At 38.7% G+C, this 120,158-nt stretch overlaps 4 protein-coding genes across 5 annotated transcripts; 3 read left to right on the top strand and 1 right to left on the bottom strand.

Moving 5' to 3' along the window:
• Positions 1-2,391: 2,391 nt before the first annotated feature.
• LOC117333162 (INO80 complex subunit B-like) lies at positions 2,392-14,493 on the top strand. The gene is made up of 9 exons (XM_033892319.1): positions 2,392-2,522; positions 3,501-3,669; positions 5,196-5,278; positions 6,146-6,369; positions 7,790-7,841; positions 11,243-11,343; positions 12,006-12,053; positions 12,263-12,378; positions 13,877-14,493. The coding sequence occupies exons 1-9, from the start codon at positions 2,477-2,479 to the stop codon at positions 14,028-14,030; spliced, it is 993 nt and encodes a 330-aa protein (XP_033748210.1). The 5' UTR covers positions 2,392-2,476; the 3' UTR covers positions 14,031-14,493.
• A 5,285-nt stretch (positions 14,494-19,778) lies between these two features.
• Positions 19,779-24,132, top strand: LOC117333474 (FK506-binding protein 3-like). The gene is made up of 2 exons (XM_033892778.1): positions 19,779-21,671; positions 22,122-24,132. The coding sequence occupies exons 1-2, from the start codon at positions 20,366-20,368 to the stop codon at positions 22,400-22,402; spliced, it is 1,587 nt and encodes a 528-aa protein (XP_033748669.1). The 5' UTR covers positions 19,779-20,365; the 3' UTR covers positions 22,403-24,132.
• A 10,014-nt stretch (positions 24,133-34,146) lies between these two features.
• LOC117333160 lies at positions 34,147-58,916 on the top strand. 2 transcript variants are annotated; one of them, XM_033892317.1, is made up of 3 exons: positions 34,147-34,272; positions 56,369-57,051; positions 57,237-58,916. In XM_033892317.1, exons 2-3 carry the CDS (start codon positions 56,397-56,399, stop codon positions 57,320-57,322), a joined length of 741 nt encoding a protein of 246 aa, XP_033748208.1. In that variant the 5' UTR covers positions 34,147-34,272; positions 56,369-56,396; the 3' UTR covers positions 57,323-58,916. The 2 variants fall into 2 exon arrangements, with proteins under 2 accessions (XP_033748208.1, XP_033748207.1); XM_033892316.1 differs by having other exon boundaries at positions 34,147-34,285.
• Positions 53,042-85,211, bottom strand: LOC117333159 (ficolin-2-like). The gene is given in 6 exon segments (XM_033892314.1): positions 53,042-55,371; positions 55,373-55,719; positions 59,051-59,188; positions 59,486-59,605; positions 75,782-76,505; positions 84,946-85,211. Coding segments are annotated over 5 exon segments (1,278 nt in total). The 5' UTR covers positions 76,362-76,505; positions 84,946-85,211; the 3' UTR covers positions 53,042-55,278.
• Positions 85,212-120,158: the final 34,947 nt, after the last annotated feature.

The following is a 120,158-nucleotide window of genomic DNA, read 5'->3' as shown; positions in this document are numbered from 1 at the left end:
TAATCCATGATTGCACAGTTATGCGAATGGATTATTCTGTACATAGCGGTATTCCCTAAATGTGAGCTACATTTAGATCACATATATTCGCATTGTTAATGTGTGTGATGCATTACACAATTGGATGTACATGCTCTGTACGGACGTTTCAGTGATCATGTGACAGTGATGAGTGCTTGACAACAATAATTTGTTTATAATACTGTTTTACTGTTTGTCTCTCGTTCAAAACACGTCTGTACGACTTAAATGATTTATACACCGACAGTGTAATCAATCAATTACAATATGTTACTTTTGAAACACAATTAATTATTTCCCTACATTGAATTTTAAAGGACACGATAAGAATGGTCTGGTAGCACAGTAGCCCGAGTTTCCTCTGGCCCTGTCACCATGTCTGGTGTGTCAGGGCCAGAGGAAACTCGGGCTAGTAGCACAGTGGTTACAAATTTGCCTTTCACTTAGACGACCAGGGTTCGATTTCCCCGATCCGATCAGACATGAAAAGGTGTAGGGTCACGTGTCCGACCACGTGGGTTTTTTCTCCGGGTACTCCGGTTTCCTCTCAAAGTATAAGACCCTTAGCGTGTTTCCATCCGGGCCACCAAGCGTGATTAATAGAATTTGATAAAACTTGTCTCGCAATTGTCGTAGAATAGATCAGGTTTACAACTATAACATAAAGCATTAACTTTGTGTATTTTAAAAGAATATACAACAATCTATTCTTGTTTTAAATCGATCATAATTACCCTTTGTCAGCGTTGTGGCAACTTTAAGTCTTTGTCTGTCTTAACGTCCGGTATTTCGTCTGTTCAAGTCTTTACTATGTCCATTGTTCCAGTACCAGTTCCTTCTTTAATCTCGGTACTATGCCTGTCCTGAAGTCCGATACTTCCAAACTTTTCCATGGCTAGAGTTCACGTTGATGACCATGGACTTGTACTCTTCTACATGTATACATGGATATCTAACTCAATGAACATTCTGAGCATAATCACATGCTGTCTTACATATTTTTAGCTTTTCCTCTTTTCGACTTATTTTGCTTTTAATGCTTGCGCATATAGAAAAGCATAGATAAACTTATATTCTGGACATTTTAAGTGTTCTCCCATATTAATTGCCATTTGTGATACACTATTTCTTCCAGTGATATACACGTACCTTACACATATACATATTATTTTGATTTTGTAGTGTCTCTTTTTTCTTTAATGCTGTTTTGTAGGTTTGCTTTAACAGTGACATGACAGACGCTATGTTTTAATACTTTCATGTTGTATCCTGGGATATTCCGTTTATATTTCATTTGTTGTTAAATACACATGGAAAAGAATGATTAAAAGCTTTAAGCGTGTTTTCCGATCCCAAATTATAGAAAAAAAATGTATGCATACTTGAAGGAATATTGAATAAAATCTTGTTAAACTAGATATACGTGTATCTTAATTTACTATTTTTGAAAGTCATTTCTTTTTAGTGTTCTAACATGCATGTACAGTATCTTGAAATAAATCGATCGTTCCTCTGAAGGGAAACTTAGTTTAGTGTGGTTCTTTTGGCCTGGATATGACGCGACAGGTGGCGTTACTGGTCAAGATGAAGTATGTGATTGGTCAATGTAACGGTCAATGCAAAATGCAGATATACAGTTAAAACGAAACAAAGTTAAGATTGAATGCAAGCTGAATAAGTGGATGTATCTTTTCAAATGACACATTAATAAAATTATATTCCTGATTCAAATGCAGTCTTATTATCACCAAAAATGATTCATACTGATATAATTTTGTTTTCTGTGCTGAAGTTCGTTCATTTATTTCACCAGCAATTGTTTTTATTATAACCACCAGCATTAAAAATTTGCCGTTTATCTTTTTTAAAGATATTTCTTGTTTAATTCTAAATCGGGAAATCAAGAACTGTTCGTCATTTTAAAGCTAGAAATATTCTTTTGAGAGGTTTCTGTGACAATATTTTATGATGTGATAAAAATTGGTTTGCCCGAGTGAATAATCATCAATTACTATTATTGATGACTACGTAATACGTACGATTGGCTTTTTGAAATATTAGTGCTATAGATTTGAGTTGTGCATTTTCGAGATTTCGTGAAAAGGGACTAAATAAAAAAATTAGTAAAAACAAATCTACGAGAAAATGGAGTGTGCATATCAGTTATCAGACTCGCCCAATTTCCCGTAAAAAGAAAATCCCACAAAAAATGATAACAGTATTAACGACTATAGTATCAAAATAAAACAACATTAACTATTATTAAGGTTTAAAACAAGTGAAAAAATTGGGGTGCGAAACGTCTTTTCATAGGGTGCGAAACGTCGTGGTGCGAAACGTCCGACATTCGGTTCAGTTAAGGGCGGTTGATTACCTTTAGAGCAGTACCATGATATTCTAGAAATGTGGTTGTTTACATTTTGGAGGTGAGACACGTTTTCCTGCTTTTAACATCATGGGAAAACGAAAAGGTTCTGGAACTGAAGAGGAACTACTTTCAGGTAAATTCACTCGTTAATTACACGAGAGCTGGATCATATCCTTACTGAATTCGCATACGGATTGCTTTTTTTATGTCGGGAAAGGGGGGGGGGGGGGGGGGGGGGGGTGTTCATGGTTTAGCAATTTTGCCGTGTTAATTTGTACCGCCTGTTGGCTTGTTTAATGACGACAAGAAGAAGGAATCAAATGAAAACGTGTTTACGGTAATGACTAAACTAGCGAGCATGGTTGGAGATTTACTACTTGCCAAACGTGAGCTCAAGATTCCCCTTTATCTGCCCTAGGCCTATGCATTGTACATGTACAGTCGCATTGATATATGCAAACACAAACAATGATTATATATATATATATATTAAAAATCGAGCTTCGTTAGCTCAATGGTACTTTAAGTGAAACACCAGTTAGAACATAGGTATGATATATAAAACTCTTGCTCATAGCAATTTTTTTCAGCATCATACTCATGTAAGAAACTTAATTGGAAAACATTAAAATTGTTTTCCAATTAAGTTTCTTACATGAGTATGATGCTGAACTCTTTCCGAATGAATGTTAACCCTGATCATGATATCAAGGGGACCTTTGGTCCATGTTCATCTATTTAACCACGTGACACGTGCACTGGCCGACAACAATATGCATGCATACATATTAATATATATTATCAATTTGGTTTTTTTTTATGCCAGAGCTTGAGATTGTGCATTGGGAGTTGGGACCTGGTACTAAGTGATATAGATAAAGAGACAATATGCAAATTGTTCCCAAGCTCTATTGTAGTCTGTAGACGCTACCTGTATCATGATCACTACATATAAATATATATGGTAAAGGCTTATACATGTATATCTGCACTGCCGTACATGTAAAATGGGAATGTATCAGCTCTGTTGGAACTCCTTGATACAATTATACAGAAGCTTCCTTGTTGTATGTTATACATTTAGAACATGCATAATGTTGTTATTTTTCAGTGGATTCCCCAAGCAGTTCCCATAAAAAGCATAAGAAACACAAAAAGAAGCATAAAAAGAGGAAAGATCATGACCTTGATCCTTTTTCTCTTGGAGCTCCCGGAGGATTGGCAAAACCTGCTATTAAGTTGAAGCTCAAGATTGGAGGGGAGACATTGGGAACAAAGAAGTAAGACAAACAGAGCAATGTGCTCAAATTGTGGAGTTACATGTATATGTCTTTCAGATATTTAACTTTGCCTTATAATCTTAACTGACCAGATTAATATCATGTTTATTTGTATGAGATCTAGAACACACAAAAACAAGGGCTGATTACAATTACAATACATCATGTATTAATTAATATTGTTTGAAACAAAGGGTTTTCTGTTGACACAAGGAACATTCAAATATATTTACAACCAGAGACCGGAGAATTCGTACCTTGTATCGAGGTCCTTTACATCTCCCAGCATTGTTTCAGTATACTTCACCTGATGGATCAGAATTACCTTCCTTACAATTTCTCTATACTTTGTTTTCATGTTTCGCCTGATAAATCAGAATTACTTCCCTTACAATTTCTCTATACAGTCCAACCCACTTAATACAAATTCTGATAATACAAAAACTCACTTTATGCGAATGAAAATCAAATCCCCTGCAAACTGTACATGTGTGCAATATATATGCTTATATTGTTTACCTACTTAATTAATACAAATCGGTTACGACGAAAACCTGGGTAATACACAGACATGCCAGGGTCCCTTGAACACTGTTTGTGTTGTTTTAAACCCACTTAATACGAAGTGTCAAAGTCAGAGTCATCAGCCAAGTGTGAAACAGGTAAGTTGCCATGACCTTTGTCTCAGACCAACCATCGCGGCATCACGCTCTATAGAAAGTGTATTGTACAGTTGTAGGCAGGTATACAGGTAAATGAGTAGTGTTCAATTAAACAATGTAAACCAAACACTGCATCATTTTGTTTCACGTTGTTGTTGGGATGTACACAGACAACACGTATGCCAATTTAATAGAGTATGGAGACTCGGACCAAAAAACGAAAGTAAATTCTGGGAAAGGAACAGAGCTCCACGAGAGCGATGATCGCGATGATGGTACTGACCCGGAAACATGTGTTACAGATTGCGAGGCCCATGAATGCCCTGACCAGTTGAAATCGTTCGTTCAAAATCAAAATGACATTCAAGATTTTGTTTTCAAAAATCTTTTAGACCTGGATATATTTGTAAGTAAGGTCAGTGATTTTTTCGCAGCTGCAAAACGTGATTAGCGCGACTGTGATATGACATTATGAAGCCGTTGTAGGCCTATTGTGTATTGGTAGGCCAACTGTAAATAACCAAAGACTGCACACCACACACTTACAATGTACAGTGTTTTAAATGTTTTATTTTTGATATAAAATAATTAAATTAACATGAGGTTTTGTTCATTTTTAGTGAGAAAAGTGTAACATGAAACGTGTGTATACAAACATGTATAAATTGTCCATGTGCTGTGCCAGCATACATGGTGTGGCACATTGGAAATACGACCCCACATAATAGGATACCCGTATAGTACGAAAACATTTGAGGGGTCCCCAGAAATTCGTCATAACTGGGTTGGACTGTACTTTGTTTTAGTGTTTTGCGTGATAGATCAGAATTACCTCCCTTACAATTTCTCTATACTTTGTTTCAGTATTACCCCTGTAGACCAGAAGGAGAAAGACAGCTCTGAGGATTCGCAGGACCAGATTATAGATGTCCTCAATGACACCTGGGGTCAGTAGTGACGCAGTAGTAAACTTAGCAAGGGACCTAATTATGCTATCACATATAACTGACCATGTCATATGGCCAGGTCATAAATATTGTCAGACATTTTTGTTGATGTCCTAAATACTTTATGAGGTCATAATAGAATTTATGTTGCACAATTGTCACTGCATAAAAATTATAACATCTGAGTCTCAATTTGCCTGTCTAATCTGGAGACGGGTTTAAAAGTTTTTACTTATATTCTCATAAATACGAGTGAATTGGTGTGTGGTAAACAGAATTTTACAATCATGGCCATGTAATATATGCCTTTCAACTAAAGAATTGTGGCTTATCAAAGTTGAAAATTAATTAATAAATTCCATCATTATATGTCCTCTATCTCTGTCTGAAATAGAGAAATATTGGCATAAAAATATAAACAATGTGACCAGATATCTTGAATTTGGACAAGACAGATTTAATTGTAATATATGCATGATATATATGTATAATTAGCAGAGGTTTACTAAAACAGACATTATAGGCATGGTGTATGTTACAGTACTTTAAACATGTATTTGACATTCTCCATTGATATTTGAGGACTCAGGTGGTTCTTTTTTGTAGTAAGATTACCAATGATACATGTTGTGTTAGTTCTGGATTTACTGGATGCATATAGAGTACAATATGGTCTTGATGGGGTATGAAATTACTTTTAATTTATCTGTAACTGCATCTTAAAATAAGTCTGTTTTCCTTTCACAAATTTACTAAATCAAGATTCAGGAGAATAACTAGTTCTGTTTTCAAGTGACTCAATGTGTCATTATATTAGTAGGACTAGTTATCATGGTAGGAATGTAATGTAGATGTGTTATATTCCAGGCTCTCCTCCATCCTCTACCATTACTGCCACGATTACATCCTCTACAATCCCTGACCTCCCCTCTACCCAAACACCAGCAGTCCCATCACCAGCATTAGGAGAGAAGAAGGAGGATACGTCGGACGAGGAGAAGGAATGGCTGGACGCCTTAGAGAAAGGTGAATTGGACGACTCAGGAATGTTGAAGAAAAGTAAAGACCCCAAGTTATTGACAGCCAGACAGGTAATAATGAATTTTAGATGGAGCATTTTATTCCACGAAAAGTTTGTATCATTCTTGTTGGAATATAAAGAGGGGGGAGGTTAACCGCAACAAGGACAAGTGTCACCAGGTAAGAGGTCCTGATGAAGCCTTGCATATAGAGGCAAAACTAGTCGACAAATAAATTATAAGTAACCCATGGCCACTTACCTGGTGACACTTGTCCTTGTTGCGGTAAACCTCCCCCCTCTTTATATTTATATACTCTGTTAATCGCCCTGCATACCTTGTGTATCCAAGTTCAAGTGAAGCACCCCGCTGAAGGACCCACCTACCTGAACTGACGTTGGCTCTACCTTCCTTATTTAATTCTTGTTGGAAGTTTCAATTTTGAAATTTGATAGGCTGATTCCATTCTAAGCTGTTACCTACCTTTTAGAGACAGGAGATTCCATTAATTCTTAGTGAAACAAGATTGGGGTTTTCTTATTCCTGAAAGTTATCGCTGACAAAATTAACATGTTTGAATAGTAATTGTTTTTTCACATCACTAGAATAATAAATTCACCTTTCATAAGTCACTTCCTTATTATTCATTAAAACTGAGCACCACTTTCAATAATACAATACAGTGCAACTTCCGAAAACCGAACCTTCTAAAAACCAAACACCTCTGAATACCGAACGAATTGTCATTGTACGAAATTAGTACTTTATTATAGTATTAAAAAACTTGTCCTTGCAATGAAGGACCAAGGTGAGCTTATGCCATACCGTAGCGTCTGTCCGTCCGTCTGTTGTCCGTCCGTCAACAATTGACTTCTTCTTCATAACCGCAGATCAGAATTTGACCAAATTTGGTCAGAAGCATCACTATGGGTTGGGGACTCAAAATTGTACAAATGGTGGGGCTGACCCCCCTAGGGGTCTGAGGGGCGGGGCAAAATGTAGCTATAGGTAAATCGTAAAGTGCAGTTGTGCATCGAAAAATAATGTTTAAAACTACAGTTATCGTTATTTGTCTGTCTTATATAATCTGCAATATATACATTGATTAACTTTCATAATATTCATATTATTCAGACAAACCAAATTGTCTAGGTTTGTAGTGCCGGTTTGTAATCGGGTACATTCTAACAAAATATTGTCCCGACCAATTATATCCGGAATTCGACCGGTCATTTTTCGATCAACTTCTCCCAACCAAACACTCTGTAAACTGAACAAATATCCATGTCCCATGCATGTTCAGTTTATAGAAGTTCCACTGTATATACACATGTGGCATGAGAAAAAATATGCTGAGCCATGGCTTGGTTTTATATTTTGACCCAAACATATATGTTTTCACTGATATTATGGCTACAAGTCAAGTTTCTCGAAACATCATTAAAGAAGAGAATCTCAAATTGCTATAGATGATGTGCATTGTACATTTCAGAGGGCTCTTATACATGGCAACAAAGAAGAAGCTCTTTTGGAACTTCCATCAGGTAAATATCCATCCAACAGTTACTCCCCTTCCTTACCTTAGGTAAAAATCAAGTTACTTCCCTTACTTGCCATACAGGCCTCAGACCACAATAATACTTCCGGGTCGTTGTACACGAATGTAGTACATATTGAAATTTCAGGACTGTTGCTAAATATTTTTTCCTGACTTAGCTGCTACAGATATGGACATAATTTTAGCATAGATTTATAGTGCAATATGTAATCTAGTGGCAGAATTTTATTTTGACACCATTTCCATGTTTGTTTGTGAGGCAGGACACGGGGAGTTATAAGGCTTGAGTAGTAATATTTTGTGATTTTCCGGATTTTCCTACAATATAGTAGGGTGGTTACACTTAAATAAAAATAACTTTGTTAAATGCCGGTCATGAGGTACTTTCCAGCTCACTGTATGTTCAGCTTGAATAGTTCTACACGTGATGTGAAAGCCAGATTTTTTGCAAACTTCTGAAATATTTTAATTTCGATTTTTCTTTGGTAGAACAAAGAGGGAAATTAATTGTGGTCTGAGGCCTGCATAGAACGCACCTTTCCGATGTAAACATTCGCGCGTGGACCTTAAATTAGAAACATCGCGAACTTTTAACATTTCCTGTGCAGTTGTGTGTATTTTACCTATATGCAGATGACATTTCACGTACTTTCTGTGAGTTTTTAATTAATGACAGCTTCATTTTAGTAACTACACCCCCAATACACCTCGTTTCGATGATCGTTTCTATTGCGGATCCTTGTCTCTGATCACACTGGACATGTTTGTCGAGAAAACATGTTGGTATTTGTGTTTGCTACACATTTCTAGTATACGCTTTGAGGTGACTTTAAAGTTTCAGATGTGTACTAGCACTGTTTATGAAGATAAACGGTTTTGCGCTATATTTTGGTATAACTTTTAGGGTAAAAACCGTAATACTGTTAACCGCAGTTTTGCTCATTTCACTATTTACATGTACTGTACAAAGTCAGGGGCTATATTTTCCAATAGTACATAGTGTGCTGACATGTTAAATGACTGGCCACATAGCAAATGTAGATTATTTTGTAAAATTGTGATTAAAAAATCATGATTATTATTTGAATTAATCACAAAATCTTCTAAAATTTCACATTTTCTGTCAAAAATCTTTTCTACATGCAACAAAGCAGGTGCTGTTGTTATAAGCTGGGCATAAAGTGTAATGTATGTATCTTGTGATGTACTGTAGTGGTTTAAATTAATTTTAATTCAAAATTTGAAAGAAAACAACACAATATTGTTCCCCCCTCCCAAATATTTGAATTTCACTCAATGTGATATAGTGTATACATTCTAATTCACAATATTTCAACACATTTTTCTCAGAACAGGTTTTTCCTTTATTATTTCCTTCGTTCTATGTAAGCGAATGGTTTAAATATGTTTTTTGGCATTTTAAACACAGATCATTGAAAATTTGGTATTCATGCAAAAACAGATGATAGGATTTTGCCCTGTCCAAGGACATGGTCTCTCAGAAGGACACATAATGTAGATATACAATGAAATTTTACATCAGACTTGTGAAACTTTAATTGCTAATTAAACATTTTCTCTGTCACAAAGGGAATTTGTTCAATTGTGACCTTTGTTTTAAAGTATTTATGAGTTTAAATAGGTTCAAAGTTTGTCCGTCACGCCACTCCAGATTTGGGTCTGAAAATTAGTCAAGTATGAGGCATACCTATGCACATTAAACTCACTGTAATTTCCATACTTGTGCAAATATATTAATTGTCTTTGCATATTTGAGTACAGCTTTAGTATCACTTTATATAATTGAAGTAATGATTTTAGAAAAATGAATTTAACTTCACTTTTTAAGCATTTAAATGAAATTTTTCCTTAAAAAATTGTAAAATCCCATTTTAATTTTCAAAAAAATCATTGAAAACTTGAATTTATGCCAAAAATTTAAACGGTGAGATGTTGTGTAACTTCCCAGAATTACTTAACATGAAAATTCAGTCACGTTACTTGGTGCCAGTACAAGTTATGCTCTCTTTAATACTCTGAGGTAGACTTCCAGAACAGTGTACCCCCAGGGGACCCTTGACCACTTGACCACTAATTACCTGATTACTACTAAGTGACCCCCAAGTGTGTCTATGTAAATATTATCTTTAAAAACTGGTCTTTCAGAATGCAAAAAGTTAGACAGGCTGAGACATCTAATAAAAAAGTTATTCACTAATATATACAAAAATCTTTTTTAAATCTTGAATTTTCAAGTTTTTCTTAATTAACATGTTATAACATCTTTATTTTTTTCAAGAGCATAGTAAAAATATGACACAAGTTAGTCTGCTGAATGTGTGTTATTGTCATAAATTCATTGCAACTATTCCATCAACATTGTGTGCAAAACAGGAATGTTTGCATGGTGACCCTGCTCAGTTAGTGAAAATTGGCCCCTGGCCAGGGGTAGGGGTAGTAAAATGACCATAGAATTTTTATTTTTGAACAGAATAACTTCAAATTTGATTTTAAACTTAATCAATAACATACAATACTGTGTACGTAATGAAAATTTTATTTTTCAACATTTGACATATATACAGGCCTCAGACCACAATAATACTTCCGGGTCGTTGTACACGAATGTAGTACATATTGAAATTTCAGGACTGTTGCTAAATATTTTTTCCTGACTTAGCTGCTACAGATATGGACATAATTTTAGCATAGATTTATAGTGCAATATGTAATCTAGTGGCAGAATTTTATTTTGACACCATTTCCATGTTTGTTTGTGAGGCAGGACACGGGGAGTTATAAGGCTTGAGTAGTAATATTTTGTGATTTTCCGGATTTTCCTACAATATAGTAGGGTGGTTACACTTAAATAAAAATAACTTTGTTAAATGCCGGTCATGAGGTACTTTCCAGCTCACTGTATGTTCAGCTTGAATAGTTCTACACGTGATGTGAAAGCCAGATTTTTTGCAAACTTCTGAAATATTTTAATTTCGATTTTTCTTTGGTAGAACAAAGAGGGAAATTAATTGTGGTCTGAGGCCACAGGTAAAACATCAACAGTTACTTCCCTTACTTACCACAGGTAAAACATCAACAGTTACTTCCCTTAGTAACCTCAGGTAAAACATCAACATTTAATTCTCTTATTTACCTCATGTTTACCTCGGGTAAAACATCAACAGTTACTTCCCTTAGTAACTCTAAGTAAAACATCAACAGTTACTTCCCTTATTTTCCTCAAGTAAAACATCAAGAGTTTCTTCTCTTATTTACCACAGGTAAACATCAAGTTACTTTTCTCTTATTTAAACATTGACTAATAGTAAATGTTTAACAGTCAACTGTGGTGTAGTATGAAGTACAATTCAGTGTTTTAATTACCAGGATACAAACAAGTGGAGCTTACTGAGGAACAGCAACTGAAGCGACAACAAAGAGCAAAGAAACGACGTCAACAGGCCCATGAGAAACGTGAAAAAGATAAGGTATGACACTATAATGATACTGTAATACACCTGTTTTAGAATGGCTGTATATCTGCATGTAGTATTTATGATATTCATCCATAGATTCACTTCTAGAGCATATCTGTTGTCCACTGGTTTTGTGAACAATCCTCGAGATTTGTGTGGGAGCAATTTTACCCTTTAGTCATCAGTAAGCCAAAAACAGTTTTTGAGGTATTTCTGGTGTACAATTTTACATCGACACTTAAACATTTGGGTGTGTATATCTTAGAAAGACATTGTCACATGATCAGGTACCAGAAGTTAGTTACTGTGACTTTAAAATTGACATTAAAGGTAACTTATTGTTGAAACAAGTTTTTTTTTATTTGCTTTCAAGAATGATTCAAAGGAGATTTTAGACACAACAACTTAATTCTTATAAATGTGATCGTGAAAAATATTATTTTAAATACATGTAATATGGAACTTTGGTAATAATGGAAGGCAGGAAATCTCAATGTTAAACAAGCATAAATGCAGTGAACATTGAACATTTTCCGTTTATTTTGAAATATGGATTTTTTTGTTTCAAAGCTGAATGGAACCATTGCTTATTTCATTGGTAACAACTGGACTACAAGAATGATATTTAACAATGACAATATTGTGTGAAAGAAATTGGAACTTTATTTTTTCAGAAACTCACTCTGGACAGATTACTGAAAAAACAAGACTCCAAGAAAAAGGTAAGTGTTGCACAAATTAGTTCTTTAGGTATTTACCTGTAGGCTACCTGGTAAACTTCAACATATAAACAATATTAAAATGGCTATATATACTTGTATGTGCTGTTTGTTAGACCTGCAATGCAGTTCAAGAAGTTGTGTCTATATTTATCAACATATTTCATGTAAAATTATTGAATGTTCACAGCATAATGGGTCATTGTTTACAGGGTAAAGGATCAAAGAAGGCCAACATTCCGAGGTTCCGGTATACGAACAACCAGTCAGGTGTAGCAGTCTCAGTACCGATCGGATTTCAGCTCCCATTCACAGCTCAAGCTGCAAGGTATTACCAGTATACATGTACATGAAGTATTAGCAAACCCAGTTGTTTATTGTGCCTTGATGAAAATCTGAACCAATACTCCTAAAATTCATAATGTAAAACAGCTGATATCTAAAACATTCTGTGTGTAACTGTAGACCCTAACCCTAACCCATGAAGAATTTAGGGAATATTGAAGAGACCAATTGTAACATTTTGGATATTAAATCTTTCTTTTCTTTCCTCACTACTCTTTCTTTCTGTGTTGTGTTTTCTTCTATAGGTGTCTCCTTAGCACTGTCCTTATATGACCCTGGTTGTTGGTGTCTCCATGACACCCGTCCTCATATGACCCTGGCTGTTGGTGTCTCCATGACACCCGTCCTCATATGACCCTGGTTGTTGGTGGCTCCTTGACACCCGTCCTCATATGACCCTGGCTGTTGGTGTCTCCATGACACCCGTCCTCATATGACCCTGGTTATTGTTGACTCCTTGGCACTGTCCTTATATGACCCTGGTTGTTGGTGGCTCCTTGACACCCGTCCTCATATGACCATGGCTGTTGGTGTCTCCATGACACCAGTCCTCATATGACCCTGGCTGTTGGTGTCTCCATGACACCCGTCCTCATATGACCCTGGCTGTTGGTGTCTCCATGACACCCGTCCTCATATGACCCTGGTTATTGGTGTCTCCTTGGCACTGTTCTTATATGACCCTGGTTGTTGGTGGCTCCTTGACACCCGTCCTCATATGACCCTGGCTGTTGGTGTCTATATGACACCCGTCCTCATATGACCCTGGCTGTTGGTGTCTATATGACCCTGGCTGTTGGTGTCTCCATGACATCCGTCCTCATATGACCCTGGTTATTGGTGTCTCCTTGGCACTGTCCTTATATGACCCTGGTTATTGGTGTCTCCTTGGCACTGTCCTTATATGACCCAGGCTGTTGTCCATGACACCCGCCCTCATATGACTCTGACTGTTGGTGTCTCTTTGATAGCCATCCTCATATGACCCAGGCCGTTGGTCTCTCCATGACACCCGTCCTCATATGACCCAGGCTCTTGGTGTCTCCATGACACCCGTCCTCATATGACCCAGGCCGTTGGTCTCTCCATGACACCCGCCCTCATATGACCCTGGCTGTTGTCTCTTTGACACCCGTCCTCATATGACCCAGGCCGTTGGTGTCTCCATGACACCCGTCCTCATATGACCCTGGCTGTTGGTGTCTCTTTGACACCCGTCCTCATATGACCCAGGCCGTTGGTGTCTCCATGACACCCGTCCTCATATGACCCAGGCCGTTGGTGTCTCCATGACACCCGTCCTCATATGACCCTGGCTGTTGTGAGGACACTAAAAACAAAAACTTGTGTTATTGACCAAGGACTATGGCTCCAGTTAAACATTTGTCCTCCATCAGTTATGTTTCTCTGTAATTTTGAATAGAGAGTTTTGTTTAGATTTGTTCGATAAAATGTTTATTTTCATTTTTTTTTTATTTCAGACCTCCGAAGGGAAAGGAGCCCTGCAGCATATCAGGGTGTAAGAACATAAAGAAGTATTCCTGTTCTCGGACTGGTGTTCCACTGTGTAGTCTCGCCTGTTACAAGAAAAACAGTCTACTACACAATCTCCCCAGTGTCAGGGCCGCTAGCTGAGTGAACATTACACTCAACTTGAATATATTGTCCAAGCTTCTCTCTGAGGGTAGCAGGGTGTCACTAGTGTCACGACCTTCAACTTAGAGGATGTTCCAGAAAAAGCTCCCTGGAGTATTAAATTCTCAAGAGAGGCGGTGTAATACGAGCAAACACTATCATTCTATTAGTGTGAGCTTTGGGCTGGCCACTCTTGGGGAGAATGTGGCTTGAAGAAAATGACAGTCATCTGAGTGTCAGAGCCTACAGCTGAGGAAATGTGACGAAAAGCACCACCTGTTAATGCTCTGTGGTAGGCGGTTCTGTATTACTGTGTTGCTGGAAAAGTGTCTTTTGATCATGATGAAGCGTGGACAGCAATTATTAACATTATTATAACAGTACCAGTTATGGAGCTGATGGAGATTTTCTTTTTTACAGATGTTAGCTGATATTCTAAAATAAATCATCTCCAACACATATATACCCAGTAGTTGTTGTAATCTATAAGTGAACAATACTGAAGTTCTTCTTCCGTTTTGGGAATAGACTCTTAGAAAAGAGTGTGTAACATGGTACTAACATCCCTTCTGGGCGCATTTGCAGAAAAGTATATATAATATATATTACCTTTTTTTTTTTAGGTTCTGACCTTCTACTTTAAAAAGTAGGTCTAGCTTATCAATAAATCATTAGGTGCTGTGCAAAATGCATCCATCTTGAGCTATCCTCGCCGACTTATTTATTGGAACTCTTGGGGGAATCCACTGTCGCTTATTTCTAAGATAAATCCCGTGGAGTTCGGTTCCGGGGCCCCGGGGGGAAAAAAAAAAAAAAATTTTTTTTTTTGGGGGGGGGGTTTTTTTTTTTGGGGAAAAAAGGGGGAAAAAAACATTTTAAAAAAAGGGTTTTTTTTAAAAAAAATTTAAAAATTTTAAAATTTTTTTTTTTGGGGGGGGGGGAAAAAAAGGGGGGGTTTTAAAAAAAAGGGGGGGGAAAAAAAAAAAAATTTTAAAAAATTTTTTTTTGGGGTTTTTTTTTTTTTTTAAAAAAAAAAGGGGGGCCTTTTTTAAAAAAAGGGGGGTTTTTAAAAAAACCAAAAAAACCCCCCCCCTTTTTTCAGGGAAAAAAAAATTTTAAAAAAAAAATTTTTTTTTTTTTTAAAAAAAAAAAAAAAAAAAGGGGGGAAAAAAAAAAAAAAAAAACCAAAAAAAATTTTTTGGAAAAGGGGGGGGGGGTTTTTTTTTTTTGGGGGGGGGGGGGGGGGGGTTTTTTTTTAAAATTTAAAAACCGGGGTTTAAAGGGCCCCCCCCCCGGGAAAAATTTTAAAAGGGGGGTTTTTGGGGGGGGGAAAAAAAAAAAAAAAAAATTTGTTTTTTTTGGGGGGTTTTTAAAAGGGGGAAAAAAAATTTTTGGGGGGTTTTTTTTTTGGGGCCCCAAAAAAGGAAAATTTTTTTTCGGGGGGGGGGGGGCCCGGGGAAAAACCCCCCAAAAAAAAATGGGAAAAAAAATTTTTTTTTAAAAGGAAATTTTTTTAAATTTAAATTCAGTTTTTGGGAAAGGCAAGGGTTTTATTTGGGGGGGGGGGGGGGGGGAAAAAAAAGGGGGGGTCCCGGGGGTTTAAAGGGGGGAAAGGGGGAAAACCCCTTTTAAAAAGGGGGGGGGCCCCAAAAGGGGGGGGGTTTGGGGGGGGGGACCAACCCCCAACCCCCCGGGGGGGGGGGGGGGTTTTTTTTTGGGGGGGGGGGGGGGGGGGGGGGGAAAAGGGGGGGGGGGGGGGGGCCCCCGGGGGGGAAAGGGGGGAGCACGGGAAAATCATTGCTCCGCTGAAAAAACCTAACAACACGCTATCTCCTGTTTTAAGATAGATAAATTATAGAAAAAACCATAAACAAGCGCGGATCCAGGATTTTCGAAAGGGGGGGTCCAGTAATTTAGTGATAATGCGAGCATCATAGCAGAGACATATCTATATGTCTCTGACCATAGGCACGAGCCGAATTGTTTTTGGCGAGGGGTCTGGTTAGGGGGTTCAAGGGGAGCAAAGCCCCCGGCAGAAAATGAATATAGCAAATTTGCAATCATTCAGGATCGTTTTCTAGAGAGTAAGTTGCACGAATTCATCGATGTATTGAACGTTTTGTATCTCACGTGACTCGTGTGCAAAATTAATAATTTCGAAAGTTTGTAACTTGCTCGTGTAGAGAAAGTTATTGACTTTTCGTTAATACACCTTATTCATAAAGTCGACATGGACTAAATAATGGACATTGGTTTAAATGAAATTTGTGTACCTACCATCGATTCATGTTCTTCTTCGGAGCACAAGGTCACAGGATTTTCAGTTGGGGGGGGGGGGGGGGGGGGGGGAGGGCGTGCCAAATTACTGGGATCCGGGGGTACTCCTCCGGGAAAATTTTTAGCAGGTAAATGCAAAATCCTGCATTCTAGTGTATTTCACGATCGATTAATACAATTTTAAGGGGGGGGGGGGGGGGGGGGGGGGCGTGTGAACCCCACCACCCCCTTAAATCCGCCAGTGGAGCAGGCTCTTCATCTGCATAAAAACGGTCATGTGTTTCGATCCGGAATTTCCAATTATATTTTTGATAGCGGTAATTAAAAAGACAATAACCGGTGCAGATTTTCCGGCTCATACTATGATTACGATTCACTTTCACACTGTCACCTTCATTGATTGTCTGTACTTTTTTTATTAATATTGATTAATATAGTATTAAGGTATTTGTTTTGTCTTATTCACTAACTTCCATTTTTAAGGCTATGAAAACAATTTCCTCCTTCGAAAAGGGGGAAGGGGGGGGGGGGGGGGGGACCCCCCAGGAACCCCTCTTGTATCCGCTAGTGATTAAAATCATAGACAATGACCTGTTTTATCATTTTCTGAAATTATTACGCCTGCTGCTGCCTGGTGCATGGGGAGGTAACTCGTACTCACTCTAGTTTGAGTGATCAAAATGGCCCTCACCCGTTGAATACTGTTTTCAGTCTTGGATTTTCCAGTAGCAATCGATGAGTGAAATCTCCGGTTGTTTCTTCATTCGATACTTTGGTTCTGACGTTATTTCCAAGAAATAGGCCTACAAAAATGGCCGTGCTGGTTTAGCTGGTTGAAGTGATTATGAGGTGAAACCTACATGTAGTTTGTTTCAGCAAAGGATATTCCCATAGCAATGAAGAGGCTGCATTGGTTTAAATCATATGAGCATGCGATTCAACAAGTTTTTTCTAACGAAAGTTATCAAAGGCCCAATATCTAATAATGGTACAGATCAATTATTATAGGTTGAAAAAATCAATAGAGTGAATGCATGACTTTGAAAACTTTGGAAACAAAAAATGTACTGGGACAGTAATTCACAGGAGTCTAATACGCAGGGAATCGAGATGTGGGTTATCAAGAAACATGACGGATAATTTAAACATCAACATTAATCGATCTTAGAATTAACCTTAATGCTAATTCAAGTGAGCTTTAAAACTAATTCTACATCTTTCAGCAGAACGTTAACGCAACCACGGCCTTTTTAAAGTAAATTTAATTCTTTAAAATGACATAGGATCATCATCAATAAAACACTCAGGAATGAACTATTACTTTTAGAAAAAAAACAAAGCTGTCTTCTTATTTTCTACCATTTTATGTTTGCTTTACTCTAACCCGAGTTTCCTCTGGCCCTGACACCATGTCTGGTGTCAGGGCCAGAGGAAACTCGGGCTAGCTTTACTCCTGTATTTCGATCCGTCATACACAGCACCTCTGAGTGGCGTTGGCACTTTGATAAAACACTTACAATTAATGCATAAAATTCATAGTGATTTGTTGTCATTTAATAGCAAACGGATATCTAATGGCAATGTGAAAATCATTTGAACAACATATGTACATCTGTTTTCAGTGCCAAATTTTATGTAATGAAAGATATCCTGCAGGGGTAGGGATTAGTTGCCTCTGCCTTGAAGCCTGCACCCTATCACAAATCGAGAAGGAAAGGGGGGTTGTCTCAAGAGAGGGAAGAGTTTTTTAAAAGTTGAAAAACGCGAGGCAACCAAGTGTTTGGAAGCCTAAAGCATCATGGGATGGGGCCCAGAGCTCGCATGCTCTTGCCTACTCCCCAAGGAAGTGAATGATTATACTTCTAAGCCTATTAACCCTTTCGTGTATGCAACGTGTAATGTTGTCATGCAGTTGTTGTGAAATGGGAATCGCTCAATCTCGAAAACAGAATGAGATAAAGGAATTTAACACAGGGGAAGGTATATACATATCTGTCCATAATAAGGTAACTCCTTTCCCTGGACAGGGATATCGTCCATCTTACAGGTGTGAACATTTCTTATCCCACTCTAGGGTTGAGACAAGCTACATGGTCTTTGCATGTTCTCAACTATTTTATGACATCTTATCAACAGTATAATGACGTCACGTTGACAAATCCAATCAAGTCATATCATAATTGTCTTACTTTTTTTGATGAAACGTCCATATTGGATACATACGAGGGTAAACTGGGTAAGAGAAAAATAATTATTCATCCCCTTGGAGTATTATCAGGGTAAGATTCTTAAGTTGCCAACCACTCGGCAAGCCTCGTGATTGTCAAATTAAGAATCTCTTCTCACCCACCAACCCCTTCTCTGGTTGAAATCCCCTTGTCATTGATATGAAAACACGGGATCCCCCCTGTAAAGTGTACTTTTTTTACCCAAGGGCTGAGACAAGGATACCAGTTGTATGACGTTATTTTAGCAATACCTATGACGTCATTTTAGCAATACCTTGACATAACGCGACAATACGGCTGAAACGGGTCGTGCGTTCCTATATCGGGTTTATGTCAACCAGTCAAAACATAAGCCGTTTTCTTTTTAACAACACAACGGGTCTAAAATATTGACATGATTTAATAACAAGTATGTTTGCAAGAAGAATGAAGCCTCCGGACCGCCATCTTGGAACCACGTAGTATGTGGAACCACGACCACGAACCACTCGAACCGGTTCTGCTGGTATGCTGTTTGTCTTTACGAGTACAACAGCTTCGTACCGGTAAAATATTGGTACGATAACGAGCGCACAGATATTTCCCAGTCATATTTTACGACGACATTGCAACCAAGTCACGCTAAAACTTCTTGCAATATTGTAACGTCAAGATTGCATAAGAGTGCCAAAAGTTAGACAAGAGAACACCTTTGACATTGGCGTTGATACCCGGAGATCTGTACCCGAGAGGTGTAAGGTGAGAACCACCAAACATACCCAATCCATACATGTTTCGATAGACATCGCCTTTTCTCGTGTTTTTTTTTAAAGTTAAGGATGTGTTTGCCATCAGGACAACAGAAAAAGCGCATTAATTGTGCATGAACAACCACCTTTTTTTCACAACGACCAACAGAAAATAAAATGGCGCTTTTGGGTCGCTTCATTGTCAGCCACCGTGACCGAACTCATGAAAAGAATGAATTTAACGTTCGCCCTTTTCGAGTATTTGACAAAATCTGGAAAACACTTAGCGTCAACAATCATATGGCTGGCTAATTACCAACGTAGGGGCATGATTTCTGATTATTATAGTAGTAATCTCCTGTGTATTCCCGGATTACCGCCGAGTCTGACCTTGTCAGGTCGCGGGACAATGTTAATCCAAAGATCCAATACACGTTTGTTATTATGACGTTTATTAATTTACGGGTAATCCGCTTAATCTCTGATTCGTGTTGTCGAAAATGGAGTATTGTGTTGTTTGTAAATCGACACAGGAACGATCTTATAGTTTCTGTTAGAAATGTAAGGATACATTTCTCATTTATGCAAAGAGTGGTGTGGTTATTTGCGTCTGTTCAACGAAAGAACTCTTGATGAAACAAAACGTCATACCTCTGGCTAAATCATCGTACTTGTGTGTAATTGTTGGGTGACCTGTGTGTGTTTGTAGATTTATTCCATCGATATACAAGTATTGTTGTGTTTTGGCGAGATGCATTGTGGTGTGTTATGAATCAATGCTATCCGTTATAAACTTCGACACTGGATTACTGTACAGCACCACAGAACACAAGTCTCTTCTGTTACTCTAAGTGATTGAGTGTGGCGAGAGAAGCACTGGAAAACATATTGGTGATGGATACACTTATCAAAACTTCCAGAATACTGCACAGAAAGTATCAAGGGACTACGAGACTTTGTCACCTAACTCAGAAGTATCTTTTATCATAAAACGACTATTTTTCCAAAACGTTTTTCCGATATCACGTTTTTCAGTTATGACGTTACATAAACATTTTAACACCACACATACGACTCATCTACTGTCAAAAACCTGTCAAATATGACGTCACGTCAACAAGGCACCACAACCCGTGTTTCCGGTGCAGCAAAGTCAACCAAAAATGACCCGGCGGCTCGTCAGGGGTCAAAGAGGTCAGGGCAGCCTCAGAGTCGGCAAATGTCGACTGGATACCAAACAGGAGGCGAGTCGAGATATCAACAGACACGGATGACTCGACAGGGATCACAGGGTGTTAGTAGACAGACAGGGCAACGGGGCAGTAGACAAACGGCGGGGACAACAAAGTCCAATAGGCTGGTACAGAGTAGGCTTTCAAATCAAGTTGTGTTTCGTCACGAGTCGAGTCGAGGCGGAGATTCAGAGGCGAGGAGTTATGCTTCACAGTACGATGATGAGGATGATGAGGATGGCGAGTACGAGGACGGGGACGAGGACGAGGAAGGGGAGTATGAAAACGAGGATGAAGAGGAAACCGAAGGCAGCGAGGATGTACAAAGTACTTACATAGAAGATTATTACCCGGAGTATGCTTCAATGACAGGCATAAGAAAAGTCCAAGGTCCAAGGGTTGAAATAATGGACGGTCCTGATCCGTGCCATTGTTTCCCAAAGAAAAGTAACAAGCACATCCCATCTATGGTGTATGAAAACATCACGTGCAAACATTCTGGAGTTAAAGGTGAGGCACATGCAGGTGTATTTCGGTTTGATTTTAATTGGAACGAATTCATGGAGGAACCAAGACGGAGAAAACGAAGTCAAGCTCCTCCTAAAACTAACTTTGTAAAGGGATATCCTAATCCCGAATTTTTAGGGGAATATGTGGAGGAAGGTGAAGGTGAAGATGAAGATGACGATGATGACGATACCAATCAACAAGACGATGAAGAAATTGATGATGATGAGGACGATGATTACACGTACCATGGTGATGAAGAATTCGAAGGGCGATGGGGAAAACAATCCGATGATGATGATGATGATGATGATGATGACGATGAAGAGGAAGAAGACGAAGAAGAGGCTGAGCAACAGAGAGCTTTAGAAGAAGCCATGGCCAAACCTAGTGGGATACGCGCTATTATACCGTTGCCTCATATAGGGTATTCCCCACCCCCTTCTAGGGAAAGATCTACACCTTTGTCCCAGCGTTCTGTCCCGTACTCTCTGCCCCCACTGCCCGAGAGCCCTTTCATGTCTGTCCAAAGTCGCCAGTCTGCCCAGTCATACGAAGGATCAGGGGTCGGAAGTCGTTTGGACAGTAGGGACGCGCGCAAGGACGGCAAGTTCCGGATAAAGAAAATCAATACAGTGCGCCGTTTCCAGGGCCGAATGTATGATCCAGGTAAGTCAGTTAACATCCCCTCTCTTAACAGTGTTTCTATGTACACGTTACTATTTTGTATGCGAGGAAATGTTTGGACAGCAAAGAGTCGCTATATTACTAAAATCAGTCATTACTTTGGACATATGTTCGTCCCTTTATTAATGTTGATACCAACGTTTAACTGGAAGTAACTATCATATTGCTTAAAAATAGGGCGCAGAAACTTTCGAGAAGCCTAATTTATTTTGGTCCAAATGGTACCGATAAAGTATAGATTTGTAATTATATTTGCATGTAAGTGATCCTCTTCTGCCATTTATTTTGATAATTATAGCAATGTGTTATGGTAACATGTTGATGTTGGACCCTCGACTTGATATAATATTGGTAAATAAACGTGTATTACGGGTCTTTCTATAGCATGATATTTGATGGTCTGCCATGAATATGTAATTTGCTACATTGCAGCTTCCAAAAAAGTGGTTTCCTATGACATAACGCCATCCTTCAGAGCTAATCTTGACACTTGGCACGCCAACATCGACAGTGGATCTTCCGCTGCTTCCGGAAGTCGCCTTTCGCTCCAGTCCGGAAATCGTCGAAGTACCGTACCGAGTCGTCGGAGTGTGAAAGTCGAGAGTCGTCATACGAACATTCCAGAGGAAGATGACGAAGACGAAGAAGATGATGACGACGACGACGATGAAGATGACGACGACGAAGAAGACGACGATGAAGATGATTATTGACACTTATTGTTGTCAGTAGTATGCAGTGTCAAAACATCCATTATGCTAATTTTCGTTTTTTAAGTATCCGTGTGTTCCTTCATCGGGTTCGTACCAGCATTACGGTATCATGGAACGCAAATTGAATATCAAGCGAGTTCCCAAGATGGCGGCCTTCGCTCACCTCAAACATAAAAACCGATCATTTTCCTTTTTTACAGTGTAACGGATGTAAAACATTGACTTTCATAATTCATAAAATGTCATCGCTAACGGAGAGTCCCCGTCTCGTTTAAAAAAAAAAATTACTTTTGCATAACAAAGGAAGAATCACAGTTACGTCATCTCGGATCCAAGTGATACGTATGAAGAATCCATCCACGAGAACCGATTCGGTTCTGTTGGTACAGAATGTTCCATTACGAGTATCGGTTCGGTTCTACTGGTACAGAATGTACCATTTCGAGTATTGGTTCGGTTCTACTGGTACAGAATGTTCCATTATGAGTACAACAGATTCATACCGGTACAACTGGTACGAACCCAATAAAGGAACGCATGGTATGTGAACGCTACCGGCAGAAGAAGAATCAGTGTCATTTTGACGTTTCTCCTCCCACCCTTAAGACTAATGCTAGACCACTGGAGGACGCAAACATTGAGTGGTATAAGGATTCTCCAGGACGAGAAAAAGGTTTCTCGAATATTTCTAAATGTTGATTATGTGATAAATGTATGTAAAATCATCTATTCGTTTCTTACTTTAAAATAGTGTTGACAGAATCCTTCAGAATACATCATTTTAAACTTAATAATGAAATTCATCTTTTAGAAAATGTTATGATAGGGAGAGCTTGAAATGTGTTGTATGTGGTCCCGTGGAAAATTCAAAGTTAAGGAATTTTGATGAAAGTTGCATTTCATTGAATGCGAACGAGTAGCGCAAGGGAGGTAACTCAGGTAGTGATATCACTAAAGTCATCGTAACTTACCGTTTCCAATCGTCTGGTGTACGCCGTCGTGCGTTGTCCGTCGGACGTCCGTAAATAATTTACGTTTCTTCTCAGAAACCCCTGAACCAGTTTCAGTAAAGATTTACTGAAATCTTCCATGGCCAAAGGTCAATCGAATCCACACCACTAGTGACACGGGGAATGGGACAAAAAGTATCCAATTTGATAAACTTTCAAAATGCCTCTCCCAAAGACTCAGATATATGGAAGAATTGAATTTTTTCTTCGAAATGGAAGGGTCTTACAGGTCTTTCCCGAAATAGTGAGTTTCAACCACGAAGTCTCGCGTTTTCCCCTGGGGAAGGAATAAACTTAACTATGTAGTTTATGTAGCGTAACAACATGTTTGAGTGGTTTCCCATTGGAAATAATTGGATCTTGGGCTGGATTATTAACTGTGTGAGAGGACATTTTGATGGATGCACAAAACCTCGGTTGACCCCCGGGATAGGCGTGACCAAAACGGGTAAAATTGATCGAAAGTGTAACAACTTTCTTCTCCAATCCGAGGTCCGTTGTTGGAAAGGTCTTCAAGTGTTTTATGAAAATGGAGAATATTTCGATACACCAAGGCGTGACATCCGTCCATAGGGAGCGGATGAAGTTTATTATAGTGGAAATAGGGAAAAGACACTTTTTTTATACTTTATAAGTTAATTCAAACTCTATTGAAATTAAAACTCAATCCAAAAGTATCAAATTAGCTTAAATTCCAACAAACTAATACTTTTCATAGTATGATGTTTTGTTTTTTTGTTTTTAACTTACTATAATCTAGATATTGAGTATAAGGATACTATACTTTTGGGTAAATGTTTATTTTGATTTTAGCTTAATGAATCAAAAACTAGTTTGAATAATTACGTTATATATATGTGTATATACTTGTGACGATGTTTACATATACATATACATGTAGATGATATGAAATTGTGACTGTAACCAACTCATCCCACATGTGCCGAGGGGCGGGGCTAAAAGGAGTCATATTTCTACATCCATTTTGTTTAGTCATATTGAATGATAGTTTTAAAAACAACAAATCTTTTCGCAGTCTTCGGTGACTTTGTTGTAACAATATGACCGAAAAGTGGAAATGCTTTATTTAGAAAACATGCATTGTCGAGGGAGAGATATTGGTACATCATCTCCATTTCAAGGCATTTTTCATTGTATAAGACCATTTATTCATAAATCATTAGTTTCCACTGGTATGACTCTAATCACGCGTCCGTCTCCCATTTGTTCTGTTTCTGAACATGACTGCGTCCATTAATACCCTTTCCTACCCTATATCACTTTTGAGTAATGTCCTTGAAGATATTCTCATAAAAAGGCTGGTCTGTTCGTTATCATGGTACAGTAACAGAGTAAAGGACACCCCGCCTTTATTTTACAGGAGTTGCCTCCCTTAGCACACTTCAAGTTGAAGGAGTTCAAACCGCCTGATGTCTACACAAGTAATAGTATATAGTCTTAATGTCCATTATCAGTTTTGCAGTTTCCTTTAACATTAAGACCCACTGTGATGACTTTAGATAGTACTAAAGCGTGTGTTAAATTGTAAAATAAATGGAGTTGTCCGTCAATTAAACCAATGTTTTGGTTCCAAAGCATTTCTCTTGATGCCATCATTCTTGACGCCAAAATCTGTAATAAACGAGCAAATCTCTCTTGCCCCATTTACGTTTTGATTCGGATGGATTAAGGGCGTAAGACAACCGAGTCAGTCGGTCCGGCAGTAAAATTACATTTGGATTATATAGCGCAATAACCCGTTGCCGTACGACGATTATGACATCCCGTCCGGCGAGCTAAAAGTAAACTTTGTACGGAACATTGCTGCTGTATCTTGTTTTCTTGTAACCTTTTATCAGAAACATTCACTCAAAATGGGACGTTTTTCTAAATTTGTTCACAACATAAAATTGATGCAAGCACTGGCTTATATCAATATATGCCACACAATTCCACCAGGGTATACACTATGTTTTAAGTAAACCTGCTATAACCCAACCCCTACCCTACCTCGACCTGGCGCGAGTCATCACGAGAAAGTGTTTAAGAGATCACAAATCTACACAGGCTCTAACAATAACTTTTCATGAAGTTGTGTCTGAGATAATCTGTGCCCCGCCCGGTGTTTAACTAAGCTCACTGACTCGCCAGTGTTTTTAGAGGCATATACCTGGCAGCATTGGGTGATTTTAAAGTTGCGTTTGTTTAATGTTTTGTCTATATATATACCGCTGTTAAGAAACACAGACTACAGTTGTTTTGAGGGGTACACTTCGTTACTTTCAGAGATACAAGAAAGTCGGAGATAGGGATTATACATACCGATACCTAATAAAACCTCCTCAACTCTGGACGAACTTCAATCTTATTAAAATCAAGATGGTCATTCTCACTACGTTACATGAACAGTTCATGTAACGTAGTGAGAATGACCATCTTGATTTTAAGTAGATTGGACGAACTTAGACAAACATCAACATGATGGTCGTGAACTTCGTCATTCACCTGTTGTGAACTGACACAGGAATCAGTAAGTTTTGTTCCTAACACACAGGTATCTTCTCACTTTCTATTTTTAGCAAATTCACCACTCTCACTAGGATATACGTGTACAAAATATGGCCCCATCCCAAGGATCGAGGGACTAAGGGGATGCTGAATTACATAATCCTAATCATGTTTGTTTGTTTGCTGGGTTTAATCGCCGCGTAAACAGCCAGGGTCATTTTGAGGTGGGGGTCTCCTTGCAGTAGTTGGTGACTACCTCACTAACTTAGGAGGCCCGTCGCATGCCATGCAGATTAATTATTGTAAAGTGTTACCTAAGGTTACGTAGCTGGCGCTCTTCCCGACTGAGCTATCGTGACCCCTTCTGAAGTTTGTACATATTTTACTTTAAATGAATATAGTACATGTACCAATGAAAAAAAAAAGAAAAATAAATAGTAACACAGGATGGTAATTTGGATGCCATCTCATTGGACGGGTACTCTTCAATATACCGTATATATACAATCTTGTCGATCGTAGTCGAATACTCGTTATACATGCGAAACGAGACTGCGTTTTAGAGGAATTCATTTCACACGCCAGAAGTTACTTTTTTAGTTCTTAGTTTAACGGTTCTACTCAATTTCGTTTTAATTGATCGCCCTTCTTTCACATATTTCATTGCTGGCGACTATGACCTTATATTGAATTTTGATGAAAATCATTTCGGGACAGTTATTGAAAATCATTTCGTGACAGTTATTGAAAATCATTTCGGGACAGTTATTCTACGGTAGTTAAAGTTTGATGGATAGACTGACATAAAAATACATTGATATATCTATAAATATAAATTATTGTTATTCATTTAAAATTTGATGGAATTGGACTTGTTTACAAACAGTTTACATTATAGGGTCGGCTGTTTACAAGATTAGATAGACATACAATTATGATATAAAGTATCTTTACAGATCATAAAGTACATGATATAATCTTCAATTAGAAATACCTACACGATCTGATCTTTGATCCAAAGTAATTAGTTCTAGATCGTTGCACTTAAGTTAAACGGCCGGTCATTTTGGCTACCATTTCGCAGGAAGCCCCATAAAAATATAGCCTTCTACTGTCACGTTAAAGCATATTTGATTACTAACCCTGTTTTTTTCCCCCAACAATTTATCTTCTCAAGGCGGAAGACATTTTGACAAATCGATAGTAAATATAGATAGGGTTAAATTCGTCTATATAACATAGATCGCTTTAAGTCCGACAGTTAAACTTTTAGATTATATATAGTTTGGAAACATCGAGTCTTTCCCTAAGCATGATATATTGATTTAAATCAATATATACGTACAACATCTCACGATATTTATCATAGATAGACTTGTTGACCTTAACTTTATGGAGTTAAATTGTCTGAATCAGTCAGGGTGACCAAATACGTTTGAGAGAAACGAGGTACTATACGGAGAGGCCAAACACACCCATTGCATGTACATGTACTATACTCTCTGTGTAATATATTTGATTGGTAATTGATATCGCATAGTATGTATTGACAGCAAACGTATAATTACTACTTTATTTCTCCCCCGCTTTCTACTTTCCTTATTTCTCCTTTACTGCATTGCCTCCCAACTTCTTCCCTGCTGCCTATTCCCTACTTGTCTACTACTGCTTTATAACTCCCCCCTTGTCCCCGAATGCCTCTTCCTCCCTACCTGTCCCCTACACCCCTGTATCCATACCTGTCCCCTACACCCCTGTATCCCTACCTGTCCCCTACACTCCTGTATCCCTACCTGTCCCCTACAACCTGTATCCCTACCTGTCCCCTACACCCCTGTATCCATACCTGTCCCCTACACCCCTGTATCCCTACCTGTCCCCTACACCCCTGTATCCCTACCTGTCCCCTACACCCCTGTATCCCTATCTGTCCCCTACACCCCTGTATCCATACCTGTCCCCTACACCCCTATATCCCTACCTGTCCCATACACCCCTGTATCTCTACCTGTCCCCTACACCCTGTATCCCTACCTGTCCCCTACACTCCTGTATCCCTACCTGTCCCCTACACCCCTGTATCCCTACCTGTCCCCTACACCCCTGTATCCCTACCTGTCCCCTACACCCCTATATCCCTACCTGTCCTCTACACCCCTGTATCCATACCTGTCCCCTACACCCCTGTATCCCTACCTGTCCCCTACACCCCTGTATCCCTACCTGTCCCCTACACTGCTGTATCCATACCTGTCCCCTACACCCCTGTATCCCTACCTGTCCCCTACACCCTGTATCCCTACCTGTCCCCTACACCCCTGTATCCCTACCTGTCCCCTACACCCCTATATCCCTACCTGTCCCCTACACCCCTATATCCCTACCTGTCCCTTACACCCCTGTATCCTTATCTGTCCCCTACACCCTGTATCCCTATCTGTCCCCTACACCCTGTATCCCTACCTGTCCCCTACACCCTGTATCCCTACCTGTCACCTACACCCTGTATCCCTACCTGTCCCCTACACCCCTGTATCCCTACCTGTCCCCTACACCCCTGTATCCCTACCTGTCCCCTACACCCTGTATCCCTACCTGTCCCTTACACCCCTGTATCCTTATCTGTCCCCTACACCCTGTATCCCTATCTGTCCCCTACACCCTGTATCCCTACCTCTGTCCCCTACACCCTGTATCCCTACCTGTCCCTTACACTCTGTATCCCTACTTGTCCCCTACACCCTGTATCCCTACCTGTCCCCTACACCCCTGTATCCTTATCTGTCCCCTACACCCCTGTATCCCTACCTGTCCCCTACACCCCTGTATCCCTACCTGTCCCCTACACCCTGTATCCCTACCTGTCCCCTACACCCCTGTATCCCTACATGTCCCCTACACCCTGTATCTCTACCTGTCCCCTACACCCTGTATCCCTACCTGTCCCCTACACCCCTGTATTCCTACCTGTCCCCTACACCCCTGTATCCCTACCTGTCCCCTACACCCCTGTATCCCTACCTGTCCCCTACACCCCTGTATCCCTACCTGTCCCCTACAACCTGTATCCCTGTCTGTCCCCTACACCCCTGTATGTCTACCTGTCCCCTACACTGCTGTATCCCTACCTGTCCCCTACACTGCTGTATCTCTACCTGTCCCCTACAACCTGTATCCCTACCTGTCCCCTACAACCTATATCCCTACCTGTCCCCTACACCCTGTATATCTACCTGTCCCCTACAACCTTTATACCTACCTGTCCCCTACACCCCTGTATACCTACCTGTCCCCTACACCCCTATATCCCTACCTGTCCCCTACACCCCTGTATCCCTACCTGTCCCCTACACCCCTGTATCCCTACCTGTCCCCTACACCCCTGTATCCCTACTTGTCCCCTACACCCCTGTATCCAAACCTGTCCCCTACATTCCTGTATCTCTACCTGTCCCCTATATCCCTGTATCCCTACCTGTCCCCTACACCCCTGTATCCCTACCTGTCCCCTACACCCCTATATCCCTACTTGTCCCCTACACCCCTGTATCCCTACCTGTCCCCTACACCCCTGTATCCCTACCTGTCCCTTACACCCCTGTATCCCTACCTGTCCCCTACACCCCTGTATCCCTACCTGTCCCCTACACCCTGTATCCCTATCTGTCCCCTACACCCTGTATCCCTACCTCTGTCCCCTACACCCTGTATCCCTACCTGTCCCTTACACTCTGTATCCCTACTTGTCCCCTACACCCTGTATCCCTACCTGTCCCCTACACCCCTGTATCCTTATCTGTCCCCTACACCCCTGTATCCCTACCTGTCCCCTACACCCCTGTATCCCTACCTGTCCCCTACACCCTGTATCCCTACCTGTCCCCTACACCCCTGTATCCCTACATGTCCCCTACACCCTGTATCTCTACCTGTCCCCTACACCCTGTATCCCTACCTGTCCCCTACACCCCTGTATTCCTACCTGTCCCCTACACCCCTGTATCCCTACCTGTCCCCTACAACCCCTGTATCCCTACCTGTCCCCTACACCCCTGTATCCCTACCTGTCCCCTACAACCTGTATCCCTGTCTGTCCCCTACACCCCTGTATGTCTACCTGTCCCCTACACTGCTGTATCCCTACCTGTCCCCTACACTGCTGTATCTCTACCTGTCCCCTACAACCTGTATCCCTACCTGTCCCCTACAACCTATATCCCTACCTGTCCCCTACACCCCTGTATATCTACCTGTCCCCTACAACCTTTATACCTACCTGTCCCCTACACCCCTGTATACCTACCTGTCCCCTACACCCCTATATCCCTACCTGTCCCCTACACCCCTGTATCCCTACCTGTCCCCTACACCCCTGTATCCCTACCTGTCCCCTACACCCCTGTATCCCTACTTGTCCCCTACACCCCTGTATCCAAACCTGTCCCCTACATTCCTGTATCTCTACCTGTCCCCTATATCCCTGTATCCCTACCTGTCCCCTACACCCCTGTATCCCTACTTGTCCCCTACACCCCTGTATCCAAACCTGTCCCCTACACTCCTATATCCCTACCTGTCCCCTATATCCCTGTATCCCTACCTGTCCCCTACACTGCTGTATCCCTACCTGTCCCCTACACCCCTGTATCCCTACCTGTCCCTGCACCCCTGTATCCCTACCTGTCCCCTACACTGCTGTATCCCTACCTGTCCTCTACACCCCTGTATCCCTACCTGTCCCCTACACCCTATATCCCTACCTGTCCCCTACACCCTGTATCCCTACCTGCCCCCTACACCCCTGTATCCCTACCTGTCCCCTACACCCTGTATCCCTACCTGTCCCCTACACCCCTGTATCCCTACCTGTCCCCTACACCCCTGTATCCCTACCTGTCCCCTACACCCCTGTATCCCTACCTGTCCCCTACACCCCTGTATCCCTACCTGTCCCTACACCCCTGTATCCCTACCTGTCCCCTACACCCCTGTATCCCTACCTGTCCCCTACACCCCTATATCCCTACCTGTCCCCTACACCCCTGTACCCCTACCTGTCCCCTACACCATGTATCCCTACCTGTCCCCTACACCCCTATATCCCTACCTGTCCCCTACACCCCTGTATCCCTACCTGTCCCCTACACCCCTGTATCCCTACCTGTCCCCTACACCCTTGTATCCCTATCTGTCCCCTACACCCCTGTATCCCTACCTGTCCCCTACACCCTGTATCCCTACCTGTCCCCTACACCCCTGTATCCCTACCTGTCCCCTACACCCCTATATCCCTACCTGTCCCCTACACCCCTATATCCCTACCTGTCCCCTACACCCCTGTATCCATACCTGTCCCCTACACCCCTATATCCCTACCTGTCCCCTACACCCCTGTATCCCTACCTGTCCCCTACACCCCTGTATCCCTACCTGTCCCCTACACCCCTATATCCCTACTTGTCCCCTACACCCCTGTATCCCTACCTGTCCCCTACACCCCTGTATCCCTACCTGTCCCTTACACCCCTGTATCCCTACCTGTCCCCTACACCCCTGTATCCCTACCTGTCCCCTACACCCCTGTATCCCTACCTGTCCCCTACACCCCTATATCCCTACCTGTCCCCTACACCCCTGTATCCCTACCTGTCCCCTACACCCTGTATCCCTACCTGTCCCCTACACCCCTGTATCCATACCTGTCCCCTACACCCCTGTATTCCTACCTGTCCCCTACACCCTGTATCCCTACCTGTCCCCTACACTGCTGTATCCCTACCTGTCCCCTACACCCCTATATCCCTACCTGTCCCCTACACCCTGTATCCCTACCTGTCCCCAACACCCCTATATCCCTACCTGTCCTCTACACCCCTGTATCCATACCTGTCCCCTACACCCCTGTATCCCTACCTGTCCCCTACACCCCTGTATCCCTACCTGTCCCCTACACTCCTGTATCCATACCTGTCCCTACACCCCTGTATCCATACCTGTCCCCTACACCCTGTATCCATACCTGTCCCCTACATCCCTGTATCCCTACCTGTCCCCTACACCCCTGTATCCATACCTGTCCCCTACACCCTGTATCCATACTAGTCCCCTGTGTACATCCTTGTATCCCTACCCGTCCCATACTGCCCTTTCTTCCTACTTGTTCCCTTTACTGTCATCTCTCCATACTTCTCTCACTACTGTCATCTCTCCATACTTCTCTCCCTACTGTCATCTCTCCATACTTATCTCACTACAGTCATCTCTCCATACTTCTCTCACTACTGTCATCTCTCTATACTTCTCTCACTACTGTCATCTCTCCATACTTCTCTCCCTACTGTCATCTCTCCATACTTATCTCACTACAGTCATCTCTCCATACTTCTCTCTTTACTTCTCTCCCTACTGTCATCTCTCCATACTTCTCTCACTACTGTCATCTCTCCATACTTATCTCACTACTGTCATCTCTCCATACTTATCTCACTACTGTCATCTCTCCATACTTCTCTCACTACTGTCATCTCTCCATACTTATCTCACTACTGTCATCTCTCCATACTTATCTCACTACTGTCATCTCTCCATACTTCTCTCTTTACTTCTCTCCCTACTGTCATCTCTCCATACTTCTCTCACTACTGTCATCTCTCCATACTTATCTCACTACTGTCATCTCTCCATACTTCTCTCACTACTGTCATCTCTCCATACTTTTCTCTCTTTGCTGTCATCTCTCCATACTTCTCTCTTTACTTCTCTCCCTACTGTCATCTCTCCATACTTCTCTCACTACTGTCATCTCTCCATACTTATCTCACTACTGTCATCTCTCCATACTTACAATGTATCTCACTACTGTCATCTCTCCATACTTATCTCACTACTGTCATCTCTCCATACTTCTCTCACTACTGTCATCTCTCCATACTTATCTCACTACTGTCATCTCTCTATACTTCTCTCCATACTGTCATCTGTCCATACTTATCTCACTACTGTCACCTCTCCATATTTCTCTGTTTACTGTCATCTCTCCATATTTCTCTCACTGCTGAGATATCTCTATATTTATCTCACTACTGTCATCTCTCCATACTTCTCTCTTTACTTCTCTCCATACTGTCATCTCTCCATACTTCTCTCACTACTGTCATCTCTCTATACTTCTCTCTTTATTGTCATCTCTCAATACTTCTCCCCTATTTTTATTTCTCCATACTTCTCTCCCTACTGCCATCTGTCTCGATTTCTTTCCTAACCATATTCTTTCCTCACTCGTTACCTATTGACTTTTCTTCTCCCATATAGTCATCTCTCCATACTTTTCTCCCTACCGCCATATCTCCCTACTTCTTTCGCTATCGCCTTCTCCCCTCAATCGTCCCTTCTACTTCTGGCTTTTTTCTCCCTAATTCTCTCCCTATTTCTATCCCTGCTTCTCTCTCCATTGCCATTTTCCCCATTTCGCTCCCTACTGCCATACCTCCCTGCTTCTTTCGTTATCGTCTTCTCTCCTCAATCGTCCTCTTCTGACAATTTTTCCCTATATTGCCTTTTCTCCATGCTTTTTCCCGCTGCCATTTCTCCATACTTCTTTCTCTCTCTACTGCCATCTCTCCCTGCTTCCCCTTTCTCTCATTCCTTCTCGTCCCCGACTGACTTTTTTCTTCTCTTCTACTGCCTTTCCTCCATATGTCTCTCCTACTTCTGTCTCTCTATACTTCTCTTCTACTGCCTCCTGATGTCTTTCTTATACTGACTTTTTTAACTACCCCCCCCCCCCCCCCCCCCCCCCCCCCCCCCTCTCTCTCTCTCTCCAATATAAAACCGTCTATAAATATTTTTTCAATGGATATGTCATTGATATTGGAGTTTTTATGAAGCTCACTTTATTATAATGTACTTAAAGGATATTAATCATGTCTAATATGCTGTTTATTCACACGTGTCTTTGTACCCGTATTCTCTGATCTGGCGTCAAATTAAATGCCCCCTGTATACAGGTTCGTCCCCTCGATCGCCGTGTCTAAACTATTTAAATACTCATTTCACGAGTTTGTAGGTCTATAGGCATTCAAACTAACAAAGAACAGCACAGAAAGTTATTCAAAGGAATTTCAAAATGTCAATGCTTTCACCGTGTATACCCCATACTGGCTGGTTACCATTATAGCGGACACCTTCCCTTACACAAACATACGCATATACATTCGGACTGTTAAGGTATGAAATACACAAGAAAATATTGGTGTAGGTCTAGGGGATATTAAACATGGCTGAAACATAGTGAGGAATTATTAGAAGTTAAATATGGAAGACACACTTGCCTGTCGGGAACCATTTTAATACGTAAGTTTAATAGGTAAGTATATTGTTAGTCAATGTTTCTATTAGTTATATTAATCTGATAACGGATGTTATGTATACTAGTACGTCATCGCCTTTCAAACTGTTGTGTCTTTGTCGAGAAAATAACCAAGAGTTTGGGAACACATTTGCAGGAACATGTATATTCAACACAGTACAACTACGACCGGAAATTCATGAATTTTGAACCTTAGGATCAACAACACATAATGCATTTGTTACATTGTTTTAATAATTAGATATATAACGTAGTAACACACAAGATGCAGGAAAATAATTTTATGACTCGTGCCTGATCGGACCTCGAACTCACGATATACGGTATCTAATACCCGTACCTATATCACTTCGCCACATCCTCGCTCTAAAAATGAACAGTAATGGTCGGCGTGATACCCTGACATGATCATCGTGGCAAATCGTCTATTACATGTTATGAATACCTGAATATACTGTATATTGTGAATCCCAGGTTATTGTAAAGAAATAGGACAGGCATTTTCAATTAACTTTAACCACGTGGTGCGTTAGCACTTCATTAAAACATATATGTAAAGTAATCAGCGGCACAGAACAATAAGATATAACATGGCTATACCATGATTTAGCTTTGTCCCGGTCAGGAATTATTTCACGATCAGTGTTTCGTCTTTAATTCCGGACAAAATCCAGTGTAAAATCCTCAGTCCGGACACAATCCAGTGTAAAATCCTCAGTCCGGACACAATCCAGTGTAAAATCCTCAGTCCGGACACAATCCAGTGTAAAATAATCAGTCCGGGCACAATCCAGTGTAAAATAATCAGTCCGGGCACAATCCAGTATAAAATAATCAGTCCGGACACAATCCAGTGTAAAATAATCAGTCCGGACACAATCCAGTGTAAATCCTCAGTCCGGGCACAATCCAGTGTAAAATAATCAGTCCGGGCACAATCCAGTGTAACATAATCAGTCCGGGCACAATCCAGTGTATAATAATCAGTCCGGGCACAATCAAGTGTAAAATAATCAGTCCGGACACAATCCAGTGTAAAATCCTCAGTCCGGGCACAATCCAGTGTAAAATACTCAGTCCGGACACAATCCAGTGTAAAATCCTCAGTCCGGGCACAATCCAGTGTAAAATAATCAGTCCGGGCACAATCCAGTGTAAAATAATCAGTCTGGGCACAATCCAGTGTAAAATAATCAGTCCGGGCACAATCCAGTGTAAAATCATCAGTCCGGGCACAATCCAGTGTAAAATAATCATTTCGGACACAATCCAGTGTTAAATAATCAGTTCGGACACAATCAAGTGTAAAATACTCAGTCCTGACACAACATATTGGTATTTGCTAGTTCGGATACAACTGATCGTTACCTTAGAAGTCCGGACACAAAGCAACGTCATATCGTTGATCGGACACAAAACATCGTCATATCCTTAATACGGTCAGACACATTTCATCCTCTCCTCGTTAGTCCGGACAAAAATCATCGTCATATCGTTATTCCGGACACAAATCGTAATATTCACGCAGTTCTTTGAATATAAAATAACTCTATTTGGATAATAGGCTTAGTCCACGATTTATAGGCATGCAAATCGCGTAGTGTTTTGGTGCACGCTCGATCTAAAATCACGTGAAAGAGGTGATTATAAGCAACTTATTTAAAACACAGGGCAATGCTGCAATAAGAATGTATGAACAATACACAGGGACATGTTACAAATTAATGCATGAACAAAATAGGCCCCCACACATATAGTCGCTGTGGACAATGTCCCTACAGTATACATGTATACTGTATTTCCAATGTCGTTGCACTATCTCTGTTCGTTTTTAAATCTGTCCATTTTTCAAATCAGACCTTATTTATCATTTCGTTTCGTTTTATTTCGTTTTGTTTCGTTTAGCTTTCGTTTCGCTCTTTGCAGGTACCCGTTTATAATGCGGATGATTTAGCCTGACAATTTTACGATCGCTTTTGTTCAAATTGTACTTATATAAGACACGTGATAAAAACAAGTAGAAAAGTGATGCTTGTATCGATATAGGTATGCCGAATGTTTTCTAGTTGATGCAGAAATCGTTTAGGTAGTAAAACAGACATAAAACACACAAACATTGGACACATTGCGTGTCTGCCTGTTGTGATGATAAGTTATGACGGGCACCGAAAGCAGCAGCGAAGTCAAATCGATAAAACACATTTTATAAAACATAACTTAAACAAAATGGGTTAAAAAAAACCTCTAACTATGTGTTCTAAAATGTTCCCGACGCAACCATCACATAACGGATGAGAAGGGCAACTGTAGTAAACACTTAGCGCCTCCTGTGTATAATAAAGGCTATAGGGACAATTACTCGTCCTGTCACCGCGTGGCGGCGCTGTGCTAAGTAAGCCGTCATTACTTCTATAGAAATATGACGTGTTAGCGCGTGACGTGGCGCGCGAGTGGTTATTACCTTAAAGTGTCCCGGACAAATGTCGAGTGTAGTGATGTGTTAGAACTGTCTGCCTGCGATATATCATTGTCGATTCCAGACACTGTTCGGGAGTAATTTACTGCAACTTTCTACCAAGTCCGCAAACTCCATTTTCTGCTGTTTTCAGTACGTAGTTTTTAGTGAAAAGAGATATGGCGAATTTTGGCCTGTTCCGACTTAACGGTGACCGTTATTGAGATTTTGAATACAAACGCTATATATAGCATATATATATATTGTAATAGATACTTTATTTAGTGACCGTTAAATTGCATCATCGGACTATTTGCAACTTTTGATTTATTTTTTGTTTTTTCTAATACCATTTAATTTTTCTTGGTCGTATTTGCAGCTGATTTGAAAGATATTTCCAACATTAATTAAATGCATATTTACTATAAAGAGTAATTATCGATAGACTGGCTTTTTTTCAACTGCGAAAGCTCGATAATATACCTGAATTGAGAAGACGTTTACACTTGTGAACACCTGGTCTTGTGCTCTGTTTGTCTCCCTATGTAAATACAATGTAATTTGTTCGTTCCTATTTTCATCACCCGCGTATGTTTGGTTCTAACTTAAGATTACGAATATGTTTTAAAGTCGATTTTCTTCTTCTTTTTGTAATTTGCTGATTTTTTAATAATAATAATAAAATAAAAAGAAATACACGACTAGTTGCTGTCATATTTTATAAAACGTAGTTTATTATATTTGATATATTATATGTCTAGAGATGGAAATCATTAAATATCAGTACCCCTTTGTATATCAGATCTTCATGCATAGAAAATAGTGTTCGTTATATAGTATCGGGGCGTGGAGCTAAGTACATAATATAATGTCCCGATGGATAGAGAGACCTATAAATACCCTACAGCTATCGAGACACCGCAGTTTGGATACATAATTAGTCAAACGAAGGTACTAAGTGTACTATGGCTGCGAAACATCATTAATAAGAAGCTTCTATCAAATTTAAACTATCAGGTCTCAGCACTTTATTTCATCCGGGTCAGTAATCTGACCTCGATCAAGAGTTTATTCGGTCACGATTTGTGATTTTCTTGTCTTAATGTAATCGGTTTAGAAATGCATGGGATGTTTATTCATAGTAATGAAGAACATGTCCTGTCAATATCATGGTTATAGGCTGATTTAGGACAAGGAGGTCACGCAAGGCCAGGATGTCTTATCGTGTCAATCACATGACCTTTGACCCCGTTTTGAGAGAGGTTTTTCTATCATGTAGCTCTACTGATTTACAAGGAGTCTTGAAAGTGTCATACTCACATCAGCTCTACTTTGTATGTTTGTAACAGTACTACAGTATTAATATACACCCTGTATGTAACTTTTTAATTGCAAAGGGGAGAATGTTACTTTTAAATCAACCGGGGGGAGGGGGGTGGTACTAAAGCAATTTTGATTTAAACATATATTGAACAATTATGAGTTTGAACAAGTTTAAGTTGTTAAATATACTGAATCCTGTTCTGTATGATAACGACAGAGAAATTTCATACATATGTTGGTTCTATTGTTTAAACGAATGCCATTTATTATACAGAACAACTCTTCTACAAAATGGGGACTTCCGGTTATGGAATCTTTTCCTATTCGATGCAAAACTGATTATATCAATATTGTGATAGTTTTCGAAGTAAAAGAGCATCCAGTATTATCAAATATCATCTTAATATCGAGCCATGATGTACACTAGGTGGCGCTTTCAGTAACTTACATCATGTTTCGGACTATCGGATGTAGAGGACGCCTTTTAGTACACAATGTTCCCCATTACCGGATGTAGAGGATGTTATTTGAAAAGTAAAGGGTCACCGCTTTGTCCTTGTGTTTTATACATCACCAGCAGCATCGCGTGCCAGAAGATTAAATGCTGATCTATCATTGAGAGACGTACGTGTAATCAGTCGGTTATCCTACGTCACCTGTTTTGACGGTAACAAATGGAAGCCGCGGCAGACTGTTGTATAATAGTGATGAATTAGACACTCACCGTATAGCTAACCTCGATATCAGGATAAAATTATTGAGAACTTCCACAAACACATTCTTATTTCACTTCTCTATCCATCTCTGCCAAAATGGTCCTAAAGGTATCATAGTCTGCCAGCACTGTAATGAGGATGTTAAGCATTATCAGGGGAATTGGCCGTTTCGTGAATTAGGTAAAATATTGGCCATTTCATGAAATTATCAAATGTTCACATATAGAGTACATAATACGACAGCCGTCGTTACACAGGGATGATTAGGTAAAGTGGTGTTTTGTTATGTAGAATTTCGAGTGGATCGAAGGGAGTTCTCACCCAATAATGTTAACACGCACTACAGAGACACATTCATATCATTGGTATAATGATGACCGAGAGAGGATATGAAACACTTTTGTCTATATAGATTATCAGGCATACATCATTTTGTCTGTCCATGGTCTCTAGAGCTTATCAGTCACGTGCGTTATATGTCCCGGGCTGTCCGTACAATCTCGGACGTCTTTTTTCTGTCTTGTACATTTTCTTGGATTGACAGATTTTAAAAGGGGTGCCTTAATTCTGGAGAAAGTATGGAAGATAAAGGGTTCCTTCACAAGGCATTGGCAGTAAAATTGTTATCATTGCGCTTTGAGCAACAACGACATTAATATTTTGGCAATACATTGTATATCCGATGATTAGTATTGCTCTCAAGATGAATTGTGACGTCATTTTATAGTTCACGGTAAAGGCTATGAAGTAACATCATTTGGGCAATCAGCCCCCAAAGTAAGGCAATTCATGATATATTGTACCGATGGCGACCACCAGTTTTTTTCGTCATTTCCATCTTTATATATCATACATGTTATGATAGAATTAATGTGATATCTAGGAAAGCAAACATCATTATCATGAAAAGGAACCTACATCAGTGATGACTCATTATACTCAACCTGACTTAGTATACACCAGTAATAAAGTATTGTACTCACTCTGACATAGTGTCCACACCGGTAATCACTCATTATACTCACTCTGACTCAGTATATACCGGTAATCACTCATTGTACTCACTCTGACTCAGTATACACCAGTAATAACTCATTGTACTCACTCTGACTCAGTATACACCGGTAATAACTCATTGTATTCACTCTGACTCAGTATATACCGGTAATCACTCATTGTACTCACTCTGACTCAGTATACACCGGTAATCACTCATTGTACTCACTCTGACTCAGTATACACAGGTAATCACTCATTGTACTCACCCTGACTCAGTATACACCGGTAATCACTCATTGTACTCACTCTGACTCAGTATACACCGGTAATCACTCATTGTACTCACTCTGACTCAGTATACACCAGTAATCACTCATTGTACTCACTCTGACTCAGTATACACCAGTAATCACTCATTGTACTCACTCTGACACTGTATACACCGGTAACCACTCATTGTACTCACTCTGATTCAGTATATACCGGTAATCACTCATTGTACTCATTCTGACTCAGTATACACCAGTAACAACTCATTGTACTCACTCTGACTCAGTATACACCAGCAATCACTCATTGTACTCACTCTGACTCAGTATACACCAGTAATCACTCATTGTACTCACTCTGACTCAGTATACACCGATAATCACTCATTGTACTCACTCTGACTCAGTATACACCGGTAATCACTCATTGTATTCACTCTGACTCAGTATACACCAGTAATCACTCATTGTACTCACTCTGACTCAGTATACACCAGTAATCACTCATTGTACTCACTCTGCCTCAGTATACACCGGTAATCACTCACTGTGCTCACTCTGACTCAGTATACACCGGTTATCACTCATTGTACTCACTCTGACTCAGTATAAACCGGTAATAACTCATTGTACTCACTCTGCCTCAGTATACACCGGTAATCACTTTTTTTACTCACTCTGACTCAGTATACACCGGTAATCACTCATTGTTCTCACTCTGACTCAGTATACACCGGAAATCACTCATTGTACTCACTCTGACTCAGTATACACCAGTAATCACTCATTGTACCCACTGACTCAGTATACACCAGTAATCACTCATTGTACTCACTCTGACTCAGTATAAACCGGTAATAACTCATTGTACTCACTCTGACTCAGTATACACCAGTAATCACTCATTGTACTCACTCTGACTCAGTATAAACCGGTAATAACTCATTGTACTCACTCTGACTCAGTATACACCGGTAATCACCCATTGTACTCACTCTGACTCAGTATACACCGGTAATCACTCATTGTACCCCCTCTGACTCAGTATACAACGGTAATCATTCATTGTACTCACTCTGACTCAGTATACACCGGTAATCACTCATTGTACTCAACCTGACTCAGTATACACCGGTAATCACTCATTGTTCTCACTCTGACTCAGTATACACCGGTAATCACTCATTATACTCAACCTGACTCAGTATACACCGGTAATCACTCATTATACTCAACCTGACTCAGTATACACCGGTAATCACTCATTGTTCTCACTCTGACTCAGTATACACCGGTAATCACTCATTGTACTCAATCTGACTCAGTTTACACCAGTAATCACCCATTGTAGTTACTCGGACTCAGTATACACCAGAAAACACTTGTTGTACTCACTCTGACTCAGTATACACCAGTAATCACTCATTGTACTCACCCTGACTCAGTATACACCGGTAATCACTCACTGTACTCACTCTGACTCAGTATACACCAGTAATCACTCATTGTACTCACTCTGCCTCAGTATACACCGATAATCACTTTTTTTACTCACTCTGACTCAGTATAAACCGGTAATCTCTCATTGTACTCACTCTGACTCAGTATACACCGGTAATCACTCATTGTACTCACTCTGACTCAATATACACCAGTAATCACTCATTATACTCAATCTGACTAAGTATATACCAGTAATCACTCATTGTACTCACTCTGCCTCAGTATACACCGGTAATCACTCATTATACTCAACCTGACTCAGTATACACCGGTAATCACTTATTGTACTCACTCTGACTCAGTATACACCGGTAATCACTCATTATACTCAACCTGACTCAGTATACACCGGTAATCACTCATTGTTCTCACTCTGACTTAGTATACACCGGTAATAACTCATTGTAGTTACTCTGACTCAGTATACACCAGTAAACACTCGTTGTACTCACTCTGACTCAGTATACACCAGTAATCACTCATTGTACTCACTCTGACTCAGTATACACCGGTAATCACTCACTGTGCTCACTCTGACTCAGTATACACCGGTAATCACTCATTTTACTCACTCTGACTCAATATACACCGGTAATCAATCATTTTACTCACTCTGACTCAGTATACACCAGTAATCACTCATTGTACTCACTCTGACTCAGTATACACCAGTAATCACTCATTGTACTCACTCTGACTCAATATACACCAGTAATCACTCATTGTATTCACTCTGACTCAGTATAAACCGGTAATAACTCATTGTACTCACTCTGACTCAGTATACACCGGTAATCACTCATTGTAGTTACTCTGACTCAGTATACACCAGTAAACACTCGTTGTAGTTACTCTGACTCAGTATACACCAGTAAACACTCGTTGTACTCACTCTGACTCAGTATACACCGGTAATCACTCATTGTACTCACTCTGACTCAGTTTACAACAGTAATCACCCATTGTAGTTACTCTGACTCAGTATACACCAGTAAACACTCGTTGTACTCACTCTGACTCAGTATACACCAGTAATCACTCATTGTACTCACTCTGACTCAGTATACACCGGTAATCACTCATTGTACTCACGTGGACTTAGTATAAACCGGTAATAACTCATTGTACTCACTCTGACTCAGTATACACCGGTAATCACCCATTGTACTCACTCTGACTCAGTATACACCGGTAATCACTCATTGTACCCCCTCTGACTCAGTATACAACGGTAATCATTCATTGTACTCACTCTGACTCAGTATACACCGGTAATCACTCATTGTACTCAACCTGACTCAGTATACACCGGTAATCACTCATTGTTCTCACTCTGACTCAGTATACACCGGTAATCACTCATTATACTCAACCTGACTCAGTATACACCGGTAATCACTCATTATACTCAACCTGACTCAGTATACACCGGTAATCACTCATTGTTCTCACTCTGACTCAGTATACACCGGTAATCACTCATTGTACTCAATCTGACTCAGTTTACACCAGTAATCACCCATTGTAGTTACTCTGACTCAGTATACACCAGAAAACACTTGTTGTACTCACTCTGACTCAGTATACACCAGTAATCACTCATTGTACTCACCCTGACTCAGTATACACCGGTAATCACTCACTGTACTCACTCTGACTCAGTATACACCAGTAATCACTCATTGTACTCACTCTGCCTCAGTATACACCGATAATCACTTTTTTTACTCACTCTGACTCAGTATAAACCGGTAATCTCTCATTGTACTCACTCTGACTCAGTATACACCGGTAATCACTCATTGTACTCACTCTGACTCAATATACACCAGTAATCACTCATTATACTCAATCTGACTAAGTATATACCAGTAATCACTCATTGTACTCACTCTGCCTCAGTATACACCGGTAATCACTCATTATACTCAACCTGACTCAGTATACACCAGTAATCACTCATTGTACTCACTCTGCCTCAGTATACACCGATAATCACTTTTTTTACTCACTCTGACTCAGTATAAACCGGTAATCTCTCATTGTACTCACTCTGACTCAGTATACACCGGTAATCACTCATTGTACTCACTCTGACTCAATATACACCAGTAATCACTCATTATACTCAATCTGACTAAGTATATACCAGTAATCACTCATTGTACTCACTCTGCCTCAGTATACACCGGTCATCACTCATTATACTCAACCTGACTCAGTATACACCGGTAATCACTCATTGTACTCACTCTGACTCAGTATACACCGGTAATCACTCATTATACTCAACCTGACTCAGTATACACCGGTAATCACTCATTGTTCTCACTCTGACTTAGTATACACCGGTAATAACTCATTGTAGTTACTCTGACTCAGTATACACCAGTAAACACTCGTTGTACTCACTCTGACTCAGTATACACCAGTAATCACTCATTGTACTCACTCTGACTCAGTATACACCGGTAATCACTCACTGTGCTCACTCTGACTCAGTATACACCGGTAATCACTCATTTTACTCACTCTGACTCAATATACACCGGTAATCAATCATTTTACTCACTCTGACTCAGTATACACCAGTAATCACTCATTGTACTCACTCTGACTCAGTATACACCAGTAATCACTCATTGTACTCACTCTGACTCAATATACACCAGTAATCACTCATTGTATTCACTCTGACTCAGTATAAACCGGTAATAACTCATTGTACTCACTCTGACTCAGTATACACCGGTAATCACTCATTGTAGTTACTCTGACTCAGTATACACCAGTAAACACTCGTTGTAGTTACTCTGACTCATTATACACCAGTAAACACTCGTTGTACTCACTCTGACTCAGTATACACCGGTAATCACTCATTGTACTCACTCTGACTCAGTTTACAACAGTAATCACCCATTGTAGTTACTCTGACTCAGTATACACCAGTAAACACTCGTTGTACTCACTCTGACTCAGTATACACCAGTAATCACTCATTGTTCTCACTCTGACTCAGTATACACCGGTAATCACTCATTGTACTCACGTGGACTCAGTATACACCGGTTATCACTCATTGTACTCACTCTGACTCAGTATACACCAGTAATCACTCATTGTACTCACTCTGACTCAGTATACACCAGTAATCACTCATTGTACTCACGTGGACTCAGTATACACCGGTAATCACTCATTGTACTCACTCTGACTCAGTATATATCGGTAATCACTCATTGTATTCACTCTGACTCAGTATACACCAGTAATCACTCATTGTACTCACTCTGACTCAGTATACACCAGTAATCACTCATTGTACTCACTCTGACTCAGTATACACCAGTAATCACTCATTGTACTCACTCTGACTCAGTATACACCAGTAATCACTCATTGTACTCACGTGGACTCAGTATACACCGGTAATCACTCATTGTACTCACTCTGACTCAGTATACACCGGTAATCACTCATTGTACTCACTCTGCCTCAGTATACACCGGTAATCACTCATTGTGCTCACTCTGACTCAGTATACACCGGTAATCACTCATTGTACTCACTCTGACTCAGTATATATCGGTAATCACTCATTGTATTCACTCTGACTCAGTATACACCAGTAATCACTCATTGTACTCACTCTGACTCAGTATACACCAGTAATCACTCATTGTACTCACTCTGCCTCAGTATACACCGGTAATCACTCACTGTGCTCACTCTGACTCAGTATACACCGTTAACAACTCATTGTACTCACTCTGACTCAGTATACACCAGTAATCACTCATTGTTCTCACTCTGACTCAGTGTACACCAGTAATCACTCATTGTACTCACTCTGACACAGTATACACCAGTAACAACTCATTGTACTCACTCTGACACAGTATACACCAGTAACAACTCATTGTACTCACTCTGACTCAGTATAAACCGGTAATCACTCATTGTACTCACTCTGCCTCAGTATACACCGGTAATCACTCATTGTACTCACTCTGCCTCAGTATACACCGGTAATCACTCACTGTGCTCACTCTGACTTAGTATACACCGGTAATCACTCATTGTACTCACTCTGCCTCAGTATACACCGGTAATCACTCATTTTACTCACTCTGACTCAATATACACCGGTAATCAATCATTTTACTCACTCTGACTCAGTATACACCAGTAATCACTCATTGTACTCACTCTGACTCAGTATACACCGGTAATCACTCATTGTACTCACTCGGACTCATTATACACCAGTAATCACGCTTTGTACTCAACCTGACTCAGTATACACCAGTAATCACTCATTGTACTCACTCTGACTCAGTATACACCGGTAATCACTCATTGTACTCACTCTGACTCAGTATACACCGGTAATCACTCGTTGTACTCACTCTGACTTAGTATACACCAGTAATCACTCGCTGTACTCACTCTGACTCAGTATACACAAGTTATCACTCATTGTACTCACCCTGACTCAGTATACACCGGTAATCACTCATTGTACTCACCCTGACTCAGTATATACCGGTAATCACTCATTGTACTCACTCTGACTCAGTATACACCGATAATAACTCATTGTACTCACTCTGACTCAGTATACACCAGTAAACACTCGTTGTACTCACTCTGACTCAGTATACACCAGTTATCACTCATTGTACTCACTCTGACACAGTATACACAGGTTATCACTCATTGTACTCACCATGACTCAGTATACACCAGTAATCACTCATTGTACTCACTCTGACTCAGTATACACCGGTAATCACTCACTGTGCTCACTCTGACTCAGTATACACCAGTAATAACTCATTGTACTCACTCTGACTCAGTATACACCAGTAATTACTCATTGAACTCACTCTGACTCAGTATACACCAGTAATAACTCATTGTACTCACTCTGACACAGTATACACCGGTAATCACTCATTGAACTCACTCTGACTCAGTATACACCAGTAATCACTCATTGTACTCACTCTGACTCAGTATACACCAGTAATTACTCATTGAACTCACTCTGACTCAGTATACACCAGTAATCACTCATTGTACTCACTCTGACTCAGTATACACCAGTAATCACTCATTGTACTCACTCTGACACAGTATACACCGGTAATCACTCATTGTACTCACTCTGACTCAGTATACACCGGTAATCACTCATTGTACTCACTCTGACTCAGTATACACCAGCAATCACTCATTGTATTCACTCTGACACTGTATACACCGGTAATCACTCATTGTACTCACTCTGACTCAGTATACACCAGTAATCACTCATTGTACTCACGTGGACTCAGTATACACCGGTAATCACTCATTGTACTCACTCTGACTCAGTATATATCGGTAATCACTCATTGTATTCACTCTGACTCAGTATACACCAGTAATCACTCATTGTACTCACTCTGACTCAGTATACACCAGTAATCACTCATTTTACTCACTCTGACTCAGTATACACCAGTAATCACTCATTGTACTCACTCTGACTCAGTATACACCAGTAATCACTCATTGTACTCACGTGGACTCAGTATATACCGGTTATCACTCATTGTACTCACTCTGACTCAGTATACACCGGTAATCACTCATTGTACTCACTCTGCCTCAGTATACACCGGTAATCACTCATTGTGCTCACTCTGACTCAGTATACACCGGTAATCACTCATTGTACTCACTCTGACTCAGTATATATCGGTAATCACTCATTGTATTCACTCTGACTCAGTATACACCAGTAATCACTCATTGTACTCACTCTGACTCAGTATACACCAGTAATCACTCATTGTACTCACTCTGCCTCAGTATACACCGGTAATCACTCACTGTGCTCACTCTGACTCAGTATACACCGTTAACAACTCATTGTACTCACTCTGCCTCAGTATACACCGGTAATCACTCACTGTGCTCACTCTGACTTAGTATACACCGGTAATCACTCATTGTACTCACTCTGCCTCAGTATACACCGGTAATCACTCATTTTACTCACTCTGACTCAATATACACCGGTAATCAATCATTTTACTCACTCTGACTCAGTATACACCAGTAATCACTCATTGTACTCACTCTGACTCAGTATACACCGGTAATCACTCATTGTACTCACTCGGACTCATTATACACCAGTAATCACGCTTTGTACTCAACCTGACTCAGTATACACCAGTAATCACTCATTGTACTCACTCTGACTCAGTATACACCGGTAATCACTCATTGTACTCACTCTGACTCAGTATACACCAGTAATCACTCATTGTACTCACTCTGACTCAGTATACACCAGTAATCACTCATTGTACTCACTCTGACTCAGTATACACCAGTAATCACTCATTGTACTCACGTGGACTCAGTATACACCGGTAATCACTCATTGTACTCACTCTGACTCAGTATATATCGGTAATCACTCATTGTATTCACTCTGACTCAGTATACACCAGTAATCACTCATTGTACTCACTCTGACTCAGTATACACCAGTAATCACTCATTGTACTCACTCTGACTCAGTATACACCAGTAATCACTCATTGTACTCACTCTGACTCAGTATACACCAGTAATCACTCATTGTACTCACGTGGACTCAGTATACACCGGTAATCACTCATTGTACTCACTCTGACTCAGTATACACCGGTAATCACTCATTGTACTCACTCTGCCTCAGTATACACCGGTAATCACTCATTGTACTCACTCTGACTCAGTATACACCGGTAATCACTCATTGTACTCACTCTGACTCAGTATATATCGGTAATCACTCATTGTATTCACTCTGACTCAGTATACACCAGTAATCACTCATTGTACTCACTCTGACTCAGTATACACCAGTAATCACTCATTGTACTCACTCTGCCTCAGTATACACCGGTAATCACTCACTGTGCTCACTCTGACTCAGTATACACCGTTAACAACTCATTGTACTCACTCTGCCTCAGTATACACCGGTAATCACTCACTGTGCTCACTCTGACTTAGTATACACCGGTAATCACTCATTGTACTCACTCTGCCTCAGTATACACCGGTAATCACTCATTTTACTCACTCTGACTCAATATACACCGGTAATCAATCATTTTACTCACTCTGACTCAGTATACACCAGTAATCACTCATTGTACTCACTCTGACTCAGTATACACCGGTAATCACTCATTGTACTCACTCGGACTCATTATACACCAGTAATCACGCTTTGTACTCAACCTGACTCAGTATACACCAGTAATCACTCATTGTACTCACTCTGACTCAGTATACACCGGTAATCACTCATTGTACTCACTCTGACTCAGTATACACCAGTAATCACTCATTGTACTCACTCTGACTCAGTATACACCAGTAATCACTCATTGTACTCACTCTGACTCAGTATACACCAGTAATCACTCATTGTACTCACGTGGACTCAGTATACACCGGTAATCACTGATTGTACTCACTCTGACTCAGTATACACCGGTAATCACTCATTGTACTCACTCTGCCTCAGTATACACCGGTAATCACTCATTGTGCTCACTCTGACTCAGTATACACCGGTAATCACTCATTGTACTCACTCTGACTCAGTATATATCGGTAATCACTCATTGTATTCACTCTGACTCAGTATACACCAGTAATCACTCATTGTACTCACTCTGACTCAGTATACACCAGTAATCACTCATTGTACTCACTCTGCCTCAGTATACACCGGTAATCACTCACTGTGCTCACTCTGACTCAGTATACACTGCTAATCACTCATTGTACTCACTCTGATTCAGTATACACCGGTAATCACTCATTGTACTCACTCTGACTCAGTATACACCAGTAATCACTCATTGTTCTCACTCTGACTCAGTATACACCGGTAATCACTCATTGTACCCACTGACTCAGTATACACCGGTAATCACTCATTGTACTCACTTTGACTCAGTATACACCGGTAATCACTCATTATACCCACTCTGACTCAGTATACACTGGTAATAACTCATTGTACTCACTCTGACTCAGTATACACCGGTAATCACTCATTGTACTCACTCCGACTCAGTATACACCAGTAATCACTCATTGTACTCACTCTGACTCAGTATACACCGGTAATAACTCATTGTACCCACTGACTCAGTATACACCGGTAATCACTCATTGTACTCACTCTGACTCAGTATACACCGGTAATCACTCATTATACTCACTCTGACTCAGTATACACCAGTAATCACTCATTGTACTCACTCTGACTCAGTATACACTGCTAATCACTCATTGTACTCACTCTGATTCAGTATACACCGGTAATCACTCATTGTACTCACTCTGACTCAGTATACACCAGTAATCACTCATTGTTCTCACTCTGACTCAGTATACACCGGTAATCACTCATTGTTCTCACTCTGACTCAGTATACACCAGTAATCACTCATTGTACTAATTCTGACTCAGTATACACCAGTAATCACTCATTGTACTAATTCTGACACAGTATACACCGGTAATCACTCATTGTACTCACTCTGACTCAGTATACACCAGTAATCACTCACTGTACTCACTCTGACTCAGTATACACCAGTAATCACTCATTGTACTCACGCTGACTCAGTATACACCGGTAATCACTCATTGTACTCACTCTGACTCAGTATACACCGGTAATCACTCATTGTACTCACTCTGACTCAGTATACACCGGTAATCACTCATTGTACTCACCCTGACTCAGTATACACCGGTAATCACTCATTGTACTCACGCTGACTCAGTATACATCGGTAACCACTCATTATACTCAACCTGACTCAGTATACACCGGTAATCACTCATTGTACTCACTCTGACACAGTATACACCGGTAATCACTCATTGTACTCACTCTGACTCAGTATACACCGGTAAACACTCATTGTACTCACTCTGACTCAGTATACACCGGTAATCACTCATGATACCCACTCTGACTCAGTTTACACCGGTAATCACTCATTGTACTCACTCTGACTCAGTATACACCGGTAATAACTCATTGTACTCACTCTGACTCAGTATACACCGGTAATCACTCATTGTACTCACTCTGACTCAGTATACACCGGTAATAACTCATTGTACCCACTGACTCAGTATACACCGGTAATCACTCATTGTACTCACTTTGACTCAGTATACACCGGTAATCACTCATTATACCCACTCTGACTCAGTATACACTGGTAATAACTCATTGTACTCACTCTGACTCAGTATACACCGGTAATCACTCATTGTACTCACTCCGACTCAGTATACACCAGTAATCACTCATTGTACTCACTCTGACTCAGTATACACCGGTAATAACTCATTGTACCCACTGACTCAGTATACACCGGTAATCACTCATTGTACTCACTCTGACTCAGTATACACCGGTAATCACTCATTATACTCACTCTGACTCAGTATACACCAGTAATCACTCATTGTACTCACTCTGACTCAGTATACACTGCTAATCACTCATTGTACTCACTCTGATTCAGTATACACCGGTAATCACTCATTGTACTCACTCTGACTCAGTATACACCAGTAATCACTCATTGTTCTCACTCTGACTCAGTATACACCGGTAATCACTCATTGTACTCACTCTGACTTAGTATACACTGGTAATCACTCATTGTACTCACTCTGACTCAGTATACACCGGTAATCACTCATTGTACTCACGTGGACTCAGTATACACCGGTAATCACTCATTGTACTCACTCTGACTCAATATACACCAGTAACCACTCATTGTACTCACTCTGACTCAGTATACACCAGTAAACACTCATTGTACTCACTCTGCCTCAGTATACACCGGTAATCACTCATTGTACTCACTCTGACACAGTATACACCGGTAATCACTCATTGTACTCACTCTGACTCAGTATACACCGGTAATCACTCATTGTACTCACTCTGACTCAGTATACACCGGTAATCACTCATTGTACTCACTCTGACTCAGTATACACCAGTAACAACTCATTGTACTCACTCTGACTCAGTATACACCGGTAATCACTCATTGTACTAACTCTGACTCAGTATACACCGGTATTCACTCATTGTACTCACTCTGACTCAGTATACACCGGTAATCACTCATTGTACTAACTCTGACTCAGTATACACCAGTAATCACTCTTTGTTCTCACTCTGACTCAGTATACACCAGTAATCACTCATTGTACTCACTCTGACCCAGTATACACCGGTAATCACTCATTGTACTCACTCTGACTCAGTATACACCGGTAATCACTCATTGTACTCACCCTGACTCAGTATACACCGGTAATCACTCATTGTACTCACCCTGACTCAGTATACACCGGTAAACACTCATTGTACTCACCCTGACTCAGTTTACACCAGTAATCACTCATTGTACTCACTCTGACCCAGTATATACCAGTAATCACTCATTGTAATCACTCTGACTCAGTATACACCGGTAATCACTCATTGTACTCACTCTGAACCAGTATACACCGGTAATCACTCATTGTACTCACTCTGACTCAGTATACACCGGTAATCACTCATTGTACTCACTCTGACCCAGTATACACCGGTAATCACTCATTGTACTCACTCTGACTCAGTATACACCGGTAATCACTCATTGTACTTCTGGTCTGACTCACTGTAAAGGAGTTATCACTCATTGTACGTCTGGTTTGACTCACTGTAAAGGAGTTATCACTCATTGTACGTCAAAGTCTGACTCACTGTAAAGGAGTAATCACTCATTGTTCTCAGGTTTGCTGTTGTAGTGCCTCATTTAACGGTGTCCGGTCAATACTGTCTACAATACATCTAGGTACTAACCGTGTAGTTGTAAAATGGGATTTCGTGGTACATGTGATTAATTATCATGTGATATTCAGTTGTGTGTAGGAAATTAGAAATGATTTTCCTGTTTACACGTACTTTTAATTCACCAGATAATGGCAGTGTAATGATTATAAAAAACATGTTTGATCATCCACATATTACTGACAGCAAAATAAATCATTTCATCAGAAGATGTTGCAGGAGCCTTTGTCGAACGTGGAACCTCAAAAATCTTATCCCGGTGAATACGAAATAATGTCTATATCACAAAATGGTTATTTTACATCTCCCCAACCACACAAATATAGCCTAAATATCATACAAAAGATGCTGCCATAGTTTTTCTGTGACACGAACCCGTTCCATCCAATTTGAGATTACATTGTCTTTTCTTTAAAAAAGTCTCTTGACATTTTTATTAATTAAGATCAAAGGGAAAATACTTGTTTATGTACATGTATGTGGAAAACACAGCCATGATTTTACAGTCATGACGTCAAACGCATAACAAACACATTCTTGTAAAGTACATTTTTTCTTTATTCATATTTTAACTATCTTAAACATAAGTAGTTTTTATTTTGTGTTAGATTTAACAGCACTAGACAAATTTACACAGTCTCTTACATTTATCTTACACAAAGTCGCTCAGTATATATACAGTCGAGATACATCTACCCGGATACACGATAAAATCTCCTCTCTGGTGTCAACCTTTTACACAGGTGGAAATTCGTTACTTCTTTAACAAACAAAATCTCATTTTTACTTCAAAGTTTTAAGAATCAGAGACACAGAGTTCTTGAATACATTTTCGGATAAAGAGAATATCCGGATTAAGGAACTTCGACTGTCAATGTTTCTATTTATATTGCTTTCGAATGCGAAACTGCTTTTCACGTGAAAAGGAATACTCTCTTGTGATCCTTGATCAAAAGACTAAATGTTTGGAAATAAATTAACAATGAATTGACATAACACGAAAAGATGAATGAAAGTACTGACACAGAACGAGAAATGTATTTTACACACACATATATATACAGGTATATTTCATTAAAAAAATACACAGATAAGAAAACAGTCTCCTTTTGGTAAAAGTATTGTATTTTGATATCTGATCGCCTTTATCATAAAGAGAGTACAATAGAACAGAGAAATTATATACACGTTTTGGTAAACTGGCCTTCAAAAGATTCAGGCTGACAATAGCTAAACATCTTTATCATTTACCAAGAATAGTACATCCCTCTATTAAGCCGGGCTCGGATTTACCGTCTTAAAAACAGCAATAAAGATTCAGCAGAAATCCGCACCGCCGACCAAAGTTCATGATGATACTAATCTCTTCGTATAAAACCTGTACTATATTAATTTACGTGTAAGAGGATTCAGAGTAGGTCAAGTATTTACAATATAATAAGAGCCCGAACGTCCGGTACTAGGACAACGACAAGCTGAGAGGCTTCTTAGTGGTATGACCTTGAGAATCTACGTTACATTAATATACTATACTTGCAAGGGTATTTTAATGTTTATACAATGCTAGAGATAAAATATTCCAGATAAACTATGAATGTTTTGCTTCTTTGACTTTAGAGACAAGGAAAGGTTTTTGGTCCACAGACAGGTTTGTTATAAAACAAAGTAAAGAAACCAACAGGAGACATACTTGGGGCAGTGAAAACATTAACATATGAATTATTAACAATAAATAATATCAGTAACGTCGATCATGTGTACACTTGTACACACGCCCGTCCACGTGGTTACAGCGTGGGGATACATCCCTCTTATGTCACCTATTTACATTTAGTGTTCAAAATATACAATGAATGCAGCAATGTGGAGACAGATCAGACACAAACTGACACGTGACTTTGTCAACACACCGACGTCTGTGTCGAGATAATCACTTAATAAGTTAGGTAGAACGATAATCTATGTTTATAATTTGCCATTTTATTACTCATAGCTTGGTTCCACATACGTAACTCCAAGTTCTCCACTTGGATTTAAACGGAAGTTTTGTGGTCTCTATTGACATGTCCGTTGTTTTAACAAGAACACAAACAATTGATCAATCACATCAACACGTAAAATCCTGATCATTGCTGTCACGTGTTATCACGCGTTTAAGATAGGTCACTGTGACACTGTTAGGAACCATCAACACATGAACAGCACCATACTAAAGCTACACCGAAACATGAAGTGTGTACTTCGGTCTGCGTAGTAATACGTCACAGCGTCCATTGGTATGTAGTTAGCACCTTGTAAATATACTGTTTCACAAATGGACGATATTGATAGTATACGTTCACGGAAGAAATTGAAAAAGAAATCTACGACCGGAAGTAACAAACTTGGTCCTTTCCAGGCATCGCTTGATCCATCCGAAACAGGAAGTACACGGCCAGTTAGGGTAAACCGGAAGTATGTATATCCAAAAAAGACACACATGAGTAAAAGGAAGCTACAACGCACTTCCGAGTATCACATTTCGCGCAAACTGACATCTGTCTGAGTATTGTACAGCGTTTTCTCTTTGCAGTCTGGCCATGCTCACTATTCTCTCATTTAAGTGCACGTGACCCGAATCGGAGCAACAGTCTCTTTCTCACAACCTGTTTTATGTAATATCTATATGTAAATCGAGTCAGTTGCAATTCCTCATCACCTCCACTTCAGATGTAGATCTCTACGTGTTTATCACTGCGTTGCTAATGACTAGCTAGGAAGAGATGACGTCACGTAATTCACGCGCTTGTCGCTACCTTGTTGTGTGCAATAAAGTCTGACGCTGGCATAACCATCATCTCGGCGTTCTTGAGTGAGGAGTATTTGTGTAGGACTATTCCAGTGTATCCCATTTTGTCTGAAGAAGTTGTTGTGAAATCCCTTCTGATAATAACGTCCGTTGAGGTTGGAATCAAAACAGTCGTTGTACCACCAGCCTCCTCGGTAATGCATTGCACAGTTGTCAAACGGTCGACGGTCATTGTCCGTGTCGTATGTACTAAACCGAACTCCGTTGTGATTTTCTCGATGTGACGTCATCGAGTCACCAGCATTACCATGGTAGCCACTCACGTGCAGTCTGTAGTCGTCTGATTCGTCATCTATTCGGAAGAAGTCGTAAACGGCGTAGTATTTACTACCGTTCCACTGTTCCATCTCTACTCGCAGTTTGAATTTACCTAAAATGAGTGAAAACAATAATTTAATTGACAACTTTTATAAAACCTAGAAGGCTTTTAGTGATTTTGCATGAGAACATGACGGAGTAAACGTTTCCTCTCGTATCGTTTATTAACGTAATACATATACCTGAGATACTCGCTTACATGTATCTAATAGGTCATACTGTATCGTTTATTACCGTAATACATATACCCGTGGTACTCGTTTACATGTACTGTATCGTTAGTGACTGGTGTTAACTTTCGTAACAAGAATCAACTAAAGTCAACAGTGTCGATAACAACACCCAGACCCGTGTTGTGTTGACTCTTATTAATCACCGCTGAGAGGAATATAATAAAAGTTCGCCTGTAAGTTTCTTTAGGATACGTCTACCCAATCGTGTGTCAACACTGAGGTAAAGGTACAACCTGTTAAAGGTACACTCTTAGCGTTCCATTGTTTATTGTTTGTGTAACATTTTTGTATATATTTAATTTGCATTGATTCGTTCGTCATCGTATCGTGCCTGTACATATTGTGAGTGATGAGGAACTAGTGACGAACATGGTGATTCTAAATTGCTTGTTTGTTTCAGGTTATCGGCGCTAGTCATTAACGTTTTATACAAATCTTCACATTTAATTCTGTGTTTTGCTATTACAGATATGAGACAGATATTATAAGACCCGCCATGTACAGACATAGCTACCGTGGCGACTCCTATCGGGACCCAAACCAAAACCGGGTGGAACTGAACATTCTCAAACTTGATGCAGACGGAAACAGTGTGTATGATGATGACCTTGACCCCAACATTTGTCGGTGTTTCCCCCGCACCAGCCAGAAGACAATTCCTTCTATGTTATATGATCATATAAACTGTCCACACGTTGAACACAGACATATTCAACCCGCACAACAATATGTGTTTACATACCCCTGGACGGCCAGTAGTGGCAATGGCCGTCAGAGGGCGAACCGTGAGTTTGACCAGGACTCGGGTCTAAGTGTAATTGGAGAGGAAGACGATGATTGGGAGAACAATGTCACGCGCACTGCTCCTCCTTTTGCCATGCACTCTCCAACCCGAGCGCGAATGCCTTACACTGCCCCTGTGCAGGCAGACAAAAATCCACAGGGCAGATACAGGCAGACAATTGCTACTGATTTTCGTCAATTTGGATCGACGCCATCATTGACAGGATTTTCAGCCAAACGGCAAACGCCGGTGGCGAACCGAAAGTCGAACATTCAGCATGCGGAACCTTCTACCCCTTTCATTGACAAGCGTGAGCGAGGCATACAGGAAAAACCTCGTCATTTTCAGGGACATTATATGGATCAAAGTAAGTCAATCATAGTATATAATCCCGTTAATAATCCTCAACATATATTCAAAGACTTTATATCTTTCCCTAACAACTTATGGAGACAATTTATCATAAGCAATCCCATTAAGTTTTTAGATGCATAAAAAATGATATAATTTTCTTTATTTATTTCATTGTTTTCTTTTAAATTTTAATTTCAGAAGATGGTCGCGTGTATAAATTTGACGTGAAATATGGTAAGAGGGACGTACAAGCGACGCGGGAGCACGCGAACACCTACCGATAAAACCATAAAGGAAGGGGAGAGCAATCTTGGATAACATCACAAAACGCACTTGGTTTTCAAGGATGTTTAACATTGGGTATTATAAAAACATTAAAAATGCTCAAGCTGTTAAATACGCCAAAGGAAGAGTGAGCATACCGAGAGATAAACAAACGTTAAAGACAAAGAGGATGTGTTCATCTTGCCAATTGTTACACGAAATAGAGCTTTCTCACAGTGTTATAGATACTTATCTGTCAGTTTGTACCCCAAAATAACCCGCACTTCTATTTCATTAATCGGGAATTATAACGTAAATCAGTTTTACTTTAGAATTATGTAACACAGTATTTGATTTTGAGAACATTAATTCTAAATGTTATGATATTAGTATTTGTTAGGAATGTTGTAATATTGTTGAGGCACACTTGATCACGTGCAAAGTAGTTAAATTAACGCTGTTGAAATGTTATCTCCTGTTTGAAGTGTAACTTAGGTTTCCACAGATTCCGGCACGTAGCGAGACTCTACACGAAAATTGATGTTAAGACACGGTAGTGCTTCGTTATCTGTGTCCAGGATAACAACTGTTCCTGGTAGGTTACTTGTCCGGGACAGGATATCAACGGGTTTCCACACCGCGGGCTAGTTACTGGTACTAAGATGTATTACACCGTGATGTACCGTGGGCTAGTTACTGGTACTAAGATGTATTACACCGCGTTGTACCGTGGGCTAGTTACTGGTACTAAGATGTATTACACCGCGTTGTACCGTGGGCTAGTTACTGGTACTACGATGTATTGCACCGCGTTGTACCGTGGGCTATAGTTACTGGTACTACGATGTATTGCACCGCGTTGTACCGCGGGCTAGTTACTGGCATTACGATGTATTACACCGCGTTGTACCGAGGGCTAGTTACTGGCATTACGATGTATTGCACCGCGTTGTACCGTGGGCTAGTTACTGGTACTACGATGTATTACACCGCGTTGTACCGTGGGCTAGTTACTGGCATTACGATGTATTACACCGCGTTGTACCGTGGGCTAGTTACTGGTACTACGATGTATCACACCGCGTTGTACCGTGGGCTAGTTACTGGCATTACGATGTATTACACCGCGTTGTACCGTGGGCTAGTTACTGGTACTACGATGTATCACACCGCGTTGTACCGTGGGCTAGTTACTGGCATTACGATGTATTACACCGCGTTGTACCGTGGGCTAGTTACTGGTACTAAGATGTATTACACCGCGTTGTACCGTGGGCTAGTTACTGGCATTACGATGTATTACACCGCGTTGTACCGTGGGCTAGTTACTGGTACCGTGGGCTAGTTACTGGTACTGCGATGTATTGTTCATGTACTTGACATCCTGACGTAAAGATCTAGGTACACATGGTAAAGCATCACATATTGCTCATTTATTTATTTATTTAATTTTGCTCTAGGTTTTCAATGTTTTAGTTTTTACTTCATACTATAAGATTCTGTGACTGACAAATTGATTTTTCAAATATTCTTTACAGTCACAATAGTATTTCACACAATAAGTCTAGTTTGTTTATCATTAGCTGCATTAAAATATATGATACTGTGTGTGTATATGTGTGTATTTCTAGCAATGTGTGTAAAACTAACGAGAGGATTGTAGGGCGAATCTGGTGAAATTCAATATCACATGTCCGACTGATACACTTCACACGCTGTCAGTTACGACTACACGTCTGACTACCCACCTTGGTTACTGAGACGATAGATATTGTCATTCCCTATCCAGAACTCGCCGGATAAACTCCCGAATCCGTTTTTGTATTCGGTCCAGTTCCGGTAAAAATCCACGGACCCGTCCAGGCGGCGCTGTAGCACCGTCCAACCTACAAGGGCAAGCATTGAATGGTTACATGTGGAGTTCAATCGAATGTTAACAGTAGCACGTGTATACGAGATCTATCTCTAATCTTATGGCAGCTTTATAACACAAGGGTCCCACTTTGATACTGTCCCAACACATCATTATTAAGCGTGAATCATGATATCGACACCATTACAGGAAAGACAACTCTCGAAATTGTGACTTTTTTCTGACAAGTGTTTCAGAAGTAGTTTGATAATTAAGATTATCAAAGAATGAGTTAAAGTTGTATCAGTCATTTTTTTTATTTGATACTTACCACCGTCTTCTCTAGCTTTACACAGTGCTTTGTAGGGGGCAGGGGCTCTTTCCGGTTGTATCATGATGTAATAGTCACCCTCGTAACGAAGACCTCCACTTTTGTAGACGTCATGGCAATCTGTAACAAAAAAAATATGGTTACTTTAACAACATTCGGTAGACCTCAAAGAAAACGATAATAAAAAATAATAATAATAATAGAAACCATTAAAATATGTTGTTAACGTTGTTGCTATGGTGATACCTGGAAGACGTCATAGTAATTGCTAATTACTAAAACTAAAAGACTTTCTGGTAAACAATTTACATGTGCCTTCGGCTGATCTTTTTAGGTGACAATATCAATATTTCATCTGAAAACGATGATAAGCTCCCTTTGATCCTCTGTAAAGTAGTGGAGCTGAATGGGGTAAGGATCTTCTTATTATAATGTACATGTAGGTTTATCAGTGATTGTACCGAGTAATAGGACACATAATGGCATTTTTAGAGGCATCTTCCATCTCGTATCTTTCTCTTTTCTGTTTCATGTTAAATTGCAATTGATATGCAATCAAGTGTGGGAGTGTGAATATCCAAAATAGCCGAACCTTATCAAGCCTGCTGTTTTACGGGAGTTTATATAAAGACTAAAGATGCACGTTTTTGAGGACTAATATCGTAAGCTCAACATCTACTTCAGATAGCTTGGGGTTTATTGTTTTAAGCTAGCATTTGAAGAAATTCACACATTTCAACATTGAATTCGCAGTTGCTATAGTAATAATAAGTCTGACATCTGGTTCAAACACGATATTTGTTAACATTCCAAAACTTTGTCTTGATTAATACATATCGGCCTCTATTAAAATCTCGTTATGTCATGTCACATTTGTCACATTTAAAACCCAAAGCTATATTGGACCATACACTGTCAGGAGTACATGATAGACTATTTCCGTCCATAGCCGTGTAGAACTAGCAGGCTACGTGCATCTGAACATGCACAGTGACAGGCTATAGACGCCGGTGCGATATCACTTTGATTACAATTCATTGACAGAATGTTTAAACAAGTATGTTAGTTTACACCAGGAAAATACTTGGAACAAGAGCTTTAACAACCAGGACCAGTTTTATTCCGAAAACAAGCACTACAATAACCCTGATCGACTATTCCACCACGTTGACACACGCTAATGTTAGATGATCATAGACGAGGAGAAATAAACAACTTGTAGATCTGGCAAGGCGAGAAGCAGGCAACCTCGGGAGTAATTGAAATTGCAAGAGGGGCGACTGGAACTCGGCCAGAGACTCCAGGAGGCGGTAATAGACCCAGCAGATGTTGACTGGGTGCCTGGCCAGTTTCTTATGCGACTAACTTATGTCTTAGGATCGCATGCTGTAGGGTAATTAACTAATTACATGTAATTATTATCACAGCTTCGTTAGTGAAGCTGTTAAACAAAAATGCCAGTCTTATGTCACCAACAATGGAGAAATAGTGGCTTATCTCCCTTTGTTTTGCATATTTTGTATTTATCATTAGAAAACGAACCATTGACGATTTAACAGGGACGACACACCAAGTACTATATCCACTGTACATGTATATGTAGACAGGATTATTGTGATGTAATCAAGGCATCATATGACAAACTGTGACTGCATGTCTGATTTACACAAGATGATTATCATTTATACTTAGAATTCTGATATTATTTCGGATCTGGAAAATGTGAAAAATGTTTTTAAAAAGTGAAAGAGATCATTGTAAAGTAAAGAGATGGTGATTTGTTTCCCGCTTGGTGGAGAGTTATCTTGTTCTTACCACCAAGTCCACTTCTCATCACTTGTGCTATTTTTGGAGTAGATATTAAGTAAACGGTCTTAGATTAGCAGCTTTCATATACTGATCTAGATTCTATATGTTTAGGCTCCATTTATTTTGATAAAATAAATATTTAAATTTCACAATCAACACTAAACTTTTGTTGATATATTTATATGCATGTGAAAATTTTAAGATCCGTTCAAAATGGATTACACAGTAAGTTAACTTTGAACTATGAATCATTTTTCGTCACACAGAACCCTGATATATTTGTGAATGAAATATCTTGTCATGGCGGCAATAAATCTCGCCTCGTTGTCATGACGACTATAAATCTCGCCTCGTTGTCGGCCTCGTCCTCGTTATCTAACCAGCCACTGTAACACGTAATCGTCAAGCGTGAACCATGTTTAAAACTACCTTCAGCTTTATTCTAGAATCTTCTCCATGACTAAAATCATATTCTATAATGTTAGAAATTTGAAATTCCGATATGTTAATCAAAATGGCTGAGAAAAAACTAGCCAGACTTATGTTTAATTATACAAAACGTTATTATTGTAAAATGTGTATTTCCGATTACCGCGATTTGTGTGATGTACTTACGAAAGCTGACTATGCTTTAACTGCCCTGGGGATCATAGATGGATCGAGTGTAACGTGCCGATAATATAGTGTATAAAACAGACGCCGGTGTTATTTATGTTTAGATAATTAGGTCCCAATGATTAAATGGTGAAATATGAATACCTTGTGGTTAAAAAAAAGGAGGAAAAAACTTCTCGAAAGGTTGGTAAGGTCAGAGTCTACTTTTCAACTACTGTGTGGCATCAGGACGTGATTACATAAAACACGATATAGAAACATTTCCTGATAAAACCTACTCTCGCAGTAACCCATTAACAATTTTATATTGGTAGTGCACTAGTGCTGAAATTGTTTTTGTGAAATAAATACCCAGAAACTAAAACGCCGATTGATTGTAATTATTTCAACGAAAGACCTATCAGATGACTTTTTCATTGAGAAAAACAAGATATCTCCTTTTCTAAGAAATCCAACGATTCCTATGTACGAATCCACTAGATACTCGGATTATCGTCTTTTATGGTTGTCATGGTTAGTCAGCATTCACCAGCTCTCCATCGCACAAAGACGTATACACCCTTCCAAGCCGACACAATGGCGGCCTTGCTAAGTTGTTGGTAATTCAAACCTCGTCCATAAGTTCAATTTCTCCTTTGATGTTTCATTGTGTTACATAACAACTGGCGGATGGAATGTCATTCGGAATGTATCGGAATTCTCCAAAGGCACGATAGTGACCTTTGTGAAAAAAACAAACAAGATGGTGCCTTCTGAAGATTTACTTCCGGTGCACGCATGACCATGCTCTTGATGATCGCGAATGATGATGAGAGGAAGGTTCGTGCTTATGCCTTTATCTCGTTCTGCTGGTCTGCTGATAAAGATAGAAAACGATATATGATGGCAAGAATCGTTACAGCACTGGCAGTATCTGCAGCCTAACACGGTTCAGTGCGCAGAGGGAGGTTTACTCATTTATCCCGCCGTTGATGGGAACAACAGGCGATGACTTCAGACGAAACAATCCTGGTACAACACGGTGGTTTGTTCTGCAAATATTTCCTCTTGTTCTCACGACATTCTTCAGCGATTTGCCACGCTGTAGAATGTATGGAAACATTTTGTCTGCATAAAACACAATACCACATCGCCCATGTCACTATTAAGCACACCAAACTTCAATTTTCTCTTCTTAAAGAAAGATAATGAAAATATACAACAGTATTATGACATATTCGTAGGACATAAGAAACAAAGGAAATATCTTATGTGACCGGCGGACCGATATGATGGAGAGGTGCATCGCCATAAAATACTGGTATAAACATTATTGCCAATGTACCCGTCGTTCATCATATTATCATATCACGAGGCCTGCAATTTCATGATTTGTTATGCAAATACTTTGCTGGTAGCAGCGACAATTTATTGATGTCCAGAGGTTAGAATGTATAACACATGAGAGAATCACGAGAACTCCATGTACATGCATATCTCATCAGTCGTGGCGCTAGGGGGTACTGACGCACCTGCTCAATGTTATATTACACACAGAGGTTTACTTATTAGGAAACAGTTGTACAGTCCAATAAGGCCTAATTGTATAATTACTGACATTCAGCCACATGTGTTGCGGTCTGGGGGTGTTCAGTATTTACCTTGAAGTCTTATTGCCTCGCTTTTGATGTTCTATGTGTAATAATGAAATACCTGTTCCGCCCAATTTCCTCCTCTAAAACTACCCCACCTGGACCCTGACTTACATGACATTACCCCCACATGGTACAATCACACCTGATAACTGTCAACATCACATTGATTTATTTCCCAGTCTAAGGGAATAGTCATCCATTCCCTCCACCGCGGGCAATCAAACCTCCTGGATCGAGGTTACGTCACTTCGTCAACCTCGTCACCGAGATCTTGTTTTATCAACAATGTACGATAACAGGCTGTCTCCGGGATGCAGCTCCCGACCTCTTCTACTTATGAGTTAATTATGAGCATAGAAAATACTGTTCATCTTATCTTTCCCGCTGAGTCACTGCGGACTCGTGGTAGATAGGGGAAATTGAAATTAACAGAGGCCGAGACCACAAGTATGTCCCTTAATTAACAAGCCTACAACACGATAAACCACCTCCTTGTGTATACAATGAGGATAGGGGTGCTCGTGGGAACTTACAAAGTATTTGTTAATACATGGTGACTGTACTTGGAATTAATGAAAACAGATATATGAGGAGGTATGTTGAGGGGAGGGGTGTATTGTATATGAGGAGGTATGTTGAGGGGAGGGGTGTATTGTCGGAATCCCGTGTGTATCCTCCGTCGCTAGACAGGCATGTATAGCATGCTTTCCTACTAATTGATGTACACGCATGTTATGTACGTGCACACGTGCCTGTGTCAGTAAACATGTGTCTTACAATAGATAGATGTCAGACCATTTTTTATAATATCAGTCTTGGACCTGCCACGTTTTTTACTGCTTAGAAATGACAAAAGTACGAGTATCTACCTTCATTTCTATGATATGTTGGAGATCGAATCTAAATAGTCATCTACTAAAGAAACTAATAATACGATTCTAAACCATATTTATATTTGTTAATCGGCTGACATTTGATACATTGTAAGTGGCTGTACAGACCACATAATTAAGATTAGGATTAAGGTGTTATCTCCCAATCTATAAGTGTTCAACAGTCATCTTATGGGCGCTCCGTATCTCCGACTCATTCTTGCCGATATTCCCTAATCTGGTGATTGTATTATCTCCCTTGATATCATCGCCCTTGTTTTTATCTTTCCGGTTGGCCTACCGCCTAGTTTAGTGTTTAGGGACAGATAACTCCCATAAGAAGGCGCTAACGATGAGTAATACGAAATGGGAGTAGTGTTCACATGCAACGCAGAAAATGCATTTACCGCTATGAGTTGTTTCCCCTTGCTAAAAGATCTTTCCGTTTTTCTATTTTTGTTTTTTGTTTTGCTTAAGAAACGCTTTTCAATATGTTGAAGTGTGTTTCTTTATATTGTTCAAGAGATGTTAGTTAAGCTTTATTGGTGTTCTTTTCTCAAATTTCCTCGCAGAATTGGCAATAACTGTACCATCCGTGTTTGCGTTACAAGCGCCTGTCAGACTGTCCGGTTGGTGAAGGCGCCGAGCGAGGTGACTACGTTTATTATTCTACATATTGTTACAATTCCGTTTCACTTCAAGTATCAGCACAATGGTGACGTCATCGCTCCCCGTTTTCCTCGGCCTAGTAACATATCGCACCGTGTGAACCGAAACTGGCAGTCCGCCGTAAGTACCGTAAACTCTCGCGCATTAGGCCTAATTCGCTCTTTGTCCAAACTGGTCGGCTGAAGAACTAAATCTGTGTATTTACTTACTGAATACTAATAATAAATAGCAGCCTCAATATGCACGTGTAATGAGAACACAAGGGAAATGTCTAGCAATCGTCGAAAACCTCTCTGTAAGTAATCATAGGAAAAACAACCTGAGGTCCCGCGTATACTTCGCTACTGCTAGCTTTTGATTGAATGTAAACAAAGTCCCGCCGGTAGACAGCGCGTGCTGCGGAGATCACCAGGATGATGCACGTGTGGCAGGGAAAACATTCTCGGAAACAACTTATCCTATGGCCATACAGTCTATGTACAATTGTATATGTATTACATAAAAGAACAATCTTATTCTACAGTTTATTGTAGACAAGAGACAAGGAAACGGCAATAATTAAGTTCATGTAAATATCAAATCCAGTGATATTTTACATGCCTATTAATCACTATTCTGTTGTAATTAAACCGAAGTAACTTGACCAATTGTTAATATGCATCATGGCTATCTATGGGTCTTGCATTTGACAGTTAATAGGTTAAGCTACATGTACCTGTAAATTTCGGCAAAACATGCGTAAAATGTTTCAGGACAACACAGAAAGCTCATGTTAATTATGTATATTGCACAAAATATACCAATGCCGTTATGCTCACAAGTGTCTATAGCAGGTCGCATGAGCATTTGTTTGATCAGATTTAACGTTATAGAAATATAAACATTGATTCTCTTTTGACCTCGAAATGCAAATGGAGGCTGTGAGTAATATTGCACAGGTATGGCATATAGCGAGGTATTTCATTTACTAAAAATGCTCATAGTAGATATTATTAAGACATGTGAGCACAGTAAAAGGAATGGTTTCGAGACAATTAGTGTTTGGGACCAGCTTTAGAAATCTGCATATTTTACGTCAAACTCTACGGTTGAACCATTTTTCCTAAAGACGAGCTTCTTGTTACGTTTAGATTTCTTCAAAGTGTCTAATAAGAGCGGTTTTGATAATTGAAATGACTCTATATGCCATAATTATATTATATATTATTTACAGCCACCATTTGTATTTCAAGGTCAAGGTCAATGATTTAAGTTAGTTCTGTTCCATTGCACCAGAAAAGTGATGTATATGCTTGAACAACATCACTTGATTTGCGATTTATATGGACCTGAATACATAGGTAGACATTGTTACGACATGATTGACGTCGAAACCAATAATGTCCACACTAGAATTCACCAGACATTGTATTAATGACAAACAACCAGCATTAATTGTCACAGAAAGTAAATAAAAATGTCCGGTAGCAGATCAGATAGTGTCATATAATACTGCCGTCTACCGCCGGCTCCCGACTACTATGGTTTTCCCGCCAAAATCAATACTCCACATCAGATCCAAATAACCCCATAAGGTTCAAAACTTCAGTATTCCTTTTTTTCTAATACTTTTAAATGCGTTCTGTCTGTAAGATTAACAGCAGGTTGGTGTGGTACTCAATCACCCCGAGAGGTATACTCTTGGGTATGACGTTCATATATCAGGGCACTATATCACGGCTATTGAGTGCAGGATTTTCAACAATATACATATATATATATAAGTGTAGTCCTGGTTACTGTTATAGCGTTCGGTGTGACGCGGAACCGGTTAATTTTTCTAATAATCTGTCAGTTTACGTGCATAGTATAAGTGGAAGTCGGTTGGTAACAGCATGAAAATGGCTCGTGGATTTGACCACAAATATTTTGTAGATCCGCCTCAAACTGAAGGAGGCATTTCCTTTGGGCACTGAAGTACATTAATTCCGGGTAAATGGAAAGTCACGATTTGTCGATTCTACATTTAGTAACGTCATTATGCTGAATAACGTCATTTTTCTGAGGTCATATAAGTAATAACAGTAATAACAGTTTCTTAGTATTTCGTCCCCACAAAAAAAAAAAATAAATAAATAAATAAAAAAAACACGCACACTTTCCATGTGTAAAGTCATTTGGTGCACGCGCTTTAAGCACGTGATATACGTAAATTTGACATTTTAAGGCACTGTTGTTTCACGTGTTGCAACTAAACAAAAACTAAAGTAATAAAACACATGGAAACTAACAACTTTTTAATTACTCAGAGTTCTAGGCATAAGTCATATCAGGAGAGTGGTAATGGATGTCAGATATCTATAGAGGTGCTGATGTACATGGAGAGCTTGCTTAATTGGTGTAGTTTTCCATCGTTAGCTCTGCTTGTGATGTACATTATTTACAATGAATCAAATGCGTTTTAGCGTACGACAAATTGTTTAATTAAATTAGTGTGAACATTTTCGTTTGTGTGCAATTAAGTGGGCTGACGTTATGTCCTGTCGCAACCCCTTAATTATCACACTAAAGTGTACAGTTTTAGATTTTTATGAATTCCTTGTGTAACGTAATGGCCTATCATGCAAATATCAAAACTCATACGATTTTTTCCCACAAAGATCGTTCTTATATTTTTCTTTGGAGGACGTAACTATGGACTCCTCTTGAAGGCTATCATTGAATAGGACAATTCAAATTAATTAAGTAACTTCACCGGAAGTTGGAGATCATTATCGCGTATATTTTACTTTGATGTACGAACCGGAAGTACTCACGACTTACTTTAATCCGCACATGCGTGAAATTAATGGTCCTAATTCAATAGTATCGTATGTACGTACGGAAACGCAAATCCACCGTTACACATAGCGACAAATGTCAAATGTTCTCATCGTGTGATTTCAACTCTGTTAGTCAAATTTGTAATAACGGTAAAAAAATGTCGCATTCATTAAAATTGCGACTCTCGACATGGAAAAGTTTATTGGCAAACGTAAGTCAATGATCATGCAGATCTCTACTTCAATATAGCTTCTCAAATATATTTTTTTTAAAGGTGAGATGTACCGTAGTGTTAATCAATGCCAAATCAACGAAGTTTGACCAAGCAAGTACAGAATAATATGTTTAACGTTACACAAAAGAAAGCCATAGATTTGTTCTTGCGTTTCACGAGATCAGTGAACGCCTTAAGAAAAAAATGAAATCGAACAAGGATATTGATTTTAATCTCATATTGAACACAGGAAACTTTTTTATTTAAAAAGTCGTGTTCACAGAACACACTATCATGATAAGGTCTGTCAATGAGGTATTCTGTTTCTAACCAAGGTATTGACGCTCATGATAAGCCTCCTGATTTTCTCATGTATTTCAACAGATTTCTAGCCGGATAAATGTGCTTTTGTTTTCCACAACTACAGGACAGAGTATACTTCAGCAGGTGTTGCGCTTAGATCTGTTAAATGCTTATTGGATCCCGTTCCGGATCGCAAACCGTATCCGGATTTTAAACATTTACAAAAACCCGGCTACCCTTGCGCAGATAATAACGGATACAGTTACTCGGTGTTAATAAAAAAATCGGTCCCGGTACAACGCATCCGACAGCTTACGGCTATTGATAGATGAATGGGTAGCAGTCTTAAAAGCATAAACTGTTAAACAACGGGAAAACTGACAATAAGTTTTAGCGAATGTTTTAAACATTATAGCTCAAGATAAGAGCTCAAATAATCGTCATTTTGTTACCTTTATCAGCCTCAAATCGTTCCGTTTTACCGACTGAGTAAACATATAGAGATGACAATCGCTAACGTAGGCCGCAATGATGGATTCAATGAATCAGCTGTACACAGAAAAAAGTCTACATAAACCAAAAGATAGGAGATAAACGATAAAAACAATGAAACAACACATGTATTTGTCATCGGCTTTGTGCAGATTTACCTTGGAGACAGTTTTAAAACACGCAATGTCGATCAGACTTCATTGCTTAATTGGCGGTAATGTGTCATCGATGAGTATCGGATATTAATTGGTGATAATGTCCACGTTGTGAAGCTGTTAGATGTGTCAATGTACTTATCAATTAGTCACCAGGTGATGTAATTCATTATACATTTTGTATAGGTCAATTTGTATAGGGCATCAATCATAGTCGATGCCCATCAATCATACTCACATGTTTTATTGGCTAGCGACTGGTGTGCAATTTATATATAACATAACACGATGTATCACGAATGGTGTTTTGTGCTCAGAAACACACCTGATAGTCACGAACATATGCACGTCATGTGTTAACTGCTCATCAAACACATATCAAATATACTACAAGCCGCATTACTATAAGTCGAGTTTGCCGATATAATATTTATGGTAAACATGTCTGGTTGTACTGGTGCTGCTTAGTTCTCTAGCTATCCTAGTAAAATATTGAAGTTTGAAATCTATTTACACCCGTCAAGTGAGACGCTATACATAACACAGGCCCGTAGCCTTTTAGTTGTCTACGTAAACCGAGCAGTATTTTAAGAATCTGATTGCAGACATCCAAACAAAATTCACCAAATCTGCCTGCCGTGTTAGTGTCGTGTTAACCCGATTTGTGTATACAAGTCGGTATTTTCGGAAACATATTGATGAAATAGTCCTAAAACAGCACAGAGCGTTTTTATTCAGTAAGAAACATAATCACGGCGCGTTTGATTCAGACAAGGATCTAAGCTAGCCAACAGGTGTCGGGACTTACGTTGCCTTTCAACAGGTTCAGTCTGGATAACAACCCCTCCTCGGCCATCGTGTATCGCAAAGTATAAAACATGGCTGCACGCAACTTTTTCTTACTACAGCTGTATCATATTTGGACAATTTACCGGTGATATATTTTATTGGGATTCAGATTTCCACGAATAAGTCCTGGTAATCATTACAAGGGATAGTGTTTCCATGTTAACAGTGAAACTGTGATGTACGTGTCGTAAACATCCCGCAACTTAAGATAGGATCGATCCCTCCTTCTATAGATCCATCTTTACTATATACATCAACATCCATACATACACGGATGACTGGGGTTAAGTTCTATCGATTTTTAGTAGCCCAGAATAACCCCAGATTTCGACATTTGTAACACAAAAACTGCGTATCTTTTGATAAACTTGTTCGAGTTGTAGTGAATGCCGCAGCCTCGTTCTGATGGCTGTGTTGGTCGGCTGTTGTATCATTGTCGAGATCAGGCCGACGTAATGTGTCGATATTAAATGAAACATGCAACAGGTTAGTATATCAGTAGATATATATATATACTGTTTAACTTTATATTTGTAAACTGCTGTAAACAAGTCTGTAATAACAAAACTAGTATTAACAGGGTGTATATCAAACCAAATTCAAGGCCATTTCAAGCCTTTTCCAATGTCTTAATTAAGTATTCAAGGCCCACTTTACGCATCATCTAAGTAAAATTGGGAGGGAACAAGAGAACAAAAAAGCAACTTATAACTATCTACTATCAAAATACAACTTGACTTGTAAATTATAAATGTCTGTAAGGGAGGCGGCATAGACAAAGTTGAATCAGATGATCAGTGGCCAGGGTTTCAATAACCTTAATATTCAAGGATTTTTCAAGGCTGTAAACTAATTTTCAAGACTTTTCAAGGCCCAGAATGAAATTCAAGGCTTTTCAAGGCCAAAGGTGAAATTCAAGGCTTTCTCAAGGCCCGTGCTAACCCTGATTAAAAAACTATCAAAGTGAGTATTTGTTAAATGCATTATTAAACGACAACAACGATATCTCTCAAGAACTCCCGAAAGTTCATAAATGGATGCGAAATGTATTGTATGTTCATAGACTCTCGTAGTTTTACAATAATATATGTAATAAAATTACAAACACAAAAGTAATAGATTGACAATTTTGAATGGAAGTACTTTTTTTCCATTTGATGCGAGATTACCATTATCTGCATGTTTCAGTAAAAGGATCGCGTTTGGATTTCACAGTTTGATTGAGAATGAGTGGTTAAACAGGGGCGTTTTAGAAAGGGGCGAGGGATCGTGTTACCGTACAATACAAGGATTCGTGAGCATCGGGAAAAGTTACTCTTCTCGTCAAATAATCAGCAGGCTTCATTAAACATTCTGATTGGACGGTTAGATGTGGTACTAGATAAGATCGCGGATTGATATGACTATACAGAATGGTGATTTGTCCCGATCAGGTGTGTCACGCTACAGCCGTCAGCAAATTGATACGCCTAAAGCAACATCACCCTCCAATTTATGTACAAATGAGGGGCGGAAAAGGGAGGGGAGAATATTTTCGTTAAAACAAGACATGTCGTGCTCTTCTCAGAGAATGATGATCCCCAACCTATCGTTTTCCTAAACGTAAACCATTTTGTTCGCAGGTTTATTAAATTCGTGTTGTGTTTTCGCCCCATACTTCTGCTGCAGAATAACATGTGAAATGAAGGGGGTTTCAGTGATCCTTTTGATCCCCCAGGCCTGAGCTGTGTGATACCATCAGTCATGATAACATTCGAATTAACATCAGTTCTGTTATCTTGTAATTCTGGAAAGTTTCATTACCTCAAGCACGCTGGTGTAAACGAAATCCTAGCTCCATGCGTGTAACAATAATACAACTATATTTAAACAAGATTCTAGCGATAACATTAATTTCTCTTTTAACAGATTTGTACGGCAAAAAAAGGCTGAACAGTCTAAAAATATCAATTATTTATCAGATTGTTTACATGGTAATAACAGCAACTTCATTAATACAAGGAACTAAACACGTGACTTCAGTAATATAGGGAACGAAACACGTGACTTTAGTTATAAAGGGAGCTAAATACGTGACTTCAGTTATACAGGGAGCTAAATACGTCACTTCAGTAATATACTGGAACTAAACACGTGACTTCAGTTATACAGGAAACTAAACACGAGACTTCGGTTATACAGGAAACTAAACACGTGATTTCAGTAATATACTGGAACTAAACACGTGACTTCAGTTATGTACTGGAACTAAACACATGACTTCAGTTATACAGGGAACGAAACACGTGACTTCGGTTATACAGGGAACTAAACACGATACTAAATTATACTGGAAACTTCCAAATGATTTCAGTAATATACTGGAACTAAACACGTGACTTCAGTAATATAGGGAACGAAACACGTGACTTTAGTTTTAAAGGGAGCTAAATACGTGACTTCAGTTATACAGGGAGCTAAATACGTCACTTCAGTAATATACTGGAACTAAACACGTGACTTCAGTTATACAGGAAACTAAACACGAGACTTCGGTTATACAGGGAACTTAACACGTGATTTCAGTAATATACTGGAACTAAACACGTGACTTCAGTTATACAGGGAACTTAACACGTGATTTCAGTAATATACTGGAACTAAACACGTGACTTCAGTTATGTACTGGAACTAAACACGTGACTTCGGTTATACAGGGAACGAAACACATGACTAAATTATTATACTGGAAACTTCCAAATGATTTCAGTAATCCTAAATAGTGGAACTAAACATGTAACTTCTTACTTCCGTATATAACTAAATTAAATATAACCATTCAGTACTGTACATGTGTTACCTTCCGTATATAACAGTTCATGTGGTACCTTCCGTATATAACATGTACATGTGGTACCTTCTGTATATAACGTGTACATGTGGTACCTTCTGTATATAACAGTACATGTGGTACCTTCCGTATATAACAGTACATGTGGTACCTTCTGTATGTAACATGTACATGTGGTACCTTCTGTATATAACGTGTACATGTGGTACCTTCTGTATATAACAGTACATGTGGTACCTTCCGTATATAACAGTACATGTGGTACCTTCTGTATGTAAATGTACATGTGGTACCTTCTGTATATAACAGTGCATGTGGTACCTTCTGTATATAGCAAGTACATGTGGTACCTTCTGTATATAACCAGTACATGTGGTACCTTCTGTATATAACGTGTACATGTGGTACCTTCTGTACATAACAGTACATGTGGTACCTTCTGTATATAACATGTACATGTGGTACCTTCTGTATATAACAGTACATGTGGTACCTTCTGTATATAACATGTACATGTGGTACCTTCTGTATATAACATGTACATGTGGTACCTTCTGTATATAACAGTACATGTGGTACCTTCTGTATATAACATGTACATGTGGTACCTTCTGTATATAACCAGCACATGTAGTACCTATACAGATCCTCACATGTAACCTTTGTTGTAGAATAAAATAATGCAAAAATTGATACAATGTATCAAGGCGCAGGTGCGCATATACTTAGAGGAAATTATATATATGGAACATAAGTTGTTAATCCAATCGTGCCCTACTCCCTGTGTTGTTATTATAGAAAATGTAACATTGCCATCATTAACACTAAGACTGAACAACATCACTAAATCTGATGAAATAGTTGTATCGTTATAATCTATACATGTATTTATAATACAGAATTATTTGCTTTGTCTGATTGTCATGGCATTACTTTTGTGACGTCATGGAGAACCTTCATCAAATATAGCCCTTCCCCGGACTGGATTATAATTTCAATTTTTGAGATATGTTGACACTTTGATAATTTAGCGTACCTCAGTACGACATGTTCTGATTTGGATTCATAATAAAACGTCCGAAATCACGAGGAGATAAAAATATATAAAGACGTTTAAACCATTCCGGACCAGACCCACTTTGTATCTTAGATGTCAACACATACATCAAACACGCACATTAACTTTGTTATCTCTTAACACCTCTGGGTATTTCAACTATGTCAATTAAAACTATTACACTGTACCCTGATGGCAACGAGATAGGGCTGAATCGGGGAGGATAAGGCCGTGCGTAGAAGACCGAAGTTTAGCCCAAACCTCGATCCCGTCCCGTATCTCATCTGGCAAAGACCCATATAGCCATACAACCCACGGAGAGATTCCCTCAAGATATGTTTCCGGAATAATTTACTCCCGTTCGTAGTAATCATGAGTTTCCGGCATTTAGAATACCAGAATTGGCACCGTTTTATAGATCTAATTTAAAATTCCAATGTTTACGCTAATACGTTTCCTACATATCCGTATCTGTTTTTTATTTTAAGAACACTGCGACACATTGATAAATAGTTGGTTACTAACAATAACATTTGTGGCCAAGACCACATAGTCGCTGAATGGACATGTAAACCTCGTAAGGCTGATGAGAAATCCTGAGAAATGTGTTAACATGCGTCCTAATCTAGTCTATTTATCGGGTAATAACCGACCACAATGGCGGTCAGGCCGAGTAGTAAACATCCAGTGCGAAAAATGATAGGATTCCTCTGTTTTAGTCGATTCTTTTTATATCTGACACGGGAAAATATGCAGGATACTTTCAGAACTGGATGATTCACCTCCATTCCATTCATTCATGTACTATTACGTAAGGGCATACCACTTATAGTTTGACATCTCCCTGAATCTAATATCAGCAATATGTTTTCATATTTTCTCTTATAAAGTTTTATGAGGATGATGACAGAGAGCACCTACAGCTACGAAAAGTACAGGTAAAGCCACACAGGTCTCTGATGCTATCAAACCAACCAGAACAACTTTCAAAGTTGTCTGTATCCAATCAAAATACAGATCGCCTCAGCACGTGAAGGCAAAGGTCACAAAGGACAGACAACTGCTTCATGCGTGTCAGCAGATGTAGAGCATGCGCCATTGACTGTTTGGGCAATTATCGGGGCGATGCTATTAGTCCGTCAGAACCTCGAGACAAGACAGACGGGAAGGAAACGATCTGTGTTATTTGCCATAAAAACGGAGTTGGAGAAAGTGTGTGTATCGGGTTACACGCTGAATTCATGAAACGTGTCGGGGCGTGCTGACCGCCGGTCAAAACACTTACCTACACGTACATTACAGTTCACTACATGAGTTACTGGGAAGTAGTGTAGAGTGATTATCTAAAACAGAATCATGAACCATAACCATATAAAACAGACAACGCAATATTAGCTGTGAGTGTTTCTAAACGTCCGAAATCACTAACGGTCAATTAACTAAATATATTATTTTGATAGATGTAGTAATAATTCCAGTCAACCAACGATTCATTATGAAAACGAATCGTGTATCTAAGGCACTGCCTGTTAGTAGGGAACTGACTTCTATTGGCAAGTGGAACACACTCCAGATCACTGGTATCTACATCTCCCGTGGTGTCAGCAAAACCCAACACTTCCCAGAGCGCTCATAATGCAAACACTGACCGCAATAAAGTGATCTTTATCCGTGCACCCTAATCCCTCGCGCGAATTACTGTTCCTGTGGGATTACCAGTAGGCTGGGCCGCTGGCATCACTTTGTCCTGACACCAGTTCACCAGTAACGATGGCAATCCGCGAGGAATAATTAGAAAAGCTAATATATATCAATTAGAGAGGTTAATTGGTTACAGGAAACACGAGCCTCCTGTTTGTGGGTGGCGTATAGGCTTTCCCTAACACCAGTTACATAACACGTGCTGTCAGCATCCACACACGATATCACTGTAGTAATCTATAGTATTGTCATTCTTTGAATATAAAAAAGTATGTCAAAAAAATCGCTACTTACGTCTGGGATACACGATCGATGCTGGCCCATTGTGTGATGGAACCTCCGGTTGGCTGGGCGCATGGGTGGTAGGACCTTCCGTTGTCGTCGTCGTTGACGTAGTCGGATCCACGATGGCGTTACTTATAGAACTTGAAGAAATAATTCTCAAATTTTCCACAACTTTAGTTAAGTTTCTGACAATCGCTTCAACAGCGCTAAGACCGTTACTCATGTTCCCCATTGTATCACTCTGTGTTTCCATGTGCTCCTTCACCTGTCTTAGCGCGAGACTTTCCCGCCGTAACACTTCTTCTGTTTCCTGAACGTTCCGAAACAGTAGACTCATTTTCGAGTTCATTTCTTGTAAACTTAACGTGCCATTTACACTTAAGTCGTTCACGTTTGGTAAACGTTCTATGAATTTCTCTTCTAATGTTTTAAATTTGGAATCAATGACGTCATTTATATCTTTGAATAACTTTTTACATCTACACGGCCTGGTCTTCCGTTTCCGGTTCCTGAGTACTGGTACCGTGGAATACATTGTCACAAACACAGACAGACACAAGATCCCTTGTAACATTCGCCGTAAATCCATACTGAATAAATAGTATCCTCTTAAATATGGTATATATATATATCTCTTATTTGATTCTCCAGCCCCTTCCTGCGCTATATGACACAGCTCGCTTCACAACACACGTTTAGTCTGGCTGTCCACCACATGGTTAGCGCTGTTTATCTGGAAAAAATATATAAACAGTGAAATAGGATATCAAATTAACCAGACGCACTTGTCCGTGGGCGATGTAGATACAGGGAAATAGTCAACTGTCCGTAGGCCGGGTCGGGTGTCGTGACTCAGAGTGACGTCACAGGAAAATAGCTAGTGAACTGTTCGTTTTAATGTAAGTAAACAAAACTATTAAATATGTTATATATCCTACTGAAAACCCATTGTAACAGAGACCTTTGATGTTTAGAAACACGCTGATCATCTTGTTATGTGATCGGAGACGAGTATTAAAAGTAACAATCGAACGCACCCGCCCTGATAGCGACCTAGGATACGGCTGATCCCTTCCTACCTGAGTAAGTCGACGTTATCATCACACCTTATTGTTATTACTTAGACCTGGATCAACATGAGTGGCGTCGAGTGATTTTCGAATGTTCCGGTCATTATGCCCGTCTTTTGTTCCGGGGTTTATAATTTCGGGCAGACAGATCACACACAGGGCGAGTTCGAGAGGCTATACGTGGGTACACGGAGAAAACAGCGTGACGTAAGTCGAGATTAGTAGAACGTTAGCCGTTAGAGAGAATATTTACATCTCGTACTTAACACAAATTATCACAATGCCTTCGTGTTTAGAGTCCGATATTTATACTCAAACGGCAACCGAGATTACGTCACCATAAAGCTGCCCAAGTGGCATGAGCTTTGTGAGAAAGAGAAAATAACTACAATGTATATTTGATGATTAATAAAAAAAAAATCGTCAAAATGAAACATTTGACATTTGCAAGTTAAGGATGGGGTTGTCTTTCCAAATCAATGACTTTTGATGAATTAGATTTTTTCCCAGTGAGTAAAGAAATGTACTACAATCTATAGGGAATGAATGACTGCCTTTGTTTTGGGTGAGCAATTTAACAACAATGTCCCCTCACCTGGAGTTTACTTACCTGTTAATTACTCACTTTAAATGCTACTACATACAACTACTACATACTTAATCAATGGCAGGTTCAGACACAACAGCCCGCGACATGACTAATTAAAGGCCACCATGTACTACAAAGGCTACACAGAATGACACGTGGGAATTTGAACATGACGAGAAGATGGAGTCAGAACTCTGCTACAGAACACGTAACCAGGGCCTGTCCAAAGTTCATACTCTTGCAATTGACGACAGGTCGTTTTGTCATATTATTTTATCATTTTGCAATCAAAATGTTTTAATTATGTTTTTATTTATAGAAGATTGTAGATGCAGATAGCTTGATCCAAAAAATGCACAAAAATTGTGCATAGCATCAGAAGCGCACATCTCGGCGGTTGCGACCGGAAAAGTTTCAGCTCAGATACACGCGTATCTATAAGTCCTGATAAATTTAATATTGTAACGACATCGAGTTAGAATAGTAGATTTGCGTACACTGCTCCTCACACGGTAGGTTTGGGACCCAACACTTCTTGTCGCATTGGAAACCAGACCCAGACGTCTAATTGCCCGACACCAGACCCATTCGGCAGATTTGGGACCCCCTGCTACATGTACTTATTGCCCGACACCAGACCCATTCGGCAGAATTTGGGACCCCTTGATACATGTACTAATTGCACGACACCAGACCCATTCGGCAGAATTGGGACCCCTTGCTACATGTACGTAATTGCCCGACACTAGACCCATTCGGCAGATTTGGGACCCCCTGCTACATGTACTAAATGCCCGACACGAGACACAGACTGCAGGTTTGAGGCACCATACCACTTGTCAAATTAGACACTAAGTGGGAATAGTATACCGTGGGGACTCGGACATAAGTGGTATGGTCCACTTACAGGATCCTCGAACTGTACACGTTTGTACCCAAAGGGCCACTGACGTGCCACTAAATGGCACAGGGAATAGGGGATGCGATGATTCGTTTCTGGTTTTCTTAATTTGACCTAAAATAAAGATCCTAACGATATTTTCCATGAAAAAAAAAATCACGAAAGCAATTGATTGAGGAATGTAAAGACACTTCACTATTTGCTGTAGATACACGTTGTCTATGTTTTATTACTATGGCAACACGAACGAGGTATTGGTCAGTTTGTACGGCCAGTGTGGCGGCGTACATACAGATATGATGTACTAGTGTCTTGTCCCCCAAGCCTCGTTCTCGCAACCAACATAAGGTGGTCAGCCATCAAAGTACGACACGTGCCAAGACAACCATCGCTATCCAGCACGTGCCAAATGATCCGTACCTCATTAGCCCCACCATGCCACACTTACATTACCTGGGACATGTAAGCAACAACTGGTCAAGACATGAACGCGCACTGCGTGGTGTCCAGCCGTCAGACACATTAGATGTACAGCGACGCCATTACTGGGGTCGAGTTGGAGAAAATCTGCATGCAGTTTGCACCAAGGTTACACTGGTATGATATATGTTACATTGGCATAAAACGCCTTCGGACATAGAACACCATCTTGATGCGAGTTTGGAAGAAATGCGAAATGTCGTACCTTAATCGCAACATGTGTCTGGATACTGAGAAACAAGTTCTACGACGCGACAACGCACGGACCCTCGTACACTAATAATGTACATCTCACAATCTCATGGAAATCGAATGGTTATATGCGCCAACCTTTAATTTCTTAGAAAAAAAAGTCATGTATCTAGTTAACTGTAATAAATAGAATTGTTTTAGTTACATTGTCGAAACAAGTCTACTTGTTACGCCTTTATGAATCCGAGCCGAGATGTAATCGATAAAGTTGGTGTTTTAGACATCTGGAACCACAAATACAATTTATTATAGATAATGTCGGTCGAAAAAACGTTCCCGTATGTAAACAAACTGCTGTACTTTTGGAACACGAACGTAATACCCTAGATAATAAAACTTCCGTCCAGGTGCCAGACTACCAATCATTACTTCGCCAGCGATAATATACCGTATAGTCGGCGCAGAGCGTGCCTACCTTTAGTTTGTCGGTGCTACCCGTCTTCTGTCAGAAATAATCCGGTACAGACGATGTGTCCTTTCACCAGTTCTTCCCGTCAGACTATAAGTCTACAATGGTGCCGCTAAGTTCCGTCTCTAGGTATGTTTATACCGTCAGCTTGCAAATTATTTAAACTGTTGTGTATGAATCATGCATACAATAAAATGATGAGCCACCTTCGCAGCCTCCGTACCGTGTACGGATGGGTATACCATCAGGTAAAATAGTAGACGGGTTTCGTGTGAATCATGCTGTAGATCAAAACAGACAGACTATAAACAGATGATGACTAAACCAATCGGAGAAAATTAAAACCCAATTCGTTAGTGGTAATATATAGGTCTATTGGGGTTTGATTTGAAATTAATCAATAAAGACTCGACCAACCGCCGCGCTAACCACTATTACACTCTGGGTGATGCGAACGTTCGAAATCGTCTCGGTTTTTCTGATGCTTATAAAAAGTAACAGTTAGTCTTGGAATGGAGAGTAATGTGTTTTATTAGTTTTGTTACATAGTTGTGCGAGTGCTAAATTATCATCTCCGTAGGAATTATTCTAATTTTTGCTTACAGTGCCAATCAGGGTACGGTCTAACCACGAGGTGAGAGGCGGAACCGTGAATCCGACACGCCATTGTGTCATTACACGTGTCAAGGGATGAGTGCGCCCTGACGCCCGTGGTTTACGTGTCGAGTGGGGTCGGGATTTATGACTATTGTTTGATGTCTGGGGGGACCATCGCACGCCATAACTAACACCTATTACATCGACACAAATTGCTGTAATGCATTGGCATAGTCATGTAGTCTTCAATTATCTCATATAGCAGTAAATGTTGTGTATAACTGGTGAGCAAAAAACCCCTGTTAATATCATACACTACACGCACTGCTCCTATGACAACGCTATATTTACAGTTTTTTGTTTTTGTTTTTCATTTCTATTCAGTTTCATCGTTGAGACCAGAGGCCAATGAATCTATGCCCAATGGAAGCAATATCGGTCCGTCTCATGATCGACTGTAATTTTGTAAGAAACAATAATACATAGACTCGAACCTTAACATGTTCATACTGTTTAAAAGAAAATGAACATTTAAATTTTGTCGTATCCTATTAAACTGGTTAATGGTTGTTTCATACAGGAGCCATGCCTAAAATTCTAGCAAGACAACATTTTCTACATGGGTATGAAAATGTCAACACAAATTGATTGATAAACGTCCCAAGTTGTCAACAGTCCGCCGTGTACATAATGTACAACAGCAGACAGACTAGACATCCCTTGACAGACAAGGTTAACTCTGTCGACTCGACAGAATCGATCTCGCCACTTAGACAATTAACACCAGCGACTGCAGTAAGAACACTGAATATTTAAGTGTAACCTTCACGTGTGTCAATAATTAAACATCTCAGTGTATTCAGTTTGCTGTTAAATTCTTGTGAACCTTCTAAGTAGTTAATATCAGGAATGTTTATCATCTCGCAAACTGTGTACCACGTGACATAGACTACATTAATATTACCGATAACGTTATCATCGTGGTTTGTCTTTATACAGTATAATATACAAATGTATATCGAATATATGACATATACTTATAAGCAAAGTCGTATCAGTTGTGTTCAAGTTTCGATTTAATGGTTTTTAGTATCAAAGAACATGAACATGATTTAAATTGTGTAAACGTTTTAATACACTGTATATCGGACACATTTATCTTAGTAGATTCCTATCCTGCCTTCTGTTTTACCTCGACATTGTATTTACACAATTATGACACGTATTGTCTGATACATATCTGAGGTTTGCATACGAATGTCATTGTTATCGTCCCGGAATTCTCGTCCGTTTTCGTTTCGTTATATTATGTGTGCTGGGTAAGCGCGTGCACGGAAAGACCGGGAGATGCGTTGCCAAGTTGATAAGGGTGTCATAATATGCCAGTTCCCTTAGGCTCTCCGAGTTCAAAGGGCTGTAACGTCTGGAGCTACAACGCCGCAAACTTGTAAATGTAGCGGATTACTCCTGGTCGTGTATACAAACTGCACGTGCTCGGACTCAGAGGGAGGGGGCTGGCAAAAAGTTCAAACATTGTTTTGCTAGATAATGCAATATTTAAGGAAACATGAATTATGTGAACTTTACCACCAATTTACGTAAGTACACGGATAAACGATAGTGTAATACTTTGTAGGCTGCATTGTATAATGCTGTTTAAATAAATGCCGACAAAATATTACACTTATGTTCAACTGTTATTATATCAATACAATTAAATTGCACAATGTAGTTGTATTTGAATATAAAAAGGCTGTTTTTTTCTAGCAACGAAGAACAACATCCGGACTGCGGATACTGTAATACCAGATTTAAATCAAGTAGTGAAATCAAACGTTAATGATGGATGGCAGTGAATTTTAAACGTTCTGTCGTGTTAGACTTGTTAGAGTCCCGATCTAGCTTTCATACTTTTTGTGTTGACTTGGTCAGTCGAACAATTCAATGCTGCAACTGTGTAAGTGGTTACTATAAGTTTCCGGACGCGGTTCCGTCTCGGATTTTAGTCGCTTAATCCATGGTTTACGACACTAAAAGCATTCGGACGATTATCGATGGGTCGCAATTTAAAGTATGTGTGTACATGGTGAACGTACAATACTGTGATTTGTTAATGATGCGAGTACTTTCTCTCCGATAACGTTTTTTTTTTTTTCTTTACTTTTCGGGACTACAACTACAGTGCTGTGCTTCCGACTTTCAAACTGTAAAATACATTATAACACCATGACATATCCAATAGCCTCTTACAAATAAAACTACACGGTTTTTAGACTTGGCTTATGCAGACTAGCCATTTTAATCAAATACATGTTAAGATGAAAGTTTAAGAATACCAGAGAGGATATTAGGCAGGCAATGAAATGTTTAACACAAATTGGCTTAAAAGTTATTCTAATATTAGATTCCGTGTCTGTCATAATCATAGAGGTATATTTACATTTGCTTCGACAATAACAACATTAAAACCGCTGTTCATTGCCTAAATGTACAACACTGACGATTATATTTAGTGAATTAGTGTTTGAAACACACATTTACACGCTGTTTTTATCATCTGTGTCGGGATGTATTTCTTAAAGGCCTTTAGACACCTGCAAATTTCAGTCTGATGGAAAATAATAAAAAAAATTGTACATGTTACATCTAAATATTTATTGATGTATCGTACATACACGCGTAAGTTTCTTTTCAAAAGAAATTTACACAGAAACGCAAAAGACTCGTTTGTATCATTTGATGTTTTCTGTGTGTAATTTTAAGTCGTCATTTAGTAAGCAGTCGGATTGTTCAGATTGCGTGTCAAATACACATTCCACGAAACAGAAACGTTTGTATAGAGACTCTCGGGGTAAAGTTAAATCCCCTTATAGTTACCAGCTACCAGAGTGGACGTTAAAATACAAAAATGTTTATAAATGCACGATTACGTTTGCTCACGAAATGTATATATCAAGCACATCTGTAAAGGAATCACAAAGTTTTCCAATTAACGAAATTTGTACTTAAATAGGAAAGTTAAGATATTTCGCGATCAAGTGCGTGAATGTAGAGAACATCCTATCAACAACTTTGTAATTACATTTATGTAGAAAAATCCTATCAACAACTTTGTACCAACAACTGTGTAATTACATTTATGTAGAGAATATCGTATCAACAACTGTGTAATTACATTTATGTAGAGAATATCATATCAACAACTTTGTAATTACATTTATGTAGAGAATATCATATCAACAACTTTGTAATTACATTTATGTAGAGAATATCGTATCAACAACTTTGTAATTACATTTATGTAGAGAATATCATATCAACAACTTTGTAATTACATTTATGTAGAGAATATCATATCAACAACTTTGTAATTACATTTATGTAGAAAATACCATATCAACAACTTTGTAATTACATGTATGTGGAGAACATCATATCAACAACTTTGTAATTACATTTATGTAGAGAATATCATATCAACAACTTTGTAATTACATTTATGTAGAGAATATCATATCAACAACTTTGTAATTACATTTATGTAGAAAAATCCTATCAACAACTTTGTAATTACATGTACATGTATGTAGAAAAATCTTATCAACAACTTTGTAATTACATGATGAAATTAGCATTACTTCTTTTAGTGAAACTTCCAATATTTCTGTCGAATTCTAAAAATCGACGAATGTCAATTCTATAACGAAAACCTGCCAATATTGGTTCGCATACTCGTTAAATCTCCAGCAGATGTCTGCACATGGACAATTTTCTTATGGGAATCTCAAGCATGAAGTAGTGGCAATATTTACCCAGAAACTTGAAACACTTGCTTTTACTTAACAAAGTATAAGCGTTTTAATGATAAGGACATATTCAAGCGTCCGACTAATTTTGCATTATAACAAAGTTTAGATTTCTAAATTTCTGATGGATTAATGTTGAGTTTATGTAACAAAGATTGTATGGCGACAATAAGCTAAACCTCAAATTTAACGCCATTCTAAATTAGTATAAATATGTTGGACGAAAATACTTTGTGCCATTAATACATCGTCGGAAACCAAATCAATTAATCACGGTTTTAAACAAAAATTAGCACCTTTTACACCATACTCATCGATCTGTGCTGATTATACCCGTCTCCAAAACTACTATACAATACATCTCCGTAACCGATCAGCACTACAAACTACTATAAATACCGATTATAATCCCCGAAAAACTTTGGAATGCGTCCACGTGACGTAAAATAAAGAACACGTTTACCTGATAATCCTGCATAACTTGGGAAGGTAATGAACGAGTTAATCTACGATAATCCATAGAAATATGTACTAATCTCGTCGACACCTACCCGAGTCAGCGAGTCGCACCTTCGTGTACCCTTCCTCCAGTATAATGTTAGTAATGTTACTGATAACGAAGTCTACTTTTTCTATATAAATGACCTTTATATGATCAAGTTAGAGAAATATATCCCGGTCAATTTGTAAACTATGTTGAATAATTATACGAAGAACTTGTCTATTAATAAAACAGTAGAAATGGGGAAAGTGGGCTTGTCTCCAGTATAATCTAATACCCTTCTTATATGTTTGTATATATATTGCCATCAAATTACTTATGGAATAAGAACTGTGCAATAAACATTTGAATTTATTTGAATCGAAAATATAAATCGAGCAACATTACATTTATTTTAAAATTATCATTAATTACTTGTTAAATGTGGACTTTTAAATCAGGTCATTTAACGTGAAGAAAAATTGTAACCTTTCAATAAACATACCAAAAGTTACACAGTTTGTCTCACTAGCGTTTACTTATAAACTTCACGATCTAAAGCACACACATCTTTCTTCGTGTACTCACCTTTCTAGTCCATATTCAGACGTTATTCTGATCTATATACACTGTTAAAGCACAAATGTGAGAAAATCTTAATAATCTCCCGTATCCTGGAGAACTGTGTCCACTAAAGTAGACCACATCACACGGAAACAACTCACGAACAATATCCTGTAAACTTTGCCTCCTGACAAGTACTTCAAGGAATAAGTTACTACAGAGAGTGTATGTATTAGTACGGCGCGTTCGATGGAGCAGTTCTATCCCACCGCTCTACACACACTGTTACTGCGAGTCGAGTGAGGCTGCGCCGTGTCTACCACGAGCTGACAGTCCATTGGCAGACTAACCCTGCCACCTACCCCCTCCACTTGAGTTCAGATTACGACCCCCTCCCTCCATCTTTCTTACTCTCTCTACTAACACGGACACACACACACAACAAGGACCACAGCTGACTCGAAGCATCTCTCACAATGTTAGCGAAAATTGCATTTTTTTTTGTAGTTTCAGTAAAAACAATATAAATCTAACTTCTATCTGAGAGAGAGGAGAAATTTCAGTATATTAGAGTTCGTGCATGAAGAAGTCATTTTGTCATTTAAATAAAACAGAATTTCCAACGTGGTTGTGTAATTTCATATAGCTGTTATGTGAAAGTACAGTATTTGTTTTCAACAATCATTTGAAGCGATGAGTCCAGTCTCCATAAGAGTGCATTCCATTAAATATTGAATTTTTGTGATTTTCATCATTTTAGATTGCATCAAACTTCTAAACCTTTCATGGTGTATTTATTTTGTATTTTCACTCCCAATCAAATGATTTACTCCAGTAAATAGAAATATAAATAAAACCTATTAGCAGGTGCTTCAACACGTAAATAAATGCCGCGTGTCTTTGTACTACTGTACGATATTATAACAAGTCGTTGTGTTATTTTCACATACTAGTAAATAACCACGGCGATATAGCCATTTTTACTTGTCAATCATTCGAACACGATCAAGTTCGCGATATTTCGTCGATACCGGTCAATCGGTGTGAAATGTCGATTTTTACCGTAATTTTGAAATGTCGATTTCATTTTTAAATGCTATTGCGTATTAATAGTTTTATCAATAAATCCAGGTATTGTGCAAGTTTATTACTAAAATGTTGTTACTGCTATACACACTCAGCTGAATAAAAAAAACAAGGCTCATTCATGAATCTGTTGTGAATACAATATTTCGTCCAATTAGACCTGTTTCAGAATCGACATTAGTAGATACCGAAGCCATTTAGGCTAATCAAGCCCCGATTAATATATTACATAGCTGTCATAAATCTGACGATGAAATCAACAGAGAAAAAAGTTTGTTATAACAGTTATTTACTCTTTTTTTTTTAATCTAGGATACTTTATATAATTGTACATACCTTGTGGAGTATCCACCAGAGGCCAGAAAAGTCAACACAGAACGGTACAAACAACACTGTTCTCCAAATAGTATGTAAGCCTCCTTACCGCACAACGCGTGTCAGTCTGAATCCGGGTAAAGCGTATATGTATATATACTTATGTATAAACACTTAGTACGGGTACCTGTCAGTAGACTACACCTGTTGATCAATTACGTAATAATTGTCCACATAAACTGTGCCGGTGTTGTGAATGGACGTACCTTCCGATGGCCAGATACACAGGTACTCTCTGTAACTTTATTTACGAGCAGCCCTCCCCGATACCCGCCCTGGTAGATGTTTAAATGCCAGCCCGTTGGCCTTATCACTGCCTATTATCGGTTCTATTGTTAATCGGTGATTGACACCCGGATTTATAGGGAGCTGACGCGGACCCTGGAACATAGAGGGGCTGGTGTCAGTGATACGTTGGAAACATAAACGATTTATTACACCTTGTTTATCGCGCTGATTTATCTCGCGAAATCTAAAGAAATTAGGGAAATAATCATGATATAGATAATTATATCTCGTAGTCCGTAGAGTGGGTCCTGTCATGTTATTAACTGGAATCCAAATAGCACGGGTTATCAACTATGTAGGTAGTGTAACACAGACAAATAGTAATTAATTAGTGACATTAAAATACATCTTCGTAAAGGAACTTTTATCATTAAGCAAATGACGCATTTTATAACAAATCACGTACACTTTGTACTGATTAATAACTTATAGGTAGAAACCATTATGAAATGAAATATCTAAAGTACTGTAATGTATAACTAATAGTTAAGTTAATCAGCATGTTTAGGTTCATTAAGGAAACAGACAAACACTACTCTGATTCATAAAGAACGCCAAAAATATTTGTGACAAACGGTATATTGTGTCCTCTGAAAACCTCAAGGTGGAAAACTTAATATGATAAAACACATAATCTGTGGAATGTCTATTCATTACGCGCCTGTAGTAATCAGGGGCGATAAGATCTGACAACGGGTTCAGTTACACCGATCTTTGTCACATTAAGGAAGCTAGGGTCGGGATTAAAGTCCTATATTTCAAAAATGAAAATATATTTGTATGCATGAAATTTATATGGTAACAGCAGATGTATTATACTGAGAAAAGGGATAAGATTACAGCCCCAGTACGGGGTGTACTTTAGGGTAAGGTTACAGCCCCGGTACGGGGTGTACTTTAGGGTAAGGTTACATCCCCGGTACGGGGTGTGCTTTAGGGTAAGGTTACAGCCCCGGTACGGGGTGTACTTTAGGGTAAGGTTACAGCCCCGGTACGGGGTGTGCTTTAGGGTAAGGTTACAGCCCCGGTACGGGGTGTGCTTTAGGGTAAGGTTACAGCCCCGATACGGGGTGTACTTTAGGGTTAGGTTACAGCCCCAGTACGGGGTGTACTTTAGGGTAAGGTTACAGCCCCGGTACGGGTATACTTTAGGGTAAGATTACAGCCCCGGTACGGGGTGTGCTTTAGGGTAAGGTTACAGCCCCGGTACGGGGTGTGCTTTAGGGTAAGGTTACAGCCCCGATACGGGGTGTACTTTAGGGTTAGGTTACAGCCCCAGTACGGGGTGTACTTTAGGGTAAGGTTACAGCCCCGGTACGGGTATACTTTAGGGTAAGATTACAGCCCCGGTACGGGGTGTGCTTTAGGGTAAGGTTACAGCCCCGGTATGGGGTTTACTTTAGGGTAAGTTTACAGCCCCGGTACAGGGTGTACTTTAGGGTAAGATTACAGCCCCGATACGGGGTGTACTTTAGGGTAAGTTTACAGCCCCGGTACGGGGTATACTTTAGGGTAAGGTTACAGCCCCGGTACGGGATGTACTTTAGGGTAAGATTACAGCCCCGGTACGGGTTGTACTTTAGGGTAAGGTTACAGCCCCGGTACGGGGTGTACTTTAGGGTAAGGTTACAGCCCCGGTACGGGGTGTACTTTAGGGTAAGGTTACAGCCCCGGTACGGGGTATACTTTAGGGTAAGGTTACAGCCCCGGTACGGGGTGTACTTTAGGGTAAGGTTACAGCCCCGGTACGGGGTATACTTTAGGGTAAGGTTACAGCCCCGGTACGGGGTGTACTTTAGGGTAAGGTTACAGCCCCGGTGCGGGTTGTACTTTAGGGTAAGGTTACAGCCCCGGTACGGGGTATACTTTAGGGTAAGGTTACAGCCCGGTACGTCACATTAAATATTCTTGATTGCAAATGTATCATTTTCATAATCATACTAAACGAGTAAGTTACCTTTGATTTCAATCGACATGTCTATCAATTGGTAGAAAAGAGAAATATGTTTCTATGTTAATCCTATATTAACATACATTGGCACTGAGTGACTACATATCACTGGAGGTGCTGTACTCGAACATGACGGTATTACGAAGACATGATATGATAATTTTTATTTCCGGAGGCGACTCTCATTTTCCCCGCGTCACAGAAGACAGGATATGAAGCCATACCAAGACTGTTTTAGGTGGTGTCTAATAGAGAATTATACCGGGTGTGGATCCTTAACTAGTTCGGTACCTAATGTCAACAATTTCATTGGCTGACAAGACAAAACCGCGGTGGGAATTGGTTTAAGGACAGACGGTCCGCCGCCCTATTGTTAAACTTCGTCCGTGGTGACAAAAATTGGGTGGCATTTATCGAGACAGAAAGATAATGGAACGATAACGTCGTAATATATGGCAAAAACATTTTGTTTTTTTCATTCCGACATATTTTCCTCAGCTGATATAAAAGCATTGGGTCAAATTCAAAAGATTGCAAATTAGACAATTCTCTTATACAAATCATTGTGATCGACATTCCGATCACATACAATCCTTTGTTAATTCAATTTAAGCTAAACACACGACGTAGCCAGGCGTAATGTTATTGACTTAATCAATGACAGTGTATGTTCCTATACCTATCATGATTACACTTGACATTTTAATTGAAACTAGCACATATAAAACAGTTACATCAGTTTTAATTTTATGTTGGTCACTTGTTAACTATTTCCCAAAACATCAGCTTATCTGACTTTTAACCATGCCTGAAACTGGGAATTTTATTTACAACAAAAGGAGTTATTTAACAATTGGTATTCTTTTGGAAATTTTCAAATAGTCTAGCAATGACTTTACTTTAACAAGTTTGATAAAACTAACCGCTCCCGTTTAACTGTCCTGGTTAATGGAGTTCCTAATTTTAGATTTGTTAGTGTAATCACCGGAAAATTGACGTGATTTGCTTTTTCACTGTATCAGATAGGCTTATTGTAAACCACTAAGTAGTTCCACTTAAACCAGACACCTGCTCATTGTAATTTTATATCACAGCAGGGCACTATTTATAAAACTTGGAAACAAAATAATGACTCGGGCCTCTTAAGAGTGAGAAATGAGAATAATGTAGAAGGAATGTAAAATAAAGAGATAACACCAAATTCAAAACGGAATCAAACATTTTCGAACATAGATAAGTTTTATTTCTATTCGCCACAGTTTCATTTAAATGTAATCAGTTTATAAACCCAAAACATTCCAAAATCAGAAATTAATTTCACATTAATCACGAGAGAATCACATGTCCTGCACACAGATATGTGATAACCATTTTAACCCAGTTTCCGGGCATGTCATATCGTGTATACATGTACGTAATGTCGCGCTATCACACAACTTTATCTTCGGCGTCATCGGACGCTAAATGACGTCATACATGTAATTGTGTTGTTAAAGTAACATCACTGTACTCGGGCAGATCTGAAGGATCAAGTCAAATCTACAGCTTAACTGAGAGATTTTCTACACCATGTCAGACATTGGTGACGAATAAAGAAACATCATGTCAGACATTGGTGACGAATAAAGAAACATCATGTCAGACATTGGAGACGAATAAAGAAACATCATGTCAGACATTGGAGACGAATAAAGAAACATCATGTCAGACATTGGAGACGAATAAAGAAACAGCATGTCAGACATTGGAGACGAATAAAGAAACAGCATGTCAGACATTGGAGACGAATAAAGAAACATCATGTCAGACATTGGAGACGAATAAAGAAACAGCATGTCAGACACTGGAGACGAATAAAGAAACATCATGTCAGACATTAGAGACGAATAAAGAAACATCATGTCAGACATTGGTGACGAATAAAGAAACATCATGTCAGACATTGGAGACGAATAAAGAAACATCATGTCAGACATTGGAGACGAATAAAGAAACATCATGTCAGACATTGGAGACGAATAAAGAAACATCATGTCAGACATTGGAGACGAATAAAGAAACATCAGACATTGGAGACGAATACAGAAACATCATGTCAGACATTGGTGACGAATAAAGAAACATCTTGTCAGACATTGGAGACGAATAAAGAAACATCAGACATTGGTGGCGAATAAAGAAACATCATGTCAGACATTGGAGACGAATAAAGAAACATCATGTCAGACATTGGAGACGAATAAAGAAACACCATGTCAGACATTGGAGACGAATAAAGAAACAGCATGTCAGACATTGGAGACGAATAAAGAAACATCTTGTCAGACATCGGAGACGAATAAAGAAACATCAGACATTGGAGACGAATAAAGAAACAGCATGTCAGACATTGGTGGCGAATAAAGAAACACCATGTCAGACATTGGAGACGAATAAAGAAACATCATGTCAGACATTGGAGACGAATAAAGAAACATCATGTCAGACATTGGAGACGAATACAGAAACACCATGTCAGACATTGGAGACGAATAAAGAAACATCATGTCAGACATTGGAGACGAATAAAGAAACATCATGTCAGACATTGGAGACGAATAAAGAAACATCATGTCAGACATTGGAGACGAATAAAGAAACATCATGTCAGACATTGGAGACGAATACAGAAACATCATGTCAGACATTCGTGGCGAATAAAGAAACATCAGACATTGGAGACGAATAAAGAAACATCAGACATTGGTGGCGAATAAAGAAACATCATGTCAGACATTGGAGACGAATAAAGAAACATCATGTCAGACATTGGAGACGAATAAAGAAACATCATGTCAGACATTGGAGACGAATAAAGAAACATCAGACATTGGTGGCGAATAAAGAAACACCATGTCAGACATTGGAGACGAATAAAGAAACATCATGTCAGACATTGGAGACGAATAAAGAAACATCATGTCAGACATTGGAGACGAATAAAGAAACATCATGTCAGACATTGGAGACGAATAAAGAAACAGCATGTCAGACATTGGTGGCGAATAAAGAAACACCATGTCAGACATTGGAGACGAATACAGAAACATCATGTCAGACATTGGAGACGAATAAAGAAACATCACGTCAGACATTGGAGACGAATAAAGAAACATCATGTCAGACATTGGAGACGAATAAAGAAACATCATGTCAGACATTGGAGACGAATAAAGAAACATCATGTCAGACATTGGTGACGAATAAAGAAACATCTTGTCAGACATTGGAGACGAATAAAGAAACATCATGTCAGACATTGGAGACGAATAAAGAAACATCATGTCAGACATTGGTGACGAATAAAGAAATATCATGTCAGACATTGGAGACGAATAAAGAAACATCATGTCAGACATTGGAGACGAATAAAGAAACACCATGTCAGACATTGTTGGCGAATAAAGAAACATCATGTCAGACATTGGAGACGAATAAAGAAACACCATGTCAGACATTGGTGACGAATAAAGAAACATCATGTCAGACATTGGAGACGAATAAAGAATTTCTCCATAACAGGCCATTTCACTCACTAAGACTAAATGAAACAAGGACATTTGTTTTAAACAATATGACGCTTCGCAAATATATTGGAGTGAATCACTCAAGCTTAAAATATACCATTGGAGTCAATCACTCAAGCGATTATTATTTCTGCAACTCCAAAGTCGCTTTGTCATTTCACGGCACATTCATGGAGGCGTATAGTATAAAGTTAGCATTTGAATCAAACAGCAAATGTTCGTGTTTTTTGGTAATTGTCATGTAGGCTACAGTTAATTTACACATTTACCAGGAATTGCTGCCACAAGATGTAGATCTGTTCAGATAATAGTTCGGTGTTACAAATCACTTCCGTAATTTACAGAAATGTATCTGATAAAGAGAAAGACGAATACACAAATTGGCTCAATTTAGACAAAACTGACCGCAAATATTTCCAAGCCGCAAAATGTTGACCAGCGTTCTCATGGGAAACCAGTAAGAGATAAGAAGATATTGATCTTTACATTCCATTTAACACACAAACAATAGGGATTATTTCACACCATAAAGGTCTGATTTTGGATGTTATGAAATCCAGTAAATTTTCTTTTGTTAGGCTAACTTTAAAGTATTTATGTAATCACAATAGTTTTCCTAATTCCCCTGTCTGACAAGCCGATATATAACGTCATAGCATGACACCAATTCCTTTCAGGAGATACTGGATGTCACAATGACAATACACTTGCCTTTCACTCTGGTGTTCGGGGTTCGATTCCCCGTTCGGACGTAACAAGTAACGAGGTCATCTGCCTGTCGGGGCTGCGATAGCTCAGTCGGTTAGAGCGCCGGACAGGTAACCTCGGCTTTGAACTAAATAAAGTTTACATTTACCGACAAATCATGCTCAAATTCAAAGGAACAAATAATCCATTTTACAGTGGGAACTGCGGTGTTCAGGTCAGATGTAAGTGGTAACCTAAAAAAAAAAAAAAAAAAAAAAAAAACTGGGACAAGTAGTAACCCCTTCTCACTGATCTGAATTAAGAAATCTTACCTTCGCTTTTTGGAGGTGGCACTGCATTTTTCGGCTCCCCTCCATGCTAGGTTTTGACGCTCTTACACAAACCATGGGTAATGTACACGTACGTGTAATTGTTGGTACATTGTATTTCTTACTGCTCGTGTATTTCACACCCCTGTTTGATATGTCAGTAAATCTGTTATTTTGTGTGTTAAAACTCAACTAAACGACATACAAATTGTACATGTGTAGTACTATATAATATTGTAGAACTAGTTCAAACTATAGTTAGCTTGTCGGCGTTTGCCCCGATGTACTAAAGGTCTTTTCAGCTGCAAACGTTTTTCTTTGTTATAAATGAATTACAATTTCATATGTACCGTTATTTCTCCTTTAGAACATCACCTCTCGTCGAAAATTTGTTTTATATCTAATAAGCCTGCAACCCTTGGGGACGAAGCTATAAATAAGGAAACCATTGGCACGTGGGCACGAGCTAGGGCCTGGAATGGACCACCCGACCACCCGGGCAGGTACCCGATACCCCCCTCATTATTGGAGACTCAGCAGTGATCACCTTACACTGTCACAGTCACTGGGGGTTTGTATGGCGGGTCGTAAACGGAAATTGATGAGAAATACGCACGCTACTTGTACGATAACCCTTTTATAGACTTGTTTACTAAACGACCGTGTCCAGTTACAGGGAAATCATCGCAAAAATCTAGACTCTTTATCGTTTTCTTAACAACATATGCTTGTCATTCGATACCAAAATACAAAGATGTTTGGATACATTTCAGTAAAGAAAATATGAAACTATTGCATTATTATAAGAGCAAGTTCCAAAACGCATAATTTTACAAATTGCAACAGAGATAAAATCTAGAATATACCAGGAAACAGATATCAAGACACTGCCAGGATACATTATTACGAGTGTTCGATCATCGTTTTGTCTTTGAGCAAAGCACTTTACCCAAAATTGCTCAGTGAGGTAGCCACCAACTACTACATTTATATTCCGCCTTAAAATCAACCCGACTGTCCACGAGACAATAAAACAAGCAAACAAACAAATATTAGTCTGGAATGGCAGCTTTGGGACGTTCACGTTATCATAATCTCCGCCATGTACCAACCGTGTCACGGAGGACACTATTTCAGTTAGAAAACAGGAAGCGGAAATAAGCGTCCGATGTCTCGGAGTGTTAGTCACCTACGTAAGTAATGACCGGTAGTGACAGTAGTCGGCATGCACACTTACATTAAGCAGTTGTATATGGGCCATATTGAAACACTCAGACGAAACTCCAGACGGCCACAGTTTTGATGGTTCCATGCTAGAGTCGAAAGAAGTTATTGCTTATTTTTTCACTTGTCTGTATCTTCTTGGCATTCCAAACTTCAATCCTGTATCATTTCCATAAAATACTTTGTGATTTATAAAATTTTATCACGCACGTTCTTGAGAGAATCAATGTGTGATATATTTAAATATATTTTTCATATTATGCCTGATTTAAGTTCAGCACGTCTAACAGATTTACGTTTTTTTTCTGTTTGTTGGGATCAATGGAATTATTTGTTTTTTTAATTTAATTTATTTATTAAGGAGTGCTTCCTTTTGAAGATTTGTTACTCCACAGTTACAGTGTATTAGTGATACTGTACATGCCCAGGGAATTCGCACGTAGTTCCAGCATAGGTGCTTAGCACGTTTATAAGTCCAAGACCGATTATAGACTAATATATAGAGAAAGGCCTGGAACTCCGCCGTCCGGCAAAAATTGGTCAATTTCATTCAAAGTGTCGTCAAAATTTTACCTGAAAATATTTTTAAATGGCAATAGTCTTAATCAAAAGTTAAGATAGTAGCAAGATGGCCGTCGACTTGACACTAATACCTGTCGATGCAGAAAACAACCATGGGGAACACGAGAGGAGAAATGGAATGAAGCGTTAGACAAGTAAATAAGTTTGTTTTGACCTTATATTTGCCATGGACACCAAACCCAGAAATTGTAGACCGTCACGTTGTCTGTGTAGCGAATAAACATTTTCGTTTGAAAAAATGTTCTCGATCGTGTCCGACTAAAGAAAATCCATTCCTTTTCAGTTTGTTTTTGTTTAACGTCCTATTAACAACCAGGGTCATTTAACTCCTTTTCAGAGTTTGAAGCTGCGCGTAAAAGTAATAGACTATCTAGGTATAATTTCTTGGTATCATGTTAAAGGTTACTGATTAAGACTATTGCCATTGAAAATATTTTCTGGTAAAATTTTGACGACACTTTGAATGAAATTGACCCATTTTTGCCGGACGGAGGAGTTCCAGACCTTTCTCTATACATGTATATTAGTCTATAATCGGTCTTGGACTTATAAACGTGCTAAGCACCTATGGTTCCAGTCAATATATGTGCTGACAATAACATATAGATCGTGGGTTTGGAGTTGGTATGATGCCTCCGTGTGTAAATATACGTTCTGTTTCGGACACCCCCCCCCCCCCCCCCCCCCCCCTACCACCCCTACCACTGTACTAAGTATAAGTGGTAAAGCGGAAGTAAAATATCTCAAACAAACTGTGAAGTAAATTGTTGTTAGACCGCAGAAACATTGATGTGACAAAAAAATCATGTCCTTCTTTTAATTAATCTGTGCCTTCACCATTAAAATGAAATAAAATAAAAACTTAAATGAGACTCATTTGTACAGTATAAGTTCTTTCATGCAATTACAAATTAACCTACTTGGTTATAGCGATTACAAATCGGGTATTCTATTGAAATTTTAAGCATATGTTACTCTTTTGCGTCCGGATAGAAGTGTCATTCATCGCAAAGAAGGCTTCATATCCATTCCAGTCTGACTGGGTAATTACATCCCCGCTGTCCGGTTGGAAAGCGAGTGCACTATCCACTGCGCCAACATACCTATAAATCAATGTCCGATAATCAGGGAAAATATGGGTCACAGTGTTGTAAGTGACCATTATAAGGAGAAATTCCTCGTTTTCTTCAATAAAAAAATATTGTGTGCTTCCCGGGCCTCAGGCATGTCAGTTTTCTCTACTTGTCTCTAGATCGAAACCGGCAAGCTTTAAGGATTTGAAAATAAGATAAGATATTTTCTTATTTAGTGTCACACATTTCAAATATATAAAAGTACACCAATCACATACATCTGATACATTAATCAGACTTACGAGACACTGTATCTACATTTCCAATATTAAAATACATTTACGTAAAAACCACTAAAGTCGCCTTTCGTAGGACATGATATCTATGTAGTAAAGCATTATCTATCCGTTCTTATATTGTAAAGTGTTAATGTCACTCTATAGAGGGATCTATACTTGTTTAGAGAATTAAAATAGATATACATGTACTTAAAAATCACTTCAGTCATATTTCGTAGGATATTATATACATGTACAGCTGTATGTATTTGTTAGGTTTATATACACACACTAGTATATGACTTTATACATTAACATTTCACAGTAATAAAACAACAGACATATAATCATTTCAGTCACTTTTGCGGGACTTTTGTAATGTTCATGTTGTACATCTTTAACTAGTCTATTGTTATGCTGTTAAGTATCAACATCACTATATCTATAGGGGAGGAGAATCCCCTAAAATATTACCTAGTGTTAATGTTTAAAAATATCAAGTAAACTCTATATGTATGATTCTACTCTTTCTCATTTTTCGTATTAAAATCTACATATATATATAATCACTTAAGTCGCAGTTCGAAGGACATACTACTCAAGTTATGTACCTTTCCTAATTGAATAAAATGTTACAGAGTATCAACATCACTACATATAAATAGCACTTCCATTTGTTTTGTGAAGATAATGTCCTTTAGTTTCAGGAGGATATATACCTGAGTATGTACAGGGCAATGAGTTTTCATATCATCAATTGTAAGTGAACTTAACCCCTCTGTACAGAGATGAATCACAGAAGATTTCGTATTAAATTCACACGTCACTGAATGACCCATTGACAAGTCAAGTGGCTGTTCCGGTTGTTTATCCATGAGAATGGAATCGAGAAGGAATACCGGCAGAGATTTTATTCATATGAGTGCATGATCTCGAAAATTATTGGACATTGGACGATATTTGGCCTTGGGTTATGTAAACGACTAGACTATTCATATCTATTATAAAGAATATCTCCCAAAAGGATTTGGTTTGGAACGAATCCGAATTCTTCTTTAAAACTATTTGGATTTTTCCTTGATCTGAATCAAATGCCGAGAAGCCTCTCGCCAGAGACCTTAATTATATAGATATCTGCTCTCGCTGATATTATTCAACGAAACTTGCCTCAAAGTCTTGACGTTAAAGCGAGTTGATGACATGTAACTATCACCTAGGTCACTGAAACTCTTTGCGCTGATCATTATGTAACAGAGTCGTTCCCAAACATTCCCGGAAGTTTACGTCTCGTCCCATTATTTTACTCGATCCATCTTTGAAATTGAAACAACAGAGGGTGCACACCACTTAAAATGCTATCCTCCCAAGAGACCATGCACTTTAATTTCGTGGCTGACTGTTACATAATCAAATTTATTGCCATAAGCTTGTAAATATCAGCCGATATATGAACCAGAAAACTGCAGTTAGTTTCAACCGCCAAGTTGATAAGCTTTATGTAAAATGCTCACCACACTTAATACATTTCTATTTTTGCAGTTCTCCATGTACGTCGATCCTATGTTTCCTTTCTGATGATTTTGGCATTACACAGGCCCCGTTCTGATGTATGTACCTTTGAAAAGAAACACAGTCAATTAAATTTGGATTCGTTGTTATGCTGCACGTGGTTAATAGACAGATACAGCCATTGCATGATTGTAAATCTATAACAACAGATTGCAGGTATGTAACTGATGATTATTATTATTCCCAATTTCAAAAATATTGGATTGATAATGACGAAAATAACTTGAGTCCTAACCATATGTTTAAACGTGATTTAACAGTTTAGTTTCACTGCCAGTCAGAAGGCTATACAAATTTGGACTGTCCGTTAGATAAAGACACAAATGAGACTAGTGTATAGGTATAGAGGTAGATTCGGACTCTTTACACTTATATCAAATAGTTCGTTTTGTACACTGTTTAAGTTCTGTATGGTGGAAATAAGGAGGGATCGATTTTATTTTGATCGTCATTTCGTACACCTGATGCAAATTGAGTCGATTCGGCTACACTTCAAATTTACTTTAATTATATATACGAGATTACCAATTTTAGTAAAATGTTAATATCTTTTTGGATATGTATTTATTAAGTAGCCATTAACGGAACAGATTTTTGTCACCAAATGATTAATGATATGAGAGGGGTATATCAGCCATGTGAAAAAAAGACATTTTCACAATTTACATGTAATAGTTAACAAACCAACGAACACTTTCTACATCGCTCTTACAGTAGTATGGTGGTTTATCTAGACATAGTAGATTTAAGCACGTGCTTTTTCTTCAAAACACTCGTTGTATATTTGGTGTAAGTCATGAATCAGTTTAGTTTCGACATTTTCAAAGTAAGATGATTTAATAAAAAGTGTGAAGGGTTGACACAGGACCACATGATTCATGTTATTGGAAGGGTGATGGAGCGGTGTTTCATGCTTTAATGGAAGGTAATTGTCACTACAAAGGTTAATCTGGTGTGGTAGCCTAAATTACAGGGACTGGTCAGAATATGGTCAAGTTCACGTTAAAACACATATGTATAATTTGAATATTGTTGAGCACCTCAGTGTACCACAGAGTACAATAACATAGATCGGATTACTACAACCACATATATACATACCAAGATCTAACTGTGTCCGGTCTGGTCAACTTCCTCACATGATTTACAGCTCGAATTAAATATATTGCTTTTATAGAATTGATACTAAGTCACAATGCATGGATAAGAAAAGTACACCATTCAATTTAATTGGGTTTTTTTGTTTCATATTCGCATAGTGCGTTTACACAGTAAATTAGCTTGTCAAATTGAGCAATTCTGAAAAAAACTGGTCAAGGGCAGTCGTAGCGGCCAGACTAGTGGTCAGACTATAGTGGCCAGGACTATCCATTTATGTTTATGAATGTTCAGGTGTCGCGGTCAGTTTCGGCCATCGAGTGCAGTTCTAATCTGGACATATTAAAATATGTATAACCACATAGGTGTGCTTCATAATTACAATTAAATCCCTCATAACGTGTATATACATAGGTATTAAGTGTCTCACAACAAAGGTTACATTGTTATTAGGACGAATTAATCAGTTCGAGGTTGTACTTTAAACATTCCAGATCAGTTCCCATGCCTGGTGAACAGATATTGCAACGAGTAAAAAAAAAAAAAGCATTTTTTTGTTTACGTTGTAAGATACGAACCAGGCCATGACGTCACACAAGTGGGATGGCTGAAAGGTCCAGAGAAGAATGGAAGAATCGTTTGGTGTTATTATTCTAATTAAAAATCACTTACAAAAAATAAAAGAGAAGAAACAAGAAATATCTTTAAAAAAGATAACGGCATAGTTTAATGCTGGTGGTTATAATGTAAAACTACTGGTGAAATACATTAACGAACTGATGTGTTTCAGCACGGATAACAACATTAGATCAGTTTGAATCATTTTTGGTGATAATAAGACTGCATTCGGAATCAGGAATATGAATTTTATTAATTTGTCATTTGAAAAGATACATCCACTCATTCAGATTGCATTCTTAACTTTGTTTCGTTTTTAACTGGATAATTGCATTTTGCATTTACTGCTACATTGACCAATCACATACTTCATCTTGACCAGTAACGCCACCTGTCGCGTCATATCCGGGGCCAAAAGAAAATTATACGGCTATGCCGAAAAAGACATCAACAAATATATCATGCCAATTAAACACCGATGAAAGCCTTTAAAGACTTCTGGATGTGTATCCTTGTAATGATGAGTTGTCCGATCAGGTATCACAATGGTGGTGCAAATTACGAGGGTTCGTTGTGTACTGCCGGTGTTCATTTAGAAACGTACTTGCGGATATCACATTTTCGGAAAAAATGTAATATTGCAATATTCATCGTTTGATATTCCATGGTTTTGATATTTCAGTTCGCTGTCCTGAGGAGTTTATTAATTTATATATAGTATTTCTTTCACTCGGTTAAGTTATTTTTCAAAAGTTACAAAAAACACGAGCTGAAAAATCAATAACTCGAGTGAAAGAAATACCATATACAACGAACACGAGGTTGTGTAACCTCTCTTAGTTTTGTGTAGATCTTGAACCATTCTCACAGAAAATCAATTATTTAGCTTGATGACTAAATGTAGTCTCGTACCTCAACATTTCCACAACTTCCTATATTCATCATATATCCCTCGTGTGACGAACCAGCAGTCACGACAGAGTACACTGTGTTAATCTGTGTCTTCTGTCTTTGGGCATTATCTCATTCATGGCGACACCGGGGAACTCAGTCATAGGCGATAGAGTTACTTCCCGTGAGACAGCCTGACTCGACCGTGCTCATCTCTTTGATAATTGGAATTAAATCCTTCACTAGTCATGGCTTTAATATCATTTTATAAACAATTTGTTTTATTGTTGTCTGGTTGTGTTAGTGTTTAGTCAAAGGGTTGTCGCCAATAAAACGCACACCTTGAAATTTGACCTCGAACAACCTCCGCTGTGGCTGCCGCCTCTTCAACGTCTAATGAACGCTTAGCGTGCGATGTAGAGGCCAAAGCGTGCATATTACATTGAATAGATACAGCAAAGCCACGCATTCACGTGCACGCGAGCGATACTTTGGCGTACCGTGAAATGCAAATAGGTTTGTTTAAGCTATTTTTATGCGCTCGTTTTCGGAGATAGATTCGACAACTTGATTGACAAGTCTATTCAATAAATACACATTTTAGTACGATCGAAAAGGGGGATCTGTGAAGTGTGGTTGTAAATGTCAGTCAAATAGTGCTAAACTTGACGGGATTATCGTAACCGATGCCCGCGCTCTCTGGCTGTGAGTGAGTAAAGTGCTTATATATTCGAGACCGGCTATACCTGGGGATGAATCTCACATGGTAGTCACGCTCCGATAGCTAGGTCTCAACACTGTGGTTAGATGAACTATTGTACTCAATAGTAGCATCATCATATTTCATAGTTTTTAAAGAGAATTTCAAGAACGAAAGCAATATTTGTTACAAATATTAGGTGGTGACCCATGTACTCCCAGATGTGTTCCCTTTTGTTTCGGGCACCTGTCGCGTACGGCCTCTGTAACGTTTATATCCAAAGGTGTCGGATTGACATTGGGTGGAGTGTGGATAGAATTTCACGAGTAGTATTTTAACACTTAATTCTGCGGAATGTTACTGACAACTCCTAAAACGAATCTCTTTTTATTTCTTTGCTTAATACAGCACGCGACTGTTTAGGAGTACGATGTAACGCGCGCGGATGGGGTTGCGGGAGCGCCCTCATCCAGGGTACATGTATATCTAAGTCTTTGAAGTTTCGTATCCAGGTGGTGATGGGTATTTAGTTTACGTACAATATCAATGGCGAAAATGAGGAGATCGAGGGGTGTGGGCGTGGTCTTTATTGCAAAGTCATTGCCGGGAATAAGACATTCGATCGATTGCACCTAACTATGGACACCTATCAATTTCGCCATCATCTAAAATATTTTAAGAGAATCAATTCAAGCAAAGGAAAAGTATTTTTGTTTTATGTACACATATCTAAAGTAAAAACGTGTATGGATTTACACGGAGAGGCGTACTGCCTTCTGTTATACACTGAGTAGTGTATACCTCCGCTAATGACTTATTTACGACGTGTAAACACATACGTACTCATTTACAGTCCGTGTACTTTAGTAATGTGATATTAACACAAAAACTTCAAACTTCAGAACAAGACCAACGTAACCGCTGACCTGGAAACTCAAAATCTTGATACATGATAAAAAGTCAACAATATGACGGGGCGGTGCTACGCGGGTACCGGATTGCGTAACACAGACGCTAGGTTGTGGAGAATGGCTACCCATATTGGTTACGGAGAAGTTTATGACTTGGAATCATTGATAAAGCGTTAGTGTTATCGAGTGTCAGACTTTCGGGTTAGATCGGGTGTATGTTTACACTAGGGGTGGGGTAGGCTGGTGGATTGCGGGGAAGCTACTCTTCCGGAGATACCAGATAATCAGCCATGAATCTGTAACAGAGATGGCCATTGGTAGATCAGATGACCTCAATGACCTCGATCATGCGCAACTACTGTGACGTCACTGATTGAGCTGATGTCAATATTCAAGGAGCACGCTACCGCACTTCAGCATGTAGGCCACCAGTAAAAACAAAAGCGGACAAAGGCCATGTCCATTTCGACAAAATCTGTTGCGGCGCTCATGAAATTCACTTGTTAACAATTATTCCACCTTGAGCAATGTTTTTTTTTTCAATACCAAACATTGAAATGCACATGATTATCAATGAATAGATTCTTTCATGTAAACAACATGACCTTCCCCGAAAAAAATACAAAAGAAAACAGTTCGTCTAAATTGACGAATATTTCAGTTCAGATTTAAACGCGTATTGGCGATTTGTCAAACTCATCACCACAACAAATTCCAAACCTTGTAGATCTAGACATTCTATAGCTACCTCTGATACGGGTAGGGCTAAGCTTTCAGATGGTTGTTTTTGTAGTAGAACTGATTTTAACGATAGTGATAAAGCTAGACCTGAAAACACAATAAGTAGCTTACGGTTAACAAAGTGAAACCAAAGATAACTTATACCGAAACTAGGGAGGTTCTAAGACTATCTTCTAAATCGTACACAACAAAATATCTTTATTGAACAACTCATATTCAGTTTTAGGTACGATTGAAACAGTGGTACCTCAATACTCGATTCTAGGTCCCTTATTATTCCTTATCTATATAAACGACAAAGCCGACATCTTCGATTAAGTTTCTTGACTTTTTGCTGGAAATGCTTACCATTCTTTCAATCCTGTCAAGAAATCGAAAAAGTGCAAAACAGAGACATCAAATAATTGAACAAATGGACAAAAGCTTGGTCAGTATCTTCTAGACAAGACCGAAATTATTTTTATATCCATTGACAGAATATTCTCAACTTTACAGACCGACACAGACATATCGCGGTAATTACTAGTTAAACGTTCAAATGTGGGTCCACGTCAGTACTATAACATATTTTTTACATACTAAATGAAGACATCGAAGAAGCCAGTTACAGTACGAGTTTTTTCCGTGCCAACCTTACCAACAGCCAAAATTACAGGTGAAGGAAATGTTGTGACAGTGCTCTCATTTCTTTTCTGAACGTGAAAATGCTGTTAATTATAGAGTAATCTTTATTTGATCAGCTACGAATCTTAAATGTGGGTATAAATATGAGTATATTATTGTATGGTAGTTACCTTCAGTATTTCCAGACTCGTGAACCATTGTAATTTGTGTCTACGCTCATTGTATAATGTATTCATGTTATAAGTTGTGATAAATTGTGCTCGACCCTTTGTCTCGTTTTAAGACAATAAAATATATTCAAAGCTGTAATATAGATGTTTTGAATCTCCTCCCCAAAGACGATGTGCGTCGATATGTTAGCATGATTTGTGAATGTGATTTTTCCATAGAATATGACACTTCCAGTCAAAGGAAGAAAGGCCAGGTGTTTTTGATAGTTTTTTTTGTTTTTGTTTAACGTCCTATTAACAGCCAGAGTCATTTATGGACGTGCCAGGTTTTGGAGGTTGGGGAAAGCCGGAGTACCCGGAGAAAAACCACCGGCCTACGGTCAGTACCTGGCAACTGCCCCACGTATGTTTCGAACTCGCAACCCAGAGGTGGAGGGCTAGTGATAAAATGTCAGGACGCCTGAACCGCTCTGCCACCGCGGCCTCCAGGTCTTTTTGACATGATAGAATATATCAGAAATGATGGATCTGTTCGTTTTGACTTGATTGACTTAATTCAATTGTTCATGTTAATTAAATCATTATCAAGGGAGACAATTTTTCCAAACAAAAACACGTCCTCTCACAAACTTCTGCTATGTCGGGGATGTCAGGATGACGGGCGGTTTTAGATATTTCTAAATCTCGTTTCTTGTTCAAAACGAAAAATACTTTAATACCTCAAAATTAACATCCAATGTATAATAATCAAAGTCATATTCAACCTTGTACATATAAAACCACAGCGTGACACCATATATGGACGAACCAGTCCGTATACTTACATGCTCCATCGTACAAAATGCTCCGACCTCGACACATATGCACCGACTAATTCCGGACTTGGAAATCGGCATAAATTTTAATTTAAAACACCTAGACTATGTGGCAATGATTTTATCTTACACGTTTAGATACTTCTACCGAGATAACAAACGTTATCTTCATGGCACATTCATTAGTAAGGTTAGGAGTCAATTAAAATTCTGATTGAAAATGTGATTCCGGCAATATCTTAAAGACTATATCAAGTAAAATGAAAAGAAATAATAATAATTTCAGATCAATTTAAAATTGATTTAAATGTAATATTTACCTATATATACGCAGGCGTTATTTATCACGAATTAGAACGATTTCTCACTTGTTTTTATGATTTTTTTTTAAATTCCTCACTTCCTTCAGGAACTTTCATGTTTATACACTAGTTGAACTTGAAGGGTGAGACGAGATCCGCCAATATGTACACGTACTTCCTTTCACGCGACGTGACATTCGTGTTATTTATGTACAATATCTGTGCCGACAGATCAAGTTTGAACTTTTTCGTCGTGTAAATACTTCATCATAAACAAGGCGCTCAAGTTTCCAGTTGAAATAATAGAATGACCGATCTCCAGCCAGAAATTATATTCAGTTTGTTTATCTTACAAACTTACCAGAAAAGCGACATGTGTTTCAGGGGAATTCAGGGGAATGTATGTATAAATTCATATATACATTGTACAAATAATATTTTCGATAACGTGAATTGAAATGTATATTCCTCTTATAAAACCTAATCAGATAGAGAGAATTGTTGTTTCAATTTATGAAATTACACGAAAGAAAAAAAAAAATATATAGCAATGATTAATATCCGAGTATTGCAAACAAATATAGATTCATCAAATCAACAAATGGTCATACATTGTAACACTGTGCAATGTCATTTTAGCACACGAGTCCCATATAAGGTATGACTCAGACTCATTCTGAACTCTTCGAGTATTTCCCACTGAAAAAGTAGATTTCCCGAGTTCCTGATAGACTCGAAAAACTCGAGTTCTACCATTCCGTACTGAACAATGCACGAAGAGTGAGGAAATAGCTAACTGTAAGAGAAATGGTTGGGAGTAGCGATGCTTGGTACGGTGAAGCTGTGGGAGAGTTCAGGACTTGGCTTTGATACTGTAATGTCGGTTACGACTTGTCCTGCTGATGGTCCGTAAATTCTCAATCAATCAGTCAACCAGCCTGACGTCATAAGGTGACACTTGCCATCATTAACCTTAGTTCGGTAATTAATAGAATAACACATACGTCACAAATCGCTTATGTAAACATAGACCTAGATACATATGTACGTGACCGATACCTTACACAGCATACCAATTCATGATAACATTTCTTACATGACTTATACAAGGGAAGTTTGATTACTGGATTTCTGGAGATCCAATCGATGAACAATTAAATTGTAAACGAACGCCACGTTCCCGTCAGTTTTGAACACCTAGAGGATTTATTCTGTTCACATTCATTTTAAGTTATAGACACACAAAGTTATATTGGTATGTGTCTTGTAAATATGCACACTGCATAACTTAATGCTAGTTAGAATGATCAACATAATCCTTTGAAATGTTCGCATTTTAACTGAAAGCTCCCGTTCATCATATCTGATAGATGGTCATTTCAAATTCGAAAAAGAAGTACTGATCACTTTTCTGAAATCTACAGGAATCATATTGAATCGGCCGGATAGATTAGTAGAACGCCCGCACAAGTCGGAAGTTAACGGGCCGTAATTAACATGTTGCTATATATGTGTACGTTATATATATATATATAGCAGCAACATAAAGAGGCAAATCTAGAGCAGTTTGCCTAGTCCAGAGAAACTTCCATATATTTCATACGCCTACATACCTACAACACTTTTATTCGTGATGATAAAAACGATGGTAACACGATTGTTAAGATGACTTGATGACTCTCAAACATGTCTTCAACCAATGGAATGGCCGCGAACCTTCGATTTCGTCAAATAATGAAGTAACTTCGAACCTTCGATTTCGTCAGCCAATGGATTGTCTTCATACCTTCGATTTCGTCAACCAATGGAATGGCAGCGAACCTTCGATTTCGTCAACCAATGGAATGGCAGCGAACCTTCGATTTCGTCAACCAATGGAATGGCTGCGAACCTTCGATATGTCTAAACGCATCACCGTTCATATTTACGAAGAAATAAAAAGAGGGTAGGGAAAAGCATTTTCAAAATGCATTTATTCAAATATACAACAGCGGTTCTAGATGGGTTTAAACATTATATTCACATACAACGTATAAATATATTGGTGATTCATCACTGTCAAGTGTACTTCTCTCTTTAACTTCTAATGTTAACACAACATTATCTATCGATATATCTCCTAGCCGAGATAATATTCCATTTACCTCTCGACGTTGATTTTGTGCGAAGTAATAAAACAAGAATTCGGAGAGAAAGCAATTTCAGAATAGATTTCAGCACGATTGATACCAATAGTATAGGAATATATCTTTTCATAAAATCACTCAAAGGAGCTATTTTTATACGATCTTCTACATTTAAGATAATCACGCATAGAAACAAAGATGTAAGAATAAATATTTTTTTTTAATTTCAGGACAATCATTTTGTGGTGCATACTTGCGCTTTGAATGATGTACCCTCAGCTTGCTTAGCGATTTATCGGCAGCAAAATAAATAGACTAAATCTGTCAAAAATAAACGTTATGCCAGATCGTTTAATCTGCTGATATTGAAATATAAGCATCTCTTTTTATATTCGGATGTCGTAAATTCCAACTCAGCGTTTAATGCTTATATTGATATCAAGCTATGCATATGAGGTAACTATAAATAGCTTATCCTTTCGTAAGAAATCACTATGATAGGTCCGTATCGGTTTTACGAGGGATACATTCTTATTAATATCTACGTTATGTACCTATTTCTTTACGTAACAGTAAATTAGAATTAAATTTATACCGAATGTATTATTACATACAATTTTTATATGTGTATCCATGAATATCATATTTCCTCAGATGGATGAGTCATGTTTACAAAGGCACGTGTAAGCCAAACTGCAGCCTCATTTTCGTAATTTTGTAAGCATTGACATTACTATGTAGTAACTTGTTTGGATTAAAGTCGTGTATTTTCAAACAACCACCAGAGAAAATTTCTCCAACTCAAGCACGATGTCTTGTGTTCTGAGTTCGTAGTATCGAGCGTCTTCCCAACACAATAGATCACGTATACGATGACGCCTATTTAAACACCCCTCCCGGTCAATTGACATCAGCATGGGTCATCTGTGTTTTCTTGTGCGTTACATTAGGCGATGATCATTACGCAGTAAGCGGCAAGTATCGCCATGCTGACTTGTTATGTCTCCACCAGGGGACAGGAGTGGACGCTCAAATCACCAAAGGTCAAAGATTACATCTGACCAGGGGACAGAACCTTAACCGTCCTCAACGGATGGAGTGAACGCTCAAATCTAAGTTAAAAGATTATGCCTAGTCAGGGAACATAACCATAACCGTCTTCAACGGTTGGAGTGAACGCTCAAATATAAGTTAAAAGATTATAGCTAGTCAGGGAACATAACCATAACCGTCTTCAAGAGGGTCGAAGTTGAAATTAAAGACAAATAGTAATGTCACGTCCAGGCGACAGAACCATTACCGTCTTCAACGCGATGAACGCTCAAATCAAAATCCAAAATTTGAGACAGTATTATTTTCAAGAAACGATATGGTTGACAACAAAAGAAGTAAAGATCAAGCGAAATAAATAATAAATAATGATAAATACGATACATTCTAGAACAATTAAATTAATTTTACCAATTATAAGTGTTTATCATACAGCAAGCAGCAAAAAAAATGTTCCTGTTTAAAAACGCTTACCATGTGACTTAAAGTGCTGAAACTCTTTATACACAAGAAGTGTTGTGCAGACAAAAATAACAAGTCATATGTCCATGAACCACTTATCACATTAAAATGTCGGTAAACTGTTATGGCCACTGACTTGTACTTTGAAGATACTGACATCTCGGCTGGCAAGGATGATCCAGCTCTCGTCCTGCAAAAAAGAAAAAGGAAACAGAACTATACATCGAAAACAACACCTAGATATTACATATCTCCCAGAGCTGTTACTTAACCCGTGATGTTAACACTGGCATGTTCTCATCTACAACTAATACATGTATTAGACTGGCTTCAGCCTGGATCGTTCACGACTGTATTAGCTTTACATAGAGACTATGGGATATCAACTGGGATATTTCTGACACAAATCCTCGTGAGCCACACCCGGCAGACACTTTTGTGGGGATATTTGGGAAACAGCATAACACGTAACTAAATTAATATGAACTTAAAAAAGGAATGAGAAAAAAGTAAAGATACACTTCAGAACTGAACGGAAGAATACAATCAGTCGTTTAGGAATGTATACTTTTGATTATCTACAGTCATGTACCTAAGTCAATTCCAAGTGATTTCAAATAAGGTGAGAATAACGGTAGTAACAAGGAACTAGTTACACAAACTAATAAGGATAATCATATTAACGGAATTAGAGAGGTAACACAATCGGTTGGTAATTAGTTAATGAACACATTACTTAACACAAATTACAAATTACACATGATGGAATATATATCTTTAAGCACGCGAGAAGATATCTTGTTTCTTATCAAGAAAAAATAGAAACATCAACAAAGACCTATGGAGGTTATAAAATCAAACGCTTTAGATTTAAACGAGTCCATCACCGATAGTCTCTAAACAAGACAAATGTTGCTAACAGACCTGAAAACAGTTTACGCCTGTAGATAACATTTTCTTTCGTTGTCTGTTCATTTCTGTAAAAAAAAGTCCAATATTAATAAGTGGCAAGCAGGTAGTGTCATTTCAATAGGTCTAAATGCTAGAATTCACTGTACAAAATGGCCATTAAATCGGCGGTACTCGACGACTTCTAATCCCACTATTCCTCATCTCCCACTATACTGCCAAAACTGCCTAATCTATGGAAAACCACACGCACAGCATGTGGTTTTTTAAAAGACAGAACCACAAACTGAAAAAAATGTCAGTTAAAAAACTATGAAAGAGATTCTCCAAGTACGGATTCAGTATTTCAAATCAATCTGAAATATTTGGTAATAATATATTTCTTATTCAACCCGGCACTGCCAGAGTTTAAGGTCCCGAGCAACGGGAAATCTTTGAAATGGTTGACGACACGAGCTAAATAACGACATCAATTCCGCCCTAACAAGATGTAGTCAATAAGAAAAAGTTTCAGGAAAGTACTAATAAAATGTAAGCTCTCCATTTCTGCAGATTTGTTTATGTTTGCCTTATCCGATATTCAATACGGCTGCCAATGATTTGTCTTGATATACTATACAAACCACAGTAGTACTTAAGGCACTATGCACGATTTTTAAGTTCTTCAATATAAACTAAAACATCGTATGGATATATAGGACAACGCCATTTTCGAATTTAAATGTACCGTTTCCTGAAAGGCTAAGGGGAATATATAACAATGACAACGCAGGGTGCAAAAGCGAATGGCGTTTGTCAAAAATCCGCCTTATCGTACGATGGCTTCACAATTCGTATTTTACAATAATGAAAAATAGAAAAATTGACATGCGATGCAGTAATTAATTTGGAAATTGAAACAATCAACTGGAGTTGTAATAAGATATGAAATACATTCGTATTTGGAATAAATAGTTAAACTGATGAGAGTAAGGATGAGATACATTTGTATTAGGTCATTGCCGAATTAAAAGAAAGTAACCAGTTTTATAGTTATACAAATTCCAAATAGCATAACAACTGTGTTAGTTCCAGCAAAATAATGTGATGGTTGGACGTTTATGATATTTGTTGCTGCTAAATGCTAAATTATCAGTTTCGTTAAGCCTTTGCTTTCTTCAAGTAAACAAATGCAAATTATTGATATATATATATATATATTCATATCATCTTATAGACGACTTCCACAATGATCATGTCAGGGTATCGGGCCGACCATCACTGCGCCATTGAAACGTTCTTTTTTAAGAACGCCGATATGGCGCAGCGGTATAAGCTGCGGGTATTTCTGGCTAGGCGATTGGGTGCCGTAGATCGTGAGTTCGAGGCCCGGTCAGGGCACGAGTCAAAAAGTTGTCTTCCTTCGTCATTTGTGTTGCTAAGTTATATATCTATTTATTAGCACAATGTATCATATAGTGTTGGTGATCCGAAGATATAGATTTGAATTTCCTGTCGTAGTTGTACCAAGAGAAATATATATAATATATGTACAATTCGTATCCATGTATGTAAATACATTGCGATCTAGGTATTCATATATTCTTATAGACGACCTCCACAATGATCATGTCAGGGTATCGGCCGACCATCACTGCGCCATTGATATATATATATCACTGCAGTAGTAACCATCACAGTGATAACAAGGATACAGTCCTGTTAAGGCATTCTGCACTGAATCTAGACATTCCGAATTTCCTGTTTTTGTGAAGACTTTCCATCGACAGTCTTCACCCTTTGCACTGAAAGGTGTCAGGCAATACGATGACTTACATACCACATGGCATGCACATGCATATGGAACCTGAAGTACTTGAAATGTCAGTGAGGATGTCAGAGTCAGCGAGGATGTTAGAGTCAGCGAGGATGTTAGAGAGAAAGTTAGCGCCATACCTAAAAACGTACACGGGGGATGCTTCTGCATCTGCAGCATATTTTTAGCTTAATGGTTATTAATCCCTCAGACGAAACTGATTGACTGTTTTATAAGTGCATACTATTTATCTATTTGCATCAGTCATTGTATAGGATCTTTCGGTGTTTTGATTGAAAAGGTAAGCTGATTTCCGTACACTTTGGAAAATAAATAGATTGAAAATAAAATATAATTATAGTGATTGTTTCTGAACGTCATTCATTCTGTACATATACCATTCTTTGATATCAATCAGTGAGTTTAGTATCACACAAATAATCTTTTTCATGATTGACGGATTTTGCATATCAACAGCTTTTCAGGAATAAAGAGCTACCAATTTATCACATAGAAGAATGGTTGGCTCAGTAGATAGTGTCTTTCACCAAAACAGTTGGGTTTTCAATTCACAGCACGTGGTTTTCTCAAGGTATGTCCTCGAACATTATCTTCGTTTCTATCAGGGTCAGAATTTTTCAGAATATTGAATTGTTAGATCTTAATGTTTCATGAATGTTGAAAAATGAATAAAGCGGGTAATAGTTCGTATGAGTTTAACACATGCAACATATGCCAGGATCGTGCCCCCAGGGCCGTTTATTGTAGACCTTGGTGTACATGTCAAACTGTCACATATAAATATAACAGGTCGTGTTATGGTCCAACAAATCATCCATGATGTAATTTTTACTTTTACAGCCCATTAATGTCCTACGACCTCCTCTTTGAAGGTTTAAAGGCCTGAGTTTCATCACGCTAAACATGTCGAATCTGGCAGTAAAATAAGACCCTTGTTCATCTTCAATAAAAACGATTTGACAAAAAATAGATCAGTGATACAGGACAAATATCTGAGGTATGATTATGGTATTTCAATGCCTGTATGTAAGTGATGTGGTCTTTCCGAAACCAATGTTTTATGAAAATCACATTCAATTTTTTTTCCAAAAAAATCGAATTAGTCACAAATAGAAAAAAAAAACATTCGTTCCAATGAGACACTGCTTTTTCTATGTTTATCAACCACGAGTTTCTAACTTCATCTAGTTTAAATATATACAAATCATACATGTATTTACAGTGCTCCCAAACGAGAGCTTGTATCCCACCATAATGGAGATGAGAACATTCCATCTACTATAGAATTTAGATATACGTATATCGTCTTTTAAATTTCATGTTCAATCGATGAGATTCATGAGGCCTGTTGGACAAATCATTCTGATATTTCAATGCATATTGTGTGTATATTTTACGCAATGTTAGGGTAACGTAAAACAGATTCCTTCTGAATGCCCGGAAAGAAATACAAAGTTAAAAAAAATGTAACTATGCATAACATTTCTTTACATAACACCAAGGCGTGGAATTAGAATTGAGTTAAAACCATGAAAATGTTTTCAAAATCAATAAAACACCTATGAATTGGACAACGCCCCCCCCCCCCCCCCCCCCCAAAAAAAAAACCACCCCAAACAAAACAACAACAACAACAAACCAATCGAATGTTGGTGCTTGTCATATAGATCTCCACTAGGAAATGGTAATGTAGGGGAAACATTTCTAAAATACCAAGCTGTAATTATTAGTGTTATATTTCTGGCAGTTTGATCCAAAAATACGCCGTCACATTATAGTATGATAGAACAAAGACTGCGGATAAAGAATCGAAAGGTCATTGCCCAAAAAGCCCTTGAAATACTACTCTGTAGTAAATGCTCACTGATTGGAACTACTTGGAAATAAAGAGGAAAACATGTTAATTCAGTGTGTCTGCCTGTCGGTGCTATTTACTAGGTTCAACACCTTAGTCAGGTTTCATTATAATGTGTCAGTCTCAGTGCCTCGGCAGTTTCCCGCCACTCTGCCATCACGTGCATGTCTTACTAATGACGCCGCGTGGAACGTCACCACTCAAGGTCACATGAGGTCACGCTCATTTAACCTGAACGTTTTAAATGTTATCAATAGAGAGACGGTAGAATAATGCTGCCCCACCGCATATAACTTAAAAGATACAGAATTTATGTTTAATACAAATGCCTTGAAATATGAGGAATTATGATGTCCAGTTCTCTCGAAAATTCACTAAGATGTGATTTGTCTTTGAATACTTAGTTTGCACAACATTAAATACGTACAATGGATAATTTTGGGGTCACACACTTATTTGACAAAATTCTGTTTGTGAGTTTCGAACCACTAAAATAACTGCCAACATGGTGTTCATCAACATGCTTAAATCATGTGAAGACTTTTGACATCATATTCTGGGCTTATATCACGTTAAAAATGGTAATTAGTTCTTTTGGAAGATATGGATGTTTTGTTCAAAATGAAATGAGACAAACGAATTAACATACTGCAATCAATGATGCAAGGAAGATGAATACCAATGTGCACCAGTATGAATATGTCAGCCTAAAGAGACGTACAAATCTTAACATAATATTGTGACAGTTATTTGCCAAATAATCAATAAAACGTGGAAAACGTCTTCTAAAGCTTGTGAGCAGTGTCAAGGAAATGATTAACCATTTTGTATGTGTGTTATGCACTGCCTCTCACAGATCAACTAGGCAGTTTCTCCCATCTATGAAACACTGTTGTAAACACAGCTGTATCAGTACCGGAGTGAATTAACATGTGGCAGCAATGTAAAATAATTTAGAATAAATATTCTTCTTTAAACTACAGCGAGACATTTGATAGGTTCCTGATGAAGACCTGTTTACGTATTACTTATAATTACAGTGGGTCCCTATGATGATTAAACGAAAAGCATCATTCAAAGTAGACTAATTTGTAAATAAAATGCTCCCGCTCTCATTCTTAAGGGGAGTGTTTCTAACAGCAGAATATTCTATATAAAATAAATAACATATTTTTTTTTTCATTTACAGAAATGCGGATCTTGAATAATAACAAAGAAGCAAGAAGATCTAAGAAATGACGATTTGTCAGTATATAATTAGATATTTCATTAAGAGTGATGTTTGGTTTCCTTTTTCGCGGAAAATCCATCAATGCCCTTTTCTTAATTAAATGCTTCATTTTGGTATTATTACACATTATTACAAGATTTTATATCAATTAGAAGGAAAGTACAAATGACAACAAAATAAAAAGCTTTTTGAATACGAATCAAGTAATGAACTGTACCATACATCTGTTTCGTCCTTCTACAGTTTAATGGTAATACATGTAAAAGGTCAGGTTCAATAATTGATAATAATAATATTTTAAAACCATTTGGATTTACGTGGACCGGGGCCACTATTCATTATAGGATAGATATGACATGGAGGTTTGCAATATTATGTGGACGTAGATGAAGTCGGTGGAAATTAATAATTTTCTGGACGTACACATTGGTGCTGAAGAACTGTCCAGAAGTCTAACGATAGAGTGGATCCTCTCTTTAGAATACGAAACAAATAAATGTTATCAATTGATCTTGATATTTCTTATAATTAGAATTCAGGGTGTCTATTCTATTTTTCAGTTTTGATTTTACACCAAACGATGTAAATTGACACAACTTAAAATTACACAAACAAAGGTAGACACCAGGAATTCTAACTGTTATACATTGAAATTATAAGGCAAGTTTCACAAGATGTGAGTCATTGCTGCCCGAGAAATCGTGGATCAGTCGGTGCACGAGTCCGTAATTATAGTGTAAACTCTGCTCTCTCTAAGGGGTGGTGTGGGGATGACGTCAGTTGAAATATTTTGTGAAATATATAACAGATTAGGTATATTCCTACATACACGTGTATATAAAAACGTTAAACGTATAATATATATGGATTCTTCACATATTCCAATGTTGCCAATGTTGTCAACATGTATTTATCATACTGTACAGTTGCGAATATTTGCGATGAATTTAATTGCGCTATAATAGCTGTTATTTAATATTGCACGAAAATAAATACTCAATGAATAATTATAAATACTCACACATGTATGAAAATATTTTCAACAGCATGTTTTCAAGGCGGCTTTGGGCAAAATTTAATGGTCGCATTTATTATGTAAGATCATATACGTTTTTCTGATTAGTCGACATCATGTCACGTGATAAAATACTGATGTATTATTATGTTAGATCTTATACGTTTTCTGGTTATTCGGAATCATGTCATGTGATAAAATATTAACGAGGCTAAAGGTGGTTTTTCTGTTCGGAACTGTCTTTTTACCGCATCCCAAAATGAAAAGAACGTTGGAGTGCTGATAAGTATTATCAACTATTGCAGACAATAGGCTATATTCGGTCTAATCACAGACGATAAATTCAATTAATTTTCGCAAAAACAAAAATCCAAAATATTACGAATCTAGAAATTTCCTGTCATCTACACGTCATCAAGAAGAAGAGCTGGATGATAGAAATTTTACACAGCAGTGCAAAAAGATGACGTAACATCTCTGAAATGTTGTCGTTAGCCCAAAATATGCGTTGCATGTATATAGACGAGAAAAAATGGGATGAATATCAGTGGCAATAACTACATACTTCAAGTATATGAATTCATACACAGCGGTAGTCTGAGCTGTGTTGGCAGTAAACAGTTTGTTTTTAATATTAATAACTTTTTGTGTTTCTTCTTGACAAAAAAAAAATGCATTCACAGAAAAAAATGCATTCACAGTCAAATTGCGAAATGTTTTCGATATGACTGATGTTATACTTGTTACACACTCTCAAGTGTGTCAGAGAGTAATAATAATCTTGAATTTTGAATCTAGTTTAGTAAAACAATTCATTTTCCACACTCGAGATATTTATCATACAATAAACAGTCAATAGTCAATACATTATAATATGTACGTCTCATTTTCTACCATCGGGATGTTATGTTGGCCTCTGATGATATAGATTGTTAAATCTCTCGTACTGACAAACCTTCTTGCCAACCCAGTTAAAGGGCAAGTAAGGCGTAAGAATTGTACCTGCTGTCCCATTGCATGATCGTAAGAGGCGACTGAATTCGGGATCCTTTATTTTTTCTCCTTTCTAAACGACTTTCTTCTGCCTAATGTCTCCCTTGACACAGGCTCACTTGTTGCCTTCAGTTGAGCGTTCGCCCGCGTGAGGAAGGCTTTGGGTTCTGTCACTTGTCCGAGACATACCAGAGTCTATATATATGGTAGTTGCTACTCCTCCTTAGCGCTTAGCCTCGTGGATGTGGGACGACCGGTTCTTTCCTTGTCAGTATAATGTGGCCGGATGGGGTGTGCTGCTGGGTGTCTTCGACAATATGCTTCAGTGAGGTATCACTATAAAGTCGGCAAGGAGACAAACACAAACATACCACAACCTCCCAAAATACACTCGTATACACCCCAATCATGCACCTAGCACACCGTAAACCTCCCTAAATGACCAAAGCTGTTGATAGGACGTTAAGCAATTCAAACCCAAACCAAACCTTGCATGAAGGACGCTCTCTGTTATACTGTACATGTATATACTACATTAATAATCGAAACATGTTACATTTATTTGACGTACTATTGATGTGAAATGTTAAAAGAAATATTTATCAGTTACTGAAAATCACCATGTGTAAAAAAGTGAGTACCAACACATATACGAAACCATACTTCTAGTTCAAAATCTTAAGTGAATTATGTCTACAATGTAGACCTTTGAACAAGGTCAATGCCGAATTACTTCAAACTTCGAAAGTTTGGTGTTAAGGCGGACTAGACTCGGAATTATGTATATGGACGGCCTGTTACTTTAGATACAATATTGAAAGTTATGAAAAAACTTATCAATTTTATGGAATTATGGGTAGCTTGATCTATTTCAATTTTCGTTTTTGGTCGCCTCCTATCATCAAATCTTTAGGTCCTTAGCGTCACTATCGAGAGAAGGAGGAAGCAGGTGTAGCCGAGTTCATTTTGGCTCTAATGCACCTAAATATCAATTTGTTTTGAAAGGTACTAATATCATGTGTGTCCTTTGTACAATTCTCACACTGAGGAAAGTACTGACAGGGTTTGTATTAAAATAGAAACATTAGATAGAGCATTTAAATTACGATATGACTGAAAGGAAATAGATGCACGATTTCAGCATAGTTCTCTATACTGTCTAAACAAACATTGGAGAAGCAGAACGTGGACACAGAGATAAGAATTTCCCGACACGAGTCTCACAAACATTCTGATATACATTCATGATTTATAGCAGGATTTGATCCCCGGGATGAAGTGTTCACTCTGATGTACTTGTAAGGAGTGGTAAAACAGGGTAACTATTGAAATGAAATGACTACCTGTTTTTACAGCCTCGTGTGAATAGTTTTCATATAAATAAGCCCACTCTTCACTCCAATTTGTTTATTATAACAGTGTATATCATTACTTCTTTATTACACCCAGCACTATGGTCACGCCATCCATGTAAGATTAAAGTTATAATTAATTCTAATCTGTGTTCATCTCTAAAAAATAATTCAGGCTTAAGTTGGGCTAAGTAGGATTTTTCCGGCTTCATTTGTTCACAAATATTATCAAAATAACTTCTGGCATAAGCGGACGGATTTGCATTTCAGTTCTACACCAACTGATTAATGTATTGAAAACTTCAAAAGTCATTTTATGTTTTGTATAAAGTTATACAAATGAACAACTGTTCCGTTTATAAGGATGGATCTAAAAAAATTATCTTATGAAAATGAGTTGGTCTTAAGATAATTTCAACATAAAGTTACACTAAATTCAAGGCCCGTGAAAACGCCTTACTTTATAACAAAGAAATATAAGTCATGTTAATATCATATACAAAACAATTAATTCAAAACTCAAATATGATGAAAACACATTTCAAAGATAAAAGATATACATGTACACTTTGTAACATATCTTATAAGAAGAAAGAATATACTGGGCTACGACATAAATCTAGTGTCTTAAATGACGATCTCTTCAATGTCAATCTCATCGAATCTCCAAATTGTACATGCGGATACCCAAATGAAAACTATCATGACTTCTGATTTACATGCACTAGATATACTATTACAACGATTACGAATGCCCACTTACCGCCATGAATATTTGCATCTAACTTTAGAGAAACAACTATATGTATTTGACTTGAAAGCCACTCGAGCAAGGAAAATGAAGAACTATTTATTCAAGTCCAATAGTATGTATCGAGCACTCTCCGTTTTAACTAGGTCATATTCTCTACCTTCCCTTTCTACTTCCGGTCCCCTCTCATTCTCTTCTAACTCATATGATAAGATATAGCAGATATCATCTTTGTCGTGTTTCATGTATGAAACTATACATACACTGTATTACCTTTAATACATGTTTATATCTCTTAATACTTAATACATACATGTAATAACATGTGTGTGTATGACTATATATATATGTATGTGTGTGTTCAGGTGTGTGTATGTATGTACACTGTATATGTACGTATGTGTGGGCAAATCCCCCTTGTTTATATACTCTATATAAACTCGCAAATGCAGACCCGTCGAATAGTCATATGACTGGTCTTTTCCGACATGGACGGCATAGTGGAAACGGATATTTCGAGGAAGACATGAATGGAAAGGAGAACGACAACAAGCACGGGATGTGATGAACAGTAGAATAGTTGAAATGTATGTAGAGTGGCCTAGTTTATCACTTGTGCTGTCCTTGCCGGAAAAGATCTGCCACTTAATCTGTCATACCACTAATATAATGATGATATAGATGTGTGTGATTGAGTATAAACATGTGAGTCAAATGTATTATATATTTGTGTGTATGTTAGTTTGTGTACTACTTAAATGAAGTACGTCTTGTGATTAAGAAGTTATTAACTATCATGCATCTATTATTTTAGTTTAGACCATTGAATACCACGATCCCTCCCACCTTCCCTCTCCTTCTTCCGCTTTGCTCATCCAACAATATTGTATATACTTATCCTTTTTCAGCCATCTTATGATGTATACATATGTGTAATAATATTATTAGGAACAGGTGTTTATAATGTTCTTGTAACTTGTGCCCAATCCTTTTGCTTTTATTGGCAATAAAATATGTTTAAACTAAGAATATTTCTTGAGAAAATTAGTCATTCTTTCTGGAATATATTGCCTTAATAATAATGGAATATAAAATATACGGCATAATTTGACCATTGTGAAGTCTCATTTTAGAGAACATACATTGCAAACTCAGTGTAGGTGATAAGCTATTATTGGAATAAAGCTTGTGAATTATTTACTAAATCCTATAGTTTACAACCAACCATTATATGTAAAGTGACATCTGAGTTTTATTTTGATCGTGTGATATTGTAAACAAGTCGGCAAACATTGACGTGTTGGTAACTGGATATAATTTCAATCGACGCCATTAACGTAAACCCCACACCGTCTGTAAACAGGGAGAAGGCAAAACTGACCGCAAAAATAATAGTCTGATCCAGATCTTCTACCGGGATGGCTTGCCATATGTTATATGTACAGTGTCGTACTAGTTTGGGTAAGCAATGCTGCTGAACATAAACGCGGATGTTTATGTATCATACTCACGATTAAAACATGGGTATTAACTGGTAGACTGAACTTCTAAAATAACATTGACCTTAGGCGCCCTCTGTTAGGGTCCCAGAGTTAAAACGTGTTCTGAACAGTCGACAATGAAGAGCATTACACCAGAAAATGATGTGATCAGAGAAAACATCTGGGATCAAAATAAGAACGAGATATTCTTCTTATTGACAGAAGTGGTATTTCATAATATCAGTTGACTCAACTGTCACTTCAAAGCATTTGTCATTGTAAAAAATGAACAGTGGCTTTATATTTTTGAATGCAGTA

The sequence above is a fragment of the Pecten maximus genome, chromosome 8 (assembly GCF_902652985.1).
Source record: "Pecten maximus chromosome 8, xPecMax1.1, whole genome shotgun sequence".
NCBI classification, from domain to species: Eukaryota; Metazoa; Mollusca; class Bivalvia; order Pectinida; family Pectinidae; genus Pecten; species Pecten maximus.
The sequence above is the reverse complement of the archived record's forward strand: the minus strand, read 5'-3'. Positions and strand labels throughout refer to the sequence as shown.

What these genes read in the sequence shown, in the direction of transcription:
- LOC117333162 (XM_033892319.1), top strand. Translation starts at nt 2,477, where the DNA reads ATGGGAAAACGAAAAGGTTCTGGAACTGAAGAGGAACTACTTTCAG. An exon ending in AGTTATTGACAGCCAGACAG is followed by an intron (nt 6,370 to 7,789) that starts GTAATAATGAAT and finishes TGTACATTTCAG; the next exon opens with AGGGCTCTTATACATGGCAA. An exon ending in AACAAGACTCCAAGAAAAAG is followed by an intron (nt 12,054 to 12,262) that starts GTAAGTGTTGCA and finishes CATTGTTTACAG; the next exon opens with GGTAAAGGATCAAAGAAGGC.
- LOC117333474 (XM_033892778.1), top strand. Translation starts at nt 20,366, where the DNA reads ATGACGTCACGTCAACAAGGCACCACAACCCGTGTTTCCGGTGCAGCA. An exon ending in GGGCCGAATGTATGATCCAG is followed by an intron (nt 21,672 to 22,121) that starts GTAAGTCAGTTA and finishes GCTACATTGCAG; the next exon opens with CTTCCAAAAAAGTGGTTTCC.
- LOC117333160 (XM_033892317.1), top strand. Translation starts at nt 56,397, where the DNA reads ATGTACAGACATAGCTACCGTGGCGACTCCTATCGGGACCCAAACCAA. An exon ending in GGGACATTATATGGATCAAA is followed by an intron (nt 57,052 to 57,236) that starts GTAAGTCAATCA and finishes TTTTAATTTCAG; the next exon opens with AAGATGGTCGCGTGTATAAA.